This window comes from Dysidea avara, chromosome 9 (genome assembly GCF_963678975.1).
Source record: "Dysidea avara chromosome 9, odDysAvar1.4, whole genome shotgun sequence".
In the NCBI taxonomy this organism is placed as follows: Eukaryota; Metazoa; Porifera; class Demospongiae; order Dictyoceratida; family Dysideidae; genus Dysidea; species Dysidea avara.
In genome coordinates this window covers 18,879,149-19,001,799 of record NC_089280.1, presented here as the reverse complement: position 1 = coordinate 19,001,799, position 122,651 = coordinate 18,879,149, and the positions used below count along the sequence as shown (strand labels likewise).

General features: G+C 37.6%; 12 protein-coding genes, 1 long non-coding RNA gene and 1 other non-coding gene across 16 annotated transcripts; 5 read left to right on the top strand and 9 right to left on the bottom strand.

Annotated features, from left to right (window-relative positions):
* Positions 1-2,319: 2,319 nt before the first annotated feature.
* On the top strand, positions 2,320-3,812 carry LOC136265478 (uncharacterized). 2 transcript variants are annotated; one of them, XM_066060356.1, is made up of 4 exons: positions 2,323-2,619; positions 2,671-2,763; positions 2,815-2,882; positions 3,242-3,812. In XM_066060356.1, exons 1-4 carry the CDS (start codon positions 2,484-2,486, stop codon positions 3,275-3,277), a joined length of 333 nt encoding a protein of 110 aa, XP_065916428.1. In that variant the 5' UTR covers positions 2,323-2,483; the 3' UTR covers positions 3,278-3,812. The 2 variants fall into 2 exon arrangements, with proteins under 2 accessions (XP_065916427.1, XP_065916428.1); XM_066060355.1 differs by having other exon boundaries at positions 2,320-2,619; positions 2,815-3,812.
* Positions 3,594-4,691, bottom strand: LOC136265487 (uncharacterized). 2 transcript variants are annotated; one of them, XR_010705547.1, is made up of 3 exons: positions 4,325-4,691; positions 3,993-4,129; positions 3,594-3,936 (listed from the first exon to the last, which is right to left on the bottom strand). It is a non-coding gene; the product is annotated as an uncharacterized lncRNA (long non-coding RNA). The 2 variants fall into 2 exon arrangements; XR_010705546.1 differs by having other exon boundaries at positions 3,993-4,691.
* A 1,117-nt stretch (positions 4,692-5,808) lies between these two features.
* LOC136265471 (peroxisomal N(1)-acetyl-spermine/spermidine oxidase-like) lies at positions 5,809-7,671 on the bottom strand. The gene has a single exon (XM_066060345.1). It carries the CDS (start codon positions 7,625-7,627, stop codon positions 6,200-6,202), a length of 1,428 nt encoding a protein of 475 aa, XP_065916417.1. The 5' UTR covers positions 7,628-7,671; the 3' UTR covers positions 5,809-6,199.
* An 8,667-nt stretch (positions 7,672-16,338) lies between these two features.
* On the top strand, positions 16,339-23,983 carry LOC136265484 (aspartate--tRNA ligase, mitochondrial-like). Its single transcript, XM_066060363.1, has 11 exons — positions 16,339-16,456; positions 16,529-16,575; positions 16,852-16,923; positions 17,305-17,333; positions 17,380-17,449; positions 17,496-17,645; positions 17,709-17,799; positions 17,860-17,939; positions 20,257-20,367; positions 21,079-21,157; positions 23,765-23,983. Exons 1-11 carry the CDS (start codon positions 16,351-16,353, stop codon positions 23,929-23,931), a joined length of 1,002 nt encoding a protein of 333 aa, XP_065916435.1. The 5' UTR covers positions 16,339-16,350; the 3' UTR covers positions 23,932-23,983.
* Positions 23,984-25,059: 1,076 nt separating this feature from the next.
* Positions 25,060-28,366, bottom strand: LOC136267552 (uncharacterized). The gene is made up of 2 exons (XM_066062715.1): positions 28,072-28,366; positions 25,060-26,129 (listed from the first exon to the last, which is right to left on the bottom strand). The coding sequence occupies exons 1-2, from the start codon at positions 28,361-28,363 to the stop codon at positions 25,060-25,062; spliced, it is 1,362 nt and encodes a 453-aa protein (XP_065918787.1). The 5' UTR covers positions 28,364-28,366.
* A 9,576-nt stretch (positions 28,367-37,942) lies between these two features.
* On the bottom strand, positions 37,943-40,535 carry LOC136267551 (rab GTPase-activating protein 1-like). The gene is made up of 4 exons (XM_066062714.1): positions 40,426-40,535; positions 38,883-38,976; positions 38,233-38,265; positions 37,943-38,188 (listed from the first exon to the last, which is right to left on the bottom strand). The coding sequence occupies exons 1-4, from the start codon at positions 40,533-40,535 to the stop codon at positions 37,943-37,945; spliced, it is 483 nt and encodes a 160-aa protein (XP_065918786.1).
* Positions 40,536-40,662: 127 nt separating this feature from the next.
* Positions 40,663-40,773, bottom strand: Trnal-caa (transfer RNA leucine (anticodon CAA)). Its single transcript has 2 exons — positions 40,736-40,773; positions 40,663-40,708 (listed from the first exon to the last, which is right to left on the bottom strand). It is a non-coding gene; the product is annotated as a tRNA-Leu (tRNA).
* Positions 40,774-46,245: 5,472 nt separating this feature from the next.
* Positions 46,246-47,512, bottom strand: LOC136265477 (probable di-N-acetylchitobiase 2). The gene has a single exon (XM_066060354.1). The coding sequence runs from the start codon at positions 47,436-47,438 to the stop codon at positions 46,428-46,430; it is 1,011 nt and encodes a 336-aa protein (XP_065916426.1). The 5' UTR covers positions 47,439-47,512; the 3' UTR covers positions 46,246-46,427.
* A 5,609-nt stretch (positions 47,513-53,121) lies between these two features.
* On the bottom strand, positions 53,122-54,920 carry LOC136265470 (peroxisomal N(1)-acetyl-spermine/spermidine oxidase-like). The gene has a single exon (XM_066060344.1). It carries the CDS (start codon positions 54,713-54,715, stop codon positions 53,264-53,266), a length of 1,452 nt encoding a protein of 483 aa, XP_065916416.1. The 5' UTR covers positions 54,716-54,920; the 3' UTR covers positions 53,122-53,263.
* Positions 54,921-56,824: 1,904 nt separating this feature from the next.
* LOC136265476 (prostaglandin E synthase 2-like) lies at positions 56,825-77,014 on the bottom strand. The gene is made up of 6 exons (XM_066060353.1): positions 76,887-77,014; positions 76,351-76,722; positions 75,651-75,820; positions 61,660-61,860; positions 61,495-61,612; positions 56,825-57,116 (listed from the first exon to the last, which is right to left on the bottom strand). The coding sequence occupies exons 1-6, from the start codon at positions 76,932-76,934 to the stop codon at positions 56,973-56,975; spliced, it is 1,053 nt and encodes a 350-aa protein (XP_065916425.1). The 5' UTR covers positions 76,935-77,014; the 3' UTR covers positions 56,825-56,972.
* LOC136265466 (sphingosine-1-phosphate lyase 1-like) lies at positions 76,950-78,841 on the top strand. Its single transcript, XM_066060339.1, has one exon. It carries the CDS (start codon positions 77,007-77,009, stop codon positions 78,732-78,734), a length of 1,728 nt encoding a protein of 575 aa, XP_065916411.1. The 5' UTR covers positions 76,950-77,006; the 3' UTR covers positions 78,735-78,841.
* On the top strand, positions 78,836-87,098 carry LOC136265460 (leucine-rich repeat serine/threonine-protein kinase 1-like). The gene is made up of 3 exons (XM_066060333.1): positions 78,836-78,987; positions 81,579-81,966; positions 82,055-87,098. Exons 2-3 carry the CDS (start codon positions 81,588-81,590, stop codon positions 86,839-86,841), a joined length of 5,166 nt encoding a protein of 1,721 aa, XP_065916405.1. The 5' UTR covers positions 78,836-78,987; positions 81,579-81,587; the 3' UTR covers positions 86,842-87,098.
* Positions 87,099-88,826: 1,728 nt separating this feature from the next.
* LOC136265461 (early endosome antigen 1-like) lies at positions 88,827-111,673 on the top strand. The gene is made up of 32 exons (XM_066060334.1): positions 88,827-88,953; positions 89,058-89,128; positions 89,182-89,255; positions 89,317-89,424; positions 91,323-91,399; positions 91,454-91,502; positions 91,885-92,001; positions 92,118-92,189; positions 92,246-92,271; positions 92,333-92,384; positions 92,829-93,047; positions 101,165-101,200; positions 101,252-101,335; positions 101,480-101,548; positions 101,730-101,804; positions 101,873-101,923; positions 103,632-103,686; positions 103,739-103,827; positions 104,009-104,085; positions 105,228-105,309; positions 105,989-106,096; positions 106,845-106,937; positions 107,806-107,928; positions 107,977-108,039; positions 108,136-108,248; positions 108,587-109,456; positions 109,504-109,635; positions 109,970-110,215; positions 110,272-110,420; positions 110,565-111,253; positions 111,309-111,348; positions 111,403-111,673. The coding sequence occupies exons 1-32, from the start codon at positions 88,904-88,906 to the stop codon at positions 111,486-111,488; spliced, it is 4,245 nt and encodes a 1,414-aa protein (XP_065916406.1). The 5' UTR covers positions 88,827-88,903; the 3' UTR covers positions 111,489-111,673.
* An 872-nt stretch (positions 111,674-112,545) lies between these two features.
* Positions 112,546-118,912, bottom strand: LOC136265465 (uncharacterized). Its single transcript, XM_066060338.1, has 2 exons — positions 118,816-118,912; positions 112,546-114,611 (listed from the first exon to the last, which is right to left on the bottom strand). The coding sequence occupies exon 2, from the start codon at positions 114,598-114,600 to the stop codon at positions 112,786-112,788; it is 1,815 nt and encodes a 604-aa protein (XP_065916410.1). The 5' UTR covers positions 114,601-114,611; positions 118,816-118,912; the 3' UTR covers positions 112,546-112,785.
* Positions 118,913-122,651: the final 3,739 nt, after the last annotated feature.

Here is a 122,651-nt window from a genome sequence, read left to right as displayed (position 1 = left end):
AAAAGTACACATAACCACAACCAGACGTCCTAATAAAAGTGAAAGTGGTAAGGCTCAGTCCTAATGCACTAGCTAGCTAACTTTCTGACAAGTGTTCAATGTTAGGAATATACAACTGGACACTTACCAAAAAGCACCTCTATAATACTGGTTAGCTCTTAAACTCTAGCTACCATATGTTTTAATGGAACATTCATAAAGATCCAAAACAGAATAAGGATGTGAATTTCTTCAGACTCCTTCACTTTGGGAATCAAGCATTTATTTGCTTGGAATCATAATGTGGTAATTTTTTAACCATTTTAGTGTTCAAAATAAGTTAGCTGAGCCCCCTGCATTGTCACTCACAACCAAGCCTGGTTAGGAAAATCCTGACTACGACCCTGAATGATATCGATGTGACCTTCCAATTTTGCAAGACCATTTCTGTGTACCCAATGCATTAATTTTATTTTGTTACTTCACTAGGAATGTACCAGTGGTCTTAATTCATTTAAGAAATGTATAATCTTCATAATTTGAGGAATTGTAAACAATGGGCTGAATTTGCTAAGTGGATGGCTTGTATCATACAGTACAATAGTATTGTATAGTAGGGACCCCAAAGGTATGGGCGTTGCCCATGAAAAAACATCACCCAAAAACCAGCCTCACTTTTCCCTGACGACGACGAGGCAGTATTGGTTAGGTAAAACTAAGCCCAAGCAAGCCTTCAGATCAACCCGAAACACTTTCAACAAGTTGTTACAGAAATTTTTGTTTAAAAAATTATTAATGGATTTTTTTACTGATTAACTGACTGACTGACTGACTGATTCCTTCACCGGAATATTGTCTATGTTTCCAGTGAACAATTGCCCACCAGCTCTATCTGAAGCCTCAGAATGACAACATCGAAAGGATCATATTTGTAAAGTTCCGGCCTCGCAGCAGCGATACCAGCTATTCCAACACCAACAATGATTACTTTACTTCAATCCTGGTACTCATGATTGCTTGATAACAGTAGCTATACGTAGCTTATAAATATTTCTGCACGCATGCATCAGTAAAACATCAAAATTCTGAGTAGCTATCAGTTTCTCAGAAATCCACCTTTAGTTGTGTGTGTTATTACAAACAATGTATACACTTACAATACTTCATTTGAAACATAATTCATGCAAGCCTTATAAAACCATCAATTTCTTTGGCCACAATAGCATTAGTGAAATAGTACAACCATCTTAAAGAAAATGCACATACAGTTTTGACTGCAGATTGTAACTATGCCTTTAACCTTTATTAATTTAATGATATTTTTATTGGAGATTTCTGAAGAGAAGTAACTGACACTAGCTATGTCTTACATGCATATAATATTATTATGTACAATGATTTTAGAATTTTAGTTGATTTGCTATAGCTATAAACTGTGAAGTTGAATTGGGTATAGCCCTATATGGATGTCATAAAGCTTATTATGTGGTAACTATCAAGCTCAGACACATGCATGTGTTTACAGATTGACAACATTGTAGATTAAGTTGTCAACTCTGTTCAATGGAATCTGATCCTACCGCAATTTGACACTAGCTATATTATATGGGCTTTATAACAGCCATTATAGGTAGCCACAGTTACTGAATATTGGAAGCAATATGATAGTACTGAACACACATGTATAATAGGAATGTATACATGTGTTCTATACACATGTACTATACACATGTACATTACAGTGTAACTATGGTGTCATGTTTCAAGTGATTGAAAACATATCTTTTTACATGCAACTTGTTATGGTGTATGTCAGTATGTGGGTATATAGCCCAGCCAATACAAATTATACAATCACCCTATTATACACTGTACATTACCCGGTATACATTGAAAGGTAACCACTGAGTCCAAGGTTTGCATGCTATGTACACACGTGCAGTGATGGATGCTATGCTGTTGAATTATCTTTCTTATAATATAGTTTTAATTTTAAAACCCTCTGGGCTTTCAAGTCCAAAGCACAGACTACTGTATAGTTCATATGCGTTACTCCTGAGTCATCCAGCAATGCAAACACTATATTATGTCACAGTAGTTATATTATACGAAAGATGCAATGTTGTAGAATCAATCATATTAGCAGCAACAGCAATGCAATGCAATGCACCCAAAACTAATAGACATATATTATAATCATGCAGGCATCATGCATGACCTCATGCACTACAGTGTAATAATGTAACAGCAAGGCTAACCTTGAAGGCTTTGTACATATTGTGAGCCGATATCTATATATCAATTAACCCTTAAACGCGCACGCGAATTTACGAAATATTGCACTGAAATCGCAAGGGCCATTTAAGTGGCCCTCCATATTTGGCACAGAGGTGCGCGCGCTAGGATTACGTGATCGTGAAACGGTTTAGTGCAACGGAAAGCCACGTTTCTGGGCTTTAATTCGAGCTCAAGAACTTTGTGCTGTGATTAAAGATAAGCGAGATATGGATGAAAATACTGTTGTTGATCAACTTTTCTATACCGACACCGACGATGACTGGAACAACTCGGACGAAGAGGACTCTTTTGTCCATGGAGAAGACTCTTTTGTCCTTGATAGGCTTACCAGGGAACAAGACGGTAAAATGGCGGACAGATGAATCGGTCCTATCACTTCGCCTGCCATTATAGATGATTATGGCGATGTGGAAGAAAATGATCGTGAGAAAGAGTTCAGCAACGACGAAGAAGACGTTGAGGAAGAAACAAACAATGATTATGAAGGTATAATGCTTTTCACATGTTTTATAACTTGAGTCCTGCTTCTTCTAATAGCTGATGTGAGATATTGTGAAGGTCATGATGAGTCAAGCCATCCTGGACCATCTGGGCTACATAGTGGAGTGAGTGACGGTGGGATGGGTAGCCTGGAAACTGAATACACCTGTAGTGGTTCTCCTGTGGCTTACTATGGTTCTCCTGTTAGTTCTTCCCTGCGCTCTCGTTCTTCTCCATATGCCCCATTTTCACCTAGTGATAGAGTCAGGGACTACTCACCATCTCCATCTGATCCTTTGTCTGGTAGAAATAGAGGTAGAGGGAGGGGTAGGGGTAGGGGAACTGTGTCTCCAATGGATCTTGTGCCTAGTCGAGGTAGGAGGAAAGGTACTGGTAGGGGTAGAGGTACCGGTAGGGGTAGGGATTTGGCTATTGATTATGGTTATACTCTAGAGTGCTGTTTCACACCTGTGAATGATCGTAGGACCATCAAAAGCTTCAGGGAGCAACTGGCTACTAAACTTTTATGTCAACATAGCTCACGCCAGCATGGAGGACGTCAATCACAGGCTCTTCCACCTCAATCGCCTGCGAGGCTTGAGGAACGCCATTTCATAGAGAACCTTGGGACTGACGGTGACTGCAGTGTGTTCTGACCGGAAGACACATAGAAAACGTACTAAGTATGGCTGCGTAAATTGTGGAATGGTTCATTTGTGCCTTGAAAATTGTTTTAAGATATACCACACCAAGGAAAACTATAAATAAATAAGGGGTGTATGCTATTTACTGTGTCTTAGACTTTTTACAGGTTCAGCCGATGTATATAGTTTAGATGTGTTGACAGTATTATCTGTTTAGTTATGTACAGAGCTGTTTGTAATTCAGGTTTTTCCACGATTGTGGTTTTTTTTTTCTCTGAAATCACTTGGATCGGTGGTTTCTAAATGAGGCAAACCCTTCACTGAGTAAAGATCCCAGCTCTTTAGTGTATATATTTCATGTACATTTTATGTTTGAAAAGTTTTTCAAATTCCAATGCTAATAATACTTTATGTTTGATGAACAGTGCATGATAAAATGGATTGCTGTTGGTATTTGATTGACCAGTCACCAGAATACGTCTTGGCAGCACGTTGAAACGCCACAGTGATTGTGTTGGAGTTCTTTGTTACATGCCTACAGGGTAAAAATAATTATGAGAATATGACAATTTTTTTTCAATTCACAACTACCTGAGAGTTGTAGCTATGTCAATGGAATTTCACCATCTTGTATCAAGGGTACCACCCTTTCTAAACACCAAGTGTTGAGGCGAATGGACAGAGGAGCTGCCTACCATGATGATTAGTTCCAAATGATGCGCGTATTGCTGTGGATAAATGGAGAAGTATTATTGATAAAAGCATAATAATAATATTGGATAAACCCCTGGTTATCCACCGTCTGTGTACCAAGTTACAAGCTGATACATCAAGGATTTTCACAGATACAGTCGTGTAAAGACGTGCGGTTACTTCGCACAATTGTGTGAATACCACAAGTTTTTTCTAAAATTCATAAATACCTGAGAGTTGCAGCTATGTCAATTAAATTTCACCACCTTGTATCAAGGGTACAACTCTTTCTCGACACCAAGTATTGAGGCGAATCGCCAACGGAGCCACCTACCATGACGGTTATTTCCAAGTTATGCGCATATTACTTCGGATAAATAGAGAAGCATTAATGATAAACAATTGATAGTCACGATGGGTAAACCCCAGGGTATCCACCATCTGTGTACCAAGTTTCAAGTTGATACGTCGAGGATTTTCAGAGATACAGCCTTGTAAAGACGCGCGATTATTTTCGCGAAAGTAAGCATAAACTTTCGTGCGTTTTCGGTGTAATAAATAATAGGGCCATTATAATGGCCTTTGCGCGTTTAAGGGTTAAAGCCTTCAAGGTCACTATAGTTTCTAAGGAATACAATTGAAACTAGCATTTCTGAAAAACAGACAACAAAGTATGCAAAGCTTTATAAAAGTGTAGCGTTGACCAAAGCAGACTTAAAGACATATATACATCATTTATACAGTATAGCCATCATGCTTACCTATACACAAACGCAGAATTCAAGATACTGCATTAATGAATAATTAAGTAAATAAACAACACAATATACACTGTCATAACATGTATCTGATAATATAGCACCAATGTTAACTCTCAAGAGTACATGTACATGTATAGGGTGTGCCAATGCCAGGGGGTTCCAGGAAACTCCTTTCGGATTACCTGAAATTGAATCTTCATGCAGGTTTCCAGAATCTGAAATCTATCATCTGAACAAAATTTTGGTGAAAAGATTGAGATACTCTAATAAAGCAGTCAGGCAATATAAACTACTGTAATCAGCAGTCACTTAACTGAATAGTAGAAACTACTTCCTGTGTTGTATGCCCATTAGCCTGATGGCACCCGACTCTTCACACAAAGTATAAGGGTCTGGTGAACATAGCATGCGTGCATACAAGCATATACACTAGCTAGTCGTACAGTCAGTTGGAAAAACAACTGTCCAATTGGAATGAAGAATCCATTACTTTCCATTATTAGTTTTTCCATCCATTCGTTTCCATTAGTTTTCATTATGTAATCGGTTCTTCTAAGGCTAAGAGTTGCAATGAAGAGCTATTTTACAACATGATGCAATAAATAAGGTAATGTTGAAAGACTTCTAAAACATAGGCGTAGCAAGATATTTTTAGATAGGGGGCTCTAGTTCGGTGCTGAAGAGCAAAAAAAAAAAAAAAAAAAAGGTCGACAAGCTAAGAATGGCTGCCCTCCACTAATTGTATCACTGCTAAAGCACATAAAAATCCTTATTCACAACTTCATAGTTTGCTAAACTGCTTCTCTGAGTCCTTTGACTGCTTTATTAGAGTACCTGACTGCGCTATTAGAGTATCTCGATCTTTTTTGCATTTACAATCAGAAAATCGCAAGGGTTGCTACGCCTATGTAAAACACAAGTAATATTTATAATATTACTTTACAGTACATGATATATACAACAGCATTGGTACAGAGAGTAAAATTACATATGCATGTATTGAAGGCCTATACTAGCAATCGGACGAATCGGTGCCAGTAGTGAGCCTGGGTGTAAAATTAATTTAATAAATACATTATTATTTTGTGTATGTAAATAAAATTACCAAAAGTAATTGTGTGATCATGGTTACAACAATTAGTGCATGGACAGAAATAGTGACGAGAACAAGGATTATATCTGAATCAAAATTAAATACAAAATGATACCAGAAGATATTCCTAATTTACTGTAATAAAGTTGTGTATGCTATGTTAATCATGCCAGACCCTTACTTTATGCAAAGTGTTGGGTGCCACCAGACTATACCCTTGTATGGCCATGTAAAAGCCGATTAACACCGATTCAGTTAATTAATCGTTTTGCCTCTCGAATTCCAGTCAAATAAGCACCATGAACTGTAGAGTAGTACTCTTTAGTGGTCGCTTCTCCAGCAAACAGTACCTGATTGTTGTTTAGTGGCTCTCTCAATTTTGTTATGTTAGCCGAAGTGTTTACATCAGCAAGGTGTACAGTGTAACAACCATTAAATAAAGGATCTGACTGCCATTTGTGCATGTGAACATCCACTATCTTGGGAATATGATGTTTGAACACTTTGCTGAGAATGTAAGTAAATGCTTCTATAATCTCTTCCTTGCTGGCCTGCTCAACACAAGCCACAGTACTTCCAGTTACCCACGACTCATACAGATTGGAGTTTTGAATCCTTTCCAGCAGAAACAGTTCAGTTGCCCATGGAAATTTTTTGTTTATTACTGGATCATGTTTGTCGTCTGGGCGCCACAAGATCATTAGTGGAATTAGACTGTATTTACTGGTGATCTCCTGGTCAAATTGCAGTACTATTTTTCCAACTTGAGCAAAGCCAATGCTTCGAATGGCTATCTGTTTCTCAGTAGATAACGCAGGTATGAACAATGATTGTTCGTTTGGTGACAAGCTCTCATCCAGACAACGTTTCTTTAGCACACCAAGTGGAACAGTGACAATTACATGATCAGCTTCATACTGGCATCCATTTTTACACGTGACCAATGCAGGACTGTTTTCTATATTAATGCTTAACACCTCTGTGTTGTAGTGGATACACTTAGGCAGGTCAGCCACCAGCTTCTGTGTCAAGTAGCCATAAGAGTAGATGTTTTCAAATCTGACCTCACGATCTCCAGGCAGGTTACGGTAGCTTCCATTGATGCCGATACCTCTGCAATGATCTCCACCTTCGGATATTGTCAGCCAGTTTACAAATGTATCAAACATGCTCTTCACATAAGGAGGAGTCTTCAAAGCATCACCAGAGAAACATTTTGTGAATTCAGCATCCAAGTAGCTATACAAGTCATTGTACATACTAGCCCAAGTGGAAGAGTTATTGGTGCCTTCAAAATCATCAGCTAAGTTAGAGAACATGTTCCAATATTTCATTACAACTTCACTGGATATTGTCTCTCCATTAGTCAGAACAGCAGAAAGAGTTGATTTGTCCCACATCTCAGGATTTTCTCGTCTTTCATCGGATATCATGCCATAGTGTTTGGCTAGCTGGTAGATAGCGTTGTGCTCTCCAGCGCCATGAATGAATGTAGCTCCGAATTCTACCGGAGTATTGTCTATGTTTCCAGTAAACATTCGCCCACCAGCTCTGTTTGAAGCCTCTAGAATGACAACATCGAAAAGATCATGTTTGTAAAGTTCCCTCGCAGCAGCGATGCCAGCTATTCCAGCACCAACAACGATTACTTTCTTCTTTAATTCAATCCTGCTACTCATGACCGCCTGATAACGTTGGCACTAGCTTCACTGTAGCTTATAAATTATTTTATATTGAATCTCTTCAGAAGTCGGATGTGACGCAACACGCTAGCTACACTTAGTCTGGCAGCGCCCGCCCCTTCGCATAAAGAGGAAGGGTCTGGTCACTCTAGCATTACGGGGTTGTAACGATGGAATGTAATTAAACAATGATGTCACAATAATGGCAGCAAGAATGGCAACAGCCACACAAAATAAGCAGTTCGTGAGATAGGCTGCTAACATAATCGAGATTCTTTCCATATTGATTAGGCAGCTTTACGAGTACATCGGTTCTAACTACAAGGCTCTTTCACTACCTCCATCTTTTGTTCTTTTATTAAAGAACATCCTATTGGCGACTACAAGCAGCCTAAATCATATCGCATCTTCACAAAAACTCTTTCACGCATTACGGTATCTATGATAACTCCGAAACAAACGGCACAAATATTTAGTAATTACCAAAAACGCAATCTGATTGGTGTTACCTGTTTTCGGTAACACGCTACAAATTTTGAATGCTAGAGTGACCAGACATTTCCTCTTTATGCAAAGGGGCGGGCGCTGCCAGACTAAGCTACACTGAAGCATAGCTAAACCCACGCGCTACCGGTAGCCTTGAGCAAAAGCTTAAAGCGACTTATTTATCAAACACATACGTACAACACATTTTGGAATGACATGCATAAGCGTATACGCAGTCTGCCGCGGCATGGCGGCTCGTGATGCTTACTTGGCGCCCCAGCCGGTTACTAAACAGCAAAACTACAGTTCCAGCTCCTCCCACATTCTACAGTTTTAGCTGCACTGCTAGATCTTTTCAGCCATGCCATCAGCATACCATGCAGCTTATTATAATAAATCCATGCATGTATACTCTTCAAGACATGCATGCACCAGTTAAAAGCAATTGTGTCATAGAGCTAACTACTCAACCAAAAGGAATGAGTAAGCAAGCAGCTTATGTCCAATTTAAACACATAATGCAGGGAACTGCATGCAAGAGAGCTGTATAGCAGGGTCGAGTTCTTTCAAAATAGTCAGTTTTAGTAATAATTATAGGTCTGCATTATTGATCACGTTGTAGGAACCACAGCAGACAAATGGTGGTTAAGTTCAGGATTGCACTAAAAACTTAACTTGCACACTGAAAAGTGAAAACTCTAAAATCTGTTTCTTATTTTAGTATTATAGACTGATACTTGTGACAAGTTTCAGTAGAATGTTACTGCAACTGTATTTTATACACTATAAATTCAGAAGTATGATACTAGTTCGTACTAATGGTATATGCTCACTTAGTATGATGTACAGAAATATGTACATCATGTCATACTAAGTGATCGCAGGTAGCATACCATCAGTATGAACTTCATACTTCTGAATTAATTTTACTGTGTATACTTCACAGTTTCTTAGTGTGATATATAGATACGACGGTTATAGTAAAGCATTTGCTACCAAACTTGTCTTCTTGCACGCATTTTGTTTATACTTTTCAGTTTTACATAGCCACTAATTCGTGTTAAATATGTAAGGACAGTTTTGTTCCTATACACAGTAAAACTGAACTAGTGTACTATAACATGTCCCCAGTTTTAGCACACTATACACATGTGCTCATATAGGTATTATATAGTACACAAATGTGCATGATCATTGTGTACAAAATTTATTGAATTAGCACACTTAAAACGGTACGTATGTTAAAACAGCACACCATAATAAGTACATAATATGTGCTAAAATCTAACATGTCAAATTAGCACACCAATGTGCTGTTTTAGAGATCTGGTGTGTGTTTTGTTTTAGCACACTTTCATTCATTTTAACATGCATCGTGCATGATGTGCTAAAATGACACACACCTATATGGGCTAAATTATAGCATGTACAAAAATAATGGAGTAACATGCACATGCGCTGAAACTGAAAACAGTTTTAGTGTGTTGTTTTAACACACCTGTTTTTACTGTCAGCAGCCGGACATTAATTCGAGCTACAATTGACCCTTTAATATCCTCTGTGTGTTCCTCGATACAGGATATTAGTTTTACCACAACACTGAAAAAGATTACTTTGTAACCACATGCCACTACATGCCACATTGGTTTATATAAATAACGTCACCAAATATTTACATAGGTATACAATTATGACATCACACTGCGTCATGTATATGCCATTATATTATCATTCTCTTATATAGTTAACTCTGAGAAATGGTAACTATAGCTACTCTGTTCCATTTGCAAAGCAGTACATATTTCACTAGACATAATTAAGAACCACATACTGTGTAGGTTGGTATTTTATTAGAGATGGTCTCATAAAACATTTACTGAATTTAATAATGCACTTTGCAGTGTTTTTTCTTGACTATGATGCTCACCATTCAAGATGAAACATCTCATTGCCCCTATAAGGTGCCTTGTGGCACTTATGGGCTCCTCTGCTTCTGCTAACCTACAAAACCGGACCTATGCACGAGTATTTTGGTTTGTAAAACACCGGAACAACATAATAGGAAAGTCTGGTACTTTTAAAAGGAAATACCAACCAAATTTTTGTCTTCCTGCATGCATTTCGTTTACTTTTCAGTTTTACATACAATATGTGACCAGGCCTGCAAAAACAGGGCATGTGGGTACAGACTACACCCTGTTACATAACAGGCTATATCTCAGTGCTGAGATATGTATTCTGTAACTTTTAGTATAAAGCCAATTAGATGTTTAATAGAGGACAAAAGTTGCATGACCACATATATAGCACAGTGGCAGATAAAACGTTATGGGCGATGAAAGTTTGAAAAAGTATAAATTTTATGTGCCCACATGCTCTATTTTGCAGGCCTATAGTCACATATAGCTAATTGATGTTAGGACAGCTTTGTTCCTATATACACAGTAAGCACGTCCCCGGTTTTAGCACACTACTCATGTGTACATGTACTGAAACTGGAAACATTTTAGTGTGATGTTTTACCATACCTGTTTTTACTGTCAGCAGCCAGACATTAATTTTGTGTCATTGAGCACAGATAACTTCACTATTGACCCTTTAATATCCTGTGAGTGTTCCCTAACACAGGATATTAGTTTTGCCACAACAAAAGATTATTTTGTGACCATAACTACTACACTGCCACATTAGTTTATATAGCATCACCAAATATTTACATAGACATGCACACATCACAATTATGACATCACTCTGTGTCATGTATGACATTTCATGTATTATTCTCTTCAATACTTAGCTCTGAGAAATGATAACTACTCTGATCTATTTGCAAAGCAGTATACAGAACCACATAATTGTACTGTAGGCTGGTAGTTTATATGTTAGAGATAGTGGTCTCACAAAACATTTATTTAATAATATTAATGCACTTTGTAGTGTTTCTACTTTTTTTTCATCACTTTCATGGTCACCATACAAGCTGATTGCTCATAAGGTGCCTTGTGCTCCTCTGCTTCTGCTAACCTACATAGCCTATGCAAAACACCCACACATATAGGAAAGTCTTACACTCTTAAAAGGAAATACTACAACGAAAATGCCAGTTTATAAGCATTCAGTACTGGGATTATGGACAATAAACTATTTTAGGACATTTTATACAGTTTGTGAACAACATTAAAAACAAGAAAGCAAATTGATATAATGATGTGTGTCTCTCTATAAAGAAGCACTTTCCTGGCTTTACAACTAACGTAAAATAATTTTACATTAAAAAATTATGTGTAGCTAAGTATGTGTTGTGTGCAACTATGGTGTAGCTATAACTGTAGGTATCCAGCTAGTAACCTTAACAGAACCCATTATGTTAGCTTGCTCTAGTAGCATCTTTCATTAGATCATGACTTTACTGCATACTAGCCTGCACTGACCGGCCTGTTGCATATATGTGGTATACAGATTATAATGAACATTTTATTTTTGTGCATTTTTGTGCAATACCCTACATGATCATGACACATGCAGGATATTAGTTTTGCCACAACAAAAGTATAGTCTACCACCATAGCAACCACTGCCATATTTGTAATAGTATCACATAGTTACATTATGGCTGTACATCTGATGCCATATTACAATATTCTCAGAAGACATTGAGCTCTGAGAAATGATGTAATGATAGCAGTATTCAGCTGCACATAGCTAATGTTATGGTTTCAATGCTAACAAAGCTGTGGAAAGTATTAGCTTTTTCAGAATCAATTAACTCATGTACTCTTAATGGATTCACAAAATTCAATCAACACAATGGCTGAGTGAACAGGACAGAACATACATTGCATGGAAATGATATGGACACGAAGAATTTGTTTAATCACAACTCGGTTGTGGGATATTTTTCAGGGTTATAGACTCTGACTCCCTGCACGGGTTTTAACCTCATGCAGGTCCCAGCTAGCACTTCTGATGATGGTATATACATGTATTATACATAAGTGTCATGGAGTTTTGACCACACAGACTCTAGCTGGTAGGGCTGGGCAATAGTGAATTTTTCAATGTCCAAACGATAGTAAGACACTGTTCACGATAGACGTTAGCATATAACGATAGTGAAAATCTACTTATTACCTTCACAGAGATGTGCAAGGAGGGATGTACTTATGGATATGTTTTTGACTAAGAGACTAAATAGCCTTTTTTAGACTGATTTTTGTTTCCAAATATTATTTTTTCAAGTATTTTGCATGAATATTTGCATATTTTGACATTTTAATTACTGTCCGATAGTAATTTTTCAAACGATAGGCGATACACGATAGCGCTACTATCCCGACATTCCGATATGTTCATACTATCCCCCAGCCCTACTAGCTGGTACCTATGTAAGTAGTGCACACATACCCAGTGCTGGTTTTAACAGAGGCTTTGCTTTTAGTGACACACAGTTGATTTCAGTGTACATTAATTTGTATGCTTAATTATAAGCCACTGCTGATGTGATTGAAACATTGCTGCACATTTGAGACAATGTAATAGTTTTATGACTGACATACTGACATCAGCTGCAGCCTTGCAAAATTTCTGACTATAATTTTCTGTTTAACTAGACATTTGAATGATGTTGAAAATAAATTGCTTCCATTTCGGCCTAAAATTAATGCTAATTAAAGTTGAGGTATGATGAAGCCTTGAATGGTTTTTTCTGTATCATTTCTGCATGGATACGGGAAGAAGGGGGGAAAGCTAACTATAGTTTTCCAACACCTCCTACTCTTAGAAATTTTATTGTCAGAACCACACAGTTAAGGCTTAGGGCATGCCAACATGAAATGCCTCAACAGAAAACATTTATATTCCATATCATTGGCAGACTTGCATACATAGAGGAACTCTACTCTGTATTGTACGTATAGTTTGCATTACGATCCATGCCTGTATTGGCTATAGCTGCACAAGAAATATGAGGATATATGTGACCGGATCTGTGAAAAGGGGTCTTATAGCCTTTCTAATTGCATTTACTTGGCAATCCATAACATGACGTGTGTGTACGGTATACCAGCCTGAAATTTGGTAACCTTACACTCCTAAAATAGCACTATTCCTGGACGTAATTTTAAGACAATGGGTTAAACACATGATGAGTTATGACTCATCAAACTTGGAATTTTGGAAAGGCTATAGACCCCTTTTTGCAGATCCGGTCACATATGTTCATACCGTATCTCATAGTCATGAAAGTTAGGAAAATACATTATAAGGATGTTATTCTCATGCTACGTATTAATATGGATTACTAGTTTGAGTAACCACACATGCAGACTTTCTTATGTTTGTTTCAGTAAGACACAGTGAAACATAAAAATTCTGAGTAGCTATCAGTTTCTCAGAAATCCACCTTAGTTGTGTGTGTATAATATTTCATTCAAAACATATAATTCATGCATGCAAACCTTATAAAGCCATCAATTTCTTTGGCCACAATAACATTTAGTGAAATAGCACAACCATCTGACAGTCAACAGTTGACTGCAGATGGTAACTGTGTTTTTAACTTAATGATGCTTTTGATAAATTTATTGAGATTTCTGACAGATTTGTGACCCATCGAGTGATTGTTCTTGACTGATCTATTTTCTGTAAGGTTTCAGGCCACTTGTAGGCACAAGTTCAGTGCCTGCCATCTAGCTATGCATGTCCTGAATAGGTGCAGTGATTTTACAATTTGCTAAATTATAAAGTTGAATTAGGTTTTATATATATTGGCTACATGTATGTCATAAAGCTTGTAACTATCAAACTCAAGGCACATGTTTAGAGATTGACAAATTGTATTAAGTTGTTAACTCTGTTCAATGGAATCTGATCCTACTGCAATTCAACACTAGCTATACATATGGGAAGTTATTCTTTACAACAAACAGGTATTATGCAGGTAGTTACAATCAAATGAAAATAATAGTGCTGAACACATGTAGGAATGCATGTATTCTACACATTGCTGTGTAACTATGGAGTACATATTTACATAGAACTTGTTGGCGTATTGTATGTGGGAATATAGCCCAGCCAATACAAAGTGTATACGATCACTGCCATATCGGGTATGCATTGAAAGGAAGCCACTGCGTCCAAGGTTTGCATGCTATATACACGCTTAGAGTGATGGATGCAATGCTGTTGAGTTATCTTCCTCATAAAAGTATGTAATTCAATTTTAAACGCTCTGGGTTTTCAAGTCCAAAGCACATACTAGTACTACATAGTTCACATGCATCTCATCCAGGAATCAAACACTATTATGTCACAATGGTTTATGTATAGTCACCAAGAGATGCAATGTTGCATATTAGCAGCCAAAATGCAATGTAACACATGCAAAAGTATCATGTGCTGGACCTCATTTACATCATAGGTGTAGCAACCCGGGGGGGGGGGGGGGGGGGGGGGGGGCAAGGGGGCCTGTAGCCCCCCTTGCAATTTTCTGAATGTAGAATCTTATAGAGAATCTTATAACAAGAGAATCTGGCTCTCCCTAACCACCTACTGTCTACAACTTGGCCTATTTGTGCCCCTCCCATTGTATCCATCTCTGATATGTCGTATACCTTAAACCTCCATGCTTTTCAACACTGCAAGGTAATGACCTGGATGGACACCTCCCTTGATCAGCTTTTGGATATGACTATCCCTAGCTTGTCTATGCAGATGTAAAGTTCAGTATATTTACTACTGCATATTTTTATGGCTTCCCCAATACATTTTCTGTTGATTTTATTTGTCAGGTTCTTTAAGCATGATGGATTGATAGTTTTAGTGGCCCAGTATCTAATATTAAATAGTACGAATCAAGCAAATATTGTACCAAGTTTGGTGCTTTTAAAAAGTGAACTTTTTTGCTTATAGCCGCTCTACTAATAAATAAAAATCAGTAAATTACTATGATGCATGATGCAGCAAGCATAATAATGATTTAAACTCAACCTAAGCACAGTTTTTAAATTGTAGCAATGTGTGTACGTACATTGCACCATATGATTTAGTGAGAGTCCATATGTGCATCATACATTGATATGTAGCTAAATTGTCCAATGCTTTCCAATGGCACTGATGTAGCTAGCTTATTACATCCAACTACATACGTAAACCACACTTAACAATGCAACACTTACACGTACAAAATATTTACAAAAGTCTCTGTTTCAAATTTTCTGTTTCCTGAAGCAATGTGCAGTCATTTTGCATGCAGCAAACAAACATCAACTATGAAGTTATATTGAAAGAGATATAGATATATTATCAATACAAAATGAACATTTTAAAATCCAACTATAGCTATATGGAATGCATACAACATCAAAGTAGCATGCAATGGTGTTCCAATGGCATACCAATAAATTACTGCAGCACAAATGTTATAATATAATTTGCATGTTCAGTGGAAATTTTTAATTTTAGACATCCCACAGTGAAATGGCTTTCCACATATCTTTACATTCCTCGGAATGTGAACTACTTGTAGGAAGACTGTCTGCTTTCCACATGCCTACACCATGCAGTTTGTGGTCCTTAGCAAGCTTGTATTTGGGAGTTAGAGACTTGGCGTCATCGTACCATATAACGTTTCCCTTACTCTTGTCAATGCACGTGCTTTTGCATTCAGCTATCCAAGTGTCAGAACCATCATCGTAGGATTTATGGCTGATCACTACAAAAGACCACGTTAGCATTTTACCATCACTAAATATTTTAGTTAGCCATGATCCCTTTGTAGAATCTGCTGACTAAGTTAAGCCAATTGCCAACTGAATCAGTAGATAGTGTGCATGGATGTGTCCAGTCTCGTCCACAGCAAGATAAAAATAGTGTGAGCTATTTCATCTCTTTTGGACAACACGTTTTATGTGACTCTTTTCATAGGACATGCTAACTGGGGACGTTGAAATGCTTGTTGATAGTGTTGAGGTGTTGAATGAGGCCTCACAAAACTTACCATTCTCCACTGCAGATCTTAGTGTACCGATGAGTTGTCTATAAATGTAGAAAGTGTCTCTGTGTGTGCGTGCGTGCGTGCGTGCGTGCGTGCGTGCGTGCGTGCGTGCGTGCGTGCGTGCGTGCGTGCGTGCGTGCGTGCGTGCGTGCGTGCGTGCGTGCGTGCGTGCGTGTGTGTGTAGCAACAAAAAATACACACTACTTCATGTGGTTGCTTATAGGTAGGTCATGAACTGCAGATGGAGTATCGTCCATTACATTTAAGGAAGTCCAGCACGCAAGATATTATTAGACTAAGATCAAAGGTTGCTATGGCTGCAAGGAATTACTTAGAAACTTTACATGGTAAGTACACAAATAGAATCCACGATTCTCTCTTTTAATGTGATTTGATGTTTTCAACTCTACAAATACTAGGTTTTGTGGATATTGAGACACCAACATTGTTCAAGAGAAATCCAGAGGTATTTATATTATATAGCAAGGCCTTGGTTATTTTTAAGACTCAACCAAGCCCTCAATTATCTGAATGCTACATGTGACTGTTCTATTAGACTATTTATCAACAGGCCATTAGTGTATATATGTATGCAGTATTAGAGTAGTTGAACAGTGCCATGTATGTAAATGAACCTTCATTTATCTGAATAGATTTACTTACACCCAATGATTTTGTGGGTGAACTGGTACATAGGTGTTCAGGAGTCAGTGTGATGTTGTTTTTTATTTGATGTATGTAGGGAGCACGTGAATTTATTGTTCCTACAAGATCACCAGGGAAATTTTATGCATTAACGCAAAGTCCACAACAGGTATGCTCATGGCAAATGTTGTATCTGCAACTTGTAAAGAATTTTCCTTAGTTCAAGCTTAGAGGTACTTAGAGATAATGAGTTACTCTCTAGAATTCCTATGGATATAATTACATGAAAATAACAAGGAGAAAACATCCTGACCACCTGGTAGACTCCTGTAAGCGTTCGAGCATAAATCGGATGGCTGCAGGTTCGAGGCTACCTAGGTCCAGTCATGGATTATTTCTCCTTTCTCCAACTTTTCAAACACACCTTAAGTAGTTAAAGTCTAAGTAGCTAAAGTCTTTGAGCAGGCTGTAGGACCAGGTGTCCTACAGACCTTCAGCACTTGTGCTGTAAAGCATTAATAAATAAATTTAAAAAAAATAAATAAAAAAGCAACTGTTAATGGTGGGAGGTTTTGATAGGTATGTATCATGTTCGTGTGATGGTTGGACCATATGAATGTTAAAGGTACTACCAGTTTGCTAGATGCTACAGAGATGAAGACATGAAATCTGACAGACAACCAGAGTTTACTCAAGTATGTGTATATAGCCTGGAAGGTACTTACGTCTTGTTTATGGTAGATAGACTTGGAAATGGCCTTTGTTACTCAAGAAGACATCATAGCACTGACTGAGGGACTGGTAACTCATATTTTTGCTAATGCACTTCCAACTCATCCTCAACCGAAAATTCCTTTTCCGCGTCTGACCCATGCCAAAGCCATGGAAACGGTCAGTACATAAACAAACACAGTGTATGATGTAATGTTGTGTTTCTTGTGTTCACACTCATAGTATGATTCTGATAAGCCTAAGATTGGTGAAGAAGAGTTTAATTTCCTTTGGGTGGTTGATTTTCCTCTTTTCACCAGATGTCCTTCAACTGGTAAGAAAGTTTGTCTCATGAAAACACAAGATGGGCTGTTACTATTGTTGACATACACAGGTATGTTAGAGTCATCACATCATCCATTTACAGCTCCACAACCTGATGATGTAACACTTGTTTCTACCAATCCTGAAAAAGTATGTGCTTGTAAGTATGGGCTTTTTTGTGAGCAAGCATAATATTAAACTGTGGTCTAAAGTATTCTCTCTGTGTGTGTTGTGTGATAATGCTTGTAATCTTCACAATGGATCTTATCCGCAATGACGTCAGACACATAAAAATGGCTGCAATAGTAGTAGGACTTTCATAAAATTTGTACAGGCGACTATGGGAGGAAAATTTTTGAACGATGATATCTCAGCCAATATGAAAGATATTGAGCTCTAACCTGCAGGTATGGTTATAAGGTACGTAACTGAATGACTAGTGTTAATTTGAAAAATCACTTCTATGTATATATTGTGATGTCTTATAGCCATACCTGAGGGTTAGAGCTTGATATCTTCTTTCTCGGCTAAGATATGATCATTAAAAAATTTTCCTCCCATAGTCGTCCATACAAATTTTACAAAAGTCCCACAACTATCACCACCATTTTATGGCTGTGACGTCACTGCGGATAAGGTCCATTGGTATGCCACTTGGTATGGCTGAAACATAAGGTGACTGCTACAAGTATTTGACTACCTTATTGGAGTATCATTTATGTGGCACTAAATCCTGTTCAGGGTCTTTTTAAACCAATGAAATTGTCTTGGTTTTCTCAGTGATAAGCACATTTGAAGTAATTACCAGCTTGCCGTGTTGCCTATATAGTAAAATTGTTCTCTGAAAGTATTTTGTCAAGTGTAGTGTCTAAATTTTAAAAAAAAATGTTTCTAGGTCTTTAGGGCTTTAAAATTACTAGTATGAAAAAAAAAAACTTTGTGTGTTTAAGCCACTTGATCTTACGATTCAATCTGAGCATCTCAACATCAAAGCAGTATAGAACCAATCTGACAGCTTCAAGTTTATACCAAGTAGTAACAAATCAAGTCCATTAGGCGAGTAAATGATCGAGCTACACTGCTAGAATAGGCTCATAGACAGCTTTAGGTAAGAAAACAATGACAAAATCTTGTGTCTAAATGTGATTAGAAGGCCTCACTATACTTTTAATTACATCCTCAATGGTGCCAACCTGGCCAATTGTCTCTACAAATAGCGGGTTTATCATATTCTTGAGACTCTATTTTCAGTGAAAATGGCCACCGATTGTTTATCACTAAAGGCCATTAGCAACTGATAAGGCTGTATCACCCCTAAAGCACTTGCCAAGATAGCAGGTTGTCCTAGTCACCACCTACTGTGGGGCTTGTGTTCAACAAAGTTTCAATGTCAAGTTAGTAAGATAATATTGATAAACAACAACCAATGTATTCTCCTTTCCGTAATACAACTATTTGTGAAGGATAAGTTATCATAAAACCATACAATGAAACAAACTGAGTAGTTCACACAATGAAACAAACTGAGTAGTTCACTTTGTAGTTTCACAACTGTTGGCTGTCATAGTTCAATGTACATAGCGTAAGGGACCATAAGTGGTGCACCTTTTGCGTCACTGCTCATAACATTACTGTATGACTGCATGGTGACTTCAATTGGTACATGTAATTAGTGCCTCGAGGGCTACCCAGTGGTACTACTGCCCAATGAGACGTGTGTGTTTTTTAATAGCTGCTATGATGAATCATTTCGTACAATGCTTTAGATGCATGCTACACTTCACATTGTACATAGCCACTGTATTGTTCTGAAAAGCAATAAAAATAGCAATGAAAATGCATCGGTATTATTTGTATATTGGCATGTTTCTCATAAAGAAGCAGCCATGTCATGTGGACTAACAACTTGCATTAAAAATCTTTTTTACTGACTATATCCGTTATGTATGGGTATTCTGTAGCCTTAATACAACTCATTGTGTTGGCTTCTATCTTCCTTCATTAGACTGTAACTTTACTGGTTTTCTGACCATGCGTGACCATTTCTGTCTTATTCACTCATCCATTGTGTTGATTGAGTTTTATGAAGCCATCAAGAGTGCATATGTGGTGATTCTGAAATACTTGTGTCCACATTGAAACTAAACAGTACAGCTGAACAGATTATTTAGTGAGATCTTGCTAGAATTGCAATCATTTTGTGTTGTTGTTCTGATATGAAATCACATTATATTCACTTGCATCTTAATATCTTTAATAAAATTTCAATCTACCGTGAGCATTGCTGTCTTATACACCCAACCAAATGCATTGTATAAGTCTTGTGAAACCATTGGGAGAAGTGTTTAAGAACACAGCCTTGTTAAAAGTAGTTAACAGTAAATAATTCTCACTATAGAGATCTGTTACTAGGTTGTGTATGTTAATAAGCTATTGTTTGTACATAGCTTGTGTGTCACTACTCTAGGTTAGAGGCCTTCACTATGATTTTGTGTGCAATGGAGTTGAGCTTGGTGGTGGCTCCATTAGGATACATGATGCTGCACTACAAGAATACATTTTATCCAATATATTAAAGGTATAGTGTGATATCTTATAGACCAATATAAGGGGAATGTGCTAGGTAGCTGATCAGGATATAGTGTCATTTTTGTTGGCATTGTCACATTCTGTATGTGGGATGTTGAAGTATCATGTAAACACAAATGTAGCTTAGCTTCAAGTATGAATTCTTGGTATTTCATTGCAATACATGATGTAATGCAGTAGTCAGTATAATCTTTCTTACATGATTTGCCAATACTGTATAGCCGGAAAGTTTGGCAAATTTGGTGAGTGGACGATGTTTCGCCAAACTAAAATCTGCCAACTTGTTTGTCCAATACAAATCTATATTAGTTCAACAAATTTGCCAAATTTTGTTCTAGCCAAAATCCTATCACGGCAAATTCACCAAAGTTTCCGGCTATACAGTATGACAGACTAACATGTAACATGTTGCCCATTGGAACCAGTTTACAACTGCACATACGTACACAATGCTTTTTAAAGCTTATTTTGACAGGTCATAATGTCAGACTATCTTTTATTTTGTGGCTTTTGGGTCAATAAATGACAGATGACAGGCTGTTATATTTTGAGCTCTGGTAATGTAATTCCATGAATTTGATTTGTACGTGCTAAATGTGCTACATGTAAGGAAATACGTATCATCTCGACCTCCCTTGTTGTCACACCCACCGTAGTAAAGGAAACTAAGTGTCATGATAACATAGTTGTAACTTTACAGGTTAAGGACATTGGAGTGTTTTCCCATCTACTTAAAGGACTAAGAATGGGATGTCCACCTCATGGTGGCATTGCTCTAGGTAAATGTAAACTTAAGTAGTTGTAGTATTTAGCTCACTTGATTCTTAATTGGTACATAGACTGGTGTTCAGGAATTGGTCACAAAAACCATTCCAATTTATAACATCATACTTTCTCTATCACTACTTGTCATTACATTACAGCTCAAGTAAATTGTTACCCTTTCCACTTCTGATACTCACAGATTCTTTCAAATGTGGTTTATAGCCACAATCACCCTGGTGTTACTCCTACATCCAGCTGCTATCTTAAAACAGTAAATGATGTCATAAAATGCAACCCACTGAGTAGTACAATATGTAATTTTCTGAAACTTCTTTTTATAACTTAGCTATTTGTTGCCCACCAATGGGCTATATTATTAAAGTTTCGGCCTTCTCTGGTGAACTTTATAACAATAGACAACAGCAAAAGCAAAGCAATTGATTTGTACAATGAATATACAGGAAAAAATTACAAGTGCTTTTTAAATTGGTTGTAAATCATGAAGGCAACAAGCTGTGGATGGGACTTGTCTCATTATGTTCACCACGACTAGGGAAATTCAGCAAAGTACAGCAGTTTGCGTACATACACCCTTGCTTTCAAGGAAGAAGACTGTATAAGCTTAGAAATGGCGATATAAATGTTATATTTTACGGCAATGTAAACAAACACATATAACTCATAATTGCTTAATGGCACTAAAATGAAACAAAGATATTATAATTCTTGTGAAGAGATGAATCCATTGATAACGTGTCTTGTCTCAAAAACACATTTATACAAGTAAAAAACTAGGAATTTTAAGTTGATCGTAGAAGTATGCAAACAAGAGAGATCACTTACACTGCAGATGAACATTTAATCCCTACTTTAGTCTATACCTATGACTGTCTTAGGGATTAAATGTTCACTAGTATATCTGCAAGTGTCGGCGACCTCTCTTGATTCCCTACTTTATTTGCTATGATCCCTAATCGAACTTAAAAATCCTAATTTTTCCTTATACTTATTTGTTTACTTTTTTTGTTTGTAACATTGTTATGACTGGTGAACCTGCGCATACCGCATCAAAAGAAAGAATAATGCCAGAGTTAATGTTTTCGTCTGAACATGCACTCCAAGTATCAATTACTGACTTGAAAGGGAAGTAGCTAGTCCCCTTCATTTTCAGCTATGTTCAGCCCTTTACACAACACTACAATTGAAGAACAGTAGGAGAAGCACCTCTGCAATCAATCCAGTCATCATGAAAAATACGGATGATTTATGCACCCCAACTATCAATTACTGACTCTTTTTTTAATTTCATAGGTATTGATTGAAAGCATTTAGGGTTGTACTGAAGGCACTTTCAGGCTTGGTTATGCCTGCCAAGGTACCACCAGGATGGTATTGAAGGTGATATTTTTGACCAGAAAAACCCAAACCTCCAGATCCCTAATATATAGTACTACCACACTGTAGTTGTGTTTTCACTCAGCAGGTCACAAATATGGATTGGTATTGGCTATTTATAACATACAAACACAAATCAATGCAATACTGATGCTGTATTAATCTATATGTAACACTTTCACACCTCAGATCAAAGGAACCAACCACGCTACATTTCGTATGTAGCCCAGCCGGGCCCAGCTAGCCAGGCTACATACAAAATGTAGCTGGGCTACAACTGGGCACTGATTATATAGCTAGACGTAGATGCCGAAATCAATTGTGGGGATGGAATAATACTCACGTGATTAGGATACATGACTTGGATTTCGCCATGAAAACCATACAGACGGAGAGCGTTTTGTTATCCTTGCCATCCTACGAGTTGAAAAACGTTGGGCTAAGGTGAAAACTAGTGCTATAGCTTATTCATTCAATCATTTCCGCATGTTTTCGAATATGGACACACCCCCATCACGAAGCTACCACTCTGCACGGAGTAACTACTCTACAAGCAAGCTTACCTGTCTAGGCCTTTAGTGAACTATGTAGTTTTCACATAAACGATTAAATAGCACTGATTAAAACATTAAACTCACATAATGGAAATTCTCCGTGATATTTCTAGGATATGTCCGTTTATCATACCCGAACATAACCAGAATGTAGTAGCTGCTGACCCATAATCGAAAATTTTAGGTATGCATATATAATAGATCCAGTGGCTGCACTCGTATTGGCTTGGGTGATTGATCGCCCTGTACAGACTATCACCCTAATGAGTGTTACGTATTAGCTGTAACACGAGAATTTGGGCTTTGCCTGATATGTATGCCCTCTGCCCTCAGGCAGTTGGGCATACATATCAGGCAAAGCCCTCATGCCCATGTTACAACTATTGCATACGCCATAAACCCACCTAACTTCAAAGGCAAATTTGAAGGTACATATCTTATAAGCCCTGGCTGACCATGGTACATTTAGCATGGCTGGCTATGCTACATTTTAAATGTACCATGGCCTTGATGTGGGAGCAGTACCACCAATTTCTTTTTATGAAAACTCAAGCCAAAATAGACTGTGGGAATTTATTATTGGCCACATGATGAAAGCCATGCATCCAATTTTGGATCCTACAGCACTCAGACAAAAGTGATTTTATATGTATCAATTTTTTCCTTGTGCAGGTTTTGATAGGTTGATTGCTATACTGAGTGGAGGGATACCGTTGACTGACACCATTGCTTTTCCGAAGGCAGCTCATGGGAATGACTTAATGTGTAAAGCTCCGTCAACTCTTCCACAAGATGTACTGGACATGTATCATATCCATGTAAAGAATGAAGATAGTTAGTGATTATGAGTATGTTAAATTATGGTAATGTATAATCAAATCAAAAAACAAATTGCAGAACCTACCTGTATAAAAAGGTCACCTCTCTATAAAGGCCAACTATAAATTCCATGAATGATAAGTTTACACACTAATTCACCTGTCTAATGCATACAGTCACCTACACATTAAGGCCAAGAAATTTAGGTCCGAGAGTGATTGGTTTAGACAGGTTCCACTGTATATAGAAAAGAGTTTCTACATACAACGTGGTACAGTAAAACAACAGGAAACTTGCATTGGTTCGTCAGAAGTGGATAAGGAAGAACAAAAGTACACATAACCACAACCAGACATCATAATAAGTTTTTTTATTTTTTATTATTCCACTAGGAATATACCAGTGCTGTGCATGGTCTTAATTCATTTAAGGAATGTATAACCTTCATAATTTGAGGAATTGTAAAACAATGGGCTGAACTTGCTAAGTGAATGGCTGATGTGAGTACTGTATAGTAGGGACCCGGTGTGGCCCATGGAAAAACATCCCCCAAAAACCAGCCTCACTTTTTCCTGACAACGATGAGGCAGTATTGGTTAGGTAAAATTAAGCCCAAACAAGTTTATCAATGTGCTTATGGTCCCTACTCTAGTTGAAAATTCCATTTTTGTGTACTTGTACGTAATTTAACTATAAAATTTACAAGAAGTAGTACTTCACAAAATCAGAAGATTGCAGTAGTGGCAAAGGGTGCTACAGTATGTTAATATCAAGCTTAAAGAAGACGGATTGTTTTTTTTGTTTTTGTTTTTTTTTTTTGTTTTTTTTTTGGAAGATAAACATTTTGGCTTAATACATAGATGATTAAGAACAGATAAAACATGTAATAGCATAGTACACTATACTTTCCCTTTTTTGTAATGGAGCCAAACTGCACCTTCTGCATGGCACATGCCTGCATGGTCTTATTGTCTTTAATGCCTCAGCTCTACATGTATTTACACAACTATGACATGTATTGGTCCATTGGATAAGACTATACATTAGCCATCATGTATTATAAGTAAATGGTGGTACCATGTATAAACAGCATAACATACACTATTCTTTGCTTTACGTATTTTATATTTATATTCTTGCTATGGTGTTCATGTAAAAAGCTTTTTGATTTCAGTTAATCGTTTTGCTTCTCGGATTCCAGTCAAATAAGCACCATGAACTGTAGAGTAGTACTCTTCAGTGGTTGCTTCTCCAGCAAACAGTACCTGATTGTTGTTTAGTGGCTCTCTCAATTTTGTTATATTAGCCGATGTGTTTACATCAGCAAGGTGTACAGTGTAACAACCATTGAATAAAGGATCTGACTGCCATTTGTGCATGTGAACATCCACTATGTTGGGAATATGATGTTTGAATGCTTTGTTGAGAATGTAAGTAAATGCTTCTATAATCTCTTCCTTGCTGGCCTGCTCAACACAAGCCACAGCACTTCCAGTTACCCACGACTCATACAGATTGGAGTTTTGAATCCTTTCCAGCAGGAACAGTTCAGTTGCCCAAGGAAATTTCTTGTTTATTACTGGATCATGTTTGTCATCTGGGCGCCACAGGATCATTAGTGGAATTAGTTTGTATTTACTGGTGACCTCCTGGTCAAACTGCAGTACTATTTTTCCAACTTGGGCAAAGCCAATACTTCGAATGGCTATTTGTTTCTCAGCAGGTAATGCAGGTATGAACAATAATTGTTTGTTTGGTGATAGGTTTTCATACAGACAACGTTTCTTTAGCACACCAAGTGGAACAGTGACAATTACATGATCAGCTTCATACTGACATCCATTTTTACATGTGATCAATGCAGAACTGTTTTCTGTATTAATGCTTAACACCTCTGAGTTGTAGTGGATACAATCAGGTAGAGTGTCCACCAGTTTTTGTATCAAGTAGCCATAAGAGTAGATGTTTTCGAATCTAGCCTCACGATCTCCAGGCAAGTTACGGTAGCTTCCATTGATGCCAATACCTCTGCAATGATCTCCACCTTCAGATATTGTCAGCCAGTTGACAAATGTATAAAACATGCTCTTCACATAAGGGGGAGTCTTCAAAGCATTACCAGAGAAACATTTTGTGAATTCAGCATCCAAGTAGCTATACAAGTCATTGTACATACTAGCCCAGGTGGAAGAGTTATTGGTTCCTTCAATATCATCAGCTAAATTAGAGAACATGTTCCAATATTTCATTACAGTTTCACTGGATATTGTCTCCCCATTAGTCAGAACAGCAGAAAGAGTTGATTTTTCCCACATCTCAGGATTTTCTCGTCCGTATCATCGGATATCATGCCATTTTTATTTTTTTTTTTTTATTTTAACTGCTTTTTAATGCAGGCAAGGCCTGCATTAATGGTCTGTGGGCAACTGGTGTCCACAGCCAGAAAAAGTATACGTACAACTTACAATTACAATTGAATGTATAAAATTACAATCAAATTAAGTTAGCTGGCTAAGGTTATTACATACATTTACATTTGGTATATAGTTGAACTATCCTATAATTTTAAAACTTACATGTGTATTTAATAATAAACTTACTTATATAGCTAAGTACTTATTTTAAGAGAGAGCAAGAAGAAGAAAAAAAAAAAAAAAAGATTAATTACTGCTGAAGTTTGGTGGGCGAGGAGACTTGGAGCAGGTACTACAAGGGCAAACAAAGTGCATACTGTGGGGATTGTCAGAGTTAAAATTGTTTATAAAATGCTGCCAGAAGATCTTGAGTAACTGTGATTTAATGGTGGGAAAAGGTTGATTTAAGTCAAGTACTGGTAGACTGTTGTAGGTTCTTGGTAATCTGTTAAAGTAGAAGTTACTTTGTTTGTTGGTTGATGTAAAATTGTGTTGAAGCTTGTTACTGGTGGAGGATCTGGTAGGATTGCGGCAAAAGTGGACATAGTTACTGATATTGAAATGATTAGATGGATGCTGGATTGATTTTACGAAGAAGAGTATGTCATAAAGATCATAGGTGTACATCAGTGGTAGTATGTTAAGTTTGATAAGACGTGTTTTGTAATCGGTTACATAGTCATTAAGAATAAATTTGGTTGCCCGGCGTTGGATTCTTTCTAAAGCAGAGATGTCGCAAATAAGGTAGGGGTGCCATAAAGGAGAACAGTAAAGTAATTGTGATCGAACTAATGCTAAATATAAAGTTTTCTTGGTTGGAATGTCAACTGAGTGGCTGAAGGTACGTCTCAGTAGTCCAAGGGTTCTATAGGCTTTAGCTGATATATGGTTATAATGATTTTTCCAAGATAAATCAGTTGATAAAATGACACCGAGGTCACGGTGAGTACTACTAGTTTTGATTATAGTGTCGTCTATGAAGTAGGATGTAGGGAATTTTGTATTAAATGATAGATGTATAAACTTGCTGGTATTAAAAAAATTGGTTCCAATCTCTAGACCAGTTTGCCATTGAATCAAGGTCTTGTTGAAGTTGTATGGAGTCTAGATGTTCAAGAATTTGTTTATAGCATTTTGTGTCGTCTGCAAAGGAGAGAGCATTAGAGGAACGGACAGATAAAAATAAGTCATTGATGTAGATAAGAAATAAAAGTGGTCCTAGAATACTCCCTTGAGGCACACCTGATAGGACTGGTAAGAAAGTGGAATATGTACCATTAAGGCGAACGCATTGCTGTCTGTTGTTGAGGTAAGATCTAAACCACCACCAAAGATTACCAGTGATACCGATTTTCCAGAGTTTTAAAAGTAATTCATTGTGGGGAACTCTGTCAAATGCTTTTGCAAAGTCTAAGTATATTACATCTGTTTGAATTTTACAGTGTTCATGAATACTGTTTAAAAATATGAGAAGTTGTTGTAAAGTTGAACAGCCTTTCATAAATCCGAATTGACACATAGAGATGACATTGGAAATGGAGGCTATAACTTTGTTGTATATTAATCGTTCAAGTACTTTTGATGCAACACAAAGCAGAGATATAGGTCTGTAGTTGGTGGCACTGTTTTTGTCACCAGATTTAAAGATAGGAGTAATACAGTGAATTTGCCATTCAGAAGGTAGTGAGTAGTAGTGGATAGCATATGAAAACAAATAGTGTAGAGGTTTGACTAGAACAGATGTACAGTGTTTTAGAATTGCTGGACTGATTCCATCGATACCAGTTGCCTTGCCATAGTATTTGGCTAGCTGGTAGATAGCGTTGTGCTCTCCAGCGCCATGAATGAATGTGGCTCCGAATTCTACCGGAGTATTGTCTATGTTTCCAGTGAACATTCGCCCACCAGCTCTGTTTGAAGCCTCTAGAATGACAACATCGAAAAGATCATGTTTGTAAAGCTCCCTCGCAGCAGCTATACCAGCTATTCCAGCACCAACAACGATTACTTTCTTCTTTAATTCAATTCTGCTACTCATGACCGCCTGATAACGGTAAGCGTAGCTTATAAATGTTTAAAAGATCAGCTACATGCATGCCGTATTTTATATTGAATCTCATTGCCGGGAAGTCGGATGTGACACAACACGCTAGCTACACTGAGCCCATGCGCTACCGGTAGCCTTGAGCAAAAGCTTAACGGAAGTAAAGTGACTTATTTACTAACACTGCTTGAAGTTTCTTAGTTTACTAGAGTGGTATATCCCCAGTATATGGAACAGTTAATTGTTTGGAATTTTAGTAGCTTTTCAGTAAACCTGCATTCACTGATGTTTACTGAGAGTTTAAAACTTAGTAAAACAATTATGTTCCATATACTTAAAGTTACTGACATTTTACTATCAGTATAACTGGGCACAACTACAGTAAAGCAGCTTTACAAATTAGTAAACTAAGAACCTTCAAGCAGTGTAAACAATTACATACGTACACCACATTTTCAATTTTTCTTGGAATGACATGCATGCAAAGGCAGATGCAGCCGGTCTACCGCGGCATGCGGCTCGTGATGCCAACTTGGCGCCCCAGCCGCCGTTACTACACAGCAAAACTACAGTTCCAGCTCCTCCCACATTCTATAGTTTTAGCTACACTGATAGATCTTTTTATGATCAGTGTGCCATCAGCATACCGTGCAGCCTATTCAGTGGTTATAATCCATGTAGCTATACTCTCCAAGACATGCATGCATCATGCATATAGTGCACCAGTTGAAAGTCTATAGTTGTGTCATAGAGCTATAGCTAACTAACTCAACCAAAAAAATGAGTAAACAAGCAGTTTATGTCCAATTTAAACACATAATGCAAGAAACTGCATGCAAGAGACTGTAGGGTCGAGTTCCTTCATAGTCAGTTTTAGTAATAATTATACCTTATAGCTATATAGCTCTGGTCATATTGATCATGTTATAGGAACCACGTGCACAGCAGACAAACTCATGGAATGTATAGCTAAATTCAGGACTGTGTTAAATGTAACTTGCACACTGAAAACTCTAAAATCTGTTTCTTATTTTAGTATTGTAGACTGATACCTGTGACAAGTTTCAGTATATAACTGCTTGTTACTGCAACTGTATATACACTGTAAATTCAGAAGTATGAAGTTCGTACTAATGGTATGCTCACTTAGTATGGTACTGAAGTATGTACATCATACTAAGTGCATGACCATAGGTAGCATACCATTAGTATGAACTTCATACTCTGAATTTACAGTGTTCACAGTTTCTTAGTGTGATATATAGATACAACGGTTAGTAAAGCATTTGCTACCAAACTGTTAATTGTCTTCTTGCGTGCATTTCGTTTATATTTTTCAGTTTTACATAGTCACATAGTATATAGATAATTTGTGTTAAACATGTAAGGACAGCTTTGTTCCTGTACACACTAAAAACAAGTGTACTATAACACGTCGCCAGTTTTAGCACACTACACATGTGCTCATATAGGTATTATAGTATACAAATTAGGCCATTGTGCACAAAATTTGTTGATTTAGCACACTATATGGGCTAAATTATAGCATGAACAAAGTAATGGAGTAGCATGCACACGTGCTACAACTGCATGGAAACATTTTAGCATATTGTTTTAGCACACCTGTTTTTACTGTCAACATGCAGCCAGACATTAGTTTTGTGTCATTAACTTTGCAATTGACCCTTTAATATCCTCTGTGTGTTCCCTGACACAGGATATTAGTTTTACCACAACACTGAAAAAAGATTACTTTGTAACCACATGCCACTACATGCCACATTGGTTTATATAACGTCACCAAATATTTACATAGATATACACACATTACAATTATGACATCACGCTGCATCATGTATATGCCATGCATTACATTATCATTCTCTTATATAGTTAACTCTGAGAAATGATAACTATATATATATACACTGTTCCATTTGCAAAGCAGTACATATTTCACTATACATAAGGACCACATACTGTAGGCTGGTATTTTATACATATATTAGAGATGGTCTCACAAAACATTTACTGAATGTAATAATGTACTTTGCAGTGTTTTTTTCATGACTTTGATGTTCACCATTCAAGATGAAACATCTCATTGCTCCTAAGGTGCCTTGTGGCACTTATGGGCTCCTCTGCTTCTGCTAACCTACAAAACCGGACCTATGCACGAGTGCTTTGGTTTGTAAAACACCAGAACAACAGAATAGGAAAGTCTTTTACTTTTAAATGGAAATACCATGATCATTACCATGTATATCTCTATTCATGCATGTACACAACAAAAATCTCAGTTTAAGCATTCAGTACTGGGATTATGGACCATAAACCATTTTATACAGTTTTGTTAACAACATCTAAAATGCAGGAAGCAAACTGCATTACTGAAGTAAAAAAAAAGAAGCACTTTCCTAGCTTTACAACTTATGTATATGATTGTACATGCATGTAGCTACATACATGTGTTGTGTGCAGCTACAGTATAATTAAAGGTATCCAACTAGTAACCTTAACAAAACCCATACATTATGTTAATTGCTTGCTCTTCCTTCATTGGACCATCACTTTAATGAATTTCTGTCTTGTTCACTCAACCATTGTGTTGATTGAATTTTGTGAATCCATCAAGACTCAAGAGTACATGAGTTGAGTCTTCAAATTCCTCAACTCTGTCAACATTGAAACTAAAACAATATACATGCAGATGAATATTGCTATCATTACATCATTTCTCAGAGCTCAACGTTTCTGAGAATATTGTTAATATGGCATCAGATGTAGCTATATGTCAAATATGTGATACTAAATATGGTAGTAGTTGCTATGGTGGTAGACTATTCTTTTGTTGTGGCAAAACTAATTTCCTGCATGTGTCAGGGAGTCAAATGTATTGATAATTGGGAAGTCATTTGTGCTTAATGTCACAAAATTAAGTAAGTTGTAAAAAAGTCTGTCTTCTGCTTTTTTACCTCTTATAACCCTTAAAACATACACAAGTAAATAACTGGTTAGTTTTACTCTTAATGGATTCACAAAATTTAATTCGCAACACAATTGCTGAGTGAACAGGACAGAACAGACATTGCATGGAAATGACATGGACACGTTTAATCACAACTCGGTTGTGGGATATTTTTCAGGGTTAGACTCTGACTCCCTGCACAGATTTTAACCTCATGCAGGTCCCAGCCATAGCACTTCTGATGATGGTATATACATGTATTATACATAAGTGTCATGGAGTTTTGACCACACAGATTCTAGCTGGTACCTAAGTGGTGCACACATACCCAGTGCTGGTTTTAACAGAGGCTTTGCTTTTAGGAATAACGTGACACACAGTTGACTTCAGTGTACATTAATTTGTATGCTTAATTATAAGCCACTGCTGATGTGATTGAAACATTGCTGCACATTTGAGACAATGTAAACATTTTATGACTGACATACTGACATCAGCTGCAGCCTTGAAAAATTTCTGACAATAATTTTCTGTTTACTAGACATTTGCATGATGTTAAAGATAAATTGCTTCCATTTCGGACTATAAATTAATCCTAATTAATGCTAATTAAAATTGAGGTGTGATGAAGCCTTGAATGGTTTTTACTGTATCATTTCTGCATGGATAAGAGAAGTAGGGAGAAGGCCAGCTATAGTTTTCCAACACCTCCTACTCTCAGAAATTTTATTGTCAGAACCACACAGTTAAGGCTTAGGGCATGCATGCCAACATCAAATGTCTCAACAGAAAACATTTATATTCCATATCATTGGCAGACTTGCATACATAGAGGAACTCTACTCTGTATTGTACGTATAGTTTGCATTATTGATCCATGCCTGTATTAGCTATAGCTGCACAAGAAGTATGAGGATATACCTGTATGTGACCGGATCTGTGAAAAGGGGTCTTATAGCCTTTTCCAATTGCATGTACTTGGCAATCCATAACGTGACATGTGTGTATGGTACCAGCCTGAAATTTGGTCACCTACCACTCCTAACATAGCACTATTCTGGGGTGTAATGTTAAGACAATGGCTTAAACACATGATGTGTTATGACTCGTCAAACATGAAATTTGGAAAGGCTATGAGACTCCTTTTCGCAGATCCAGTCACATATGTTCATACCGTATCTCATAGTCATGAAAGTTAGGAAAATACATTATAAGGATGTTATTCTCATGCTACGTATTAATATGGATTACTAGTTTGAGTAAACACACATGCAGACTTTCTTATGTTTGTTTCAGTAAGACACACTGAAACATAAAAATTCTGAGTAGCTATCAGTTTCTCAGAAATCCACCTTAGTTGTGTGTGTATAATATTTCATTCAAAACATATAATTCATGCATGCAAACCTTATAAAGCCATCAATTTCTTTGGCCACAATAACATTAAGTGAAATAGCACAACCATCTGACAGTCAACATTTGACTGCAGATGGTAACTGTGTTTTTAGCCTATATTAATTTAATGATGCTTTTGATAGATTTATTGAGATTTCTGACAGATTTGTGACCCACTGAGTGATTGTTCTTGCATGATCATGACTGATCTATTCTCTGTAAGGTTTCAGGCCACTTGTAGGCACAGGTTTAGTGTTTGCCATCTAGCTATGTCCTGAATAGGTGCAGTGATTTTAAAATTTGCTAAATTGTGAAGTTGAATTAGGTATAGCCCTATATATTAGCTACATGTATGTCATAAAGCTTGTAACTATCACACTCAAGGCACATGTTTAGAGATTGACAAATTGTATTAAGTTGTCAACTCTGTTCAATGGAATCTGATCCTACTGCAATTCAACACTAGCTATACATATGGGAAGTTATTCTTTACAACAAACAGGCATTGTGTAGGTAGTTACAATCAAATGAAAATGTTAGTACTGAACACATGTAGGAATGTAGCTACATATGTACTCTACACATTGCAGTATATCGTATATGGTGTAATATTTACATGGAGCTTGTTGGCATATTGTATGTGGGAATATAGCCCAGCCAATACAAAGTGTATATGATCACTGACTGCCATATAGATTGTACAGTATCGGGTACTCATTGAAAGGAAGCCACTGAGTCCAACGTTTGTGTGCTGTATACACGCTTACAGTGATGGATGCAACGCTGTTGAGTCATCTTCCTCATAAAATTATGTAGTTCAATTTAAACCCTCTGGACTTTCAAGTTCAAAACACGTACTAGTACTACATATATAGTTCACATACATCTCATCCAGGAATCAAACACTATTATGTCACAATGGTTTATGTATTGTCACCAAAAGATGCAGTGTTGCATATTAGCAGCCACAATGCAATGCAACACATGCAAAAGTATCATGTGCTGGACCTCATTGACAACAGTGTAATACTGTAACAGCAAAACTGGCCTTGAAGGCTTTGTATAATATATACTGTCAAGGAAATGTGCAAATTTCATGAACACCAGAAATGTACAGAAACATGGAATTTCTGTACATTTATTGGGGATTTCCAAATACCTGAAATGCAGCTTTTCTTCCTGTGAAAGCTACTACACACCCATATACCTTAACTACCAAGGCTAAAGCCATCTGTCACAGTGTCAAAAATTGAAGACTGTGGGGGTTGTTTAAATATAAAGTTCAGTGGTTCAAGAAGCTCTATCTACATCAATGCAAATGGTTAGTATAGCCTTCTCCATCGTCTCCTGATTGCAAGGCATACTGTATGGAAAGGATTCATATCTAGAACGGAAAGTTATTGAAGTGCTGCATGAAATTCTACATCAGTTGCAGCAAATAAGAGCCAAAAACTGTCACTATGCAAAGATAAACACATTCATGCTGTATCTAGCTAGCCATATGCTTGAAGAAGTTCAGCATTGCTCTTTGTCTCTCTTGTCTTGGTCTCCTCTAACTATTGGTGCTTCTACAGTGGCGATCAGCTCAATAGGATCTTTGAATCCAATATTGTACCATCTCTTATTATAACCTCCTTTGCAAACAATCATCTGCAATTGCAACGTATTCAGCTCATGAGTTGAGTTAGTGAAGACACTTGCAAACTGTAGAAAAACTACTTACTACACCATGTGGTCAGATGGATGCATGGAATTTGTGTAGCATCTAGTGGATCCTTGCATGCATGTGGAGTATAAGCTATGATGGTAATGAGAAGAATTTCACATGACCATCTGCTTTTAATCTGTTTTGTTTTGCTACCTGTCAGAGGGAATTTGCATAGTTATGTGGCAAGATATCAACTGATTTTACCACTCTTACAGTTTTTTTAAGGACTCTGCCCAGCCTGCACGAGTTACTTTGTGGTGGTTACTCCAGCTACTTGTGATCATGCCCAACTCCTGCAAATCTATTCGTTGTTTTCACCGTGTTTATCAATTTTAAAATTTCAGTAGTCTATAGACCTAGCTATAGCTACGTACATGCAGTACAGCCATGCTACATTCATTGTATATGCCTCTGGCACACATTTTGAAAGTGTGAATTAATATTTATTTATTTATTTTAATTATACTGGACAGCCAGTAATTACTGATGTGTCCAAGGGGACCAGCCCCAAGAAAAATCAAATACACACGTACATGGTTAGCTAACTATTTACATACATGTAGTTACATTCACTACAAATAAATCGACTGATTCCAACTCAAGTAAATGGTGGGGTAAATGATTCCATTCATCAATTTTTCTTGGGAAATAACTAAATTTGTACGGATTAGTGTTTATAAATGGTATTGAGAAGTGTAAATGATGATAAGATCTAGTTGATTGCACTAAAGTTTCTTGATTATAAATGAACCAGGATTTTTAATCCTGATGTATGATTAACTGCCTTAAAAAATAATTTAAGCCTTGATGTTTTCCTTCTCTATGCAAGTGACTACCACTGAAGATCCTCTAAAGTAGAAGAAATGCTGTTTCCACTTCGCCAGTCATAATTTGATGTGACCCATCGTGCTGCTCTTCTTTGTACCATTTCTAAAGCATTTATATCTTTGTCATAGTAAGGGTCCCACACACACGATGCATACTCCAGCATAGGTCTTACAAGATGGGTATATGCCATGCATTTGACTTCTTGATTGCATCTATACAAGTTTCTGCGGAGACAATTTAACATTCTTGGTGCTTTAGTAGTGATGTTTTCTAAGTGATTTCTGAAAGACATAGTACTATCCAATAAAACTCCTAAGTAGGATGTTTAGTAACTAATTGTAACAGAGAGTCATTAATGTAGTAATCATAAGATAATGTCGCTAGTAGTCTAGTACATCGCAGCGGCACAACACATTTCTTTGCATTAAAGGCCATCTGCCAAGTCTTAGTCCATTTAATAAGTAAGTTAAGGTCAGCTTGAAGAGTGTCTTGGTCAAGTTTGTCTTTAATTACACGATAAAGGATACAGTCGTCAGCAAAGAGATGTATATTCGAGGAAATACCACCACATATATCATTAATATAAACTAAAAACATGAGGGGCCCTGAGGAACACCAGACTGAACAGGAATAAATTCTGATTGCTGACCATCAACAACCACACGCTGAAGCCTTTGAACTACTTAACCAATTCAGAGTATTAGAACGAATACCATAGTTATACAACTTCTTTAACAATCTTTGATGTGGTACTGTGTCAAACACCTTGCTAAAGTCCAATACGATGATGTCAACCTGATATCTTTGATCCATAGCTGCTAAGATGTCTTCTACTACTGTGATAAGTTGAGTTTCACAAGAATAACCTGACCGAAAACCAAATATTGGTGATCTTCTAATATGTGATGTAAATTTAGGTGTTCTATAATAGAGTGATACAAAATATGCTCCATGATCTTGGAACAGACAGATGTTAGGGAGATTGGATGGTAGTTTATACTGGATTACATGATCTTGGAACAGACAGATGTTAGGGAGATTGGACGATAGTTTACTGGATTACATGGTCTCCCCTGTTTTTTTAAGAAGGGAAACCGTTGTAATCCAGTAAACTACCATCCAATCTCCCTAACATCTGTCTGTTCCAAGATCATGGAGCATATTTTGTATCACTCTATTATAGAACACCTAAATTTACATCACATATTAGAAGATCACCAATATTTGGTTTTCGGTCACGTTATTCTTGTGAAACTCAACTTATCACAGTAGTAGAAGACATCTTAGCAGCTATGGATCAAAGATATCAGGTTGACATCATCTTATTGGACTTTAGCAAGGCGTTTGACACAGTACCACATCAAAGATTGTTAAAGAAGTTATATAACTATGGTATTCGTTCTAATACTCTGAATTGGTTAAGTACATGGTTAACTCAGAGGCTTCAGCGTGTGGTTGTTGATGGTCAGCAATCAAAATTTGTTCCTGTTCAGCCTGGTGTTCCTCAGGGGACAGTTCTAGGACCCCTCATGTTTTTAGTCTATATTAATGATATCATCTGTGGTGGTATTTCCTCGAATATACGTCTCTTTGCTGACGACTGTATCCTTTATGTGTAATCAGAATTAAAGACAAACTTGATCAAGACACTCTTCAAGCTGACCTTAACTTACTTATTATAGCGATTCCGGAATTCCGTAAATTTTGCATAAAATTTTCTCCGTGAATCTTCCATTGGAGAGTTGGCACAATCAATTCGCTGCCGTACGAGTGATTGATCAAACAATTGGATCATTTTTAGGGTTTCTGGGGGCAAGGAATACGATGGTGCAGTTAGTTTTCTGCTACAAATATGTCTGTGTGTAGTTTTATGCCAATTATAAGATTATTTTGCAATATAGCCACCATAATGTAATGTTCTCTTTGCAAGAAACGACCTAGCACATGTTAGTTACACCAAAGTGAGCATTTTTGTACATGTAGTTTTCAATATTACTATGCTAAAAGTTAGCAAATTTGCACCACAAATAGCTCATCTCTTTGATGCACCATTTTGGTAGCTGTCAAGGAGCTGTACATTAAGAGAAAAAATAATCATATAAGCAGCTATAAATCAACAGTACACCTCCTTGCTTTGCATGCACATTGTATTTTTGAGTGGAGGTGACTGCTACAGAGTGGTTGAACTTCACCATGTGTATGCTGCTTTGCCTTCCGCAAGATCCTAAATGCATACAACTATTTAGTGGCTTTCTATGGAGGTGACCTTTATTCAGAGGGTCTTACAAGTAAGGTTACACTGTGGTCCATGTATTAAGGTATTGATAACAGAAAACAGAAGTTCAAAATGTTATTGCAAAGCTCAGTTATAAGCATTCATTCAATTGTGCCATTTTTGGGACTATTTTCGATGGAAAGATACGGAGAAAATTTTGCCTATTTTCCAGGACAAAACTGCTTATAACTCCACCATCCTATGATGGATTTTTAAAAACTAAGTGTTTATGAGATCCTTAGGGAGTACTGCACAAGGCTATGCTAAATAAAAACTATTTCCATTAATTTTAAAATTCTTCCGGAATCGCTACTTATTAAATGGACTAAGACTTGGCAGATGTTTAATGCAAAGAAATGTGTTGTACTGCGATGTACTAGACTATACTGACAATATGCATCAAGTGTTCTTTCTACCAAACCACTGTGACCAGCCTTTGCCCTTGTGCGCTGGCTCGTGCATGATTTCCGTCAGTTTATGATCCAGCTCTTGTACCTGGCACTGGGACTCTACCAGTTGTAGTTTAGTACTAGCTAATTCTAGTTCTGTCTCGCGTAGTTTGCTCTCCGCTTTTTTACAACGTTCTTCCGAGTCATCTTCGATTGCTTCTTCACCGTCTGCTTGAGTTGCCTTTCGTAGCTTATTCTGAAGAGCAAAATGTTAGTACACATGTAGGCCACACTAACTACCTTGACTGCTTGTAATTCCCTTTTCAAATCTTCCTGTCCGTGGACCACTTCAGTGGACGCGGTATAGACTAGTTGTCATCAACCGGACGTTGGATCGTCTAAGGTAATGAAACAAAACAAAATAAACAGTATGCAGTGGCGTAGCTACCATTGAGGCAACCGAGGCAGCTGTCTCGGTAAAAAAAAAAATGCTCAACTGAACAGGCTGAGCAGGCCTGAGTTTTGGCACCCCGAATTTTCTACTCAAACATTTATACTAGACAACATTAGCCGCTACTGTACCACAATAGTATCTATGGCTGTAGTACTAAGCAGGGCCAAAACCCTTGGTGACACAGTCCGGCATTGGACCGACGAGGGCATTGAATGCATCACTTTTCAGCTACTTGAGTTTGTATAAAGATCGAGATACTCTAATAGAGCAGTCATCGTAATACACTCTAATAGAACATTCAGTACAGATTATAGCCACTTTTCTCATTGCACTGCTTGGTCTAAATGATTTACATTTATGTTACAGATAGATATCATTCTATTGGATTTTTCTAAAGCATTCGATACAGTACCACACCAACGCTTATTGACCAAACTAAGATATTACAGAATTAATGGCAGTACTTATAACTGGGTCCAAACCTGGCTTAGCCAACGTAATCAGTGTGTTTTTTAAATAGTGAATCCTCTAGTCCAGTGTCAGTAATGTCTGGGGTACCACAAGGCACAGTTCTTGGACCTCTAATGTTCCTATTGTATATAAATGACATAACTAAAGACATCAACTCACCACTCCACCTGTTCGCTGATGATTGCTTGCTTTATAGAGTTATCAATAGTGTAGAAGACATCATCAGACTTCAAGAAGATTTAAATAGACTGTCAGAATGGGCCGATACTTGGTAACTTAAGTTCAATGTTAGTAAATGTACAGTTATACGTTGCACAAGATCCTTATCACCACTCACTCACGACTACACACTTCACAGGCACATCCTAGATATATCCGATCAACATATGTACCTAGGAGTCTTAATTCATAAATCACTGTCTTGGTCACCTCACATATCAAATGTTGTCAATAAAGCATCTAGAACACTCAATTTCTTAAAACGCAATCTAAACAAATGTTCAAGGCAAGTTAAAGAATCAGCTTACCTAATAATGGTGAGACCACAACTAGAGTATCTGCTGTCTGGGATCCCTACCATGTTGGAGATATTTCAGAGTTGGAGAAAGTACAACGAAGAGCAGCACGCTGGGTGTTGAATGACTATAGCACATTCAGTTCAGTTTCTCTAATGTTGGATCAGCTAAATATTGCATAAGATACACTACCAACAGTTATCACTCCAAATTCCTCATTATTACTTACCAAAAACATGACCAACAAGACAATACCACCATCTTCACTATATCGTACCTACCTCATCCACCACAGCATACCAAAACAGCTATTTCTCAAGAGCAATAAAACAACTGGACCAACTGATACAATTGAAATTGTAGATACTGATCTATTTATGACTAGACTCCAATCATATTATTGTACCTAATGTATTTGTATTTATTTGATTCCTGAGCGCACCAGCAGGGCTGACTGTTCAGTAAGCAATAATAATAATAATAATATTAATCAATTGATCATGCATATTATGTATTATAGCAGTTACAATAAAAAATAGCGTCCACATACCATTTCAAAGCATATATTTTCAAAAATTTCCTAAAGGGAGCATGCCCCTAGACTCACTAGCTTGACATGATTAGCACATGCAGTTGAACATCACATCAAAGAGATAATTTCTGACTTAAAACATCACATCAGATCAATGCTGAAAAAGTAGTGTGCATGACTATGACTACCATTGCAGTCCACGATGGCCTGATCACTCAAAATAATATAATAATAATAATAATATCTCTCTGGAGTAGTCTGATTCAGTTTTTGTGCTCAGTGCAATTACGCTAGCCTAAAAATTGAAGTATGCATGGTATGCATGTACTGTAGCATAAACTATAAGCTGGAACATTACTTATGACATGTAGAAAATGCTCAGAGTCTTCTGAAACAATTTCTTCCATCCAAACAGCCGGAGAGTCAACCTGCAAATGCTGTACCACTCAATCTTGAAAGTGTGTGTGAATCAGTTGAGTCAGAAGCTGACCCTCTCAATTATTTCAATGAATAGACTTTACCTCGGTAAAAAAAAATTTTCCTGGCTACGCCACTGGTATGTTTTGATTAATTGTCTCTTTACCAGTTTATATTCTGCAACGGCGGTAGAGTGTTGCTGTCGCTCCTCCATTCAGTATTTGCATCATAGCTTTCTGGTACATCTCCTTCGCCTGCGCAGAACAAACATATCGATAGAATAATATATTTCTTAAAAAGTGTGCACAAAAAAGTATGCAAGGCGAAAAAAAAAACCGGTTTGTCAGAAGTGGGATTCGAACCCACGCCCACATACGTGGACCAGAATACTCGCCTACGCAAGTAAGGTTTAACCTTGAGTCTGGCGCCTTAGACCACTCGGCCATCCTGACACACCATGACTTGGCAAGTCATTTTGGCAGCTTCTATTCACAACACAGATTTTTAAAAACTTAACCTGTTGTAATTCTTCTCAGATTTCACTTATGAGCATGTTAGCAGCTTCTTTGCCTGCATGTTTTATGTGATCTTCCTTACTAAGTGTGTTGATTCTTTCGTCTAGCTGTATAAAAGAAGTCAACAACATTTTCTAAAAAGCAAAACATTAATAACAACTACTTTATCCATCTCTGTTCTTAGTGTGATCTTGCTCAAAACTAACTCCTGAGCCAAGGTATCATTCTCATGCCCCAGCCTAATAATGTTGCCTTGAAGTTGTTTATTCTCTCTCTACGGAAGAATTAAGACACAAATTACATAAGCAAGTCTTTGGTAAGTGATCTGTAAAAGTGGACAACAGCACATACTTCAAGTCTTTTGACAACAATTAGTGCATGGACTAGTACAAGGATTATCTTAATCAATATTAAGTACAAAATGATGCCTATAAGATATTTCAAACTTTATTGTGTTTGCTGTATGTATTGTTAACCCTTACTATATGCAAAGTGTTGATTGCTACCATGCAGACTATGCCTTGTACAGCATGGCCATGTAAATGCTGATTATGTTATATGAATTCAGTTAATCATTTTGCCTCTCGGGTTCCAGTCAAATACACACCATGAACTGTAGAGTAGTACTCTTCGGTGGTTGCTTCTCCAGCAAACAGTATCTGATCGTTGTTTAGTGGCTCTCTCAATTTTGTTATGTTAGCCAATGCGTTTACATCAGCAAGGTGTACAGTGTAACAACCATTGAATAACTGCCATTTGTGCATGTGAACATCCACTATTTTGGGAATATGATGTTTGAACACTTTGCTGAGAATGTAAGTAAATACTTCTATAATCTCTGCCTTGCTGGCCAAGCCACTGTTCTAATGGAGCTAATATTTTAGTGCAAAAAGTACAGGGACAATCCAATAGAAATAATATCTTTATGGTTTTGTAATAGTATAAATATGTCGTATACCTTAAACCTCCATGCTTTTCAACATTGCACATGGATGGACACCTGCTTTTGTATATGACCATCCCATGCTAGTCTATGCAGATGTAAAGTTGACTGGATTTGTGAAAGGGATCTTCCATACACATCAAATTTACAACTCATAACTTCAGATTGGAAATGGCTATTGATTTGAAATTTGGTCAGTATTGAGAACCAACATAGCTTAGTGGATAGAGAAAGTTTCAGGTTAATAATTTTATGTTTCTTGAACTGAGTACAGAAAATGTATTGGGAAGCCACAAAGTGCACAATAGTAAACAATGTGACCGGATTTGTGAAAAGGGGATATTGTACCTAGTTTGGTACTTTCAAAAAGTGAACGATTTTTTGCACTTATAAACAGCCGCCGCTCTACTAATAAATAAAAATCTGTAAATTTAAAAATCTATGACGCATGATGCAGCAAGCATAATAATGATTTAAACTCAACCTAAGCACAGTTTTTAAATTCAGATTAAGTGTAGTAATGTGTGTACATATAATGTGTGTAGTTATGTGTGTACATAATGTGTGTTCTGTTTCCTGAAGCAATGTACAGTCATTTTGCATACAGCAAACAAACATCAACTATGAAGTATATTGAAAGATATATATATCTAATCCAAAACAGCCAAGTTGTAAAAAAAGAGTGCGGCCCTGAGAAAGGCTATGGTGAAAAAAGATGTGAAATCCAAGGTGGCGGCTAAGAAATGGCTGTGATGGTAGGTTAATGGTAAAAAGTTTAATAACAACAATTCAGGTGAATTTTGTGCCGCTTGGTTGGCTGTTTGGATTAGATTTTACTTCTTTTTGTATTTGTATACCCCAAAGCCGGCCATAGGCCGGCTTTAGGGCTTTTTAACCTATCATTTTTTTCTTTACCACAGAAAAGATGAAGCAGGGTGATTTCTTTGTAGCTGAACTCTCTACAAGGTGATTTGTTTGTAGCTGAACTCTCTACAAGGTAACTTCTTCAAGCTGATCTTTCTACAGGGCGATTTGTTTGTAGCTGAATTCTCTACAGGGTGATTTGTTTGCAGCTGAACTCTCTACATGGTAGTTCTCTCTACCAGATGACTTGTTTGTAGCTGAACTCTCTACAGGGTGATTTGTTTGTAGCTGAACTCTCTACAAGGTAACTTCTTCAAGCTGATCTTTCTACAGGGCAATTTGTTTGTAGCTGAATTCTCTACAGGGTGATTTGTTTGCAGCTGAACTCTCTACATGGTAGTTTCTTTGTAGCTGAACTCTCTACAATGTAACTTCTTCTAGCTGAACTCTCTACAGGGTGATTTGTTTGCAGCTGAACTCTCTACATGGTAGTTTCTTTGTAGCTGAACTCTCTACATTGTAACTTCTTCTAGCTGAACTCTCTACAGGGTGACTTGTTTCTAGCTGATCTCTCTACGGGGTGACTTGTTTCTAGCTGAACTCTCTACAGGTGATTTGTTTGCAGCTGAACTCTTTTACATGGTGGTGTCTTTGTAGCTGAACTCTCTACAAGGTGACTTCTTCTAGCTGATCTCTTTACAGGATGACTTGTTTCTAACTGAACTCTCTACAGGGTGATCTGTTCATAGCGGAACTTTCTATTGGGTGATTTGTTTGCAGCTGAACTCTCTACATGATGGTTTCTTTGTAACTGAACTCTCTACAAGGTAACTTCTTCTAGCTGATCTCTCTACAGGGCAATTTGTTTGTAGCTGAATTCTCTACAGGGTGATTTGTTTGCAGCTGAACTCTCTACATGATGGTTTCTTTGTAGCTGAACTCTCTATTAGGTACCTTCTTCTAGCTGATCTGACTATAGGGTGACTTGTTTGTAGCTGAATTCCCTACAGAATAACTTGCAATGTAATATAATTGAGTAAATTATAAACGCAGCTGAATGCTTTATTAGGGTGACTGTTCTATTAGAGTATCTCGATCTCGCATTTGCTACACGTAGACTAGTTGCCTTTCGAATCATAACTCAGTGGTTTGTAAACCGATTCTTCTGTACTATTGCAAGGACGTTCTATTATGATTATTCCAGCTACATACTGATTTTCAGCTCGTTGCTCTAAGCGGTTTGCCTGGTAGACACGAAAACTAATGGTCTTTTTATTCATAAAAATCGATCGCGTAATTTTGACACAGGTTGGGTTTTGTGTCATATCTCCATGGTCGTTATCCCGATTCCTTTCAAACCACAAACAGGTACTCCTACGATGGTTGCTCCATCTACATATCAATGTTTAACTGATTCCTCCAGGGGATTTACCCTGTAGGCGTGACAGACCTTCGACCTTATTTTACACAAATAATCGGTCATAACTCAGTGAATGTTCATCGAATTCGTGTTTTATGGCGAATTATGCGAAGTGTGCGAAATGAAGAAGATGAAGAAAAAAACGAAGAAATTAAAACGAAATAGTTCGCTCGTATCTCGGAAATGGCTGAAGCGATTTTCTTCAAATTTGGTATGTAGACTCCCCTAACTGGGCGGCACGTTTCTAGCAAATTTGGTTCCAATCGGATTAGGGATCACAAAGCTACATAGGTTTGAAAATTGCGTTTTCTTTCTTCCTGTTAATGTACTCACGGTGTGGCGCGCCGAATTCTTGGGCCGCACGACACACTACCGTGTGTCTGGATTTATTTTTATTTATTTATTAATGCTTTATAGTACACACATACAAGCATGAGCTTAGGTACACACACAGATACAAGAATTGACAATACACCCGGCATGGTGTACTAAAGGTCTGTAGGCTGTGCCTACAGCCAAAAGTAGTAATTATAAAATAATAATAAAAGATCACATGATAAATTGTCTGAAACAGTGTGTAGTTAATCGAGAAATGATCAGTAACACACCGACTACAGGGACAGTGGTAGTGCAGTGTATGGGGATTGAGGGGGTCAAAGTTATGAATGAAATGATTCCAGAAGTGGGACTTGACTCTGTTCCTGATAGTGTCAATAGATAGATTAATGTCAATTAATGGAAGCGCATTCCATAAGCGACAGATCCTTACAAAGTAAAAGTGTCATTGCTTGTTAGTGGTGGAAGGATTGTGATGTAATTTGAAGCCTCCTGATCTGGCACTGGTAGAGAAGGAGATGAAATGGTAAATACTGAAACTACTGGTTGGATTTTTGATAGATTTGATGAAAAACATGATGTCTGAAAGTTCAAAGGTGTACATTAATGGGAGAAGCTCTAGTTTGAGAAGTCTAGTTTATAGTCGGAAATGTAATCGTTCAAAATATACTTTGTGGCTCGTCTCTGAAGATGTTCTAGGTTACTGATGTCTTTCACTAAATATGGACGCCAGATAGGGGAGCAGTACATGAGCTGAGACCTGATTAGAGATACGTATAGCTTAACTTTAGTCAGTGGTGGTACTAGCTGTATAGATGAACTGAAGGTTCTTCATACAAGACCCAATGTCTTATAAGCTTTACTCAAAATAATGTCATGATGAGTTTTCCATTCAAGATTATCACTTAATGTAACTCCGAGATCTTTATGTGATTGTTTAGTAATGATTATGCTACCACTAACAGTATATGATGTAGGAAACTTCTGGTTAAAAGATAAATGGCAGCTTTTAGATGAGTTAAAATGTAAATTAGAGGATGTACTCCAGCTAAAAAGGTTGTCAATATGTCATGTTGTAACAGTTGTTCGCCAGGAGGTGTCTTAATGTGCCTGAAACATTTGGTGTCATCTGCAAAGAGTAAAGCCTCACTGTCAGTAATAGAATTAGATAGATCATTCATAAACATGATAAAGAGAAGTGGACCGAGAATACTACCCTGGGGTACTCCAGATTCAACAGATAAAAGATCAGAATAACAGTTATTAATAGAAACAAACTGGAATCTGGTACTAAGGTAGGCTTGAAGCCAAAGCCACAAGCTACCTGAAATGTTAAAGTTATGAAGTTTGGACAATAGATAAGAATGGGAAACCAAATCAAAAGCCTTACTGATGTCTAAGTAGATGGCATCAAATTGGTCACGAGAAGAAAATGCATTGTGTAGAAATAGAAGTAGCTGTTGAGTAGTAGACCGATTGCGCATAAATCCAAACTGAGCCGGCAGGGTTAATGTAGGCCGAAATGTGATCAACCATTTTGTTGTAGATGATACGTTCTAGAACTTTAGATGTATTACTGAGTAGAGAAATTGGACGATAATTTTTCACTGAGGTGGGATCACCTGATTTAAAAATTGGAACAATCTTATGGACTTTCCAGTCTCTAGGCAAGTATGAAAACTGAAGAGTTAAATTAAATAAATAGCAGAGAGGTTGATAAAGGGCTGTGGCACACCTTTGTAAAACAACTGGTGGTATTCCATCAGGTCCCATGGCTTTGGTGGTATCTAAATTAAGAAGAACGTTAAGCACTTCACTATCAGCTATATTGAACTCAGATAACATATTATATACCGGGGTATATAGTATCAATACAAAATGCACGTTTTTAAATCCAACTATATAATTATGGAATGCATGCAACATCAAACTAGCATACAAAGGTGTTCCAATAGCATAACAATAAATTACTGCAGCAACAAATGTAATATAATTTGCATGTTCAGTGGAAAATTTTAGTCTTTTATTTTAGACATCCCACAGTGAAATGGCTTTCCACATATCTTTACATTCCTCGGAATGTGAAGCACTTGTAGGAAGGCTGTCTGCTTTCCACATGCCTACACCATGCAGTTTGTGGTCCCTAGCAAGCTTGTACTTGGGAGTTAGAGACTTAGCGTCATCATACCATATAACGTTTCCCTTGCTCTTGTCAACGCACGTATTTTTGCATTCAGCTATCCAAGTGTCAGAACCATCATCGTAGGATTTATGGCTGATTTTGTCATCATCAAAAACACCCAAAACATCACTGTAGTCAATCTGATTCATCTGATAAAGTACACCAACAACCTTTTCATAGTTCATCCCATACCATGGCAACCCAAGCACCAGCTTGTCACCAGATACATCTTGTAGATACTGTTCTATGCCAGCTTTGATATCCTTGGTTGGTGCTTCAGCTGGTGAGCATGTTTGATGTGTCACACATGTGTAATCATCCCAAAAGTTCATATCATATCCCATGATAAAGAGAAACTCAGAATTTTCCGACAGACCTTTGTAATCATAGTCACGCAGCTCGTAAGTGGGCCGACCACCAACACAAACAAACAAACTAGCATTGTATGGCTTGAGGGCTGCTGTGACTTCTTTAGCCAGTTCAGTGTAGCCTTTTTTTTCGTCGGAACTGAGGTGGTTGCCCTCATAGTCAAAAAACACTCCATCTAGTTTGGTTGTCTTCACCTGTTGCACCTTCTCTTGGGCAAACTGTTTCCGGGATGAGCTGCTTGTCCACGTGCTTTTGTCGGGTAGATGAGCATCCTGAAAAAGTCGCACGCCGTGTTGCCTCGCCACGGCCCTCACACTGTCCGGGGGTGCGGTCCAGAAACTCAGGTGGGTGATGGCTGTCCAATTCCATGTTTCATAGCCCTTGCAGCCTGCCCCGCTGAAAGCTACCAATGCGCAACTTGCTGGATCGATACAAAACAATGACATAACCAGGATTAAAAATATGCTTATCGGTTTAACGGAATCCATGTCTACCAAGTTGAAGTGATGATCTCTAAAAGGACCTTTACCAGTTTACCGTATAAGTCTAAACGTCGCGGGCGTGGCTATATAGGCAAAACGTGGAATTACGGAATTCCGCCCGCGTCTTAGCTACAGAACAGAATCAAGAGACGGAACAGCGAAAATAAGCACTTTCTTAAATCAAAAGCTTGCATCTTATACACCTTAGATGTCTCAGTACATGAGGAGTAATTAATGTCACCACCTGATATAGCTATCACAGGGGCGGATCCATGCAGGGAGGAGGGTCTAGAAAGTGGTCAAGGCACGCATATAGCTAACTAGTTATCGAGCAATTAGTTCAGCACTGAGAATTTCTAGAATTGATTTACAAACTGCAGCTGAGGTAGCTAGCTACAAACGTTCAGATCGGGATACTTTTATCATTCAAACAGTCAACATGCAGCCACCATACTGGAACAGTCACAGAAAAATATCCTATCTCAGGGTAACTATAGCTATTAATTTACAATAATCTACTGTACTCTTTCTTTCTTTATTTCTTTAATTTTTAAAATATTTCATTATTTTATTTTATCATTAGCTATATAGCTACTGTTCAATGTCAAAAAAATTTTCCTGGGAGGCACACATCCCAAAATGGCCTGGCATTCATGTCTGTTGTATGATTCACACTTTACATTTCCCCATGTACCCCCTATACTCTTTGACCTACTCCATCAGTACCATGACTCTGCACCAGACCCCCTAGATTTAGTATGTTGAAAGTGTTAGGAAGTTTAGAAATCAGTCAGCAAAATTTTTCATAGTGCAGCCACAGCAAGTATGGAAATTTTGATTCTCTTAATACATGACAATGCAAGTCAAGAACTATCACTTGGTAATTGTATGTCGGTTGTTTCTGTTGATTTTGACGTGATAAATATTATAGAATACCAATCATACTGGAAAATTGGGCTGAATGATAGCTAGATGATTATTTAAGGCTTGTTACCCAGCACACACATAATAACCATGCATGCATGCAATCACATAATAATTGCTATACGATATTTCAGATGTGAACAGCATCAGTGTATGCTGCACTTGTTCACAGCCACCTACAACAATACAATAATTAACTTAGTATCATTGACATGCTTCTCACAAAGAAACACCCACTTGGATTTACAGCTAACGTTAAAAAGTTTACATGTGCATGTCTACTGGCTGCATGCAGGTATTCTGTAACCTTAACAGAACTCATTGTGTCTGTGTTAATTACCTTTATACGGAGTGTAATTTCTACTGTCTTGGTTCACTCAGCTATTATATTGAGTGAGTGTTTTGTGAACCATGCATGAATGCATCTGAAATGCATGGCCATGGCTTATACCCCTTGTCAACAACACTGAAACTAACAATGCAGCTGAACATGTACTGATCATTGGAAGTGTTACCCCACTGTAGGGACCTGCAAGCCTGGGGTCAGAACGATGCCTAAAATCCTGATAAAATTATAATTTTAAAATATTATATTTATAATCCTATATAGCTATTATATACCCATGCAGCTCCTGGTGTAATATCATACCATTGACCTCAAATCATCCACGAGCATTTCTGCTGTGCTACTCAACCAAATGCATGAATTTAGTCTGAATCGAAACCATAGGAGAAAGTGTTTAGGAAGCCTAAAAAGTAGTAAACAGTGAGTATGTAATAGTACGTATTTATTGTTTTTATTTGTAGCTGGTGTGTTACTATGCTATACTACAGCTAGGTTAGAGGCCTTCACTATGATATGGTGTAGTGCAGCTTTATTAGGATACATGATGCTGCACTAATGTGTTAATTACATGTATGGTGATACCTTATTCATCTCTATAATTATATATAGCTAGTAGAAAACCGTGAAAAAGTAACTTAATTAATGTCAGCTGCAGCATTTAGGGGCATATATAGCCAGGCTTTTGGTGATGCCAGGGGTGGCCCAGAGCTTAGTGGTTATTTTATAGTCAATATAGGAAAGACATACCTTATATAGCGTGCGAAGTATGCCAACCTAGGGGGTCTGGGGACATCCCCCCCCCCCCCCTGAAATTGAATCTGAGAGTGATTTCAGCACAGTATAATTATTAATATGCTGTTAGAGTATCTTGATGTTTATTATAGCGTACAATTATTGATGCTCGGGCCTGGGCCCGGGTTCTGGCTACACCTCTATTCAGCATTGCTTTACATACGTATGGTTTGTTTGTTAATGTAAATGAATAAAGAACTTGCACTTGTCAAAGCTTTGGGCTATATATACAGTGTTCCTCAGTTATCCGACCACCTTGGTACCACATGTGTTCAGATAATCAAAATGGTTGGGTGATTGAAGCCCATTTATTTATATACAGAGAGCCCTGTACACTCTAATGGAATTCATACCTTTGACAAAAATTAATACTCTAATAGAAGTCATTTCTGCATACTATAAGTAATGTTCAGATAATCAGATCATGGATAATCAAGAAAGCAATGCTTTACTTTAGATATAACCTTAGGCTAGATCCTTATAAAAAGTTGTCAGGCAGCATCCTATATGGTTGGCCATATAATAATGGTCATACATAATAATTATTTGTCTGACAAATAGGCTGTTGCAGTGGACTCTGGATTTAGACTATACCCTTGTTGTTACATGCTAATTATTTTTGGTAAAACATTGTGCAAATGATAAAGACAATTGTCTTATATACCAACTCCTAATTTACAGAAAACCAAAACAAAGATGTTGCCAAATTGAGTTTTTTCTTAAATAGAAAAACATTTGGTGACTGTACTGCATCTCTTGGGAGGCTGTTCTAATCATTGACCACTCTTTGAGAATAGCTATATATTTCCTGGTGTTGAGAGGACTATATACTGTTTATATAGTTTAAAGTCATTGTTTCTTGTAGATATACAGTTATTGATGGTAAAGAAATTCTCAAAAGGACACCACTCATGCCACCATTATCATGTCCATTCTGTGTCTTCTGTACAACAATCTTGGTAGATTAAGAAGCAGCTCAACTTCTTTTCACTATATGGGGCATTCTTGAGTTGCACAACTGGTCGTGTTGCTCGTCTCTGTACCTGCTCTATCAGACGTATATCACCCAACTGGTAAGGGTTCCAAATCACGGAGGCATAGTCTAGGTGAGGACAGACTATACTGGTATATAATATTCAAAGCATGCATATGGTACAGTCAAGACACTCAAATGATCTCTTTAAGATGCAGTTAGAACATTAGCCTTATGAACAATACTAGAGATATGCACTGAAACTTTAAATCAGGTGAGGAACTCAATCAAAAACTTTTTGAAAGTCAAAATAAATTATGGCAACTGACCCACCTGATTCCAATGTAATAAAGGGAGGTGCCATGGTTTAGTAAATTTTACAGGTTTTGAATTATATCTAGAAAGGGATTTCCACCTTATGGCAGGATTAGTAAAACACAGCTATACATGCATGTGCTTTGATGAAACTTGCTCTTGTAATTTTATATAGGTCACATAAAACATCTATAAATTCCAAATTACAAACAGAGGAATGAATGTTTTAAGCCAGCTTTCTTAATGAACTAGTTTCTTGTTGGTTTGTCATTACTTAAATAAATTGCATTTGTTAATTATACCCATTCTACTGTACTAATGTTATCTACAGCTTCTTTCAAATGTGGTTCATATTATTTATAGTTCTGGAGTACCCACTACCAGTTAAAGAATAGCTAGCTTCCATGGTATTCAACTCTACATACCCCAACGGTGCCTGCAGCTGAATAACCCTGGAACTGATTCAGACCAGCATTGCAATTGGTGCATTTACACAAGTATTACTGCAAATATTTGTGATACTCATTTTAAGCTACGTACATATCATGTGAACACATCCTAGCTCCTACTTTTATGCAGGCATGTGTTTTAGTCAGACAAGGAGTCTATCAGTGAAACAACAAATGTCACATTTAATAGTTGTAACATGGGAATGAGTGGTCTGCCTATCTAGCCGAAGCCCGAGGGCCACAGGCCCACACAAAGGCTGCAGCTGAGGGTAGACATATCAGGTAGATCACGAGTACACATGTTACAACCATTTAAAGTACTTTGAAGTCACTTTAACTTAACTCTTGAGTATATCAGTTTCTTAGAGATCCACTATAGTTATGTGTATCATTACAAACAATGTACACAATAATACACCAGAAACATTATTCATTAAAAACCTCACAAAGCATCATTTTTTTGGGCCACAAATTAAAGCATCAATGAGATAGCAAAGTGGTCATAAGGACAACATATATACGTATAGGGTTAAACCCAATATACAGTTTAGCAAATCAACCATAATTTTAAAATCATTGTACCTACAGGACATAGCTAAATGACATGAATACTGCATTTGTGTACATATGTAGAGATCTCTGATTTTTAATCTATAGCTTTAATTTATCAAAGCATCATAAAACTATGTGTGGATATCACCTGCAGTTAATAGTATCAAATGTTAATTACATTAAATTTACATTATGTGATAACTCACAAACTCAAGACATGTGTTTAAGTGTGATTCTAGACCACAGATTTAAACTGAGTAGAGATTGACAACATTGTAAGCAGATTCCCTTATCTGCTCATCCATATTTAAATTCAGTAAATATACAATGGCCTACTGTAATTTGGCACTAGCTAGGCATAGCAAGTTGTTCATAACAGACATTGTGCATGTAGCCATATAGCAACATGAATATTGGAAACACTGAACACATGTTTATAATTTACAGGAAGTTTTCACCTTATCAGATTCTAAGTAACCCTATACATAACTATGAATGGTGCTTAATATAGCTAGCCCAGCCAGTAACAATCACTATACCATACACTATATACACTACCGGGTATGCAATGAAAAGTAGCTACCTCTTAATTAACTCCAAGATTTGCATGCTATGTACATATAATGATGGATGCAATGTTGTCGGTTGTCTTCCTCACAGTTTAATTTTAGTTTTCAAGTCAAAAGCACGGAAGTTTTCCTGTGTTTGTTTACCATATACAGGGAAGCTTTGCATGGTGAGAGAAAACTTTGGTGAATTTGGTGATTTGCTACAAATATGCCAAAGTTTAACCCACCAATTATTCATGATGCCCGAGATTAACATAAACATTGAGCTTGAATACACCAAGTTTATTTCGCCAAATGCCATTTAGCTTGTTATTCGCCAAAGTTTACCTCTATATGGCACGTCACAAACATTTATGCATAATAATTTATTATGGTCACCAAAATAATTATTTACATACGATGATATACACATGTAATTGTGATAGATTTTCAGCCATGCATGCATGAGCAATTCTATATGTGTGTGTGTGTGTATAATGTATTAATTGAGTGTAGTGAATTAACTGGCCAAGTCATCAGTCAACAGTAAAAGCCTTCAGGGTCTCCCCATCGACATCACTGCATGCTTTTTCTCCAGGTTCTGATCTAGTGTCAGGTTAGAGACTAGTTGCCTTTGACAGCATTAAGGCTGAGTCTTACCACTTTTACGCTGACACCCTTGTACAAGTGCATTGACCAAAGCAGAGTTGTAGACATACTATAATTATGCCATTTGTGTAGTGGCCATTAATTGAGTAGTGTAGAGAAGATACTGCAAGTATTTAAATGGTTAAGAAGAATGATATACAAAAATAAAATAAACAACACAATATACACTATTACGTATGATTATATAAATATATATATATATAATAACACTAACAGTATTAATAGCACATGTATATAGTAAAAATTCAGATAACATAGTTATGTTATACAAATTCCATTAATCGTTTTGCCTCTCGGATTCCAGTCAAATAAGCACCATGAACTGTAGAGTAGTACTCTTCAGTGGTAGCTTCTCCAGCAAACAGTACCTGATTGTTGTTTAGTGGCTCTCTCAATTTTGTTATATTAGCCGATGTGTTTACATCAGCAAGGTGTACAGTGTAACAACCATTGAATAAAGGATCTGACTGCCATTTGTGCATGTGAACATCCACTATCTTGGGAATATGATGTTTGAACACTTTGCTGAGAATGTAAGTAAATGCTTCTATAATCTCTTCCTTGCTGGCCTGCTCAACACAAGCCACAGCACTTCCAGTTACCCACGACTCATACAGATTGGAGTTTTGAATCCTTTCCAGCAGAAACAGTTCATTTGCCCAAGGAAATTTCTTGTTTATTACTGGATCATGTTTGTCATCTGGGCGCCATAAGATCATTAGTGGAAGTAGACTGTATTTACTGGTGATCTCCTGGTCAAACTGCAGTACAACTTTTCCAACTTGGGCAAAGCCAATACTTCGAATGGCTATTTGTTTCTCAGCAGGTAATGCAGGTATGAACAATGATTGTTCGTTTGGTGACAAGTTCTCATCCAGACAACGTTTCTTTAGCACACCAAGTGGAACAGTGACGATCACATGATCAGCTTCATACTGGCATCCATTTTTACATGTGATCAATGCAGGATTGTTTTCTGTATTAATGCTTAACACCTCTGTGTTGCAGTGGATACAATCGGGTAGAGTGTCCACCAATTTTTGTATCAAGTAGCCATAAGAGTAGATGTTTTCAAATCTGACCTCACGATCTCCAGGCAAGCTACGGTAGCTTCCATTGATGCCAATACCTCTGCAATGGTTCCCACCTTCTGATATTGTCAGCCAGTTAACAAATGTATCAAACATGCTCTTCACATAAGGGGGAGTCTTCGCTACATCCAAAGCATCACCAGAGGAACGTTTTGTGAATTCAGCAACCAAGTAGCTGTACAAGTCATTGTACATACTAGCCCAGGTGGAAGAGTTATTGGTGCCTTCAATATCATCAGCTAAGTTAGAGAACATGTTCCAATATTTCATTACAACTTCACTGGATATTGCCTCTCCATTAGTCAGAACAGCAGAAAGAGTTGATTTGTCCCACATCTCCGGATTTTCTCTCCTGTCATCGGATATCATGCCATAGTGTTTGGCCAGCTGGTAGATAACGTTGTGCTCTCCAGCGCCATGAATGAATGTGGCTCCGAATTCTACCGGAGTATTGTCTATTTTTCTAGTAAACATTCGCCCACCGGCTCTATTTGAAGCCTCTAGAATAACGACATTGAATCGATCGTCTTTACAAATTTCCCTCGCAGCAGCGATGCCAGCTATTCCAGCACCAACGATGATTACTCTCTTCGTTAATCCGGTCTCGCTACAACTGGTACTCATGGGGATCAAGAACTCGATCAGGAACGAAGTGAAGATCTCGTCGATTGGCTGCGAGGTACTACGAATATTTAGTATAGTCAGGCTTACGCTGTCGACTTAATCATCTCTAGACAAAGTTCAGCCTGTAACTACCTAGTCAACCTGCTTTAAACCGGAACCGAGTAGGACCCTGATTATTACACTGAGTAACGCTTTCGTCATAATATAATCCGGAAACCCGGCATTAACATTCCGCGCACATGCTATACTATACGGCAAAATTACTGTTACTAACAGTAATTTTGCCGTATAGTATAGCATGTGAGCGGAATGTTAATGCCGGGTTTCCGGATATATTATGACGACAGAGTAGGATTTATCAACCAGTGTTGGTAACAAACGGGTAGCTCTTCTCAATCTTTATATCCTGTTTTGAAAAGATGCTAATCACTGTCACGGTTATAAAATTTGCCAAGGCAGCATTGTGTGAAGCCATAGCAATGTTTGGTAAAGGAAAGAGCTCAACTAATAAGCGCTAGTTAATGGTTTTTACACTGTAATTCTTTTCAAAACAGGATATAAAGATTGAAAAAGTCCAACGAAGAGCTACCCGTCGTTTGTTACCAACACTGGTTGATAAATCCTACTCTGAAAGATTATCCTTACTACAATTGCCATCCTTAGCTCATCGACGACTAAGAGGTGATCTTACAAAATTCTAAACAATTATTTTAGTTCAGACTTTCACAACTTCTTCACTTACACTAATACCATCACAAGGGGACATCAATTTAAGTTATTTCATTTTCAAGATTAAAATGTAGATTATTTTTTTTAATAGGATTCTCAATGACTGGAATGGCTTACCTGACTACGTTGTAAATGCTAGTTCAATTAATTGTTTTAAATCATTGTTAGATTCTCACTTAGCTAATTCAAGATTTATTTTTGTATAGCCATCTTATGATTGTACAAATTTTGTGTTGACCCGGTACACAGGCAGTGCCTTTACCGGTAATTAATAATACTAATACTGTATTAGCAGGTGCAACTCGTGCACTTACAACAACACAAACTCACTATAGCTAACTGTAAATACCATAATATTATATACACTAATGGCAAGTTCCAGTGGAGCCATGCACACCAGTTCATGATAGTCAAGTAACACCTTTATAGCAGCTAATTTTTTCCACTATATTTTACATGTACATTGACCATTCCTATATATGTATCAATTTTATGACATTGACCACAAAGTTGATCTTATAATATCTTGTGTGTATTACATTTCAAGTCCTGACACAGATTTTTGCCACAATTAAGAATAGTCTACCACCTTAGCCACTACTGCCCACATCGGTTTATATAATGTCACCAAATATTTACATAGTCATAATTACATCACACCACCCAATGTCATGCATATACATCTCATGTCATCATGCATAACATGCATAACATGCTCACAAAACATCGAGCTCTGAGAAATGATGTACTTTATGTATTTACAAAGTATGTATGTTTCGCTAGACTTAAGTGGGATATTAACCATAATTATGAACTCACAATAACACTTGTCCACCCTTAAAAATTATCAAGAGTGATCCACAAAAATAAGACCGTGAAAATCCTGAAATATATTTATCCACGAAAATTACATACCTCACAGATTTGTATACTATGGTATGAAACCTCATGACTTTGGTTTGTAATATACTCTTACAGCACATAGAAAGTCCCACACATTAGCCATCACAATTGAGGTACGTATGTATGGTAAAAACACCTTAGAACAAATCTGGCTTTATATAGACCATTCTTTGTTTTCTTGGAACTTGTGTGGACATATACATGCAAACAGATACATGATTTTTTCCAAATCAATTTTAGGAGTTCTGATGTGTACCCACAACCAGCCTGGAGCTTGTGTTTGGTTTGAATAGTCCCAACTACTATAATACTCATCACTCTCTAAAAAAACTTTAGGACGTTTTATACATTGCATGGACAAAACATCTTAATAGTTTCCATCATGTAGAGACTCTCCATGTGCAGAAATTTTGACTAATGTTCTTTAGATGTCCTAAGTATCTGTAAAGTTAGCCATAGTATAGTTAGCCATAAACATACAGTTGAAGAAATCTACTATAAGCAAATAAGAATTAGTTTTGTTTATAATAGAAAAACAAATGGAGTGGCTTAACCATGTTCACTGATCATATGTGTATTGCAACAGTCGATATATAATTGGGAGGCGATGATATAATATTTATCATTAATTATTAGATGACGGTGGTGCTCCTGTGTGATTTCTCACATGATACTGCACACCTTGGTACCACTTCAATGCTTTAGTGTTCTTCATGACATCATCAAAAGTGTCCAGACCTTCGGTAGCACTGAGCACACCATACACTGCCTAATCAAACAATTGTAATGTACATTAGTATACACTGAACTGTACTTTAAAAACACGTAGTGCAGAATATTGTATCAAGACACACACGGTAGTGTGTTGTGTGGCTCGGGAAGCCACGCACCAGTGTGCATTAACAGGAAGAATAAACACAGGAAAAAAAAATTCTCATTCCCATTGTGGGAATTGTAATCTCTACCAAAGTGCAACAATTTCCATAAATGGGAAATTCTAAATTCCCATCATTTATGTGATTCCCATGGTAGGATGCCAGCTTTAGGGAATGTGTTTACCTTAATTTGCTTGATATATTTATATGCCAACAGAAAAGTAACCAGTTGGCATCATACTATCACTATGAGAATCATACATAAATGATTTTCCAATTAATGGAAATTCCTGCTTTTATATTAAAATTACAACAATGGGAAGGTTCTCCTCTGAAAAATGTATCCTTTACGCATGTTGAAATTTGGAATAAGCTACAAGAGCCTAATAGCAAATGTCAATACCAAACTTCCATGCAAATTTGATATATGATTTGATTATACTAGCATTAAAATGAATAAGGTGAATATTGGTCTGTAAATAGAGCAACTATCACAGAAGTGCTTTTTGGTGGAAATCAGATTAATGGCAACGGTGTTAAAATCTAAAACTCAAACAAGCTTGCAATTAAGTTTTGCAAATAAAAACAACTTGTCATAACTTGAAGGCACCTTGGAATAACAATCTTTTAAAGAAATCATTAAGTTATACTGCAGAAATCAAAGTGTAGAAAGTACAAGATTGAGATACTTTAATAGTGCAGTCACCCTAATAGAACATTCAGTTTGTATAATCCAGTGGTTTGTACAATAACGGCTATAAAATTGTTTTTAAAAACATATACACTTAAAAATATATCTGGATTGATACTGTAGAAAAGAACAAAAGACAGATAAAAGCAAGCTAAGCTCACAAATACAATTATATCTACACATGCCAAGCGGTGAAAAAGGGCACTAACAACCAGATTGAAAAAAATGTGAATTCACAAGTGTATGATATTAATGCCAATCACTTTTAATAATGACAACACTGCCATATCATATTATTAAAAGCCATTTCTTGCAATTGGCCATCACTTTTGATTTCACTTTTTCACCTACACATTTTTAGGGAGGAAGAGAGGTGGCACCCTTTTCCATAGCTTGGCTGTTTAGGATTATTGATTCTTTAAAAAGCTTGTGGATAACCACGTCTGTATTAGGGCTGAGTGATATCATAGTTTTAACGATATATCATGATATATTGAAAGTATTGATATCACGATATTTTGTTATTAACCATTGTGATACCATGCCTGTACATTATTGTCATTAAAATCCATTTGTTATGCAGTACTAGGCTAAGAATCCTTGTAAGTCATAACCTTGTTACCCCTGCAGAGAGGTGCGAACACCATAACATAACCTCAAAGCATGTGTTACAATATTTGTTACTGTAAACAAGGATGATAGTGACTAGTTTGATGCTACCTTTAAAGACTTCCTACAGGAATACTGAGCAATATACCACGTAGCACCAGCTATGATTGACTTATTTGTAAGTATCATGAACTATTCAGTATCGTGAATAGTGACTTTCGTATCGATTGTGATATTAAAATGGCAGTATCGCTCAGCCCTAGTCTGTATTACCATTTATGGTCTTAACTTTTCATCAATACACATGCTATTGTGTCATGCGGCTAAGGAAGCCAGCCATGTGTTATTTACAGGACAAAGTATAATGTGAACAACTACTTTGTTAACTGGGACTACTTCACCCATCACAACAAAGCTGAGCATAAGGTCCTGCAGTATGTCGTATTTGATTGGTTATAGCCACAGCTCGTATAATAGCCATCCCCAGCTTCACAGCCTAGAATTCTAGTCATAAGAGCCGTGGCTTGTATCTGAATATACTGATGCAAGCGTTGATAAGACACATTTGAATGGGCAAAGCAGTTATTTTAAGCCAGGAAATAGTGTGAAAAGTGAAAACGAATGACATTATTAAAGGATGATCAAACAAGATCAGTCACCCGTGAATCCATATAAATGCCACAGACTGCTACCACACAAGCCTATAGTAGAGCTCTGCTCTCAGATATATAGTAGCTACCTTTGCATAGTAGATGCAAAGTTTTCCTTGCTGAAAGTTATAGTAGCCATGGCTACTTGTCAATACGGTATGTTAAAACCTTCACTCAACATTTTTGAAGGTGATACTTTTAGGTACTAGGATGTGACACAACTTTAGATTGAGGAAGGTGGAGACATACCTCATTTGTCAGAAAGCAAAATTATTATATGCACGGAAGCACTCTATGTTCTAATTAAAACCCACTTCAGCAATCTGTGATTTTTCTCCATTAATTTAAGACACTGTTACTATTAGTATGCCTACAACTCCCCAAATATATACAGTACATGTGTACTACAAGCTGAATAAAACACACACAAATATGCAGCAAAACAAAAACAAATACTCTAATAGAGCATTCAACTGTACGTTTTGACAAGCCAGTTTGCATATCTAAGCAGATATCAGCTTACCTTGTTTCTAACATAAACAACTCATTACAATTGCAAGACACAACTGTTCATCTCACATAAAGTAAGCCTGGTACTAAAATGACTGTTCCACTAGAGCTACATTGGCTTGTATGATCAAAACCTTCATTTGCCCTTTTAAAGATGATATCAGTTATATAGTTGCTATAGGTACATGCACTGCCTCAGTAAGTTGCAATGGGCAATGAGTAATAAATATTTCACTGTGTGTCTGCAGTGCTGAAACGCACAAAATACAAATGGTAGAAGTCATAGTATTACTGCATAGCTAGCTGGACATTTACAAGTGATGTTACTTTGCATACCTTTCTATATACTGTAGCTATTGTTGGTAAAAACATTTTTCACTGCTGGTCTTAATCTATTGCTGTTTAATATTGGCAAGATACCTACCCTGTGAAATGTGTAAAAAACTAGACACCTGTAAAAGAAACCTGCTATGCAGTTATACGGTCAGCACTGACTTTGGGACCTAGACGAATGTCCTTTCACAACGAGACTGTAGAGGCACCCTTTAGCACGGGTTATACTGTCTTATTAAAAGCTGAGCCACTGATTCAGTACTAAAGTATATTGAGCATTAATAAGGTAATACCATTTACAGATGCATAATGCATCAAACATACTCATACAAGTACACAAAATTTGTAACTAAAGTAGGGACCATAGCACATCGATAAAAGTACTGAAACAAGCTGGAGTAGAGCATGATATTAAATCACAATAAAACAATAAGAAGTGTTATATCCCTACTGTGCTCAAGATATCATAACGGAAATGCACAGCAAGGATATAACACTTCTTGCAGTTTTACTGTGATTTAATATTATACACTACTCCAGCTTGTTTCAGTACTTTTTATTGATGTGCTATATGGTTCCTACTCTAGTTAAAAATTCCAAATTTTTTTGTGTACTTGTTTGTTAACTTTTTTTGTAGACAATTATTACGACTGGTGAACCCACATCTACCGCATCAAAAGAAAGAATTGGCGCCGAACGCCCCAGCTATACCAATAATCATCTGAAAAGAGAAGAAATCTATTACGCTTCGTTGTCAGCTATGTTCAACCCGTTACACAACATTAAAAATCAAGAGCTGTTCAAAAAGTATCTCTGCAATCCATGCATACTGCATCAAAAGAAAGAATTGGCACCATACCCCAGCTATATTAATAATCGTCTGAAAAGTGAAATCATTACAATTCGTCGTCAGCTATGTTCAACCTGTTACACAGCAGTACGAATCAAGAACTGTCCGAAAAGCACCTCTACAATCAAAGTAGCCACTATGAAAAATACAAATAATTTCCATTATGGAGGGAAGCCATCACATGCTACCGCCAAATTACACTTTTCGCTGTCAGCAAAGATGAATGGAACACACAAAGGAGGACACTGGTAAGTCCATGAAGAGTACGTACTGCGGTATGCCAAAAGGCACCTCTTGGGCTGAAGCGACATCGAACAATGAAAAAATCAAGCCTGTAGTCTTAGCCATTATTGAGTTATGCTCATCAGTCAGTCAGTCAGTCAGCCAGGTAGTCAGTAGAAAATTCCGTTTAATTTTTTTTTTACAAATTCAGTAGCAACTTGTTGAAAGCATCTGAAAGCTTGTTTGGACCTAACCAATACTGCCTCATCATCGTCAGGGAAAATTGAGGCTGGTTTTTGGGTGATGTTTATTCGTGGGCCATGCACACTCCATTGTGGTCCCTACTATACAGTACTATTGTACTGTATAATACGTGTTTGAGAGCCCCAGTTATCAATAGCACTCACCAAATCTGCAAGGTTGGGCTTATCTCCACCAAGAAACATTCTTTTCTTCCCAATGCCTTTCATCCACACATTAACACAACCATATATAGCCTGTCTAACATCACTTTGAATTTCATACCTATTGCAATATAATGTACACACCACACATGGAATAACTTTACTCACTTTTTCCTTAAATGTTTTGCAATGAAGTACATTGTAAAAGCACCTATGTATTTTGCCAAGTATCGCTCAAATGTATTGAAGTTACTGACTTCTGTAATATATTGAAATGCTTGTAGTGACTGCCTTGGGGTGCTATAAATATTTGGTGCCAGTACGTGGATTAGTTTGTCATCAACCCATCTTCTCCATCTACGCTCCTCACTATAAAAAAACAAAAACAATAAACACTTGTAGATAATATAGAAAGCCACCATAGAATGATTGAAAGATCTAGTAGATTGAACCAACATGTATTGTATAAATTTGGCGGGACTAAACTTTGGTGAATTTTTTTGCAAATTTGAAACAAGAGATATATATGAGTGATGGTATTACAAAATAGTCCAGTGAAAATTGGCATGTCATAACAGTAAGGATTTTCCCACAAGGCTGCCATCATTCATATATTGTTTTTATCTCTTGAATCTCTCCTTCATTTTAAAATTAACTTTTAAATACACTAGTATTTTTAGCATTGATATACTGTTTTGACCACCACTCGATGCTCGAAAATGATGTTGAAGCCCTTATTTTCAAAATCCAATCATGACACCACTCTAGTGCAGCTACCATTGAAGGTGTGGCATTTAACCAAGTAAATACAGTACATGTGTGACTGTTTTATTAGAATATTGAACATGGCTGTTGCAATAGGGCTATTACTTAGGGTAGCCCGAGTAGGCTGGCCTACACATACAGTATTTTCAAGGGGCATTTTTATCATACTACCAGTAAGAGGCATAGTCGATTAGATCAATCACAATAAGTATGGCTAGATTATTAAGGGACATGTCACAGTGCTCAATCACTATTAGTGCTGCTGGGGCATGGTCAATCGTCTGTCCCGACATGTAGTTACAAGTACAGTGTCTACTAGCTAGTATATAGTAGAGTGGCTAAGTGAAAAAATTGTTCAATTTTTGATAAAAGCACCAAACTTGGTACAACATTTGCTTAATTCATACTATTTCATGTTAGATACGGTGCCATTACATCATATAACACTCAAAGAACCTAAAAAGTAAAATGAACAGAAAACGTCTTTGCGAAGCCATAAAAGTGCTCTGAGCTGGCTCAATTGTAAATATATTGAAACTTTGCATCTGAATAGACAAGTAAGGGATGGTCATATCCAAAAGCTAATCAATGGAGGTGCCCATCCTGGTCACTAGCTTGCCATGTTAAGAAGCACGGAGGGTCATGGTATATGAAGTCATAGATGTACAATACATTATTTCTATTGGGTCGTACCTGTACTTTTAACACTGGAATATTGGCTCCATTAGAAGTGTTTATAAACAGGTTATTTTAACACACTTTGAAAGATTTTCTGATTACACCTGTAAATTTGAGATACATCCATGCTATTTAAGCAAAAACTAAGATTTTGAATACACTTGTATGGTTTCCTGACCAGCTAAAATGGGATTATTACCTAGTTTAAAAGTTTCAAAGCATGTCCTAAGGCAATGATTTTGACATGGCACCATATCTCAAACAATTTAGTATACTCACTCAACTTTCACAGAAAATTTGGTGCTTTTATCACAAAGTGAACGATTTCATCAAAACAGCCACCTTACTAGTAATACGTGTAACTGTTACAGCAAAGTGAGCACTTAAATACGGAAAGTGTTGATATGGAAAATTAATGCCTTGACATGGTTTTGTTGTATGAAAATGACAACCAGCATGATGAAAGATAAAAGGAAAGGAAAGACACAGAGGGAATCTTAGTTATTGTGGTGTAATATGGTGATCATACAATGTGCTGTATAGCTTCTAGCCTTTCAACTGTGGTCCAGTGGGTGGACAGGCAGGTGGGCAGACAGACAGGAGAGCGAGCAAGCAGGCGAGCAGGCTCTCGTGCTAGTAACACAAAATAGTTCATAAAAGTGCTAAGCCTACTGTAGTAAGTTTGGCAAATCAAATTTTTCTCTATTACACCATACAGGGAGATAATTTTAAAAAACTATCCAGATACCTAAATCACCTATCGTAAATAAGATAACAAATTTACTTATCAAGATAATAGTAAATCTTCGTAATCTATTGTAAATCAACCACAATCAGATGGAAAACTTGTGGAAAGGTGTCAAGCTAGTTGGGGAAGTAAGAGGACTTAATGAACACTAATGTCACTTATCGAGATGTAGGTTTTACTATTATCACACAGTCCTATCATACAGTACTACAGAATAAAAAAAATAAATAAAAAAATTAAAAAAACTGCAGAATACACTTGGATAATATATACCGTAAACATAAAAAATTTTCAAGACATAATTTTCATGGATTTCATAGTTGCTTAGCTGTCTGCGAAATGACTTTCTTAAAAATCAAGATTAGCTCTATGCTACAACACAGTAGGTAACCAGAGTGAAAACAAGCATTACATAACACATGAAAACAAAACCACGAAAATCCTGAAATTTGTTTATCCGTAAAAATTGCGTATACGTACCTTGGATCTATTGAAGGCCTGAAAAACAGCTTACTTATGCCAACTACCTGAGAACTATCATAATACTAATACTTTGTCAATTGTTGTGTTCATAGCCATTGAAGGAATTCATATGAGCAACAAAAAGAACAATACGGTAACAGGGCAAAGAATAGTATGACTTATGAACTTGTGGTGAATATAATAGATAGGCTAGCTTTTAAACAAAAGATGGCATGAAAAGCTTCCCCTTAGTAGAATCACATGCCCAGTTATATACATTTGTGATTTAAAACTGCATGTGCAGGATGTTATCTCGCTGTGCGTGATTATAGCCATTTGGCATGTAGATAAACAGGTGAACTTTTTAAGAAGTGAAATCATCTTTCATATATAGGGATGGGATTCTGGTCATACTGTCATTTGCATCAGTGCTCAAATCCCGTAACGCCATGCGTGACTGCGTAGAGCATGCTAACTATGGTTAGCGTTGCGTGATGGGTGGTGGTTATGCCATACTGGTTAGCATGATAAAATAACCACTACGCACAATGTTACACAGTCACGCATGGCGTTACAGGATTCGAACACTGGTGCAAACGACAGTACACTGATTTACCATGACATTATTCCATATACCACCATATATCTTGATTCACTGTAAAGACTTTCTAAAAGAAAAATACTTTGCATCAATTTCACAAGAATTTAAAGGCATCCACAGAAAGTGTACACACATAAGTGACCAGGCCTGCAAAACAGAGCATCTTCCCACATGCTCTGTTTTCACACAAGCCTGATCCCATATGTAAAACACAGCATTGTATAACAGAAGCTGTTTGTTTACCCTACACAACTAACAGCATTACATGGTACTAGAGAAAGCTATAAGCCACAGGACTAATTAGTGCATATAAACAACACATCTAGTACATAGAGGCCACACTTGTGCATTTCCTGTGATAAAATCCCCTAAGCCTTACCTTCTCATGCTAACAACAACACTTCTAAGACAGACGCCATAGCCTACGAGAAGATGTACTCTTAGTTAAGGGATTTATTAAAAGTGTGACACTATTACTAAGGCCACCTTTGGGTCAATAAATACAGCCTCAATAAGGAGACAATTTTACTAGTGAGGTTGAGAAACACATATTGACTGAGTGTAAGATCTACTTGAGGTGGCCACTAAAACAAGGTGGTCTTATTAAAGTGGTGTCTACCTCATGAGATTTTTGACCTATGTAGATAGACAACCACTATGAAGGAGCAGTACACAGCTTGGGATGTCCTTTAACCAAACAACACAACCCCACTATGTCTTCATGTAGAGGTTATTGATGACATCATATTGACAAGTACAAGTAAGAATAATTGTACCTTATACCATATATGGAAATCATGTGAATGGTACTGTAGAGCCGTTGTGCATTTATATTAGAACAATGCTATAATGGACACTTAGACTTTTGGTACATTTTTTTGTAAAACAAAAAGGTTTTGTACAACTCCAAACTACAATAACACCCCAGTATATTTAATTAAGGAAGTAAGTTATTAGGACTTCATTCGTGATGACTATGGCTCATTGAGCAACACATATGTAGGTACTATTATACTAAGTACTATTATACTAAGTACTATTACCTCATGTCACAAACCACTAACTACATAATCATTATTTATATTACAGTACCAAACCATATATGGAACACTTGGGATAGTACAAATTAGGCAAGACAAAATGAACATTGTCACGTATAAACGTACTACACTATGTATTACACTTGGCATCGGTTGGCTTATGTACAAAAGAGTTACTCTCTCTAGAGCTCCTATGGATACATATACAAGGAGAAAACATCCTGACCGCCTGGTAGACTCCTGGAGTGACCGCCTGGTAGACCCCTGGAGTGTTAATCGGATGGCTGCAGGTTCGAGGCTGCTCAGATCCAGTCATGGATTTTTTCTCCATTCTCCACCTTTTCAAACATACTTTATGTAACACAAGTTCAGCACTTGTGCTGTAAAGTATTAACAATTAAAAAAATGTATGTAAATTAATATTTGCATCAATTTTAGTGATCTGTGACAGATACTGATATATCAGAATATTGCAATACTAATATACATGCTTGCATACCGCATTTTGATAACTTGACCACCACATGCATTTAATACAAAGGTTTTGTGTTGTGCACTAAAATCAATAATGTAGCCGAATAATTGTTTATCATTTTAGTGCAATGGGATAATGACTGACACTTTACTATGAAAACTTATCCCCCTCCACGTACTTAACTACACTAATAGAGTCCCTTCACACAACAGTGCAATTATACTGTATTGTGCAACATAATGGTGACTACACAGCTGGTTGATACAGATATACACTACAAGCTGTTTCATTGAGCGAGTCCTACAATAGCAAGTCAATGGCTTGTTTATGGACAATTACAAGAAAACATGGATAATGTACAAATACTTCCATATAAGGCTGGTACGTATGTTCATAACACGAACAATAACTGGCGAGATTTACTGACACTCCATACAATGCTGGTACGTTTGTCATAACACGAACAATAACCGGCATGTTTTATTGGTATATTCCTTATTTTTCGTGTATCGTCCAAATGCACAACACAGATGATAGAAATGGATCGCTCTGTAAATGTCGCAGAGAACTTAAGGTGGCTGGGAACAGTTTTCATATGGCTTCACCATGAAATTTACAGGGCCTAAAACAAGCAAATTATCTTCATGAAGTGCATATTGTACTAACAGAAATCTATAAAGCTATTTGCTCTCTACCGTTTACAACAAACAGGAGCTCTTTGGGATGCATGTAGTGCAAGTTACACATTTAGCCTTCAGAGTGAACTCTTCCTTCGCGCTTGACGTTATGAGGCTGGATTCGCTGTTAGACACTATTTACCTGATAATCTATCATTGTGCGGAGCTACTTTTCCTACCAGGTCTTTAGTTCATGTGTTAATTTCTACCCATGTCACACAAAGATTTGAAACGGGTTTTTTAAAAATTCGCCACTGCCAGGCAGAAGCGAATATTAAAAATCAGCTTCAGCACAATTGCAGCTTATTTACTACCGCTTGCCCATCCAAAATTTGACAGTCGTATCTTGAAAAACCGGCAACTAGTTTGTATGGAGGCTTGTCATAACAATCTTGTTAAACGCTATGATGATGTGTGCTTATGCAACATAATTATATTCATTTGCAAATGACAGGAAATGGTGGTCAACCACAGTAATGAAGCCTCATAGCTAATGCGATTGCTAGCATAACACTGTTGAAACCTTATGAAAACTGTTCTGAGCCACCTTAACAGATTGTGAATGGAAAGAGAAACACCAAAAGAAGTGAAATTGAGAAGAGCATGAAAGAAGAAGGCAACATGACAAACATATTAGACAAAAACAACTGAATACTAAAACAAGCGCAGCTACGAGACAACAGCACAACAGGCACAAGAGGATAACTCAACAAAGATACAGAATAAACATACAGCTAAACAATAAACAGAGGAGTCAAGGTGAACACAGTTCACCAGAGGTATATATAGTGGGGCGCTCCACAGGTCTAAGAGCCCTGCTGCCCCGGATAGCCAAGATAGCAGAATAGAGTAAGGAGAACGAGATGACACAGCAGGAATGGGTCATGCACTGGAGGAATACAGTAGGTCCAATGGCTACTAAAGTTTACAAGTGTATTGCTACTTTGTTGTTTGAGTGTTTTGGGCAGTCTTATAGTAGAACACTTCACTGGTTGAGGTGTAATTTAACCTTTTCTTTACTCTGCTCAGCACTAACCTTGTCTAAGGGGATTTATATATGTCATTTTACCATCATTTCTGTTCTTCTAAGGACTCAGCAGTTGACCTAGTGTGTACTAAGAGTCACTTTGACTTGACTGAATAATTATTGTCTTGTTGTTTTGTTAAATATTTGTTAGAGCTGGGCAGTACACAAATTTTTAAGTCGGTACGGTATTTTATAAAATATCACGGTATAAATAACAATCTCAGTATTTTGTCAACACATAGTCACATACAAATATCCTCATACAAGTATAGTAATAAGTCATGTTTAGTTATCTCAAGTGTAACAACAAACAGTATACTAGGATCAAATATATTTAATTGCTTTTACTGTAGACTGACTATCACTTCTTCTACACGTTTTTAGCTAAAAATGTCAGCATGTTGACCTTAGCTGGTTTTAGACATGTACATTTATGTGTAACAATATTCCCAGATGTGCTAAATGTGCGTTCTGAAGCACTGGTTGACGCACATATACACAGGAACTTCTTAGCCATCAACGCTAAGACTGGAAACATCTGTTGATTACCCTTCCACCAAAGAAGTGGACTGTCATCAATGTCAAGCTGAGGGGTTTGGAGATACTTCTCCAGTTCACGGGAAATCCTTTCCTTTGGGCTCAGACTAGAATCTTCATTTCCTAAGGACACTAAATCTTTCGGTCTGCTTTTATTTAACGACTCAGATAACTTCCTTCGCTTAGCAGGAGGATCATTTTCACTTGTTTGGTCAATGTCAGTGACTTCACCAGAATCTTCTTGTGACTGTGGCTTCAGCAAGGCACAAACTTCCCCTCCATTTAGTGCTTCATCTGTTATTCTCTCTTTCACACTTGCCACGTCACTTGCACTCATGTAATCAGCTTTGAAACGAGGATCCAGCGTTGTAGCCACGTCTAGTAGCATATTGATTTCATCGTTGTCACAGTACTTTTCTGTGAGGGATGACTTGATTCTTTTCTTGATATCTTTTGTTAGTATAGCATCATTATCCTTTACAGCCAAAGCTTCAGTGTTAACGTGATGTAAGAGTGGTTTAATGTATGACACCGTGACGTAGTCTTCCCAAGAGACGCTGTCTGTCAGATCTGCAAGTGGAGCAAGAGCTTTGTTTACCGACTCCAAAACTTCAATATCTTGCCATGTGGCAATCAGGTGGGCAGTTTGACGGTCGTTGCTGAGAACTTGACGTACTGCCTTTTCTTGTTCCACAACCCACCCAACCATTGCTTGCATTGATCCCCATCTTGTTGCACAGGACTAGTGGAACAAGTGCTAACATTACCACATACACCTATTACACTGTTAAGCACAATGGATTTGTAAACCAGGCATGTTACACATGTAATCAAATACCAGTGTATGTATCCTTTTACAAGTAAAACCAACCACTCCCAAAAGTCCCCACCACATTGTCACATGACTCACATACTTGGTTTACAAAAGTCTAGCCATAACATATGTGTAGACTAAATTTGTGTGTGTCATAGTATTGTTAACATGTAACAATGTACCTATTTACAATTGTTATAAATTTATTTTACTAAATGTATACACTGTATATATTACTGTAATCAATGAATGCTGCGGAAGCTCCATCTCTGATTGCACTCTAGATAGCTCACTTCTCTTCTTCCAACTATAGGAAAAAGCGGACACTATTTTCTTGCACACACCCACAGCTCGACTCAGTCTTGGATCATCCTTTAAAGCATTGGTTACTGAAAGATGCAAATTGTGTCCAAAACAAGTCAATCTGGTCATCTGTAGCCTTTCAGCAGCACTAATAACATTACTTCCACTGTCTGTAGTCAGACAAACTTGGTGTGCTTCTGGAAGGCCCCAAGCCTCCAGTGTTACTTGGATAGCCTCAGCTATGTTCTCACCAGTATGCTGTTCTGGCACAAACATGGTTTGTAAACAACGACTGCGTAGCTCCCAGTTTCGATTGATGAAGTGAACAGAGTAACTAATGTATGGCTCACTTGTAGCACTTGACCATAAATCTGTGGTAGCAGCAAAGTATCCTGCCTCTTTCACCTCTTCTAACTCCTTGTTTACTTCCCTTGTCTTGGCATACAGTGCTGGCAGTGCAGTTTGGGAGAAATATTTTCGGCTAGGCAACTTATACTTCGAATCAAACCTCTCCAGTAACGCTTTGAACCCTTCCTTCTCTACTGTATGAATCGGCATCATGTCTTTTGCAATGCAGTACGACACGCTGTCGGTTAATTCTTGCCATCTTTTACTTCCACGACCATATATCGCTGCCGACTGGTCAACAACTTCCAGTTTTGCCTGTCCTTGAGATCTTTTTGAACTTTTATCCTTCGCCTTTTTCTTCTCCTGCGCTTCTATCAGCTCTGCATACTGCTTCGGGTGGTGCCTCTTGAGATGCGTTAACAGATTAGAGGTGTTCCCACCTTTTGCTAATACTGGCTTCTTCGTACATCCGCTCGTGACACGACAAATGGCCTTTTCAGAATTAATCGGCTTCCCATCTTCACCCACTTTAAACCCAAAATAATTCCACACTAACGACGTCGAGTTTTCCTTCGAAACCAGTTCACACATTCTGAAAACAAGGGCAAGAACAATGGCGCATAACCACTCACGTGTCGAAACGTACACTGGTATTTTACGGTATACCAATTTCTCGGTATTAAAATTATAGCTCAATATCGATACCGGTACAAGTAAAATACCATATTATCGATTAAATACCGGTATACCGCCCGGCTCTAATATTTGTTTGTATTTGTGTCAAAAAAACGACAAGCACAGGAGATCATTTTACAACAACATCTACAAAATACTAAAACATAACACAGCATACGTTTAACTAATCTTCAACCATGCACAAATACAATTCTATGCTCAGGCTTGCCCCACGATGTCTAGCACTTTCAATTATGGGATACGTACTATTACACTTGGATGACATAACCTTTCCTGATCTTGTGTAACATGATACCCTCACCGTAATAACTATAATATTGCTGGTCACATCACATCGTGGTATACTTGATGGTATCAGCTGTTGCCATACTATCTATAGCCACCATAGTGAGTTACTCTGCTACAATAAAGCAATGATGTAATTTCATGATGAGTGTACTGTATTTGTGTACTGCTTGTTAGAATTGAGATGTAGTAATGTGAAGGTTAGATAAAGATACCATGCTTTTGCAGACAAAACATGTACAAATCTGTACAACTGTGTTAAAATATTTATATTTGACAAAATTTATTGTACAGTATGTACGTATATCATGCATGTACTGTATGTACTGTTTAGAGTTTACCTACTAATAAGACATCTAAACTTCGCAAAATTTTAGAATTTCAGGCCACCTCTTAGATGAGATGCCAGGAAAATAATATATGCACGTATGTAGCTATGACAATCATGTAGACGTCACATTTTAGTATACGTTGCTTATGGTAAGATATGTAAAAATCCCTGCATAAAGAAGATTAATCAGGACATCTGTTGTTACATGTGTCATCCATATGAATATTGCTAAAACACACTTTTTAATTAGTGATGTAAGGAGATCACTGTCCAAGAGTACAGGTTTCCTAATACATTAAAAACCAACTTGCTTTAGAAGTGGAAAGTTATATGCCATAGATATGCACTATTATGGGATATCATTGTCGATGTGTAACTGTTTGTCACTGATATTAAAGTTGCTTATAGTGTACCAGTGCTCTAGACTTTTAAGCACAGTCTGTTTACAATCATCTGAACACCTGATAAATCAGGAATATCAAAGAAGTTAACATGTGTCTTCCGTCAAATGGATTTGCATTAGAACAACCATGTTTTCAGGTTCACATCAATGCACTGCATATGGCAATGATAAATTTGGTGAACAGGTGGGGAATTTTCACAACACTATTACGTAAATGTTGCAGCCTGGGTAAGTGAAGCTACGTAAGTGCTAAGGTGAATTTGAACAGTTAAGGGTGCTTGCTGATATTTGAAGCCGTTTAAGTGCCAGCCCAGAAACCACAAGCAGCTATTGCATCATAATTGGCATTATCCGTGTTAAGCGGACATGTTTTGCGCCAGAGAACACGAGGAAGAATAGCATGTTTTTTCGCTTCAGAATTGTCACTGAAGTGTTAGCAAATGATTGTCTGATGGATCAACAGTTACACTAACATGAATGAATCTAAAAGTAAGTGTTATTTAAGGCAACAAGTGTGAACGCACTTTTCGCTTGTAGGCGACATGCGTTTGTGCCTTGTTTTCTCGAGTGACAGGGTATGCTGGTAGTTAGTATTGTAATTGTAAGCTGCTTATGTAGGGAGCAATGTTACCAGCTGGAATCACAAGGCGTTACAAGCTGCTGATGATGGCACAAGCTGCTGATGATGGCGTGCCTCTGCAACCTATCCAAGAGTGACTTGGAGACTCCAGGCGGAGCAAGAAGCTGTTCCTGTGTGTGAAGAAGAGAAAACAGAGCTTTTTGTGTTTAGAACAGCCTTTATGACATGTTATTTTGAAAAGTTGGTGATTGCGGTCAATAGGAATTTGTGTGGTTATTGTATCAATAATGTTGGGTGCACGCAATCTTTGCACATGTTTACTAAAAATAAAACTAGTTTTTGAGTGATAGCCGTGAAGGCTTCAAATTTTGTAGGGAGATTCGCTGATAAATTCTCCAGAGGTCTATGTTTAGATTTTGTCCGTAGTGTTATGGCTTCATGAGTTACGGCACCAAGAACATGAGGTTTTGAATGGTGTAGCGCACTTTTAGTACTAACTCAAGTTCTATGTAGACTGTGTACTAATACTAAACATAGAGTTGTGAGTTATAAGCTGAAGTTTGTTCAACGTGGTTTCCAGTGCGATGCTGTGAAAAATGGAGGATTAGTTTCGATTTAAACGCTTCATAAAGAACTACGCATAGTTATAAAATGGTATAGGCTAGAAGAATTCTGTTTGGTTTGTGTTGAAGAGAAAGAGAAGCACTTCCAATGTAAGCAGCATATGGATTCATTTTATACATTATGTGAATATAAGCAACAATACAAAAATTGCATGTTGTATGGCTTCAAATAGCCGCAAGCACCCTTAAAAGGTATAACAGAAAGATTACAGTGATGGGAAAGACCCGAATTATAATATTTGAGTAACAATGAGAGTAACAACACTACTTGTTAGCAACACTTTAATCTCTGATACAGATTTGTACAAGATTGATGTTGTTATGGAACCATCACATAATGGGAACTACAAATGAAGACTTTACAAAGGGAAAGTATTTACACAATATAAAAATGGATGACATAAAACTAACTACTACATCAACCATATATAGTGACAAACTACACTAACACATTCAATGGGTTTTAATACGTATGTCACCAAGCACTACAGATGATAGCCACCTCCTTGTATAGTAACTGTGAAGTTGAATTATTGTCTTAAGAACCACTTTATTAAACCAGCCAAGAGTATTGAGCTTAGTCTCGTCCCCAGCTGCCCACGTACACGTACTTGATCACACGAAGGTCATCTTGGCCCTAGTAAAGTAGTGGCACTGTACAAATATGCTTCTTATACTCACTATCAGATAAATAAACGTTTCAGCTGACAAAAGGAATGTTGCTTTGAAAGTAGACAGTATGACCAACAAATGCTAATATATAGTACGTACGTGTATAATTATTAGAGCAATAAATAACTGCAAAGAACAGCTACGTATAACAAGCTGGCTTTGGTATTTTACTGTATAGCCAGAAATTCTTGAGGGACGAATTACGATTTTCGCGTTTTTTAATTCACAAAAGTCTAGAGATGTTTTTACATAACGGTATAGCTATTAAGCTATTAGTGATGCACCGATACCGCATTTTCACTACCGATCCGATAACAAGTAAATTTTAGATGGTACCGATCTGATACCGATACTTTGCCACATTGAGGCATTACTCACAAAAATAGCTGGTAAACCAATAGCAGTTGATAGACTACAGTAGCTTACTAAACACAATTTGATGGTTTTGTGGCCATCAACAATCATTTTATGAATCTTATTTTGTGGTTTACTGCTGTTACCTTACTATATACTAATAATGCTAATGGCTGGCTTCTTTCAAAGAATTCAACTTTTGCTCAACAGCTACATATGTTGCCATCTTCAAAAGCAATCAGATGATGTCACACAAAGTATTGGTGGTATTGGTCATTTATAACTTTACTGATACCAGTCTGATACCGCCAAAATAGGGCCAATACTGATACTAGTATTGGCATCAGTACATCACTAATAACTATATGCAACCTCAAACATTTCATGAAGCTACCATTACTTGCTATACAGTATTTACCATATTAGTGCACATTTCGATACCTGGGCTAAGGAATTTGACTTATGTCACCAGATGAACTTCATGGAAACTGGGGGAAGACACTACAGTAAGCCAGTTGTCATCTGATAGTATTAGTCAGAGAAGTCATGCAGATAAAAGTATGGAAAGATGGTAAAGAGAAAAGCCAGACAAAAACACATAATCAGATAACTGCTGCACAAGCCCATAGCAGCCACCATCACAAACCAGCTGCATGCTTTGCCTTGCTGAAAAGTTATAACAACAGCATTTTAGAAACTCTCAGTTACAATAATACTTGTAACCCGTTACCTGTACACAGTATCACTATATCAAATACTCTACATATCACATAGTAAACTGACAACTGTTATTTTGTCTACATGTACAGTATGAATTCACATTGAATATCTCAATGCAGTACCACAAACCCACATGCAGTAGATATCCCATTACATAGGAAAGACCAATGGAGATACACTTAGCAACATGTAAAAGCTTGAATATTTTCTCAAAACATAAATAAATAACTAAATAAATAAAAAGGTAGTGTGAGTTAACTCTTTGGGCTGTTTATACAAAGGTATTCTTTCCATTATTTAGGTCCTGAAATTCTTATTAGCACTTTACAGTGTCCAGTACTTTACAGTGTCCAGCACTTTACAGTGTCCAGCACTTTACAGTGTCCAGCACTTTACAGTGTCCAGCACTTTACAGTGTCCAGTACTTTACAGTGTCCAGCACTTTACAGTGTCCAGTACTTTACAGTGTCCAGCACTGAAGGTCTGACGGCAACATGTGCTGTAGCCTTTGGATTATCCTAACCTAACAAGAAATGAAGCCTTTTGTAATGATTACTTAACTTAGCTAACAATAAGGTGAAACAGAAAAGGGCCAAAGAAAGGAAAAAATCCCTCCTACCCCAGGATTCGAACTGCAGGCCACCCAATGTCTAGTCAAGCGCCACAATCAGTCTCCTCCAAATTGTATAATACAATTGGCCATTATTATTAGTGTAGCCAATAAAGTCAGGAAATAAGAGAACATAAGAGGATATGAAAATAGTAGCAAACAAAATAACATAAGTCATGTACTTGTACTATAGTGAGGAAGCATAGAAAGTTTTAAGGAAAATGTTTCCTAAAGCCATCCACACACAAGGGAATAATATGGTAAACAATAGGGACTATTCTGTTGAAAACAATACAAATAACTTCTCCATTTTCAGGATATGCTATGGAGTAAAAGTTATTTCCCTTTATACACGAACAATGACTTGATGTACAGCAACAAAGACTTGTAAGTTAATACAATTGTTTTACCTTCGACTATCTATATCTTCTGTATTGCCATACATAATGTTGTACTTGTTGGCTCTTTCAGACTCCGCTTCTTCAGGTAATTCTGGGTACATTTCCAAGGACTTGTTGATATCACCATCAAGAAGCATAGCTGTCCGCACAACACTCACCATGAAACTGGAATCATTAACCTGAAGAATGTGCATATTTCTTAAACATACATACAGAGCAAAGCCTTTGGCTGCCATGTGTAAGGCCATGCCCAACACTACTAGACATTTTGTCCATGCACATCCAATGAAAAAAATGTTCAATCTGTGAAAAGTAAAGCTTTCATGGGGTGGCCCCGATGAAATATTATTTCATAGCATTTTCACAGGCCAATTACCCAATGAAAAAATTACCAATGAAAACTGTGAAACTGGAATTTTCATTGGTAACTTTGGTTTTTCCATTGATTTGTCCAATTAATTAAAATGTTATGAAAATAAATTTTCATTGGGCCACCCAATGAAAGCATTACTTTTCACAGGCTGGATATTTTTTTTCATTGGATTTTTTCTGGACAAATGTCCAGTAGTGTAATAATAAACACTAGAACACGGAGGGTGCTAGGAGTCAGCCCGAGAAAAATCTTCCCAAGGGAAACTGCAGGAGGCTGTGTCATGCGTACAAGTGCGTGCGTACACACACGTGCTACATAATTCTATTCCTTCAGTACCTGTGTTTCACCAGCCACCATAATGGGAACTTTCTTGTAACTAGAAAACCATATCTCCCTCTTAAAAACTGGATGTACTTCAACCTTCTCATATTCAATTCCATAATAGTCCAGAAATGCTCGAAACTTTGAACAAAACGGACAAGTCTCATATTGATAGACAGAAATGTGCGGAAGCTTTGATCCCTTGTTAGATGCATTTGCACTACCCATGGATCCTGCAGCTTCACCATCAAATGATCGAGCGTGCAGTAGCATAGAATGTCTCGGTCGCACACTTGCCCATGTTGATAATCCGACCACTGAGGACAACCCAATGACAGAAACAGTTCTTGCCCTACTCTGTACCATCCAGTTTCTGAGACCTCTCAACTAGGGATGAACACATTAATAAACAAATCCCATATAATACCAAGAGTTTATAGTATTACAAATATTTTGAACTCTTGATAATACACACCCCTGCAAACACATGTACCGTCTTTTGTTGCTCAGCTAAGCAAGCAAGCAAGCATACAAAATAAAGCATTCCTAACCTGTGCAAAACGAGGTGCAAAACGAGGTATAAAACTTCTGAAGTGCATGATGCATCCGCCCCAACTGAACGAAAATATTAGAGTCTTCGCGGTTGACCTTTGCACGTACAGGCGTTGAAAATGTTACCTCTAAGAATGAGAAGAGTACTGTTTATTCCACTGGTCGTGTTTGGCTACTATCTGTGGTACAACCAACAGGCGCTTAAGGAATTTCAACGAAATGTTCAGAAAGCGCGGAACTGGGCCAATGAAAAAGGAAACTTAGTGGAACCATGGCTACTAGTACTGATCACTACTGTAATTGTAGTTGTCGTTATAAAGTTACACTCTTTTCTGTATGGACCTTCACAGTACGGACGATGGACAAGGATTAAGCGAGCTTTCTTCCGGATCACTAGGAAAATCCCCTTTATTGGAGGTTCTATTCAAAAGAAACTGAGAAAAGCCATGGCAGATGTGGAGAAATCTGGATATATGATTAAACCAGATGAACCATGTAATACAACCCTACCAAAGAAGGGATGGGACCACCAAAGAATATTAAAAGAGTTGAACAAATATGATGATGTACTTGGAGGTGCTAATTGGGAGTCGGGGTTTGTTTCTGGGGCAGTGTATAACGGATCACCCGAAATCACTGACTTGTCAACAGATGTATACAAACGCTATGCTTGGACTAACCCGCTACATGGAGATCTGTTCCCACAGATCAAAAAGATGGAAGCTGAAGTGGTTGCTATGGGGGTAAAGATTTTTAATGGTGGTAAGGATGCTTGTGGTACGATGACATCAGGTGGAACTGAGAGTATTCTTATGGCCATGAAAGCCTATCGTGAGATTGCCATAGAGAGAGGCATAGAGATGCCAGAAATACTTGCTCCTTCAACTGCCCATTGTGCTTTTGATAAGGCAGCTGATTATTTCCGAATGAAGCTTGTCCGTGTTCCAGTTAGCGGAAAATCGTTTTCATGTGCTGGTCGAACCATGCATCGTTATGTAACTTCAAACACCATTGTATTGATTGGTTCTGTACCACAATTTCCTCATGGTGCAATTGATCCCATTGAAGAATTTGCAAAAGTTGCACAGTATCACGCAATTTTCTTGCATGTTGATTGCTGTCTGGGAGGATTCATTGCTCCATTTGCTGAGAAGGCTGGTTTTAATATTCCACCTTTTGACTTCAGGGTAAAAGGAGTTTCCAGTATTTCGGCTGACACACACAAGTACGGATTTGCCCCCAAAGGATCTTCATTGATCATGTATTCCAGTCGGCAGTTACGTATTAAGCAGTTTTTTGCTGCAACTGAATGGCCAGGTGGAGTGTATGCATCACCAACAATGGCAGGAAGCAGATCGGGAGCCATAATTGCCACGACATGGGCCACCATGATGAATTTTGGTGAAGAAGGTTACATTGAGTCAACTAGAAAAATTATCAGCACAACTCAGAAGATAGAAAATGGGTTAAGAAATATTCCTGGCCTATACGTGATGGGTAAACCGCAACTAAGTGTTGTAGCTGTCAGTTCAAAGGATTTCAGTGTATACCGTTTGGCATCTGAAATGAAGAAGAAAGGATGGCATCTTAATTACCTTCAGAAACCAGCTGGGATACATCTTGCTGTTACCATGCGCCATACTCAAGAAGGAGTAGCTGAGAAGTTTGTGACAGATGCTCGGCAATCGGTGGAAGCAATTAAGAAAGAACCAGAAGGACCATTAGAAGGAGAAGGTGCATTTTATGGAATATCACAAAATATTCCAGATAAATCCATTGTCAGTGACATGGCCTTGTCATTTATCGAGCTTTTTTACAAAGCAGAGAAAGAAAGCCTTTTCTTCTAAAGAAGTCACATGACAATAATAATAATAGCCTAAACAATTAACTACGTAATTTATGTTATGATCGATGATGTAATGAATTATTTAATTAATCACTGATTATAAATGGATCGTTGGTGGAAGTAGTGAGAGCACTTGAGAAAAAGTTGAAAGGATTAGCAGAACGCTTGCTGGGTTTGAGTGGAAAGCGGTGTATGGCAATATAAGAACATATTTATCTACTGAGCTAACAGTTTTGCCAGTCTCATTAATTTGAGTACGTTTATATTCTGCTGTATTTGTCAGTGCAATTACTGTGTCGTTAGTAATATATTATAGTTTAAGCACGTGCATACTGTATATATGTACCACCATTAGCGAGTGAGCTACAGATTAGCGCTTCGCCGATCCTCAGTGTGGTTTTAACTCGGAAGCTCTTGAAAACCGCGTCGTCCCATATCCGACAAATGCTTTCAGGCAGTTTTCCCTTTAGTTAAACGGTTTCTTTCTCGTTGTTTCACAAACTGGACTGTTCAGTAATTGCTGATGTGATAGTCACTGCAAATAGCTAAATACATTAAGAGAACTACCCAGCCTAGCATATGAAGAAGTTTGCTACATATGGCATGGACATAATTTGACTTAATCACGGAACACTGTAATTTTTGCAAACTAACCTGCAGAACTAGTGCTTTTGTTTCATTGTAACACTAATGTAGTGAAGGTTAATGGCTGTCAAGATATCGAAATAGCTCAGAGCATTTTCCAAATATCCTCCATTCAATTTGCCATAGAAAAAGTAAGTGATTTTTAACCTTAAAATGACGTGCTTAAATTTCCTCTGATTTTCTTCTGCTATAGCTCATCTTAATTGCTATTCACTGCTCTTTCCAAATCTGGTTCGGTATCTGAGGTATCTATCACATGTCGCGGGTTATGCATTTTATTGCATGCTCCGAAATGCCCAATACAAAATGTATGGGAAATTTGCTACACCCGGTCGGTTTAGGCCATTTTGAGTCTTGATTTTTGATGCACCAAAATTTCCGTGAATTGGACTTCTTTTGGTATCATTGTACTCGCAGAGAGTTGCTCTACTCGTATCAAATTCGGAAAGTTGCTAAACAGAGTAGGCGGTACACGATAATTAATTAAATTTTTAATGGTTTTTCAATCGAAATGTATTGGACATGCCTGTTCCAGCTGGCATTTTTGCCATGGACAAAAGTATAGCAAATGTTCGCAAACTTCTTGATATGAGACTCAATTGCAAAGCGAAACCACCTTACTAGTAGTATTGCATTAGTCTCGTGTGGCCAGACCGCTTTTTTCCGTGTATTGGGTGGGAAAAATAGGGTCTGGTGCAACTCCAATAGCTGTTTACTTCTGAGCCATCCCCAGACACTGGGGACACTATTTGAATGCAAATGAGGCACCAATGACATCAATAAACCAATGATGACGTGGAAATATTCGTACAGGTTGTGAGGCTTATTCTTGGTCTTAATTGTTACGTGATGAGGGTGAACTTTCAAGACACTATAAAACAGACATCAGAGCGAATAGACCTGTCCATCATAAGAGGAAATATGCAGCAAAGCCATTAAGTGAGCAATTAAGAAGAAACCGCTACACTTGGAGTACATCATTACGGCAGTTTACGGGTTTCTCAATAGTAGCTAATACAAATTTACGTCATTTCTAACAACAGTTACTTACACATGCTACCGTATATTCTAATAATACAAAACCCACAAAAACGCTATTATTTTCTCTTCTTATTGGTGGTGGTTGCACGAAGATAGAGCGAAGTAGCTGCAAGTTATACAATTTTTAAAAAGTGGTACACTTCAGAGTGATTCATGGATGTATACTAGCTATGTGTGTATTAATAACCTTCCAGTTTGTTCTCAATGGTCTACAACACTTGCAATTACTGGGCTTCTGGCAGTGGCGTTCTTCTCGGATCTCCAGAACCTTCGAAATGCTGTCTGGTACTTCTTCCTGTTCTGTCACCGATGAGCTGCTGATATCTGATGAGCGCTGCAGTGAAGCACGAAATCGGTGGGTACGTTCTCGCTTCACAAGCCTTTTTGCTCTGGCTGTGTCTTGTTCTTTTGGCGAAGCAGATCACACCCTTAAATACTTGTCAGGCTTGTTGCTTGTGTCGCCATTCTTGAAACATTGACAACAGACACAAATACAACTCCTGATATGCTTCGGGGTTAATTCAAACTCCTTGATCTAGTAGTTCCTCTTGCTAAGATCAATCTTTCGGCATGGGAGACGATGGAAAGAAACCGATGGGTCTTTCGCTTTAGAATTTCCACACACTACACAGCGATCTCCAGCATTTCTCAGTTACTTTACCTCACTAACTACAGTTTCTTACTGTTATAAAGATTTTTTCATAACTACACGGTAGATTTAGTAAGAAATGTTAACACTTCACAGTGGACTCCAGTTGTGGAAAGTACTCCGGACGTGACGTTCTCGCAATTACACATAATTGAATTCTTTAGGTCTTATGATGGACAGGGCTATTAAGATTCATTTAAAGGATAAACAGATCAAAGCCATCTCGAGTTTACTTACTTACATCACTGGTGCCTCCCCGTTATTCAATTAGTGTCCCCAGTGTCTGGGGATGGCTCAGAAGTAAACAGCTATTGGAGTTGCACTAGACCCTTTTTCCCCACCCAATACACGGAATAAAGCGGTCTGGCCACGTGAGACTAGTATTACATGTGTAGTTGCAAATGTAATATTTCATGCTAAGGGTTTAAGTGACTGAAAGGTGGATTAGTTGTACTCAATGGGTGTTTAACAATTGTGTACTAATTTACTGAATTATTTATTGATGCACAGGTAGCAAGTATGGCTGCTCCAGATGAACTTTTGTTGTGGTGTACAGACGGTGATGATGCTCACGTCAGGAGCTCACTGATAGCCTGTAAGAAAGGGGGACAAAAGATAAAACTTTCTGAGAAGGTTGCAGCATTGCATGCTGCAGTGATTAATGGTCACCACAGAGTAGCTGACGTATTGTTAAGCTTTGATGTTGATGTCAACTGCAAAGCTCAGTCAGGATATACTCCTTTACATTTTGCTGCCTGCAAGGGACATCTCAATTGTGCCAAAGTGTTGTTGAAACATAACGCAAATATTTATGCTCAAGATTCTTTGGGTAATACTCCTACAGACTTAGCCAAGAAGAATGCTAAATCTGCTGTTGCCAAGTTATTAATGAGTGAAGGTAAGTGGCTGCATCATAATTGTATATGTAAATACTTTGTTTAGACATGGCTCATTGGTGATGGTTCTTATTTGTTTTGTTACTGTAGAAATTGTTCAAGCAGTTACAACATCGTCAAAAAGCAAAGGAGTTGATATAAAAGTACTACTGAACACGCCACTCAGCCAACTAGAATCTGATTGCTTAAATAGAGCATTGATTGCAGCTGTGAACACCAACAATCCAATTTTAGTAGGAGAATTAGTACTGAGAGGAGCAGACAATGTCAAAGATGCACTCATCTACAGTAAGAAAGAAAGAAAAGTACAATCTACAGCAATGTTGTTGTTACTTGTGGCTGTGACTACTGATGATAACTTTTTACTCACACAGTTATTTGATAATGGTCCGATAAACCATCCTTTACTAGCTAACAGCCCAGTCAATAAGGTGCGTCACATTGTCATAACAGACACAGAGTTCTTAAACATACCCATTGAAATTGCCAGGCAGCGAGAAAATGTAATGGTTTTCCATAACCTTTTGTTGCACAGTCGAGTCACTGAGAGTACTGGTAAAATTGATTGGCATGGCCATAACCTTTCTAACATTGATAGCGTAGTCTTTCATGAAATTCCTTGGGTAAGACACCTGATATTGGCCTCCACAAAACTGTCTGAAATTTCAGATTCCTTCTACTCCTGTCTGCTGTTGTGCACTATACTTGAACTACAAGAAAACAGCATAAAAAGTTTGCCAGGTGGTATCTTTGAGTTACCCTGTATAAAAGAGATCAATGCTTCCCACAATCACCTAGAAGAGATCGTGATAGCAGGGTTAGGCAGGTGGTCAGATTCTCTTGATTTAGTTAACCTTTCACATAACATGCTTATGGAGCTGCCAGCCTCTGTCAGTGCACCATATTTGAAATATCTGAATATCAGCTACAATCAGTTTGCAGAAATCCCAAGTTGTGTTAAGGGATTTAAATTGCTTAAGTCTCTAAACATCAGTTTTAATACTGGTATCACAAAGTTGTCTGTTGCTCTGGCTTGCCTTAAGCATCTCAAAAATCTTGAAATGGAAGGGCTTACAAATATTGTTGAACCTCCACCAAATAAAATGACTAATGTCGAATCTTGCTTGCGCTATTTAAAAGATAAATTAGACCATGGCTCCGCATTTTATCACTTGCGCTTGATGGTTATGGGTCCTCCTGGTGTGGGTAAAACCACATTGATAGGACACTTAGCTGACACAAAGCTTGCAGCATCAGACCACAAAGACGTTGTCGTCTCCAGTTGGAAATATGTCCCATCAAATGAAATAGCAATCCACCATTACACAATATGGGATGTTCCTGGGAGAAACGAGTACCAGCCAATAGTTCGACTGTACTACACACAGCGAACTCTGTACATATTGCTATGGGATATCACTGATGGTATTGATGGGATTATGCAGTTGCACAAAACCATGTGTGATCTATCAGTACATGCACCAGGATGCTCTGCTATTGTTTTAGCAACATTTTTAGACCAACTTACTGCAGAAGAGCGCGATGCTGGAGCAATTCAACATCTCTTACAACAAGCAGCAGTTTTTACAAAACAGTTCCCATTTGTTGCAGTCTCTCATATTACTGCTGTTGCTTTGCAAGGACGACTAGAAAACCTGTCCAAACTGAAGAAATATATTTACCAGTCTGCAGAAAAATTTGCCATTGATGGTACTCATGTGATGGGCCAAATGATATCCAGTAACCACCATATCCTCAGCCACCATTTGAGTCATTTGTCCAAGCTAACTCTTAGTGGTGTGCGAACCGGTTATATGAGCAAGAAAGATTTCATCGACATACAGGTTCACTCCATTAAAAAGTTACACTTACACGACAATGATGATACAACTGATATCTTGAATTTCTTCTGCCAGGGAGGCTTTTTGTTCCATTCAGATGGTCTGTACATATTTCATCCATCTTGGCTGTTTAAAGCATTTCTGCCATTAATGGTTCATCATCATTATGAAAATCTGGTGAAGCATGGAGTTGTGCGCATGAGTGATCTTGTGTCTATTTTAGAAAACAAACAAATTACGAATGAAAAACTATTGTCTTTAATTCAAGCACTCTGCATTGCTTTACCAATCGATAGCCAGAAAAATTTCTTCTTGCTGCCACATTTGCTTCCAGATACAAAAACAAGTGACACTGGATTTGATATTGCTATTCTCCGCTATTTCACCTTCAAGCAGCCAATATCTGGTGGATTTTGGAAGCAACTGCTTGCTTACTTGATATTTACAATTCCTGAAATCAAACATGGTCTTGCTGCATTGATGCCAAATGAATGGAAAAGGATTCTAGGGGCTTCACTGCATTCATTTAGCACACCATTGATCCTGTGGAAAGATGGCTTGATTTATGAAAGTGGTGATGTACAATTTCGTGTAGAACTTATAAAACCATCAAACGGCTACAATTGTTTAGAAAAGGTGATGGTATGTGCGTCATCAGGAAGGAAAACTACACAAAAGTTTTGTCAAATTCTTGATGCAATTTTGAGTCTGATAAAGCAGAATTTTCCCAATGTGAATAATGATGATGTGATGGAACAAAATGTTTCGTGCTTGCAGTGTCTTGAAGATGGTGAAGGTAATGCTGCACATCACACACTAGACCAGCAACTACTGTCATCCACATACAATAACATATCGTACATTGTGTGCAACAAGAAAGTCCATAATCTTGCATTGAATAGTTTAATCCCTGAATACTTTTTGCTGGACTTTAAGCCAAATCTTCTTGAGCCAGATGAGGTTCAGTGTGACAAGAGCAATCAGTTAGCTTGTAATGCAAATTGCACCATATATAGTGGCACGTTCAATAAACGAGATGCCGGTGTATTGTATTACAATGTAAAACAATGGTCCACTAAATTGCACACATTACGCCATGATGTAAGATTGCTACTGTCATTAAATCACTCTTGTATCTTATCCTTTCTGGGATGCAGTTTACAGCCACCAAAAGTGTCATTAGTTTTTGAACACCCTCCGTCAGGGTCACTAGATGCTGCTCTCATTTCCAGTAAGAATTCTATTCCTCGTGTTGTGTCATACAGGATTGCCATTCAGATAGCCTCTGTGTTAAATTATTTGCATACAAGAGGTATAGCACTGGGGGATCTAAGTATCTCCAGCGTCCTGTTGTGGTCGTTAGATCCAGATGATTTGATTAACTGTAAGCTGTTTGGTTTTTCTTCTGCCGGATGCATCAGTTACACTAACAGTAGCCAGAACAATTCTTTACTGATCCCCGATATCAACTGGCCTAACATAAGTTTTCTATATAATCCCAAGGCAGATATTTTCTTGTACTCTTTCATTTTGTACTGGCTTGTAACAAGGCACGCTCCATTTCACAATCTTGCTAAGCAAAAAATAATGGACGTCTTGTTGAATGGTGGTAGACCAAGCATTGACAGCATTATGGCCACAGCTGGGTTGTGTGCCATGACACAAGTAATGAAACAATGCTGGATGGATCAGCCAGATGAGCGCCCTACAGCTATAGCACTAATCCAGGACCTTGGTAGTATTTCAGTGCAGCTACTAATGGGAATACATCACATTAATAGTGATTTGTCTTTACGAAATGTTTGCCCTGTTGTTGACAACTCCCAGTCACTCAAACAGTTGTGGCTATGTTATGATGCTAATGAAGGATTAGATTTGATCGTCTGCGATCCCAAGACTCTAGATAAGGAAAACAGTCATTCAGTACCCCTTAAGCAAATCTGTACGATTCATCAGTGTACAGACACAGTCTGGGTTGCTTCAAGATTTGGTCTGGAGACAGGAACAGTGGACATATACAGCATTCACCCTACTGTTCACAAGCATAGCTTAACCCTTTTCGATCAATCAGTGTGTTCCATTGCTTCAACGGCATCTGATGTGTACCTTGGAACTTATGAAGGATCTTGTTTCATATTTCCTTCTGATATAACCATGATTCCAAGTAATCCAGGTTACCACCAGCAACAATTTCTGTCTGATTACAGCATTCAAGGATTAGTTGTGGCTAATAAGTCTCTGTGGGCTGCTGCAAATGATACCATTTTCATTCTTAACCTTAAAACATTAAAAATTACAAACAGAGTACACCGGACGACGCTGAACAAAATGATGCCTATTGGACAACTGAAGCTCACACCAGACGAGAGAAAGATTGTTAGTGCACATATGGGAGGAAGCCATTTTTCAGTTTGGGATGTTGCCACTTTTACTCATGTCTGTGATGTAAATGTTTTAGAATGTACAAGATTACTGAAGCTGAACTCGATCACATTACTGTCAGCTATGACTCCAGTACTGGATACGGTATGGATTGGAATGGAGAGTGGTCTGATTATGGTATTTAGCCTGGAAAACCCAAGACTTCTGGTTTTCTTTCAACCATATGAGTCATACATCCGTTTCCTTTCTTGCGTCAGAGGGCCTGGGGTTTGTGGGAGTGAGCAGTATATGATTTTGTGTGGGGGAAAGAGCTACTGTGCCAGCACACTAAACCATGTTAAAGCTACAAGAGAAAAACCTGAAGCTCCTAAGAAAGAAGGTTATAGTGATCGTGATCCTGGTACAGTCACTGTATGGGAAGCTGTATCGGCAAGCAGACTTTTACAAATGCAGCGATTGTCATCTGGTGATGCATGGACAAACCAAGAGATGACACCCAACCCACCCATTCCTATTATACATGAAGAGCACTATGGCTCCTTGATTAGTTTTTCATCATCATCACCATCTGTATCAGAAAGGAGCTCCTTAAACTTTGATCAGATTAATGAACAGAGTTCAGAAGAAATGGAAAGTAACGCAACTTCAACATGACATTTGTGACTTTATAGCTAGCAACTGAGATTAACTGGTATGACTTTTACATTCCGCTTCATGTATATATGTACATATAGAGCATATAGCTATTTGGATACAGTATTCCCCAATATCAAGTGATACTACTAGTACTTTGTTGTTTTTTTATGCGTGTTGATTGTGTGTGTGTGTGTGCAGTGTGTGTTGCAAAGCAATAATATAGAATGCAGGCAGGCTCACCATCAATTAGACAGTTTATTAGACCTTTAAACTCACGCAGTTAGTCTTATAGATGGTTAAGTGTGATGACATCAACGTATGTAGCACAGGGTGGCAGATAACATTAGGGATCTGCCGATTGTGCTTTTGAAATTTCCCTTCTAGTATTTCTTTTCCACCTATCATTCTGTTGGGAGCACCTATTATTCCTAAAATTATTGCTAGGAGAGATGGTGCAATAAATAAAGTACGTATACGTATTCTAATAATATTTTTTGGGAAACAACCTACTGCAGTACTAGTAGAAAAGCAAGCACAAAATCAAAGAAATTGAGATACTCTAATAGAGCAGTCACATAACTTATATATAGGGCGACTACTATTGGGTATGTGACTGCTATAATTTTTTATGCTCGAAATGTTTCATAGGTGCTTTTAAGAACTTTCCCCATTCTAATGGAATAATTTCCAATTATTTCAAGAGTTCCTTATTCATTTAACTACTATTATTCCAGCTGCATATTTGGTAGGTCCCTATGCACAGCTAGGAGTATACAGTAGGGAGGAGGGGGAATTTTAATTGGTGGGTATAATATTATAGGTTTGCAGCAAGAGCACAAGTTTGACAAACCAAAGGTAAGGAAAAAGAGAGGACCCATAACTAACAGGAAACTCATATTGATTCTTCAGAAGTGCTAAAGAGATGACAAGTTACATCTATACATGTATGGAAGAATGTCTTTCTGAAGATTGAGCAGTAAAATGTATTCCATTAATGCAGTCAAAACTACTCCAGTCATTGAGATCCACAATAGAATGTAAGAGTAATGATTCAGAAATTTGGTAACTTGAGTTTTTTCAGTTATACTGTGCACTTGAATCCAGATCTCCACTAATGTCGATACTTATATTTGTCTAATATATTTTGAAGGATATTTATTTGCTGCTAGTTACAGGCAGCGCTTGTCATCGTGAGATAACTGCCCATGAATACTTGAAGGGAACCTTGAGTTTGTATCGTCCATGAAATCATCACTATAGTAAAGTTTGAACCAATCTGTCAATGGCTAGGGGCAGCATGCACCTCTACCTTTTGACTCGCTATCAAATCTGGACCCCACCTTTCAAAAATCCTAGCTACTACTATGAATTACACACTTTTCCGTTAATGTAAACCATGTGCAGCGTCTCAAATATATTTACACTTCCAACCGGGTACTCATCAGTACTTACAATAATGGTGCAGTAAGTAGGGTGCTTATGTTGTGCACTTCACCAGTATAGTTTTGTAGAGATGATGACGCAGTACAATTACCTAATACAACCTGCTGAGCCTTATCAGCAAGCAGAATCGATCACTGCAACTGTACACTGTAAGTTTCCATAGGTAGAACTCGCCCTCTACAGACTGATGTCACATATCACATACTGAAGATTGCCCACAGGATGTGCCCAAAAAATACCCCAGCAAATGCAGACACACTATAGATTATATATAATCATTATCTATGCCCTGCTATGGACACACATACAGACCTCCGCACCATGCATGCACATGCGTACTACTATAGCTACTGTAGGTGGTCATGAGATAGTGGTTATATATCTCATGATTGCTAAGGGACATGTACATGTTTTATCCCAAATCAAGAACAGCCTGTAAGAGTGGCAGCCCAGGAGTATCCTTCAAAATTGACAAAATACATTCTGATTACACGTTCACCGCTGAATCCAAATCTAGACCAAGAATCAAAACACCCCTTGTCTAATCCATAGTGTCCTCTATAGGTTCTCACGTGATGCAATACCATCACGCGGGCTGTTTGATTTTGCGTGTGCTGTAAAGCAATAATCAAATATCATGATATCGATTGCAGAAGATCAATCTCTCCCGCTTGACATAGATGGAACGTAAGTAAAGCTATCTAGTCTTGTTATATTACGGTGTAGCCGTATGTGGTTATTTTCTATATAATGCACACTAAGCCATGAAAACGTCTTCGTATTTTGTTTAGCCTAAACCCAGCCGGGTCATCCATGGCATTTGATAATACTCTGACTGGGGACGCAACTTTTAGCGCTCAAGGTATACGCACCCTTATGTTACTAACCTCTCTAACTCAGTGAATGTGAATGAAGGGGTTATGCCGAGTTTGAATAACTCTGGTCGTGTTTCACCACACCACAGACGAACAATGAAAGACCAAGAAACGGTAAATATCTTTAAAATATTTGTGATGGGAGTTCATGTCTTCTATTTTTGTGGTTCCATAGCAACTACAAGAACTGAAAAAGGAAAATTTTGGGTTGAAGTTACGAATTTACCACATGCAAGAGGCGTTACAAAAGCAATGGGGTGATGACAACCAAGGATGGAAAATGGTAGGAATTTTGTACTATAAGTATTGTCCAGTTGATATTGTTTTAACATTGTCCAAATAAGTAGTTTCAAAATGCGATGTCCTAAATGGAAGTATTCCAAGGCAGCATCATACCCACTATGGACAGATTGGTTCAGTGTTAACGTGCGTGGGTTTTGGTACAGTTAGATTCGTGTAGCCAGACATTTTATTTTGTATCAAACTCTGATGTAAAAGGACAGTAAATATGTGGTATACTGTAGATTTACTGCTTTGTTATGGTGCCATAGGGACTGAGTTGTAGTACCTTGTTTTATGCTTGGCCTAGTATGAAATAAGTCCACCATTGAAACAGACTGTTAGTACATGACATTGTTTATGCAAGCACTTTTGTAAATTTTCTGTGAGCAAATTTCTTTTATCTTGAAAAGGGTCTAGTGATATCCCCAGCATTTGTACCTCTTATGTACGTCTCACTGTAGAGGCAACTGATTTTGTGATGTATGATTCACAGATAGCCATATGTCCAGTTCACAGATTGTGTACTACTTAATATGTCTGTAGTATGTATGGTGCAAAACTTGACAAGTTTTATTGCTTACAAAGCATGACTACTAGTTACTGTTGTAACTTAGGTTCTTTCTAGATAGGTACTCCTAGTTGCAAGTTACTAGTTACAAGAGATGTAACTAGTTATATTACTAGTTACTTTAGAAGTAATGTATTATATTGCAAGTAGAGCTGGGAGATATAAAAAGATTATCTAGATACCTAAATCACCTATCGTAAATATGATAGTGAATTTACTTATCAAGATAATAGTAAATCTTCATAATCTATTGTAAATCAACCACAGTCAGATAGAAAACTTGTGGAAAGGTGTCAAACTAGTTGGGGAAGTACTAAACTTTCTGACTTAACAAACACTACTTGACTATGTATCAACAAATATCTAAAACTGTGTTTACAAGATGCTTATATTATCGAGATAAAATGGTTGTCACTTAGGTTTTATTATTATCACACAGCTCTAATAGCAGGATCAAATAGTTTGGTAAATTATGCAAGCAAGCGGTGTTTTGCCAAACTAAACTCCATCAAATCTTTTGTCCAATACTAATCTATATAAATTCACCAAGCTTTTTCGCCAAAATCCTATCACAGCAAATCCGCCTAACCATTATGTAATTTAGTTACAAAAGTAAGTAGTTAGCTCCAACTCTGACTGCAATTAGATTATAGAGTGCTTATATTGTAACTGAGGTGTTGATTGCAGTCTGTTTGATGTCACTAATAACTAACTTGTCACATATACTGGTTGAGTGCCTCTGCTATTTAACACTTAATATTTAATGTGGAAACAATTAATCATGTGGTAAATGTCATTTGTATCTTGTAAGAGAAGAATGATTGGTACCAAGAAAAGGTTTACATATTGTAACCACATACGAAATGTGTGACCAAGATTGGTACTGTACCAGGAAATGGCTTACACATCACAACAATGATATGTGAGACTTGTTTGCATAATAATTTAGATAAATACCACTGGGTAAAAACATGTGCTACATAAATAGTTTGATTCAATAAACAGTGAAGGAAACTCAAATTAACATATCTAATATACCAATGGATTTGCCTATTCATGGAGAATAAGAATGTCTTTGTTTCGTTTCTGTACCATGAAGCAAACGTGAGTTTCATGGAATCATATGTGATGAAATTAGTTGCCTCTAAGTGAGATGTACAAATGCTGGGGGTATCCTCGAAATTTGCTCACAGAAAATTTACAAACCCTATACTACTGTACAAACACACCATTGAGCAAGGTATTAAAACACTAAAATACAAACTTAAATAGCAGTGATGTATTGATAAATAAAAAAGAATTAAAGGCTATTTAACAAAAGTCTTCTATAGAATGTTGATCTTCAAGTACAAATGGATGAACTGCGGGAGGAAGTTAAGGAGAAAGAGCAGCTACTTGTTAGAGCAAAGTAACATAGATTGTCTCGTGTACAGTTGTCCATGTGTTATCATGTCTACTCTAGGGCAGCAATTGATACAATGACTCACCAACATGATGACCATGTAACTGCAGTGAGTTGTATACTGAAATCTCTGTAGTCTGACACTCGTTTGTGGTAGAAAATTTGTGTCCAATTGATAAGGATGTTGAATTATCTAATCTAGTGCAAATCTTACTTGTGCAGCAAACAGTGTCAGATTAGAGAGGTTTCACTATGGTATGAAATGTACTACATGTATGTAGTATGGGAAGATACAGGATACTAGAATAACATGTGTGTTTACAATTTTCATTTACACCCAGACTATAGATTGTAGGTAGTAAAACTTCTACAGTCAAAACTACACAACCACAGATTATTGTACAAATAAAGATTATATTACACTGCTGAGACCATGTAATACTGGTACTATGATTCATAGAGTAACACATACGTGTGGTTGTGGTTTATAGATGCAGAATGCTCTGGATAAAGCTGGTGACACTGATACTCTAAGACAAGTACTGGAGGACAGAGACTCAACCATAACTTCACTAAGACAGCAACTTGAAGAAGCAGAGGACAGATTGGTAAGCAGTGTACACACCTGTGCCCTGTTTACATTTTGTGTATTGTATCAGTGACAGTGGTCACATACGTATTGTCGCACCTCTAGTTGTTAGTCATTCTTTTGTGTTATGTTTAGAATGAGCTTGAGGGTGCTAAAGAAAACGAAGCAGAGCAAAATTTAGCTGCTCAGAGAGAATTATCAAAGAAGGTATCATTGTTCTGTATGTATAGTATATGATATATATTTGTATGTGTTGTGCATAGGCAAATGAGTTGGATGCACTGCAGAGGTATGTTTAGTACTGATAGTAATGAAACAATTAGAACAGTAAGCTGTTTATGTTTGTATAGAAAATGCAATGATCTCCATTCTAACTGTGGTGGCAAAGAAAAGGAAATCGCTGTATGTAAATATGTAGTTTGTGTATGTACAGCGGTTTCAGCACTTCATGCAATTCAAGCGAGTGGCTGCATACTCATATACAACTTTCCAAAATTGGGCCTCAGGATGCTGTATACACTGTGATTTTCTTTTGCAGGGTTGTAGCACAGGTTATTTGGCTCTCAGTGATTGCATGCATGTGCGTGCGCGTGCGCGCGCGCGCACACACACATGTGTAATAATACTATGCCTTTCATACAAAAATTGGGAGAAATGCTAAAGCCACTGTACCTAAGTGTGTGTATGCGTGCGTGCGTGTGTATGTGTGTGCGTGTGTGTACATGTGTATTGTGTTATCTAACTACGTACCTTAATAGAACATACAGTGTATATCAATTGCTTTGGTGTTAGAGAATATCTACTGCTATAAGAACATGTATATTAAAATGTACTACATTTTTCCAGGGACTGAGGGCCGAGTTGGCTAATACTGCTGGTCAGTTGGCAGCCTCTAATGCTGAAGTTGGTAAGCTGAAGTTGGAGAATGAACAGATGGCACGTGTGGTGGCTGAGGGGAAGAATGAGGTTGCTACCCTGCAAGTCCAACTTGCCAACTCTGACAGGGGCAATGAGCAGCTGCTATTGTTACAAAAAGATTTGGCCAACCGAGACCACAAAATACAGGTACCATGTATACCTACTTGTTCAGCTCTTCACACATAGAAAACATACACAGTGCTGAGTACATACACCCACTACGTTAGTCTCGCATTGCCAGACCCTATTTCTCTGCACAGTACTTATAGACTGGAAATTACAAGTGCCTGCTCCAAAAAGTTTGAGGACTCTACAATAGAAAAGTTCTGCTAGGCCTTGGGAATGAGCAAATACAATTGGGGGATGCTCCAGAGAAAGTAAGCAGAAAAGATGGGGAAAACAAACTTCAAACCCAAAGCAACTTCTGCATTACTATCTAGAAGAGATGTTTTTTTACCATTGACAACTGAGTAAAAGTAATGATGATATGAAGACTGAAAACACTCCTAATGGTATTACAGCATGTTGCATTCTACACAACATAACAGAATGAGAATCGGATGACAATAATTTAGAGCAGCCACCCTCAACAGGAACGTCAGCTGTTCCAAGTGATGGCGCACAGGCTATTTGAAATGCTCTGGTAGAATATTATTCGTAAGGTAAGTACAGTAGGACCTCGATTATCCGAACCCTTGATTAGCATTGACTGTTCTATTAGAGCATTTTGTCTGCAGGTGTATGTTTTATTAGGGTAGTTGAATAAACCTCTGTATATAAATGAATGGGCTTCATTTATCCGAACTAATTCACTTATCTGAACACTTTTGTGATTGAACTGGCACACAGGTATTCAGGTAATAGAAGTCCCACTGTACTGTTAAAACGAGAGCCCACAAACAGTGCAATATGCAAATGGATGGGCTTCTGATAATGATAGTATGCATTGAAAGCTGTCTGTGGATCAAGTCACCACCTAGTCTGGGATTTTTTCTGCATTTTAGTAACACGTTTCTGCACAGGCTTATTGTAGCTTCTTTGCAGGTCTCTAGTGGGATAGTGACTAATAATCAATACTCATTTAAATATCAACACATATTGAAAATAACCAATGAAATGATGACTGTTAATAAAGTACGTATGTCTGGTGACGAGTAATGTAAGTAATGGACATATCAAATGGAGTATGCATCACAGAAGGAGGATAATTCATGGTAGATGACTGGTAGGGTGACTCATGGTACATCATCAAAAATAACCTGACCAGAAATTCTCTGTCTTCCTCGTGTCGTTCATTCTCAACTTCCTTCATTTTCTCTTCTAATTTCATCCTTTCAGTTTGCAGCTCCTTGCTCCATGAACTTATCATCAGAATCTTGAACATCGAGTCTTGAGCACCTTATCCATCATTCCATTCATTGTTTTCTCCAACTGTTCCTCTCGTAACAGCCTTTTCTCTTTTTACTCTCACCTCCTGTGTACCGTGTTTCCCCTTCTATGCCATCATTCTGTGTTTATTCCCGTTAGCACGTGGAGTTTGTCCCTCAAGTGGTGGCATATCATCCAAATTATCTGGTCTTTTCCCCTCTTCACTAATTCCTTTGCTTTGTTCGTCTCTACTATCTAATGATTCTATTGTGTATTGCTGTGTGATAATCGTGAATAATTGATAATCATGAATAATTGATTATCGTGAAAAGTCACTATCGTTACTATCGCAAAATTTTTCATTATCACATTGTAATAATAGGAAACTTCTGGATACTTCTGTAAACTACATGTGGTCAACATGAAATGAGAAAATTCCAGGTATAATTTTGACAAATAATATTTTTGGTCATGATACTGGTTTCCAGAGATAGCTATAAAGCAAGCACAACTGCATAATGAGTGACACAGTGATAATTTATTAGAGACATTTACAGTATCTAATTAGTATTTACGTGTGTAGTCAAGTACTGTGATAATCGTAATAATCGTGATAATGAGGTGCAAAATCGCAATAATATAATTTTCATTATCGCACACCCCTACTATTGTGATGATGCTTGTGTTCATGCTTGAGGAATTTGAGTCAATAACAACTGCAGGCTTGGTCAAAGGCCGTCCACTAAGGATTCTGTTCAACTTATTGGAAAATTTACATTATTACTGTCTTTGTAAAATCCTTCTTTAACTTCTTAATGTGCTCACAACATTGTCCGCCTGTTCAATTGTAACCATGTCCAGCCATATCCCCAACAAACTTGTTGAATTCTTATGCACCCTCCAGTAATACTTGTACACTTTCTTTGCTCCGTAAATCAAGCAACTTGATGGTTTCTTCATCCTGCCATGCTGCCATTTTATGTTTATAAATGCACCACGTGATCTTGTGACACTGAGTCAAGCAGGGTGACGCTAGCTTTTGAGGCGAGGGATCGACTCATGACATGGTAATTCACTTTCCGTTGACACTAGGATTAGAACCAGCTGATCAGTACATATATTCATACCACAGTAGATTTCATAACATTTCTATACTATACAGAAATGAAATGTGCTGTAGCACATCTTTCTTCTGTGTTGCAAATTTCTCCATCTGCTGTATGAGTATCGTAAACAATAGCAGTCCTTTTGTGTTTGCATATATAAGCTACTGATTACCAACGTAAGTGTTCTTTTATTACTGTAGACACAGGTCACTTAGAGTTGGTAAGATGTCTTCAGGGGTGATGGTACATTCTGTGGTGGAGCATTAGAAAAAAGAGAAAAGTCTAACTAATCTTTAGCTGCATACATATGAACACAGTGTAATGACTGTTTGATGATGAATACACTGGAAGCTTGGATGGAAGTTCTTGTCCACATTGTCTAGAGTAATCTTAAACCAGACCAAGCACTGCCATTCCATCCCCCGCCATGGCTCCTTCATTTGTATTGGTTGTCCAACTGTGTCTTCATTTGCACAAGTTACATGATCAGTAGTAACAGGTTGTCCTGGGGAACTATGTTCATCATTGGTGATCTCACTGGACTATAGACAGGAGCAATAAAGGATAAGTCTAGTTCACTGATAAAGCTGGGCATGAATACTCATTCATTTCTATAGTATGATATATCAAAAGCTGGTCAGATACTTGTGATTCACCACTATCATCTGAAATACTACCATCAGCAACACTACTATTAGCAATAGCAGACACCTCTCTACTAAGTGCTGATGTTCTGCTTAGTGAGAACTTGGTAGCTGAATCTTCACACTGACCACTGTCATTGTTGCCAATTGTTTCGTAGTTTCATATAAATACTAGGGTTGCAACTAATATTGGTATTAACTATCTGGATATCCAGATATTTTAACAGGTTTTTGCTTAAGAAAATAAGCATATCAACGTTTTGTGGGAGCACACTGCTTCTCTTTTCATTGATGAACAAACCAGCTGTGGAAAAAAGCTCCCTCAGCTGGTACTGACGTTGCTGGAATGCAAAGACAACACTTGGCTATTTGCGATAATAGAGGGAAGTTATGGCCACTTCTAGACCACCATTGTAGACACTTCTCTTTTCCTTCAGGGGTTGTTCCCTTAAGTACCACTCAAGCTCCTCATCATGTTGATCATTTTGTATGTGTGACTCCACTAATAAAAATTCCATCGCTGTTTCCTTGCTAGCTTCTTGGTTATCATCTGCTATGGCATTCTGCTCCTCTGTTTCTGGATACAGTTCTATGATTTTCTCTTTAACAACTAAATAAACCTGTGAACGCAGTGAATCTGGCAAAAAAAAATTAATGTGGATCAGTCGCTGCTGCTATCAAAGCTGGTCTGTCAACGATCTCTGGATTCTCTTGGTGTGAATCTCGACGAATTCTCCTGTGTGACATTCTGTTTAAATGCCTTAACTGCAGGAAGATCATCAGGTGTAGAAACAAGTTAACAAACCATGAATCGCTGGGTAGTGGGTACATCAGTAACACCAATACTATCTCCGCTTCACATATTACAGTAGTGGCAACTTGAAGAGCTTTAGAGCTATGGCCAGTTTTTCAAATAGTTTCCACTGGTCTTTTAAGTTAAGTATAAGTGTTTGTACTGCCCTTGTGTCCCTTGGTCATCATGCAGAACAGCATAAATTTCCCAGCATTGCTCCAACAGTCTTTCAAACATGAAATAAGTGGAGTTCCACCTGGTTGCAACATTCTGAATATGATTATGTTCACGGACATTCAGTTACTTTTGCTTCTCCTTCAAGACTGTCATAGCTAGTGAAATGGCCAACCAATTTCCGTGCAATGGATGCCAACCTGCTCATTACACTGCTAATGTCGTTATTTATGGCTAATTGCAGTGTGTGGGCGAAACAAGGAACATCACACCAACCAGCTTCTTGATGGCAACATTCATGTTGCTGACATTGTCATGAACAATTGCAGTAAGTTTCTTCTCACGAATCTTTCACTCTTTACTGCAGTGCGAAGTGCCTCTGTGATGTTTTCCCCTGTATGCCTAGTCTGTAGGACTTTACTTTCTAGTTCCCATTTGCTGTTGATATTCAATGTCAAATACAAACTGTGGCATGTAGTAGTCAGCAATGGGTGTGAAGGAGGCTTGTATCCAGGCTCCCTATACTGCAATAACTGCTAGAAACTGCTGCCGTCTACACTTGAAATAGGTTGCATACCCCTCGCAACGAATTCAGCTATAAGTGTAGTTCTCTTGCTTGATCCAGCAGGGGAACAATTCTTTATTTGTATTTGTAAGGATAAAGGCTTGCGCCTGTACATCCATAAAAAATTATACATTATGTACTTAGCTATACTAATTATAATTATATACAAAATCAGATAAACAATTACAGTTACTGTCCAGCAGTGTGTGGGTATTTCGTAATTATACTACCATTTCTAATTATTAAACCAGTTTCACCTTGACTTTTTCTTTCTCTGAGTTGAATGACCAATTGTTGATGCTTTTCACGTTCAAGTACAGTTCTATCTGGGACTATAAAAACTCTTTTAAACTGATCATGACGATATAATAAGTACGAACGGGAAACAACACTAGCCTTGTCATCAGCAGACTCAAAACAGATTAACAAAGGTCTGTGCTTGTTTTCAACCCTTCTTCCCAAACGTGTAACTCTATTAATTGGGGTTTCAAGATCATACACAGTTTTGAGCAAGACAAAAACAGAGAGTTTGTCAGCCACTCTGTCTTTAGCTTCTGGTAAGTCATACATGACAACATTCTTTTTCCTTCTCTCCCTGTCAGCTAATTCGTCAACAATACTTTGTGTAGCACTCAACACAGATGTGTAAGCTGTGGCTGGAGTAGTTGTCACAATAGAGCCGCCAACAAGAACAACGGGATCCTGAGGGACTTTGAGACTTGGTCAACTTCCATCTGTAAACCAGATTGACTTGAAAGCAAACTCTCTATCTTTACACTGAGATCTTCAATAGACTTTCCAATTTGGGCTGTCAGGGTAGATACAAGAGACTTGTCAAACCTTTGAAGCAAGTTTTCAACTACATTGGAAATTTTAGCCGATTCGTTCACTGATGATCTCACAAATTCAGCAACTATGCATTTCATTCGTGCATAACACTTGTTATAGTTGCAGTGGTATGCAATATTTGGTATTGACTTTGCAAGGGAGGAAAATGATTTGTAACGTTTACTACCAATGTTCTCACACAAAGCATGAAACCAACCCTCACACAAATCACATTGAAATGCTTCACCCTTTACACCATCAGCATCACATGTTTCATTACAATGACCACATATATCTACTGATATCTTGTTTACTGCAGTTAGCTTATCTGATAGTGAAGGGAGAGTCTGAGTGACAGAATTCTCAGGAGATCCAACTCCTTGGTGCTTTTTTGATTAACTGACGTCTGGAGACAAGGATGCCTCATCCATCGTTCTCTTGAGAGCTCCGTTAGACATTGGTACTACAAAATCACTTTATTCCAATACCTGCACACCGGCAGGCAATATCGCAACAGTGGAACAAACCGGGACAAATCCAGCGAGAACTTAATCAAGCCCTTCCTGACGGCCACCAGACTGCTCCACAAAAAGAGGACGCAAGGAAAGAAGGGAGTGAGATTTCACAAACCACTCCCACAATTGAACTTATCCACCTTTATAACTGGAAGCGATAGTTGTGTATGCATATTGTCATCCTTTTTATCTTCCTTTACCTTGGAAATTTGCTTCACTTACTCGTCCCACCCGAATGAGCCAAGGTCACTCCATCACATGTTTTGCACATTGCTTTCTTTGAACTTCTTTACTTTCTCAACAACATCAGTGAGTTCAAAGAAAGCCCATAGCTGCTCTTAGCATTTCATATATAGTTTGCACAATGATTCCTCTTAAACTCTATCACCTCACTTGAAAGCTCTTTAGCATACTCATTCACACCTTGCTTGTGCACTTCTTGTTATTGGTTGCCATTTACATAATATGTACATGACTATAATAAACGAATCTTTGAGCACCAGTTTAGGTATCCGGATACTTGATCCTTAGCAAATGTCTGAATGGAGCAAATATTTGTTGCAGCCCTAATGAATACAATTAAACAGCATTCATAAGTTATAGAAACTCTGTATAACAGACTCTACAATGTTGACAAACTGCTTTATGGAGGATGTGTTGTCTTATAAATTAAAATACAGCTCCATAGACGTCCGCAAGGTCATGTCAATTGAATGGTTAAATACAGTGCCTGTTCTCAGTTACATAGGTGTCTCATTTAGATGCTATACATATATATGTACATGAAACCTACCTCTATAAATCGTCTGCCAAAAGCAAAACCTTGGCATTATGAAGGAGGTTGATCAATGCAATGATCCGCTTGTGGGACAGGCAAATCATTAATGGTTGCAAGCACTTGTATACCTAAAATCATTATAGCATTATTCATTTTACTTAGACATAGATTTTGCATGTCCATACCTGTTTGTTAGCACCTTTGGTATATAACGTAACTGATACGGCTCTTTGCACAAGGACCTTGTGAGTGATCAACTTTTAATGATGATTCCAATAACAAAACATATCAGGGTTTCACTAACATGTGATAAGATAAACCTCATAAAGGCAATCAAAGTAGGAAGCTTTGTTTCAAACTCTAGAAAGATGGTTTTCCAGTTAAACTGTTAAACAGCTTCATTAATGTCACCCATCATTAAGGGTATTTTTGTGTTGCATGTATTGGTGAGCTTGTTGCAGATATTTCTCTCAAAATTTCATACATAAGAATGTACGAGTCGACCGGTAGGGGTGTTTTGACAAAGTAATTTGTTCGGTGTCTGCAATTGTGATGTTGAACTTGGTCTTTTTCTGTCCCTTGTGCACTGTCATTGAAAGTGACTGAGTATTCACTGACATTCTTGTCAACTTCCTTGTGATGTCATTAATCTTATGTTTCATGTCTTTCTCAATCCGTTCAGCAGAATTAGCCAGGTTATTACAGCAGTTACACAAGTAAGCATTAGTGTTGCACTCATTATAGGAAGACAATGGTCTCTCAGTGCACTGTAGAAGGAGAGCATTAGCAAGAGGGAAAGCCATACAAATGTGATGAGGCCATCCTTGCCACCCTCTTAAGTTTGTGGTCCAGGCCAATCAACGCTCACATACCAAGGGGTGAAATGCCAGCAGAACTTTTTTATTCGAAAGTCCCCAGACCCTTTAGGAGCAAGCATTTATAATTCCAATTGATAAGCGCCATGTGGAGAAATAGGGTCTGAGATTATACCACACACCCTCGTTACACACATGAGCATGTACACACCAATGCAAAGCAAAGCTTCTGGCAGCTGTGCAAAATGCAGGTTTTGCCATCCAGCGAACTTGGTGGGATGCCTGTGCACCATTCAGATACTTGAGTCTGTGCTGGGACAGGACTAGACTAGTAACCCACAGGGGAACTGTCCAGGTCTCACATAGAGAAAATTCAAAGTACCGCAACACCTTCAAGACCACTAAATGAGACAAAGACAGTTTGGGAATTTGCTTTCCCAGTTGACATCAGGTTCCCATTTAACAGCTTGCTCAAGGAAACAACAGCAACAACACCTAGACATCAAACCTTTCAATTACCAGGCTGGTGCTCTAACCATTTGGCTAGCTGCTTTACACGTGCACATGCACACACATTCGCACACACACGCACACACATTCGCACATACACACACATGCTCACAGTATACACATTACATGTACATATAATGCTTACACACATGTCTTGTCTACTTTCAGATATTAGACAAGGCACTGGAAGCCAAAGAGGCAGAGGTGTGTTACTCTGTGTTAAAACATTGTTACTGCACACAATGCCCACTGTAGCTAGCTGGTGTTCAGAAAGTTCTTGCTGCACGTGAGCAATCTCTAGCTGGTGCAGCCAGAGAAGCCGATGCCAGACAACACCAAGTGAGCTATGTCTGTTACTGTCTATGTCATTGTCTGTTACTGTCTATGTCATTGTCTGTTACTGTCTATGTCATTGTGTGTTACTGTCTATGTCATTGTGTGTTACTGTCTATGTCATTGTGTGTAACTATTTATAATGTACAGCATGATGAGGATGTGGCAAAATTGAATCATGCCCTGAAGCAGTTACAGGATGTTCAACAGCAGGCTCAGGTGTGTGCTTGCTTGTATACGTATGTGTGTGTGTACGTGTGTCTGTAGTATGTGCGTGTGTGTGTGTTATAGCACAGTGTGCATGTGTGTGTGTGTGGTAACATTGAACACGATGAGCATTGAGCATAACGTGACTCGTACTTTTCATAGTATGTTTTCTTATCTCTTGTCCTGTACACAGCAAGCAATCAATGAGAAAGATCAAATGATTAAAAGACTACAGGAAGAGCTCGCTGAAGCAAAAGCTAAATTAAATGTGAGTTGCCTTAATCTCATCTACATGTTCGAATATGTTGGGCACTGCGTGAACTATTAATCTTATAGGAAGCTGATGGTAGGCTGCTTCAACTCAGCACTAACCAAACTGCAGAGCTGGTAAGAAGGCGTATGTACTGTAGCACCACTGTATGCTCTGTGTGTGGCATGTTTGTGTACGCTATCACCCAGTGTATCGGTACAATGTGTGTGTCAAATCAGAACCAATAGTTGTTGTTTTAATATTTTTGTTTATAAAGCTACTCCAATATCAATTAATAAATACTCATGCTGATTATCATTAGTGATAATTTGGCAGTGTTATAGCTGGAAATAGTGTTGAGTGTAATTCCAGTATAAGAGGTGTATGCACGTAGGCTATCCATTGAGTAGCACATACGTAATTTACCTTTTTTGCATGAAACGTGTCATAGCATAATAAAATAATGTATCAAACAGTATGGTAGTACTGTTTAAGTAGGGATCCACCAAAAAATGATGCGCAACATCTAAAATTCCGCCTTCAAATATCATCCTAGAGATATCTTATGCGATGAAAATCACCTTTACCTAATAATATTAGTTCATCTAGCATCAAATATAAACAAGAATTGTGTCAGACATTTGAACAAAAAGATTTTGAAAATTTTTTAGCGGGTCAAGCAGTACTGCAAATGAGCCAAATTTCAAGATCATGTGTAATTGCATCCATGAGTTATTAAATTTTTTTTGAGGATCCAGCTCAACACGTACATACTATATAATAGGTAGCTGGATATAGATTTTTTTTTTAATTGCTAAAACTCGGATTTTAGTCTCACTGCCAGCCTGACCACAGTGGCCTGGCCACCATTTTATGCCACTATAACAAACTCACCAGTGGGATGTGCCTTTTGGGGTTCCGAGAAGTGTGTGCCCTCTGCGCCTTGCCTTTCCTTTTATTTTCAATCAGGTTAGTCTTCTTTCTTTACCATGCAATGAAACCATATTGAGGCATCAATTTTTCCTATCAACACTTTCCTTGAGCAACATATTTAGATGCTGCAAACTTACTGAAGTGCTTATGCTCAGTAGTTGTAACTTCACAATGGGTTCAATGCCATGCCTATTAATTAATTAATGCGATCTGGTTGATAACGATTGAGCACCAAGACCGTACCTCTTAGCAGTCTATCATTATGACACACCCCATTATTATTGTATGCTAGCACAATGAAATAGTAGCACACACCCTGATAGTGAAAGGCCGACTCAAGATACTCTAATACAGCAGTCACCCTAATAGAACAGTCATATGTATATAGCTGCATGCTATAACAAAAAATTATAGTATTTAAAATTGAAGTAGGGATCCAAGCAATATAGTTGCTAAACAAGAGACGAATGATGTTATTACAGTATAGCTCGGTGGGAAAATCCGTACTTTGGCATTGAACAAAATCATTGTTATATCATGTCTATGAAGGTCTAAATTTCAAGGATAAAATTTTCACTGGTAACCCCCAAAATTGCAAAAGATCAGCAAAAGTTTTCCCCTTGAAATATTTAGGCTATACGGTATTAGTGTATTTCATTAACTTGGAAGGTAAATATATTTTCTTGTAAAACACATAGAACAGGCAGTACTTTATGAACATTGTTGGGACTGATATGAACATTGATAAATGTACAGGGTGTAAGTATCTTCATCGCTGGGTATTGGTATTTTGTTGTATCGGTGGAATATTAATTTGTACACACATTAGCACTATACAAGTGTGAGCATAACATACCTATCTCATAGTTCAGTAGTGGCATCACTAGATCTTGACTTTACTAAATATCATAGGGAGTTCTACGTAATAAAGCAGAAGAGCTGGAACAGGCGTTAGACCAGAAAGAAAGTATGTTTTATAAAATGGCTGGTACTATCGGTTGTTACTATCATTGCTCCAGAGCAATTGAAAGCTCTACGAGAAGAATTGGATAGGATCAAGAATGCTAGAGATGGAGCAGTTAAAGATTTAGAGAAAACAAGGCTAAAGGTATTAATTAAGCCTGTTGATAGCAGACACTCGACATTTTTATTTAGCCAAATATTTTTACATAACAACAGAACAATTTAAATAAGTTATTAGGTACTATAGGACCGTAATACTTTGGCCAAGGCCCTATCTAGGAGATTGCTACTTCAGAAAACATATATCCGTGTGTCTTTGCATGCAGGCGTTGGATACTGAGTACCAGATGAAACAGCTGGAAAATGAACTAAAGAACAAAGGAGAACAGTTGACCAGAACAGAGTAAGGATTGTGGCATGCTAATTGTGTATATAGCAGTGATGGTGTGAGCATGTAAATAAGCATATTTTTCTGTTAGGATTACACTGCATGCACCTTTATTTAACTGTAGATCTGACCAATCAGTTATTTTCCTGATTTTCATGTATGAATGCAGTTTGGTTCTATGTTAATCTTTCAACAATATGTCCACTGCCTCTTCTATGGTGCCTGCATCCATAAATTCCCAAAATACCCATAACTTTCTACTAGATAAACGTTAGCACATCATTTTTGGACATCAAGTGGAAACTAACTTGACTTATAACTTCAAGGGTGAGATCATGACACACCCACTGGAGGCATGGTTGATAAACATCAAGTATAGATTTTGAGAAATTTCTGTGCTGCCATAAATCTCAAGGTGCTATGCTTTCTTGCACAGATTGTCATTCACACCACGTAACTTTTCACAGAAGATTTTTTACCTACAGAACAGTAGCCTTGATTTATAACAATAACAGTTTCAGTCACATCCACGTCATTTTTATAAAAAAAGAAATTTCAAGTAGCATACAAAAGCTATTGACTTACAATAAAGATCACAGGAATGTCAGTAAAATGTTATTGAATCTCACTCTTGAATCTCACAGAAGACATTTGTCTAACACAAAATAGTTGTATAGAAGTAATTTCATAAAGTTTAAAAGATTTTTTTTCTTCTTCCATCACATGCACGATTGTCAAGATTCATTTTGCATAGATCACATTTTCGTCTCACTTCGCCATTTTATTAAGTTACAATCATGTGATACTACACACCGTATGACATGCCATGATGTGACAAGTCTTTTGATGTTTATCCCAGCACTGTAGTGTATATGGGGACAAAGCTACAGCAGGATTTCTAAGTATAAACAAAGAATCAGTTTTAAAACAATGTTTTAATACCTTACTATTGTTCAAGATAAAAATCTTTGGTCCCGTAGCGATCACCATTGTATAAGGAATAAAATGGCAGTTAATTCATGGAAATAGTGCATGTGAGTGTCAAGCTATAAGATTTTGAATGGAATGGTGTAAATCTAATGCGTAAATTTTGGGAATTCATGGATGCTTGCACCATATAGATTTACTATTTAATTTGTATGACTCACTCGTTGTAGATATGATTTAGAGCAGGCAAGGTTAGCTATGAACCAGCAGAGGGAAACTCAGTACACTACACAAGAAGCTGAAGCAGAACTGGTTAGTGAGTAGTTCCAGAGAATTAGTAGTGCCGAAAAGCAAAATTTTAACTTCTAGTACAGTGGTCACTGCCTTCGATTAACTGAACATTCTGAGGAATAACTGTTCTATCAGTATGGTGTGCATTCTATCATAGTAATTGAATGTATATGAATGAATGGGCTTTGCTTATCTAAACTATTTGGTTACCTTGATGCACTCGGCGTCACTGTAGTTATAATGGAATGAGTCAGGCAAGCATTTCTAATTCACGCACAAATAAAACTTGAAAATTATATTTCTCATAACTTTGCACCAGAGGTTATAAAGAAACTTTTCACCCACTACTTTGTTTTTATATCATCATTTCATTAAAAAAAAATTTGCTACCATGTAAACAACATCAGGCTTTATTTGTCCCATTGTCCCTTTGAACTGAATGCACAACTATTTGCAAACTCATGAACAGTTGTCCACTCATCTTATGCATAACACATAATATGTTCTAACTGTGTACAGTCTACCTGTAGACAATATACTTTAGTCATATTAGCCTTTTAAGAGTGGTTGCACGTTATTGTAATTCTTGAGTGAATTCCTACTTCGCAAACTTTGTAATTGGATAATTAGGCTCCAACCTCTTATTTGTGAAACAAAGAGATTATATTGTTTAGTGTACTGATCTACAATTCCATTGCAGTTGAAGCTCAAGTCACTTAATGAAGACCTCCAACGATCATTAACAACTAAAGAAGGTGAAATAGCTGGTCTGAAGGAAGCTATGCACCTGAAGGAACAAGTCACCAAAGTAGGCTCATGCTGTGCATCTACTGAGTGTTCTATTAGAATATTTGCTGGTAGTGATTGTTGTATTAGAGCATTTTAGTATTACAAATTTTTGTGCAACTTCCATTGTTTAGTGCTAATTGTATAAAAATATAAATGTATGTTGGTTATGTACAGTGCTAGAAATATAGGTCAATTGATCAGTCATTTGCGAAAAGATCAGTTTGTTGTTTTCCTCTTTGCAAGTAGAATATTAGTAACTTTTTTTGGCCAGCTACTGGTCTAAAAATTGCTGTTTCTAGCTCTGTTTATATGCTATGTTGGGTTGTGGTTTCGTTGCACCAGTATCACTGCCAATGCTGGCATTGTGGCTAACCCAGTCTACTTTGCTCTGCTGGTGGGTGTGGCTGGTGCAACAGCAAAGGAGCACCAGTGAGGAGATGTATGAATGTTGGCTGCTAAGATATGCCATCATTTCTGGAGCCCTCACACAAATTTTATAAAATTGTCTATATAGTGATGTTGCTCACTCATGCATGCTATACACACATGTTATACGTAAATGCATGGACTACATGCGCACGCACATACACACACTCACTACGCACCACACACATACTACACACACACCACACACGCACACACACACACACAGATGCACATACTGACACTACATGCTCACACATTTCACATACACATTCACACATACTCACACACATGTTACAATGAAGTACTACTGACTGATGATCATTATTTTTCACTACTAATAGGAGCTAATTGCTCGACAGCAGCAGTTACTGAATCAGAAGGCTGAGGTTGAAGCAATGAAGAATGATGCCAACAGAGAAAACCAAAGGCTAATGGTAGGGATGAAGTCCTTGTGGCACAATGGCATAAATAACGTATTTCCAGTAGCCATTGTGTCCACTGTAGAATTACTGATCCTATACAAATATTTATAGTGAAAAACAGATGTGTAATTGCTTGTTAATGCATACGTGTATGTGACCATTTCAGCAAAAACCTGCCTAGTTTGTACAAATTCTAAATTTCTTTATATTTTCTCATCATTATCTACAGTGTAAAAGGAATGGACCACCAAAGTTTCTGTTGAATAGTTTTGGAACTATAGTGCTAGACAGTAGGAAGAGCAAGAAAATAAAATTAATTGTACAGTATGTTACTATACTGAAAATAAACTACAGGTGCTTACATTTGCGGCCATAACTACCATTAGCATTAGTCTATAGCATTGAGATTTGGATTTAAATGTTTACCATGAATTGGCAAAACAACAAATGTATGGATTTAGCCCTGTAGTCAGTTGTGCATACATGAAGGCTATTTTATTGAAGAAATGATGATCTTGTTTACGTCTACTGTAAACAAATCCAAATGACACACATACCATTGCGACTACAGAGGTGTATAGGTTTAATTGATTTGAGACTGGCTTCCCTAAGTAATGGCTTGATTAATTTCACCATTTATATATTTTTAAAACACATGTTTGTGCAAACTAGGTGGGTTTGTAGAGACAGTTATATATTGTAGTAGAAGTAGAGTAATAATTATCGTTTTTGTAACCTGTGTTAATTGTAATGCTCTACAATGTATATCTTGCTAGGAGGTGTATCAAGTGTGTATTATATATATAGTTGACCATTTATGTATATTACTCCAATAGGGCAGTCATGTACATTATTGTATATATACGTATCTTGTGTACAGCATGAGTTGCAACAACTTCGACAACAGCTTGTTAAAAGTTCTGAAGCCATACAACAGTTGAAAGATCATGTGAGTTCATTGGAGCAGGCCAGACAACAGTTAATAGATCAGCTTAGGATGAAGGTGTGATATATTTCTGATTGTGGTGTTGGGTTTATGATCCTGTCACAGGACGAAGAGTTATCTGAACTGATTAAAAAGTTACAAGAATTGCAGCAGATTCCACAGCATGAGGTAACATAGTATTAAGTACACCTTTTTAAAGAGCAGGTATTTCAAAGATTCTAAATGCATGTGTTTGTGACATTTTGATACAGTGTTTTTGTTTAGACATCACCTTCACCGAACTCTGTGAAGCACTTTCTCCAGTCTATTGTCCAGGGGTTGCATAGTGTCCAAACTGAGATAGCTGCTGGCAGACATGACTCTTCACAAGCTAGCAGGTACAAATACAATTGTGGTTTGGAGAAATGATGTGTATTGCACAATAACATGATGTTACTTGCTGGAACCAACACCCTGAAATGTGAACATTTTGATAACCAGGGCATTTGTGTGTGGTCTCATTTGTATTGCATACATTTTACATACCCCTCTAATCAGGACTATCACATTCTGGCCCCATGGTATCCTGTTAGAGTATAGTTTCACTGCACACTTTAGTGCCAAAGTTGGCCAGATACGTACATAGATACAGTGGGTCTAACCAACTGGTTATATATTTGAGGAGTATGTAATGCTTTGACATGTGATCATGCTTATGTTGTGCTTTTCCATGTAGTTCAATCAAATCTCAACTGAGTCAGTTGGCAGAGTTGCAGCGACAATTGGCAGAACTGTCCCCGGGACGAGATGCTACTCCCAAGCTATCCATCTACACAGTAGCCCCAGGTGATTCAGTGATAACACCTGCTGAAAGTGTTGCTTCAAGTGATGACGATGATCATGTTGATGATGATCATGTTGATGATGATGATGATGATGACGATATTCCACCACTAGCTGCAGGAGAATCATTGCTGAGCCTCACTAGCCCTAACACCAAGGCTAAAGTTAAGATAGCAGGCTTGGAAGCAGAGCTGGAGGAAGTGAAACTCCTAAATGAATCACTACAAAGTCAACTTAAAGAATATGATCACAAATTTGAACAGCAAAAACAAGACCATGAATCAACACATGAAGGGTTAGCTACACAGGTGTATGAGCTCCAAGCACAGTTGCAAGTGTCCGAAGCAAAATTACAAGAGCATCTTGCAAATGATGCGGTTAATGAAGAGGAGGTAGAAGGGTTGAGAAGACAAGTGGACAACTTATCCCAACAATGCAAGATATTACAGGCACAGCTACAAAAAGCTAATGCAGAAATCCAAAGACTAAAAGGACTTCAAACAACACCACCAAAGATTTCTTCTTCACCGAAACGCACCCTTCATACTACCTCAGACACTAAGCTACAGTTTTCATCTCCAACTAAATCACCAATTTCTGGTAGTGTCAAAGCTCTCCAGGAGAAATACCATGAGAGTATTAGACTAAATCAAGAGCTTCAAGAGAAACTCCATGCTCAACTAAACACCACTCCACCCCGTTATATACCCGATTCTTTCACACCTTCACCTGGTACATCTCCCAGAAAACAAGCAGCTGAAATGTTAGTTACTTCCTTGTGTAGTTGTGTTGTATCATTTTGTCTAACAGAGCTCATTTAAAGGAGACGGTGTCTACATTACAAGGACAGCTTGATAAGGCCAAACAGGAAGGGAACAACTTAAGACAACAAGTGATAGAGTTGCAGCAGTCAAGTGATATGAAACAACAGGAAACAGACAGGTATAAGTTTGTTGATGATGAGCAACAACTATTTTGATATCAGTTTTTCTCAATTATGCAGTCATTTATATTTCATTACTGAATTCAATTCATTTCCTGCAGGGGCATGTCCCCAGAGACCCTATGCAGAGCATGAAGTGTGCTTCATACTCTGTGCAAATTGTATCAGCCAGTTACCACTGTTCTTAGCCCCCTCATTTAATACTTGGCTGCTATGCCGTAAGGTATATTAATAGAGTTAACCTTTCATTCCTTCTCATGTTAGTAATTTGCATTTGCTGTTGTATTATATCATACGCAAATTTTTTTCTTTTAACATTGTTGGTCATTATAGGCTCCATCATGATCTTGCTGATGCCAAGAAGAAGATATCTGCTCTTGAAGACCAACTGGGCAAGATATTGAAGGACAAGAACAGAGCTCTGGAGGAGCTAACCAGAAAGAATTCCTTATTGGCTGAGCAATTGAGTGCCTCTCTTGCTGAAAATGAACAACTCAAATTACAACAGTCAACAGAAGATGAAGAGCTGAGAGAACAGTTGGATAATGCACTAACAGAACTTGGAGAGTTGAGGAAACAGTATGTTCTACTGGTTGTGGTAGTGTGCGTTTACTCTTGTATGGTGCATCCTGTAGGAACTCCTCATTACAGTCTCAGTTAAGGCTGCTTGCTCAGCAGTTAGCACAAAAGGAGCAACAGATAGCTAGCTTGCAGACGGAGCTATCAATCTATCAACAACTTCTTGGAGACCAGAGGAGCTCATCACCTCTTTCCAGAGGCAAAGGTAGTCCTGGTGTAACTTGTGTCTTGTGTGTGCATTTGTGGATGCGTGTGTTGGTGTTGTGTGGTGTACACTCATGCTGCATGTATGTTCATGTACATTTAGATGTCACTGTACTACAGTAACAATTAAACAATGTACCTGCAGGTCAGACTGGGAATATTCTCAAGCTACTGGAGGAGGTTCGTGCACTGCGTGATCAGCTAGGTGCAGGAATTCAGAGTAATGCAGATTTATCTAACGAACTACGTAAGAAACTAGAAGAAAGTGGAGTCAATTTGAACTTGTCCGGTCTAAACCAAAACGGCTCGTACCACCCTGTGATTAGTGTACCCCATGATTCAATGGGATCACATGATACGACAGGTTCACAAGCCACAGTGATCAGTGTTGGATCACACAGACCAGCTCATTCAAGAAATACCACTTTGATATTATCGGACAGTGGAGTAACTGTACCATCAGTAGCAAAAATATCAACACAAGCATCCTCTAGATCACAGCCATTTGCTTCCAGTCCAACTGGAGAAGATGAGACTGATTTTGTGGAACCTGTGTTTGATCATCAAGTTGGATCAAGATCAAGACCAGTAGAGACACGTCCTAGGAAAAGAACTACTGACAGTTCCATCAGCTGTGCTAGTCCAGGTGTAGATAAGATGATACAGACAATATCAGAGGCAGAAGGAAGACTAAAACAGGCCCTGGAGTCATCTGGTATTCAGGGCATTGATCGGTCTTTCCTAGAAGAACTGTTAAGATATTTGGAGCAACAGAGAAGGGAGCTAGACGAAGGAAGACAACTTCTCGGCATGTTAGATGGAGACTCAACTGGGGTTAGTACCTATTGCTCCTTAATTATATATTATTATCTGTATTGAAATCTTTTAGGTTCCATTTAGACTAGATTTAAGCAAAATATATGAACAATGTGAGTAATACACCTATTTAGGTATTCTCAAGTCATTGATCTTGTATTTTGCAGTGTTACAAGCTAAGGCGCTAGCTGGAGAATCTAAAAGTATATTACAAAAGAAACATTTTCATACTCAGAAGCCAAGGAAGTTATAAATAATGTTCACTGTTTTATATTCATCAATTGTACATGTCTTTTTATTTGAATGTAACACTCGTTAGAATCTGTTCAGTGGATAGCGATTTTTCATGAATTACGTATGTATTGTATTCTCTGGTGTAGATGCATGGAGATGTGTGTAATGTTTTTGGCTAGAAGGTGAGCAGTTGTACCTGTGGAAGTACAGTGTACACATCATATAGTATTGTTGCAGATTAGTGGTTACTATAGCGTAACTAAAGTGATACATGAACTTCAGTAGTAAATGTACTGATCAGTGTGTGAACACTATTTCTGTATTTTAATGACAATAATGATAGAAATTCTGTCCTGCTAATATCACACAGGACCATTGATATGTGGTGCTTCAAGATTTCAAAATTGGTGTGTATGCAGGTCTTCATGCATAACACACATAGCATGTGCAATACAGTAGTATAGCACCATTTTATTGTTTTAAATATTTCCTTTTAAGGCTATATGCTATACAGATGATTTTGACAACCATTGTTGATCTGTTAAAGGTAATCTGTGGTTTGCTTTGAAGGGATCACAAAACCATAGTAATACCATAAACAAAGAAATGTTTATGTGCTATGACTCACCCAATTAATTTCCCCTGGATTTCCCCATTATGTAACATTACCATAAATAGTTTACTATTGAATGCTATTTCTGTATTTTAATACAAAACTGATGGAAATTCCATCCTGCTAGTATCACAACTATTGAGACATGGTACTTCAAGATTTCAAAATTGGTGTATATGCAGGTCTTCCTGCACAGCACACATAGCATATGCAATACAGTAGTACAACATGTTTTAGGTATTTCCTTTTAAGGCTAGTATGCTATACAGACAATTTTGACAACCATTGTTGATATATTGATCTGTTTAAGGTAATCTGTGTTTTGCTTTGAAGAGATCATAAAACCATATATAGCAATACTATAAACAAAGAAATGTTTGTGCTATGACCCACATGTTTTGACCCACTCAATTTCCCCTGGATTCCCCCATTATGTAACATCACCATAAATAGTTTACTATTGAATGCTTTTATCAAACTTTACCTGTATAACAGTACATATATTTGTACATTATAAATAAAAAAAATGAGTTTCCTCATAAATAAATTTATACTGCATATTGCACACAACAATACAGTAAACCTGTATATGGTATAGTACTGGTACTATTTGAATGATCAATGATAGTCTAGCATAGAACATCAATTTATGTATTGCATAGGATATGCATGCATTCAGTAAATTTGTGGTTTAGTTAATGGCTTATCTTATTCTATCATTCAAATATTGTATGTCTATTTTAAACCTTTTGTCAACATCAAGGCGTAATCCTTCTTTTATGGATTGCAGAGCTTGGTGTTTGTTACTGATTCCTCTGCAGTAGTCACAGTTTACAGTGTAGTACTGCATCTGCAGTCGTAGTGGTAAGGAAACAAACTGCTTCTCAAGTATGGTGAGACTTGACTTTGCCTTTTCTAGCTGTGATCGTTTCTGAGTAACGTGGCTGTAGTTAAAACTAGACCCCATGTGACAAAGAGCCAAGTTTAGGTGACACCAGGCTTGTCTGATGCTCATTCCCCTTGATGATGAGGGAGAGCATTTTATGGAGTTATGTAATAATGCAATAATTTGTTTCTGTTTTTGTCCCTGCAATGTAATGCAGCTGCTTTCTTCGATCAACAAAGATGCCTCAGTATAGTAAACATGAGCCAAATCATCACCTGATGCTATAAAGAACAGTTCTGCCTTAGCCCGGTCTAGTAATGCTCTTGCTTCTTCAAATTTTCCCTCATGACGCTTTAAGCAAGATAATAACAGAAACCATTTGCCAGTAATGAGTTTCTTGTTTTCAATTACCTTCATACTTTGGATGTAGCATTCTATTTCAGTTTTTAAATCATACAAGTTGTTGAATTCACCTAGCAACTTGAATCTGAAACCTTTCATTAGTGTTCCTACTGCCTTAGTCTCAGGTGTGTTGTGTGACTCTATAAATGTATCAATTTTCTGATTAAGTTTTATACTGTTGTTACTTAAACAAATGAATGTCAGTTCTTCAATAACTAGGAAATACTCTTTTGTTCCTAATATTCCTTTTGTTTTAAACCATATTCGTACACCTCTATCAACACTGACTTCAGGAACACATATATTTTGGTCATGTAAACTTTTAGTGATAATCCTTAGAATCGAAGGATGTCCACAATGTGATTGTTCTTCCTGAAGGCATTCAAAATATCTTATATATCCCTGGTGGCCTTTTGTGTGTAGGAAATCTATTAAGAGGTATCGAGCTTTATCACTACTTGTAGTATTTGTATTTCTTAATATATCCTTATCATCATCTGTAAGAAGTTGCCGCTTCTCCAATAGTGGTAATAACTGATTTATATTAGTGAGTGTTACAAAAACAGACAAATTAACTTTGATGATTTCGCGTATAGCTAAATTGTGTTTGTATTCTGTTGATTCTAGTAAGGCTACATCATCAGCTATAAGCAGTTCTAGCAAGCTGAAATGACCTATATGACAATCTGGCTTTTCAACAGACATTTTAAGACACGAGATAAGTGTTTCATATCCCTGTGGTAAGGAATCGAGATGATCAAGCAAAGAGGTTGTATAAATGGTCTTGTATTTATTAGATCTGTGATTGTCAATACCACAACAACAATCCAGAAGCACTGGATTGAGCTGATCAACTTGGTAGAGATAGCACAGCAACTCTGAATAATCTATCCATAGTTCACACAGTTTCCTGTATTGGTAACATCTAGCTCTAACTGGATCACGTCTCTTCCAAGATTTTATTCCCATTGGTCTGCATGTAGCAATATCCATTGAATGCCACAGTAAACGTGATATTTTAACAAGATACACCAAACACGAATTGAAAATCTTGGAGACCCATGTGATCATACAAGTAACAATCCATGGTCCTTTTGACAACATTATAATTAGAACAAATATAATTATCAATATCAAGCCAACAATGTCATAGATGTATGGATGAAAGTTATATTTTTGCTGTTCCCAAAAGTGACAATTACAAGAACAAATTGATGCTGTAGAGACCATGATGCTTGTGTCTAGAAAAGTATAAATACAAAAGTTAGTTTAAGGAATCAAGAACGTTGATGTTGGCAATGTATATCTAGATCATTAGCCACAGTGTTGTATATTGCTATTATAACACAACCAACCAGTGTTACAGTAATTGTGGGACAGTCCCTGGGAATTATATGTGTATGTTGATACTGATATGACTGCATGATCAAAAGTAATTTACTTGTCTTTCTGTGGTAGATTTATCAAATACATAAACCATAAATATGTGCATGCAATGCAATAATTTAATACTATGCAGCAGCTACTCATTTTCATTATAATTATGTCCTATATGATTTGGCTAGTTCAATCCTAGGACCTAGCTACTTGACACTGTACGTAGGTCACAAACTGTGCATGTGCATGCAATGGTGGATCCAGGATGGGGCATTTGGGGCAAATGTCTCCCGCTCATCCCTCACCCAGCGCTGGAGGAGCCAGCCATATTTCTGATTAAAATAGCTACTAAACTTTGTCAGGCCAAGCAATTCATGAAAATATGCACATTTTACTAGTGCATTTATTACACAATTCATCCAAAACTAAAGCAAAGTCAAAGTAGCTAGATGTGAAATTGTCCTCCCGACTGGTTGCACCCTCGCGAGTACTAAGCGCCTCTAAAAATAATTATTGTGTTGCAGTTGTTTGAGACATTCAAAAGCTGTTAAGTCATAAAAGCTGTTTAAAAGCCTTTTAAACAGCTTTTATGACTTCACAACCATCTGCAAAGGCCAAAATGGCAAAAATCAACAGTGAGACACTACTAAGAGGTGATTACTTGCTGCTTCAAAAAATTAATGTAGTACTAGACTGGCTCTCACTAGCTGACTCCACCCAATATGTCTGTGGTACAGTCTCACCCCCACATATTGCACATAATAATATATACTGAGCTAGCTGTTACAAAACGAGCCCCTATAGGCAAGGCTATAGGTTCTAGTCTAACTCTATTTTAGGTTTAACTACTGAGGTATACATAGAGTTAGAGTTATGTGAGAGTTAAAATAGTCATGTTGTTTCGTATTTTCCATCACTCCCCGTTTTTTCTTGCGTACTCTTGCATACTGTGCAGGCACAGTAAAAACCGATCTTGAGCTTACATGTTGGCTATTCCTAGTTGCAAGTTAAAAGATGAAGGTACAAGCTTTAGCATTTTATTCAGTTGTACCAGGCAAATTAAAAGCTGCCAGATAAAAGGACCGCCAGAAATATGCTTGATATGAGTGGAGCCGTAGGATGGTAAACAGTTATCATTTAGAGTGGTGACCGTCCTAGCTATATTGGTATAGTCAAACAGTATGCCCATATCTACTTGCTTGTGCACATGCACAATTAACCTTACCATATCCAACAGACTGCAGCTATATAAATGTTGCATTCTATACCAGCGTAGGTTTAATAGCTAATAGCTACTACATAATGTATACAATGTTAGGGTTGGCAATGAAAAATTTGACCCCCTGTGGATTAACTTGTAACTCAGGGAATGGAGCCTACTAATGGTATAGTTTTAAAATGTGGGTTCGGTAGAGACCAAATGCCTTCCACTTGAGATATAGCCATGTCGTAAATTCTGACTGATTTTGGCTCATATTCATAAAAAATGGGCAGGAACATCTAGAATGCTGTCCAGTGCTTTTTTGGGTTATTGGGTGAGGTGCTCTACAAAATACACTTGCTTAAAATAGTCTCTCGTCCTCGCAGACCCATTCTCCGGGGTGGCGCTTATAATCTCTAATCGATAAGCGCCACACTGGAGAATAGGTCTGCGAGGACGAGACTATGCTTAAAAGGTGATTCGCTGTACTTCAATTTTCGCTAAAACGGAGCTTAGCTGGTCTGCAATAAAAACCAACCCACCGGCTGAAACTCACGTAACGAAGTCCAAGGTTGGTTTATAAACTCCCAGACACCTTTTTGGACCTTATTAAGTGAGCTTTATACTGTTCATGTGCCAATGCAAGCTGATGCTCTCGCTCACGCTGATTTAGAAACTCGCAGCATCCATTTCCTCATATCAAAACATATGTATGGGATTTGTCAAATCAAGCATTTTCTGGTGGTCAACATTAAAAGTTTTCAAACACTGGGTTAAACCTTTAAAAATTAAGAATTATGCATTAAATAAATCTAATATCTGTTTAATATCCTTTTTGAAACCTCAACTTGGTAAAACAGGCTGATCATAAAATCTCATCATTCCTTGTCATTTTTTGTCCAATACAAAATACAAGTATTTTACACTACACGCAAAAACACTAATTTACAACCTTTAACTCACAAAATTTCTGCAGCACACCATACAATAAAAGAAAGCCCTTGAACTTCTCTATCCAATTCCGACCGTACGAATGGGAAAATGTTGCCATAGCGACAGTTATTTACTGCTGATGATGACATAATACACGCTCCATACATTAACCTATTGGAAAATTTAACTATCTCGCCGGGAAAATCCCAATTTACAAGTTGTTATCCTCAATCAAACTCGCTAAATTTGGTATCATTCTACGCAGCGAAGGATGCTTAATAAGACTCTGACCGTACAAATTGTTAAACAGGTTAGGTTATAGAAATACGTTTAAAAACACATGTTTTTACGGGCATTCTGAACACGTAAATTTTGCGGTACAAGGCTAGTCTCGTGTGGCCAGACCGCTTTTTCTTCGTCATGGCGTTTATCGATTAGAGATTATAAGCGCCTACTCCGAAATAGGGTCTGGTCCAGAATCAATACGTAAACTCGTTTTCACACCCCAAGCAAGGGCTCGGGGTGTTTAATTAACTTTCGTCATAAAACGTATACTCCCTTTTAAATTTCAAGCCACGTACGCACTGGAAATGCCATGAACGATAGCCGGTGGAGTTGATGAGAGACACCGAGGCTGGTTTTCTACGGTTAAATAGGTCACGGATCGATTCCTTGTGAAAATGAAAAGACTGAAGGCGAACTGAGCAAGGAATCAACCCGTGTTCTTTTTAGCCTTAGAAAACCTCCCTCAGTGTTTCTCATCAACTCTACCGACTATCGTTCATGGCATTTTCAGTGCGTACGTGGCTTGAAAATTAAAAGGAAGTATACGTTTTATGACAAAAGTTGATTAAACACACCGAGCTCTTGCTTGGGGTGTGAAAACGAGTTTACATATTGATTCTGGACCAGACCCTATTTCGGAGTAGGCGCTTATAATCTCTAATCGATAAGCGCCGTGACGAAGAAAAAGCGATCTGGCCACGCGAGACTAGTACAAGGCTCCTTTCTAGCTTCCCCTTCGTTACTACACAAAGAAATTACACATGAATCGAATCGCCTTTCATCAAGGAATCTGATAAACCAAACTTCGTGTCCGTCAACCAAAGTACGCGGAAGTTATGCACTTGTCAATTTCATGCCCCACCCCCCGGGGGTGGTGGGGGAATACAGGGGATTTGACAAATCGTGGTGTCAAATTCCCCACTACTGGGGCAAAATCGGCTGCCAAATCCCCACTATGTCCCCACCCCCTAGTAGGGGATTTGACAACACCTCAAGGATAAGCGCATATTTCATGCATGCAACTAATAATTAACCTGGTATACACCTGTAGTTAGTAAAATTATAGTGAGTACGATTTAATTGTTTAGAAATGCAACTACCGAAAAATCAGTCAGTGAATTGGAGAACTGTCAATTGCCCCAGGGGTGGGGACAAGAAGCAATGTCAAATCCCCACTTGGGGTGTGGGGACACCCGGGGTGTGGGGACACCCGGGGTGGGGGGGTGGGGCATGAAATTGACAAGTGCATTATGGCGCCTTGTTTAGAGGACGGTGTTGTTTTATACGAAACGGGCGTAACCCATTCGGAAATCCGGAATATCTTTCACAAGTTTTGATATGTGAAGAATACACATCTGATTTCAATAATATAATGACGACCATGTAATGTACCATTCATGGAAACATCAGTTGAAGTGCGCTACCATTTTATTTAGAAACCTGAAAAATCAAAATGCGCGCTACGGAAACAGCAAGGTGAATCACCGTATTATTACCCTACGGTTTTGATGTAGACTTGGGTAGGATTGATCCCAGATTTGGAGGAGAAACTATAGAGGTTGACTTTTTCATTGCCAAACCTACAGATGTAACGACTCAAGGAACAATTGAACACGCATACACAAAAAACTGAACAATAAACTACGTACCTCAAAAGTGCTACCGTCGATACGTTATAATCTGCGTAGTCTAGGTGTAAGCAGTCGGTATGTTTATATATGCGTGCGCGGGTAGTTGCGCGAATGCTGCATGTGTACAAACTATAGCGGCGCCCGCAAATGCGCTGAGTGGGCACCAGGGGCGAATCCAGACTTTTTAAAAGGGGGTTCCACTCTGGAATTGCAACTTCAACCTCAGGCTATAGCTGTAAGTCAAAGACCAAAAAAAAGTCATCACCATAATTATAGCCTCGCGTCGCCAGACCGCTTTTTCTTTGTCACGGCGCTTATCGATTAGAGATTATAAGCTATAATCTCTAACTGAGTAGGCGCTTATAATCTCTAACTGAGTAGGCGCTTATAATATCTAACTGAGTAGGCGCTTATAATCTCTAATCGATAAGCGCCGTGACAAAGAAAGAGTGGTCTGGCCACGCGAGACTAATCACCATAGACTCTCTCGATAATCTATGGTCATCACCACCCTCACCATAGATACCCTCACCAACTATATTTCCTTATTTATACTACACTGCATGCTCCTCTTAAGAATACTGCATGTGACTGCTCTACTAGAGTATCGAGGCTCTTTCAAAAGGGGGGGTTCCATGGAACCCTTTGAACCCCCCCCCCCCCCCCCCCTACATCTGCCCCTGGGCACTGCTATATGCGCGTATATATACGGTTCCGTAGGCTCCATAATAGCTATCTGGCTCACGATATTATGGTAATTGGAAAGGTAGCATGCTGATTCGTATTTTAAGGATAAAAGCTTATGCCTGTGCATCCATATTACATGATATTATGTGCTTAGCTATTTACTGTAATGCCTGTCATGCAGTGTTTTAAAATCATTGACAGAGGGAGAATCAACAATAGATTAGGGTAACAAATTCCAGTCATTGATTACTCTGTTACTATAAAAATTAGATCTTGTTGAATTTAATAGTGTCATGGTGATGCTTGAATAATTTTTTTGTGTGATCTCTTGTTGTAGTAGAAGTGGATGGGGTAAATAAATGATTATCTATGCCATAATTGCCTTTGAGAATTTGGTACAAGTAGATCAAATCACCCCTTCGTAGTGATGCGCGATATTAGCTGAGGATTTTGGTTTCGGTACAATATTGATATGATAATGGCAAAATACTGACATTTCTTACTTTTTGGTATTTTTCTCTTTTGATTAATTGCATGGGCAGCCAATTATATGCTTTAAATACAATTTGTGATGAAGCTAATAGCAAGCCTTGGAAACTGGTAGACGCTTTTTAAAATGGCTAAACTGTACAGAACTGAGTTTCATTTCTACCGTGATTGCACTATCAACAGAGTTGGGGGTAACTAGTTACTTTTGTAACTAAGTTATATGTAACTGATTACTTTTAGAGTAACTAGTAATATAACTAGTTACTTGCTTTGTAACTAGTAACTTGTAACTAGGAGTAATTGTCTGAAAAGTAACTAAATTACACTATAACTAATTACAATAGTTACATTGTAACTATAATTAATGATGCTTTAAAAGCAAGAGCACTTCAATTTTTGTGCCATATATGCTACAGCCACATTAAGTAGACAGATTCTGTGTATGTTCTCTATGATTCAGCTTGAGTAACAGACGTAGCAATAATTAAAACTGACCTGAAATAGCCACAGAATTATTATTTTAAGTCCACATATGTATTGCATCCCTTAATGATGCATATCTGAGCAAAATTCATGTTACAAAAGCTAAAAAAAAGTCATAATTTATACTACGAAAGTAACTAGTAACTAGAGTACTTATAGTTACCTTTTCAAAAGTAACTGTAACTATAACTAAGTTGCATGGGATAAACGTAATGAGTAACTAATAACTAATTACTTTTCTGAAGTAACAACCCCAACTCTGACTATCAAGCACCAAAAGTAGCCATGAGGCTATTACGCTCCAAAGATTGAGCATTATGCTTTTGAGCAGTGCTCAAAAAATCACCTATTATGCTTTTGAGAATTGCCCATTATTCTTAAAATTATGCCACCATAATTGGCTAATAATGCCAGTTTATTGCTGTATCAGACCATTTTCATTAATTTTTAAGCTTCAAATAGTCTTGAATTCTTTAGCTGGTTGCTGTATTGGAGTATTTCATTTCAATGTGACTGCTTTATTAGAGTAAATATTGTTTAGTGACTGTTCTATTAGAGTATCTCGATCTTTTTGAACAGAATTGTGCAATCTGCAGATTTTCCCTACTTTAAAGCTTTATAATCACCTCAAAATGCTAGTATAATTCCTGATTTCCACACATACCTTATGCCGGCATAATCGCCGCATCCCAAACCAAAAGTTGTAAATTATCAAAATATTACTCAATATAATTATTGAAAAATATTGACTATATGATAAATATTGATGTCAGTAATAAAAATATTGAGATTCGATTATGATATCGGTATTGAAAAAAATAAATTTTTCGGTATATTACACATCACTACCCCTTCGTCTACACTGTTGTACAGATGTCTTAATCTCAAAGGCAATTATGCATGGTGTGGTCACTGTAGCGTTGATTGCATCCAATGAAATGTACACAATACTATTAACAAAATGATTATAGTTGCAGGTATAGCAAAGCACTGGTTGAAGTATGCATGTATAGACTTGGGATAATTGATTATCCTCTGCTTCAGTATATATGACCCAATCAAACCACGGCATTGTTGTTACGCTACTCTGGAAATAGCTATATGCCGGCATGCATGACTGTGGGAATTTTGGTGCAACTCAGTCCATTATTGTGTTTTGCTACTGACATCATTTGACTCAGTTCCCCATTGTCACCTTATATATAAGCTTGAGCATTTTCAGGATAAATTGTAATCATTTTATAGTCCACTTGCTAAATGTACGTATCAGTGAAACCTGTATGTATTAAGGACACCTTGTAATTAGGACCAACCAACAGTGACATCCTGATTATGCAAGGTGTACTGATTTCCAGATAAGGTTACATTCTACACTTTGGGACACATGTTCCCTTCATTTGAGATGAGAACTGAACCACTGATTTAGATTGAATACATGGGTTGGCCATGCATTGAGATGGTGTTGACAAGTTGGGAGGACACTTAAAGGATACACATAAACTTTCACACTTACACAATTCTGAGGATCCAGATGTCAGTTGCTAGAGCTGTGACCATTGATAAATTTTAGCTAAGTCTTCAATGTTTGATCATGAGTTTAATCAATTTTCTTGTACAACTTGATGGATTTTGTCAATGTAAAGTAAAAATAACATGCAGGGGCCCAAGGACAAAGCCTTGTGGGACCCTTGAATGAACAGTAACAACCATATACTAAATAGAACAGTCAGCTACTCTCATAAAGTAGTCATTCACTCAAGCCATTTCTATTTTTACACACAAAAATTCCTCAAAATTAATATTCTAAAACAATAATACCATACTGATAGTATAAAAGGCGATATCAGTCATATGCTCAAAAAAGAAAGTATCTAGTTGGTTCTTGGATATATTCATGGACTGTGCCATAGTTGTATACTCTAGTAGACTATTCCAGCCTGAATCCACAGCTCTAATTGAAAAAAAAGCATCTTGCTCTTGTGGTAGCATTAACTACGTGTACATAACTTTGCTGATTTTGGCAAAGATTCAAAACTAACATTGGTAATTTTCTAGACTGATTATTCAATTTCAATTTTACTCCCACTCAATTTTCATTTCATTTGGATTCCATTATGTAATGTTATCCATTCAGAAATGTTTAGCTAGTATATTCACAGTGCAAACGTGTCACACTTCACCTTCACATTGGGTGC

What these genes read in the sequence shown, in the direction of transcription:
- LOC136265478 (XM_066060355.1), top strand. Translation starts at nt 2,484, where the DNA reads ATGGATGAAAATACTGTTGTTGATCAACTTTTCTATACCGACACCGAC. An exon ending in GCTTACCAGGGAACAAGACG is followed by an intron (nt 2,620 to 2,670) that starts GTAAAATGGCGG and finishes CTGCCATTATAG; the next exon opens with ATGATTATGGCGATGTGGAA. An exon ending in AACAAACAATGATTATGAAG is followed by an intron (nt 2,764 to 2,814) that starts GTATAATGCTTT and finishes TTCTTCTAATAG; the next exon opens with CTGATGTGAGATATTGTGAA.
- LOC136265471 (XM_066060345.1), bottom strand. Translation starts at nt 7,627, where the DNA reads ATGAGTAGCAGGATTGAATTAAAGAAGAAAGTAATCGTTGTTGGTGCT.
- LOC136265484 (XM_066060363.1), top strand. Translation starts at nt 16,351, where the DNA reads ATGGAGTATCGTCCATTACATTTAAGGAAGTCCAGCACGCAAGATATT. An exon ending in CACCAGATGTCCTTCAACTG is followed by an intron (nt 17,800 to 17,859) that starts GTAAGAAAGTTT and finishes TGACATACACAG; the next exon opens with GTATGTTAGAGTCATCACAT. An exon ending in TTTTATCCAATATATTAAAG is followed by an intron (nt 20,368 to 21,078) that starts GTATAGTGTGAT and finishes GTAACTTTACAG; the next exon opens with GTTAAGGACATTGGAGTGTT.
- LOC136267552 (XM_066062715.1), bottom strand. Translation starts at nt 28,363, where the DNA reads ATGAGTAGCAGAATTGAATTAAAGAAGAAAGTAATCGTTGTTGGTGCT. An exon ending in TCCAGCAATTCTAAAACACT is followed by an intron (nt 26,130 to 28,071) that starts GTACATCTGTTC and finishes TCTCTAATTTAG; the next exon opens with CTGATGATATTGAAGGAACC.
- LOC136267551 (XM_066062714.1), bottom strand. Translation starts at nt 40,535, where the DNA reads ATGGAGGAGCGACAGCAACACTCTACCGCCGTTGCAGAATATAAACTG. An exon ending in TTAAAAAACACACTGATTAC is followed by an intron (nt 38,266 to 38,882) that starts GTTGGCTAAGCC and finishes GTCCACGGACAG; the next exon opens with GAAGATTTGAAAAGGGAATT. An exon ending in GGGAATTACAAGCAGTCAAG is followed by an intron (nt 38,189 to 38,232) that starts GTAGTTAGTGTG and finishes TTTGCTCTTCAG; the next exon opens with AATAAGCTACGAAAGGCAAC.
- LOC136265477 (XM_066060354.1), bottom strand. Translation starts at nt 47,438, where the DNA reads ATGGATTCCGTTAAACCGATAAGCATATTTTTAATCCTGGTTATGTCA.
- LOC136265470 (XM_066060344.1), bottom strand. Translation starts at nt 54,715, where the DNA reads ATGAGTACCAGTTGTAGCGAGACCGGATTAACGAAGAGAGTAATCATC.
- LOC136265476 (XM_066060353.1), bottom strand. Translation starts at nt 76,934, where the DNA reads ATGCACTTCAGAAGTTTTATACCTCGTTTTGCACCTCGTTTTGCACAG. An exon ending in TGGTGGCTGGTGAAACACAG is followed by an intron (nt 75,821 to 76,350) that starts GTACTGAAGGAA and finishes CACATTCTTCAG; the next exon opens with GTTAATGATTCCAGTTTCAT. An exon ending in AGCCCAACCTTGCAGATTTG is followed by an intron (nt 57,117 to 61,494) that starts GTGAGTGCTATT and finishes TTGTTTGATTAG; the next exon opens with GCAGTGTATGGTGTGCTCAG.
- LOC136265466 (XM_066060339.1), top strand. Translation starts at nt 77,007, where the DNA reads ATGTTACCTCTAAGAATGAGAAGAGTACTGTTTATTCCACTGGTCGTG.
- LOC136265460 (XM_066060333.1), top strand. Translation starts at nt 81,588, where the DNA reads ATGGCTGCTCCAGATGAACTTTTGTTGTGGTGTACAGACGGTGATGAT. An exon ending in CAAGTTATTAATGAGTGAAG is followed by an intron (nt 81,967 to 82,054) that starts GTAAGTGGCTGC and finishes TTGTTACTGTAG; the next exon opens with AAATTGTTCAAGCAGTTACA.
- LOC136265461 (XM_066060334.1), top strand. Translation starts at nt 88,904, where the DNA reads ATGATATCGATTGCAGAAGATCAATCTCTCCCGCTTGACATAGATGGA. An exon ending in AAGAAGCAGAGGACAGATTG is followed by an intron (nt 92,002 to 92,117) that starts GTAAGCAGTGTA and finishes TGTTATGTTTAG; the next exon opens with AATGAGCTTGAGGGTGCTAA. An exon ending in GAGTTGGATGCACTGCAGAG is followed by an intron (nt 92,272 to 92,332) that starts GTATGTTTAGTA and finishes ATGTTTGTATAG; the next exon opens with AAAATGCAATGATCTCCATT.
- LOC136265465 (XM_066060338.1), bottom strand. Translation starts at nt 114,600, where the DNA reads ATGGTCTCTACAGCATCAATTTGTTCTTGTAATTGTCACTTTTGGGAA.